Genomic DNA, 144179 nt, shown 5'->3' with positions numbered 1-144179 from the left:
ATCTACCAGAAATCACTTGATGACTGTAGTGTATGGATACAAGGACTGAAATGGACTACACAATGAAAAGGCACAGTATCCCTAAAAATCATGTCTGTAAAATAGCTTAAGACTTTAAGAATAATTATTGTGTCAAATGAAGAGAGAGGTGTGAGTTTTAAGGGAAGCTGCTAATGTGTTTAAAAAGTTATTTATCATTCAACACAGAAAAAATAAACCTGCTTTTTCCTTTTATTATGCCACCCCACATACCCATCAGCTAGCTTCAACAATTACAAATAATTGTAATAAATTAATTGCTTAATAATAACAAGGCCGGTAGTGAGTATTAGCAATTTGAAAGCTTTGCTGGAGAATGTTACAAATAGCAGACAAGGCATTGAAGAAAATTAAAAAATGAGCTAGTTTTTTTTAATTTCAATATATTACAGGGGTACAAGTGTTCTTGGTTACATGGGTTGCTTTTGTAATACTTGAGTCAGGGTTAAAAGTGTGTCTATCACCCAGATGGGGTTCATTGTACTTGTTAGGTAGGTTTTAGCTCATCCCCTCATCCTCTGTCCCCTGCTGGATTTCCATTGAGTTTTACTTCCCTCTATGCACATGTGTGCTCATCAGTTAGTTCCAATTTAATAGTGAGTACATGTGGTGTTTGTTTTTCCATTCTTTAGATACTTCACTTAGGATAGTGGTCTCCAGTTCCATCTAAATTGTTGCAAAAGGCATTAAGTCATCCTTCTTCATGGCTGAGTAGTATTCCATGGTGTACATATACCACATCTTTGCAATTGTGTATTGTGCTGCAATAAACATTTGAGTGCAGGTGTCTTTTTGATAAATATGACTTCTTTTCCTTTGGGAAAATAGCCAGTAGTGGGATTCTGAATCAAAGGGTAAGTTGACTTTTAGTTCTTTCAGGAATCTCTATACTGTTTTCCATAGAGATTGTACTAATTTGCAGTCCCACCAACAGTGTATAAGTGTTGCTTTCTGTCTGCATCCACTCCAGCATCTGTAGTTTTTGGACTTTTTAATAAAAGTCATTCTGACTGGGGTAAGGTGATATCTCATTGTGGTTTTAATTTGCATTTCCCTGATGATTAGTGACACTGAGCATTTTTTCATATGTTTATTGGAGATTTGTCTATCTTTTTTTGAGAAGATTCTGTTCATGTGTTTTGCCCACTTTATAGTGGTGTGGTTTGATTTTTTTCTTGCTGATTTGCTTGAGTTCTTTGTAGATTCTGTTTATTAGTACTTTATCAGTTGTATAGTTTGCAAATATTTTCTCCCATTCTGTAGGCTCTTTGCTCTGTTGATTATTTCCTTGGCTGTGTAGAAGTTTTTTAATTTAATCAAATACCATTTATTTATTTCTGTTGTTGCTATAATTGTCATTGGGGTCTTATTTGTAAGTTATTTGTCTAGGCCAAAAAAACTCTAGGAGAGTTTTTCCAACATTTTCTTCTAGAATTCTTATGCTTTCATACCTTAGGTTTAAGTTTGTTATCCATCGTGAGTTGATTTTTGTGAGAGGTGAGAGGTACAGATCCTATTTCAGTCTTCTACCTATGGCTATCCAGTTTTCCCAGCACCATATAGTTGTGAATGGTACTGAGTCTTTGATTTGACTCTCAGCTTGACTGTTATTGGTGTACAGGAATGCTACTGGTTTGTGTACATTGATTTCATAACCTGAGACTTTGCTGAATTTATTTATCAATTTTAGGAATCTCTTGATTGGATCTTTGGGGTTTTCTAGAAATAAAATCATATTGTCTGCAAAAAATGATAGTTTAACCTCCTCTTTCATAATTTGGATACTCTTATTTTCTTTCTCTTGCTTGAATGCTCTGGCTAGGACTTCTAGCACTATGTTGAATAGAATTAGTGACAGTGGGCATCCTTGCCTGTTCCAGTTCTTAGTGGGAATGCTTTTAACTTTTCCACATTCAATACGATGCTGACTGTGGGTTTGTCATATATGGTTTTTATAATCTTTAGATATGTTCCTTCTATGCCTAGTTTGTAGAGGGTTTTTATCATGGAAGGGTGCTGAATTTTGTCGAATGCCTTTTCTGCATCTATTGAGATGGTCATATGATCTTTGTTTTTGCTTCTGTTTATGTGGTGAATCACATTTATTGATTTACATATGTTGAACCATTCTTGCATCCCTGGGATGAAGCCCATTTGATGATGGTGAATTATTTTTTTGATGTGCTGTTGAATTTCATTTACTAGTTTTATTGAGGATTTTTGCATCTATATTCATAAGGGATTTTGGTCTGTAGTTTTCATTTTTTTTGTTGCTGTTGTGCCCTTTCCTGGCTTTGGTATCAAGGTTATACTGGCTTCATAGAAAGAGTTGGGGAAGATTCCCTACTTCTCAATGTAATGAAGCAATTTCTGCAGAGTGGGTACCAACTCTTGTTTGTCAATCTGATAAAATTCAGCTGTGAATCCATCTGGTCTAAAGCCTTTTTTTTGTTGGAAGATATTTTTATTACTGCTTCAATCTTATTCTTCATTATTGGTCTGTTCAGGAGTTCTATTTCTTCCTAACTGAGTCTTGGGAGGTTGTGTGTTTCCAGAAATTTGTCCATTTCCTCTATGTTTTGGAGTTTATGTGCATAGAGATTTTCATAGTATCGACAGATGATATTTTGTATTTCTGTGGAATCAGTTGTAATATCTCTTTTTTCTGATTGAACTTATTTGGATCCTTTCTCTTTTAGTCCTGTTAATCTAACAAGAGGTCTATTGATTTTGTTTATCTTTTCAAAGAAACAACTTTTTGTTTTATTGATCTTCTGTGTTATTTTCTGTTTTTGATTTCTCTTAGTTCTGCTCTGAACTTAGTTATTTCTTTTCTTCTGCTGGCTCAGGCTTGGTTTGCTTTTCCTTTTCTAGTTCCTTGAGATGTGCCATTAGATTGTTAATTTGTGACCTTTCTGTCTTTTTGAGGTAAGCACTTAAGGCTATGATTTTTCCCCTTAGAACTGTTTTTGCTGAATCCAATAGATTTTGATAGCTTGCGTCCTCTTTGTAATTCAGTTCGAGGAATCTTTTAATTTCCATCTTAATTTCATTATTGATCCAATATTTATTCAGCAGCGGGTTGTTTAATTTCTGTGTCTTTATGTAGAATTGAGTGTTTCTCTTGGAGTTGATTTCTACTTTTATTCTAATGTGGTCTGAGAAGATACGTGATATGATTTCTATATTTTTTTAATTTGTTGAGCCATGTTTTGTGGCCTAAAATATGATCAGTCTTGGAAAATGTTCCATGTGCTCATGAGAAGAATGTCTGTTCAGTAGTTTTTGGGTAAAATGTTTTGTAAATGTCTGTTAGGCTCATTTGTTCTAGAGTGCCGTTTAAGTGTTTCTTTATTTATTTTCTGCTTGGATCATCTGTCCAGTTCTGTCAGTGGGGTGTTGAAGTCCCTGGCAATTACAATTTATATCTTTGCTTAGATCTAGTAGGGTTTGCTTTATGAATTTGGGTACTCCTGTGTTAGGTGCATAAATACTTAGGATTGTTATATCTTCTTGTTGACTTGTTCCCTTTACCATTATATAATGACCATCTTTGTCTTTCTTTACTATTATTCATTTAAAGTTAGTGTTATCTGATATGAGCATGGCTAGTCCTGCTTTCTTTTAGTTTCCATTTTCATATCTAGGGTATTTCTTGAGAAGCTCCAATTCCTAAAACAATAGCATGTTAGAATATGGACCTGGGGATCATTGTGGACTCTCATAACTAATCCAGGCAACCAGCGGAGTCTCCTTGAGGGAGCCCACCCCCATTCTCAGTGCTGACTTGGGCAACATTCCAGAGGCCTGTCTACAAGAGCGAGGCGTTGATATTTGCCTAGCAATTCCTGTGTCTGAAATCGCTGCAAGCACGGAGTCTCTCAAACTTTTCAATCTGTGAACCTCTTTGATGAGGCAGAAACTCTCCCAACCATCTGGCCTACCTGTTTGCTCTGCCCACGAGGGAGAGAGCTGGGCTCCCCTCCCTCTGGCTTTCTATGTCCTGTGTTTTGATAGATGATGGGTTTCCAGCAACCCAACTGCTCAGAACAAAGACCACATCTTCTTTTCTCTTTTCTCTGTGTGCTGGTTGGGGAACATAAATGTGTTTCTCATTATTTGCTCTGTTTTACAATGTGAGTTCCTGCTGGGGTTCATTGCTTTGGGGATTACAAGGTATTTCATCTCATATAGGACTGGCCCTTCCTTAACATTTAACAATGGCAGTCTGTCTGAAGACGGGAAAGCCTGAAGTGTTTTGCTAAATTTAAAGGCTCAAGCAAATATTAAGGTTGGAGAGATTTTTCCTAGTAAAAAAAAAAAAACTTATGATCCCTTTATATGTTTGGTATGTGCATGTATTATGGAGGTTGGGAGATACCTGAAATGGGGTGGTAGGTGGTAGAAAAGACCCAAAGATGATTAATTCCCAGGGTAAAAGCCATCATGGCACATGGAAGGAGAACATGCCTTGGAGTCGGAAGGTCTGGTGTGAATCTAGTTTCTCTTACTGGCTATTGGAATAGCAGTGGCTTGAGAAAGATTATTCACCTCACTCAGCTTTACTTCCATCATCTGCAAGATGAGGATAATAAAACCTACTTTCTTAGGATTGTTGTGAAGATTAAATGAGATGCCCAGTAAAAGCACCTGGCACATTTCAGGTGTTCAATAAGCGATACCTCTTATGAAAATCTAGCCGTAAGGACAAGAGATTCAGCATTGCAAATATAGGAGCTGTGGCCCCAGGATACCCAAATCCATGTAACAGATGTGGATATTAGAGCTTTGCTCTGTGTTTAAGACTCATCTATAGAGGAAGGGAGAGACAATGTGAACCCAGCTTTGTGGGCAGGTCACTTAGCCTTATAGGCCTCATTAAAGAAACATCTAGTGAGCCCTACTGACCAGCTCCAGGGCACTGGGACACCTATAATATGGAAATCATAATAATTCCCACTTGCATCATAGCGCTGACCCAAGGATCAAATGAGATAATGTCTGTGAACGTACTTGATAAACTTGAAGTACTGTCTAAATGTACTGCTGTGGACCTGAGGCCGACAGGACATTTACTCTGTGCCATTCATGAGGTTCAAATACAAACTCTGCATTCTGTGGCATTCTGCACAGAGCAAACACATTCTATTTGGCTTTAGCATTGAATGAAAAGCAAACAGTACCTTTTCAGTTACTCTGCTTCCTCTCTTCTCCCTTCAGAACAAAGCCAGGCCCTTGAAGTGCTTCCTGCTGAGTTTATAAAGAGGTGTTAGATTACAAATCCAGCCCAGGCTCCCAGGACCCTGGAGGCTGGGGAAGCATGAGGCATCAGAACAAGGGTGTCTGAGGACACCCACACTTGGTTCTTCATCAAGGGACGGGCTTTCTCTCAAGTCCCAAACCAGGGCTGTGTACCCTGGAGGCAACTGCTTTCTCTCCCAGGGGGATAATCACAGGAGAAGCACCATGAAAGCACTTGGAGAAGGTCACTGCAGGACCATGGGATGTGTCACTGTGAGGATGATGAGGAGGGAGAGGCGGTGGCCTGGGGCCGACCTAGGAAGCTTGGTCCAGAAACTTGACGTTGATGGTACATTTCAGACTTTCTTTCAGAAGGGTCCTCAGTGAATCCAAAGTCCTGTTCCTTGAAACCTTCTCTTCCCTTCTATTGCCATTTTCCATCTGACTTTCTTAACTAGCATTGTTTTCTCCAATCTCACGAGCCCATCCCATAATCCTAAATACTGCCTTTCTGTTGGGAGCTAAGGCTCTTCACTGTCTAGATGAAGCCCACGTTTCCTACCAAAGTCCCAAACAAACCCACGGCCTCTCATCCTCTCCCAGTTTACTCTAACTCTCTGACTTCCTCTGGGAGCCCTCCCTATCTTTTCTCCCTCCTCTGGCCTCCAGTATAGTACATATTTTCCACACTACTCTTTGGCCCTTTATGATTTGCTATTTCTTATTCATTTATTAACAACTGAGTGCCTTTGTGCTAGGCATTGTATTTGGTACTGGAGATCCAGTGGTGAACCAAGCACGGTCCTTCCCCAGAAGGTTTGCCATTAAGTCATAAAGTGAGATTTTTTTTTTTTTTTTTTTTGAGACAGAGTCTAACTCTGTTGCCCAGGCTAGAGTGCCGTGGCATCAGCCTAGCTCACAGAAACCTCAAACTCCTGGGCTCAAGTGATCCTTCTGCGTCAGCCTCCCAAGTAGCTGGGACTACATTCCCGGCTAATTTTTTCAGTATATTTTCCATTGTCCAGCTAATTTCTTTCTATTTTCAGTAGAGACTGGGTCTCGCTCTTGCTCGGGCTGATCTCGAACTCCTGACCTCAAGTGATCCTCCTGCCTCGGCCTCCCAGAGTGCTAGGATTACAGGTGTGAGCTACTGCTCCTGGCTGTGAGATATTTTTTTAAAAAGGAGGAGGGAAAGAAAGAAAAGAAAGAATGAAGAATAAATAAACATTATATAATCATCATAGAGAATGTGGATTTTATTCTAAAAGCAATGAAAGCCATTGCAGAGGCTTAAAAAATTTTTTTAAATAGCTTTATTGTGGTATAATTGACATACAATAAACTGCACATATTTAAAATATACGATTTGGCAAGTTTTGACATCTGTGTGTACCCATGAAACCATCACCACGATATGGTGAGCATATTCATTGCACCCTAAAGATTTCTTGTGCTCCCTCCTTCCTTCTCCCCAAGCAACAACTGAGCCGCAACAGTACTGATCAGTTTGCATTTTCTAGAATTTTATATAAATAATCATACAGTATATACTGTTTTTTGTGTGACTTCTTTCACTCAATGTATTCGTTTTGAGATTCATCAATGTTGCAGCCTGTGTCAGTAGTTCATGCTCTTTACTGACGAACAGTATCCCATTGTATGATATTCCCGTTTGTATATCCATTCACCATTTATCCATGAACCTCTGTGTTGTTTCTACTTTTTGGCTATTATGAATAATGCTGCAATGAACCTTTGCATACAAGTATTTGTGTGGGCATATGTTTTCATTTCTTCTGGGTAGACAACTGTGCGTGGAATTGCTGAGTCACATGGTAAATTTATGTTTTAATGTTCTATGAAATTACCAGGTCTGCCAGACCTCAGGGCCATCACTCTATTCATGGCAGCTCATTGTGGAACAATGTGGGTGCAGACAAAGATGGCAAAGAGGAACAATAATAGCCAACACTTACGGCATATTTACTGTAAGTCAGGCATTGTGCTGTGAACTTTAAGTGCATTAATCATCAGTTTCTCCAATAATTCCTCTGAAATAGGTACTTTGATTATCATCATATATAGATGAGGAAAATAAGGCTTTTCAAAATTAAATAACTTGTCCAAGGTCTCTTATTAATTAGCAAAGAAGGCAGAACTCAAACCGAGGCCTTCCTGACCCTAAAGCTTGTGTTCCTAACCACAGAGTGAGTAAGTCATTGTACACTATAGTCAAGACTCTTACATTCTGTTTTGCTTTCTTTCAGAGTAGACAGCATCTCATTCTGTTAGTCATAGGTGCCAATGAGGGGATTTATGATTAGCAGAGATGTTGATTTTATTTTGCTTTAACTGTTAGTCTAATAATCTAAGGAAAATATAATGTACAAGATACATTTACAAATCATTGTATAGATTTCTACAGAACTCTATAGGAATCATTTATAAAGTTGTCTAATGCCAAATATATGACTATACTTAGAATGAATTTGTTCACTTGGTTTAGAGTATAGTTCTTTAGAGGGCCTCATACATCAAAACACAATAAATGGGAATTCACTGTGTATGGAATCCTGAAACTCTGTAATATTTGGAGGCAGAATGATAAAGCAGAGAGAGCACGAGTTTGGGAGTGATAGAGATTTGAATTGAATACTCAGCCAACAGTTCACAATGGAAAAGTTATTGAAATCTCATTTTTCCCATTGGTAGAATGGAGACAGTAATGTCTGTTTTAGAGGGTTGTTGTAAGGCTTAAAGAAGATTACAAATCCATTTCCTGGCAAAGCATTAGGTTTTTGGTGAGGGTCAGTTCCTAGTTCCTTTGTCTAGTTCACTTTTTTTTTTTTTTTAAGTGTTCACATTTTTTCATCCTGGTTCAAAATCTAAATCCCTTCCTGCTGGGGGGGTTGGTGATCCCTCTCAAACTGTATGCAAAATTTTGTGTATCTGTGCATGTGCATTTTAGTGGGAAAATGTTCCTGGCTTTCATAAGATTTCAAAGAAATCCATGATTCAAAGACAATTCAGAATCACGGTGAAACAGTTCTTCATTCACTCATTCAACAATATTTATGGAATACCCATTACGAGTCAAGTGTTTGGCACAGATGAACTCTGTGCTTGACTTTAAGGAATGTACAGCCTAGAGTAGTGAAGAAAAATATGCCACGTTTTGTGAATCTGTGTGTTATCACACTATTTACTTACATTCATGCGATTACGTGTTGGAGAGAAAGGCTGGTACATGAAGCAAAAGCACAAAAGTCCCAGGTAGCCGGGGTGGAGATGAAAATGATACCATGCAAGCAGAGAAAAGGCTCAGGAATCAAAGAAATAAACCTTCCTGACTTCGATATTCTACTCAGCCAACTGCTCTATTGCGGAGTGAGATTCTGCCCTGCACAAAAGCGGTAGCTGAGAGGTGGGGGTGGAGAGTGGGTTGGGTTGGGGGTGGGCCAAGCTGGGGGCCCTCAGGACTCTGCCTACCTGGAGGGGGCAAGGTTTTCTAATTTTCTCCAACGTGCTGTATAGGCTGCCAGGCCCCTGTGTTGCTGCTATGCAGAGGGTAAAATTTTCCTTCAGGACTCGAGCTGTTAAACTTTAAAGTAGATCAACTCTATCCCTGGAAAAAAAAAATATATATGTGTTCTTTGCTCCATTGATCTATTAGACTCAGGATATGATCAAGATAACAGTCAGGTCACTATGTCAACAGTGTTTTGAGAACAAAGGAATTGTCTGGATTCAGCCTCATGTCTTTCCAGGCAGTTAGTAAAACCCTAAAGCTGGAGGGGAATTTGGGTGTATGTGGCTCGATCCACTCATTTTATAGATGAAGAAACTGGGGCCCGGGGAGATTAGGTGACTTCTCTAAGCTTTCATGGCCTTTTCTCAAACACGGGCTGGTGTCCATGAGCACCTTGCAATGGGACAGGGCCCCTCTGCAGTGGCGCCATCTCCACGGTGACTAGTTCCACCTGCCCCCACGTACCTTGGGGCCAGTGCCTATGCATGTTTATTCTTTCAAGTCTTGCACTTTGCTCTTTTATTTTTACTGGCCCTGCACTTGTGTTTGTTCTTGGCGCTCTTCATACATACTGCAGGAGGCCTCATGTTTAACTTGAGCTCGGGACTAAATATAACCACAGCTATCACCAGAGGCACCTGTACATGTCAGCCCTCTTTCAGTGTGCTTGTAAACTCCGCCCCAGGGCTACTTTCATGGTAGTTCACTTTTAAATGGAAACTGTCACTGACAAGAGGGATGGCCAGGGCCAGGGCCAGGAAGAAATCAGTTCTATTTTTTTTTGTTTTGAAACAGCAAACATTTATTTCTCACAGTTCTGAAGGCTAGGAAATCCAAGATCAACGGGCTGGCAGATTTGGTGTCTGGTGAGGGCCTTCTTCCTGGTTTTGCAGACAGCCACCTCCTGTCGGATCTTCACATGGCAGAGAAATCGGTTTTTATCATAGGCTACACTCATGCTTTGTCCCTGGTGTGAAAAAGCCTGATCTCCAAATCTTAGATGGGAAAGCCAGGATGGGGCGTAGGTAGGCCTTGCCCACCCCACCCCCAACTTAGCAATGTGCCAGGTGTGCCTCTCCCGGACTCCATCCCCATTCTGTGGGGCCTTTGAAGGGATCTGGAGAGTGTCTGTAGCCTTAAAACATCTTTCCGCATGCCAGGGCCTTCTAAAGCTGTGGTCCCCAATCCCCAGGCTGCTGACTGGCACCAGTCTGTGGCCTGTTAGGAACTGGGCACACAGCAGGAGGTGGGTGGCAGGCAAGTGAGTGAAGCTTCATCTGTATTTACAGCTGCTCCCCGTCACTCGCATCACCGCCTGAGCTCCGCCTCTTGGCAGATCAGCAGCGGCATTAGATTCTCATAGGAGCTCAAACCCTACTGTAAACCACGCAGCAGGGATCTAGGGTTCTCCTTATGAGAACCTAATGCCTGATGATCTGAGGTGGAGCTGAGGCGGTGATGCTAGTGCTGGGGAGCGGCTGCAAATACAGATTATCGTTAGCAGACAGGTTTGACTGCACAAGAAATATAATACACTTGAATCATCCTGAAAGCGCCCCTCTGCCCCCCAGTTGGTGGAATAATTGTCTTCCATGAAGCTGGTCCCTGGTGCCAAAAAGGTTGGGGACTGCTCTAAAGCATCTCTGGAAGAGTCTGGCTAGTGGCTTTACGTCACGCCACAGACCTGAGAACCCTGGTTTTCTGGATGTTGCTACCACACTTCACTTGGCACCAGGACAAGCCTACAACCCCACCTCCTCCATGAAGATCTCCTTAATTCTCCTATCAACAGTGCTCTTGCCTGACTACAGTAATTGTTGTGCTGATTAAAGTTGCCGGTGTGGTTCCTAAATCACTGTGTGGTTTTCATGTTGTCAAAATGAAAGCAAAAGCTCCTCAGCATGTGAGCCTGGGGCTTTTACTTATCTTTCCCCAATTTCTCTCCTTATTGCTGAGAAAATATCATGTGCTTGCCAACGTCTCACTGTCTTGAGAACATGGAAGAAGATTCAAGCTCACATTCCCCCTTCTCTGAACACGGTAGAATTGACTGCGACCCACACCACAGGCTGGAGGTGATGGGCCAGCAGAGGGTCCTGGAAAGACAGCAGGACCTTCCAGACTAACGCATTCAGTGAGAGAGGAAGGAGGAGCCTGCTCTGCCAGCTGAATCAACCTAGGAAGATGCGATGACACAACTCAAAATGGCACCATTCTTGCAGCCTCCAGTGGGTCTGAACTCGGATCCTTCATGATTTCCATAAGGTCAGAGATTCACGCCTTTGAACGGATACTAGAGGCAGTGACATCTTTTCCAAACCAACCCCTCATTCTCTCCTTCCATTCCTTCTAGCAATTATGAGCACCTGCTACACACAAAGCTCCGGGTTAACAAGAAAGACGAAAATGTACTTCTTGTACTTCTAGACTGCATCATCTAGGAAAAAAGACTTATCCACAGTTGTATTCAGAGGACTAAGAAAGGACTATTAGAGAAGACGATTGGGCTGCTGGTGGCTGTCAGGAGAGCAACACAGATGTTCAGGAGCAGAGGTTGTTTGGGGCATGAATTCAGGGAGAGTGAGTGATGGCAGAGAAAGCTAAAGAGAAGAGGAGAAGGTTTTGTGTGTGTGTGCGTGTGCATGTGTGTTGGTGGGCTTGTTTCAACCCCAGGGAAAGAAGCAAGTGGAGAAGGTGAGATTGCAGGTCCCAGACAATCAAGGGAGCACACACATTTCTCCATCAAAAAAGAAAAGAATGTGGTGGGGCAGGGGTGTGGGGCCACACCTCAGACGCGTCTCCAAGAGCATAGGCCGTGACTGTTTTATCATCCCATACATGCTCGTGGGTTTTCTTCATGGTTAGGTCACCTGCCTGACATCTTTACTTCACATTTCATCACCGCCACTAAACCTGTTCTCCAAAAAAATCTTGTCCAGGTTTGTGTTAGCTGTACGTGAGGACTAGAAATAGCTCTTGTTCTTTGTCCTCAGTCCTGTGTGTACAGGGTCACCCTCATGCCATCAGGACTTTGAATGAGAACACAGTGTCCGTGTCATTCATGAAAAGACCCATTCTGGTCAGGTGCATCTGAAACTGGCCGCGGGGTTGTGCGGGGGAGGTGGCGTGGGTGCGGATGGTGAGAATTTGAGTCTCTCTGCCTTTGACTTCTCTTCTGCAGACAGTCAGCCTTAAGGGGCCCGAGGAGGGCGTCTTCATGCTGCAGCTGAGAACACAGGCGAGGAGGGCCCCTCTACGTGGGGGTGGGGCTGGCTGTGAGCTCAAGGTGGGGCCTTTTGATTTTCAGTGATTTGTTGTTAGAACCGGAATGTCAGGGTTCTTGTGGCTTGGGGTCCCTGTACCTAGGAGTTGGAAAACTGGAATGACTAGATCATTAAGTGGTGTTGAGTGTGGCCACATTCAAGCGTGTGAGAGCTTTACCCCAGAACACAGAGCAGGGTCTTATCTCGACTGCCTCAGTTGGACACGCGATATTGCATTGGACATGAGATCAAAGTTCACGTCACATCTCCCTGGGAAATAGGCCATAACGCCTATCAGCAATGAATTGAGATTGAAATAAACATTCTCAGCTAGCGTTTTAAGTCAGATTGAAAGTCCAGTTCATTTTGCTCACTAACATATGGTTTTTGTTATTCCACAGCCCATGTAAAATGAGATAACGGGTCACGTGCCAGGACCTGGCGGATGCCCAGCAATGCTAGTTACCTTCTCTATCCCTGTCCCACCTGTTCCCCATAGAAGAAAAAGTCTGAACCCCATACTGTGAAGCGCTGCACGACCTGGTTCTTTTTCCTGTGTTCAATCACACACAAGCACCAATGACATGCCAGACCCGGGAACGCAATAGACAAAGTCCTTGCCCTCATGGAATTTAGATCCTAGTAGAAGAGAAAGTCAAGAAACAGCTAAAACAAAGTGTAAAATGTCAGGTAGTAAAAGAGTTTTATGAAAAAAGAAAAAAAAAAACCGCAGCAGGTTCAGGGGATAGAGCATCTGCCTAACATCTTTATTTCACACTTAGTCACCAAAGGAGCCTTCGGCTCTAGCCGGGCTGACTTCCCTCTGCCTCCGACAACACAGAGTTTCTTGAAGGGCAAAGTATGTACATTTCAGCTATTTCTTTCCCTAGAAAAGCCCTCCAATGCCTCTCACCCTTATTATGTTGTTATTGATTCAGACCCCAGTGCTTCTTGTACCTTATTATTTCCATTTGGGTTCAATGTCCTTCTTAAAGCCCACCCTTTTCGCTGAGGGTCTGTGGGGAGTCTGTTCTCTTAGTCTTTGTCTGAATATGTTTTTGTTTCATCTCTACTTTTGTTTAGTAGGTTAACCCTGTATAGATGCTAGATTAAAATTATTTTCCCTCAGCATTTGGAAATATCATTCCATTATCTTCTGGTGTCAACTGCAGCCATTGAGAAATCTTTTATAGGCTACTTTTTGTCCTTTTCTCTTTTATTGTTTTGTCCCCTCTGTTTTTTGTTTTTCTTTCTCTCTCTCACTTTTTCCTTTGGCTGCTTGTAAGGTTTTTGTTTGTTTCCTTAAATCGTGTGTGTGCATCTGTATATGTGTGTGTATGTGTGTATATGTGTGTGTATGTGTGTGTGTGTGTGTGTGTGTTTGTGTGTTCTGTAGCTTCACCACAGGGCACGTTGGTGTAGATCTGGTCTTTTCTTGTTCAGCTTGGGAGTAATGTGTCCATATCTTCAAATACAAATTCTCATTCGTTCTCCTGAAACTCAGACTCCTGCTAAATGTTGGCTCTTCTTTTTCTAGCTTTTGTTTCCCTTAATGCTCTTTCATATTTTCTATCTCTTTATCACTCTGGCTGCATAATAGCTAATCTGTGCATATATTTTACAATCAGAGATTACAACAGATTACAATGATCTATTTATGTTTTACAATTCCCATATTCTCTGCTTGGTTTTGCTAATCTGCAATTACACTGTGCACCGCATTTTAATCTCAAGGACAAGATTTATTCATTTTTAGAAAATTTTTTTCAAATCTTTTTTTTCTCTTTTCACAGTGCCTTGTTCTTTCCTTGGGGTTTTGTCATTTTTTGGATATGTGTTTAATCATCTCAAATGTATTTATTTTATAGTCTCTTTCAGACTGTCATTCTATTTCATCAAGTCTAATTCTCCTATTTATTTTGTCTGCTCATTCTTGCAAATGGTGGGTTGTTTCTAAAGGTAGGGATAAGGCAGAAAAGAAAGGTCGAGAGAGTGCAGCCGTTTTGACCAATACCAGACCCTACCTACCCTGAACAAGGAAGTTGCCAGCATGTTGCGGGCCCGGACCACCTGAGGATGGATGAATTACTAAGCCTCACAAACTGTTTGCACTTACCTTTCTTTGACAACAGAAATTAACCTTTATGGCCTGACCACAAGACAATGAAGGTCATATACAGGATTTTTGAACATTTAAAAATGTTGCCATTGTCCCACAAAGTGTCCCCCTCCTGCTCGGGTGAGGACCCCTACTCTGTCCATGGAGTAGAATCTATCCCTATCTCGATTAACTTTCTGTCACTAGTTGGCTCACATTTGAATTCTTTTCCACGTGAAGTCAAGAACCCACTTGGAGAGTTCAGGGGGCTTTCCTCCCATCATTGGGGCACCCTCTGCATCATTTTCTTATGTATTACACAATATTTTATTTGTGCTCTAATAGAGGTTGTGCGTGTGCATGTGTGTGCAAAATTTCTTGTGGCCACGGACTGTAAGAGCATCATTTTAATGTTGTTGCCTCAATTTCTGCCAGGGATTCTGTGGGTATCACTGACCTAAGACCATTTTTTTACATTAATTGCTGAATTTAAGGGTTCGTAGGCCAAAATAGGTAAATTTAAATCCCTCATCCATGCAAGATATAGATGTAGAGTTCAGATTTTTCAGGAGAGACTTTATTTCCCCACCCAGAGACCAGCCAGAAACAAGAAAACTTTCTTGCAATACCTTGGTACTGATGGGCAGGTTTTCCTAGCCTATCTTGTAACTGAGGAAGCAGCTCTAAGAGGGTCCCAGTTTAATGCAGGAATTTCAATTCCCAGCTTCGTATCTTTATCAGGCTCGGAGCCTTGCTGAGGTTCATGTGCACTCTAAATGTCGACTTTGAGATGCAGCACTGTGTAGATCCTAAGTGCGGTCCCTGAACTGGCCACTGCAGCATCATGGTGGCTTTTAGAAATACGGACTCTCCATCCCCCCTACAGAATCAGAATTTTTATCTTAACGAGCTCCCCAGGGGATTCAAGTGCACATTGCAGTTTGAGAAGCACTGCCCCAGACCACATGTTATATAATGCTCATTCCTCCAATCTCTCCCCTAGAGAACTTACAATGTCAGCTCATGTTTTTTCTGAGTTTTTTGTTTTTAAACTTCCCTCTGCATTTTTGGAACCTAAGAATGGAATTTTCTTTCTTGGGAGCTCATCTATGCATTTAAAAACATTTTTGTTAAAACCTTTGTAGAGGTGAGGAAAAACTTGCCCTTCCCTTGGCCCCAAAGTTCGCGGAAAGATCAACTCACAGTTAAGGCAAATTAATAAGAAAAAGGTTTATTTACCACGTGCATGGGGAGAAACACATAGTGATTACCCAGTGTCCCAAAGAAGTTCAGATGTTTTTATACATGCCTTTTAGATGGGAGGGGGAAAATGAGGAGTATAGGTAATTCTGTTTAGGGGCCATTAACAGTTGCTAGGGAGGATGACTAGATGGGGGACACAGATTGACTTGTAAATTAACCTGAGAGACAGGTATTATGTTTCACATGATTTGGGCCAGGTCTGGTTGCATTCTTGATCTTCTTTCCTACAATATGTTGAGATAACTGGGAGAGAAAGGGAAGTTTGTTGTCACCTTTGATCTTTTGATCTGGTCAGTCAGGTTTATGCAGGTAGAGGAAAAGCCTCTTCCAAGGGTCTGTTAGTCTCTAAGAGCCTTTAACTCAAAATATTCTTTATATTAAGGAGTCATATTTTGGGATGAAATTTCCAGAGCTCCTTCACCTTCCTAGTTGGCCATATCTCTGGGCCTGGAAGTCCAATCCTACTCATTCTCCAAAGTTAAGCTTCCAGTTTAACAGTTTTCTATGCCAGTCTTTGCTTTGTGCTTTGCAGATATAGACCCTCAACAACTCTTTGTAGCTTTTGCTTTCAAACGGTGGATTAGAAATGTTCCTTTGAAAGTTGCATAGTTAGGTGGCGTAGTTTTGACTTAATTCTTCCCCTTCCGTGGTGTTTTCTTTTTTTTTATGTAGCATCCTCTGGTCCTACTCTGGACTTTTTACAAAGCTGGGTCTAGCTCAAAGACAGCCCTCCTCCCTTGCACCATGGAATTTCTGTCATGAGACAGGAGGAATGAGTTGTGCTCTCAGAGCAACAGACGCTGAACAACAGAGGAGGGGCCAGTTTATCAGTGGCCACTTCTTTGAGAGCTCTTGTTGAGCAGTTGGTTATCTCAACATGTGCCCAGTCAGCCCACACATGGGGGCCTGGGTAGTCCAAGCTGCAGTGGAGGCAGCTCGCTCCAGTCATTCAGTCGGCGTTGACTATACACCCGTTCATTGCATTGCAGAGCCCTGAACCGTAGGGGCACCTGCAGGGGAAGAGGAAGTAGCCCTTGACTCTGGGGGACTTATAATCATATTGTAGTGAGGTGCTCATATCCAAAAGAACGAATAGAAAAACCTCAAGATGTTAGAGAGGTAGATGCTGAAGGAATGTCAAGTAAAGAGGACTCCTTAGGGTGGGGCAGAGTGACATCCTTCCTTGTTTCCTTAAATTGCCACTAAATCTTTATCCCCTGCCTGCTTCTGCTTGGGGCCAAACCATTCTCCTTTGTTTCAGAGAGAAGGAAGGGGCCCCTCTGCTCTCCCCTGCCTGGGAAATCCATCACACCAACCGCGGAGAGCTTGGCTTTTTACATGATTTCGGGGGCTCTACTTGGCATAAAAAAACATAACTTCCCTGCATGAGGTGAGGAGGGATTTCTGGTTTTTTTTTTTCCCCCCACCTCCTGTAGGGTACATCTGGCTGACAGTCCCTGATCATTGTTTGCAAAGCTTTAATTCAAACGTGTACATTGTTTTTTGAACAGCAAAGACTTAGCCAACAATAACCTTGGGTCTTGATCTGCTCCGTTCATCTGAAGGGCAGGAACATTATATGAAGCTCCCCTCCAGCCCGTCTGCCGTGCGCTTTGTTTCCTGGGAAGCTAAGACCGTTGCCTTCTTTTGCTTACAGCACACCCACTCCTGGAATCCCTTACCCCATTCCTTTCCAAATCCTACCCCTTCTTAACTGCCCTCTTTCCCTGGTGCCTTTGTATCTGCACTGATTATTTGAAACTTCAGTTGTGCCTTCCGTTGTTAGGAATTGCTTTTATGTCTTTCTGGGTTATCTCCCCAAATATAGGTTAAGCTCTTTGAAGGCAGAGGATTTATAGCATGTGGCGCAATGGCAGGCAAGAGTCCAAATTCATATTATTATTAGTTATCATATATACAGTTATTCACTGCTCGGATGGAGCACTTCCATGTGATGCCAAGGTTGTTGTAGAAATCATGCCAAAGAGTGTCTAAGAGCATAGGGCTGTCTCATACATAAAGGTTACAGGAAATGAGCCAGGCTTTCCCCTGTGGGGTAAGGTGAAATGCCACACCGGGTGTTTACCTCCCTCCACCTGCCACCAACGCTTTATTTACTATCACCCTCTCTCCCATGTAGAATAATAAAATGTCCCATGCAACTTCCTCATTTTGTGCATAAGCATACCTTGGTTACGCTGCAAGTTCCAAAATTCCAGACCACTGCAATAAAACAAATGTGGTGATAAAGCTAATCATGTGGATTTTGGGGTTTCCCAAGGCATATAAGAGCTATGTTTACACTGTACTGTAGTTTATTAAGTGTGAAATAGCATCATGTCCAAAAACACCACATGCATATCTTAATTTAAAAAATTCTTTATCATTAAAAAATGCTAATGATCATCTGACATCTGAGCCTTCAATGAGTCCTAATTTTTTTGCTGCAGAGGGTCTTGCCTTAATGTCCATGGGTGCTGACTGATCAGGGTGGTGGCTGATGAAGGTTGCGGTGGCTGCGGCAGTTTCTTAAAATAAGACATCAATGAAGTTTGCTGCATCAGTTGACACTTGCTTTCATGAATGGTTTCTCTGTAGCATGCAAGGCTGTTTGAAAGCATTTTAACCATAGCAGAACTTCTTCCAAACTTGGAGTCAATCCTTTCAAACCTTGCTTCTTTATCCATTAAGCTTATGTAATATTCTAAATCCTTTGTTGTCATTTCAACAATGTCCACAGCATCTTCACCAGGAGTAGATTCCATCTCAAGAAACCACTCTCTGTGCTCATCCATAAGAAACAACTCCTCATTCATTCAAGTTTTATCATGAGATAGTAGCAATTCAGTCACCTCTTCAGGCTCCTCTTCTAATTCTAGTTCTCTTGCTGTTCCCACCACATCTGCAGTGACTTCCTCCACTGAAGTCTTGAATCCCTCAAAGTCCTCCATGAGGGCTGGAATCAGCTTCTTCCAAACTCCTGTTAATATAGATATTTTGACCTTTTCCCATGAATCGTGAGTGCTCTCAGTGGCATCTAGAATGATGAATCCTTTCCAGAAGGTTTTCCGTTGACTTTGCCCAGATCCATCAGATGCCTTACTATCCATGGCAACTACAGCCTTATAAAATGTATTTCTTCAATCATAAGGCGTGAAAGTCACAATTACTCCTTGATCTATGGGCTGTAGAAAGGGTGATTTGTTAGCAGGCATGAAAACAACATTCATCTCCTTGTACTTCTCCATCAGAGCTGTTGGGTGACTGGGTGCATTGTGGATGAGCAGTAATATTTTGAAACAAATCTTTTTTTTCTGAGCAGTAAATCTCAACAGTGGGCCTAAAATATTCAGTAGACCATGCTATAAACAGATGTGCTGTCATCCCATATTTGTTGTAGAGCACAGGCAGAGTAGATTTAGCATAATTCTTAAGGTCTCCTAGGATTTTCAGGAATGGTAAATGAGCATTGGCTTCAACTTAAAGCCACCAGCTACATTAGCCCCTCACAAAAGTCAGCCTGTCCTTTGAAACTTTGAAGCCAGGCATTGACTTCTCTCTAGCTATGAAAATCCTAATGGCATCTTCTTCCAACAGAAGGCTGTTTCGTCTACATTGAAAACCTGTTGTTTAGTGTAGCCACCTTCACCAATTAGCTAGATATTCCAGGTAACTTGCTGCGCCACCTTGCACTTTTATGTTATAGAAAGACAGCTTCTTTCCTTAAGCCTCATGAACCAACCTCTTCCAACCTTTCTTCTGCAGCTTCCTCACCTCTCTCAGCCTTCACAGAATCGAAGAGAGTATGGGCCTTGCTCTGGATTAGGGTTTGGCTTAATAGAATGTTGTGGTTGGTGTGATTTCCTATCCAGACCAGTAACAATTTCTCCATGTCAGCAATAAGGCTGTTTCACTTTCTTATCACTCGTGTGTTCACTGGAGTAGCACTTTTAATTTCCTTCAGGAACTTTTTCTTTGCATTCACAACTTGGCTGTTAGGCAGCAAACAGCCTAGCTGTCAGCCTGTCTCAGCTTTTGACAGGTCTTCCTCACTAAGCTTAATCATTTCTGGCTTTCGATTTAAAGTGAAAGATGTGTGACTCTTCCTTTCACTTGAAAGGCCTAATTTCAATATTGCTGTGTCTCAGGGAACGGAGGGCCTGAGAAGAGGGAGCGGTGTTGGGAGATGGCCAGTAAGTAGAGCAGTCAGAACACAGGCAGCTTGTATTGATTAAGTCATAGTCAAATTACTAAAAACCAAAGCAAACAGAAAATCTTGAAAGCAGCTAAAAAAACACAGGTTACAAAGAGGGCACTGATGTCAGTTATCACTGCCTCCTCCTCAGAAACAACGGGGGACAGAAGACAATGGAATAACATCCTTAAATTGTGAAAACAAACTCCACGAAAACCACAAAACCAAAAAACCTGAACTCTATATCCAGTCAAAATGTCCTTCAAGAATGAAAGCAAAATGAAGACATTTTTCAGACAAACACAAACTAAGATAATTCATCACCGGCAGATCTAAACTATAAGAAATGCTACAGTACAAGTTCTTTAGAATGATGGGAAAGCTATCCCATAATGTATTGGTCTATTCAGGCTGCTACAACAAAATACGATAAACTGGGTAACTTATAAACAGATATTCATTTTTTACAGTTCTGGAAGCTGGAAGCCCAAGCTCAGAAAATCGGCAGATTTGGTGTCTGGCGAGGCCCACTTTCTGGTTTATAGATGCTGCCTTCTCGCTGTGTCCTCACATGGCAAAAGAGGCAACTGAGCCCCCTCAGGCCTTGTTATAAGGGCACTAATCCCATTTCTGAGGGTCCCACCCTCACGACCTAATCACCTCCCAAAGGCCCCCACCTCCTAGTACTATCACCTTAGGGATTAGAAGTTCAACATATGAATTTGGGGGGCCACACACATATTCAGACCGTAAACATAGCAACCTGCACTTTCAAGGAGGACAGGGGAGCATCAGACATGGTAAATATTTTTGTAAACATAAAAGACTTTTCCCTTTAATTTTTTAAAAATACATATGATTCTTTAAGCAAAAATCAAGACAGTATTTATAATGTATATAGATGTATATAGACATATGAGTATAATGTATAATGTCTGTAGATACATGACAGCCATATCATAAAGAATGGATGAACAAAGGGAGCTGTACAGGTACAAGATTTTTGTATTCTATGTGAAATGGTACAAAAGTAGCTCTAAGTTGCCAATACAAGTTAAGGGTGCATATTTTAATCCCTAGAATAACTGCTAAAAACTAATGCAAATAGGCATAACTAAGAAGCCAATGGGCAAATTAAAATAAAATTCTAAAATGTACAATTAACTCAGAAGAATTCAGGACAAGAGGAACAGAGGAACAACAACCAGATGGGACCAACAGAAAGCAAATAGAAAATGTAGGCCTAAATCCAACCATCATAATAATCATATTAAATATTAATAGACTAAGCATTCCAATTAAAGACAGAGATGTTCATAATGCATAAAAAAGCAAGACCTAAGTATACACTGCCTACAAGAGATATACTGTATATATAAAAACAGTGGGTTGAAAGTAAAAGTAAAGAAAAAACATAGGAAAAGATATACCACACAAATAATAAACATAAGAAGACTGAGTGGCAGTAGTATCAGATAAAGTTCACTTCAAGACTAAAAGTATTACCAGAGATAGAGAGGGACATTTCACAATGACAAAAGTGTCAACTCATCAGGAAGACAAAACAATTATATATCTCTACTGAATAATGACACTTCCAAATATAGGTGGTACCTCGTTTTATTGTGCTTTGCTGATACTGCACTTTTTACAAATTGAAGGTTTATAGCAACCATGTATTGCACAAGACTATCAGCACTTCTCTTCCAACAGTTTGTGCTTACTTTGTGTCTCTCTGTCACATTTTGGTACTTCTTGCAATATTTCAAACTTTTTCATTGGTTTCAGTGCAATACCGTAAACCTTGACTAACACCATGGGACCCATACAGAGTGCCACCAGTGGGGCCAGAAGTGCTCCCAAGAAACAGAGAAAAGTAAGGTCAAGAAAAAGTTGACTTGCTGAATATATACCAGAGATTGAAGCCTGTAGCTGCCTTTTCTGACAGACAATTCATCTTATACACAGATGGCATAAACTTACAGTATCGATAAATACAGTACAGTACTGTAAATGTATTTTCTGTTATGATTTTATTAATACCATTTTCTTCTCTCTAGCTTACTATATTGTAAGAATACAGTATATAATACATATACAAAATATGTGTCAATCAACTGTGTGTTATCGGTAAGGCTTCAGGTCATCAAAGGCTATTAGTAGTTGAGTTTTAGAGGAGTCAGAAGTTATACATGGATTTTCAACTGCATGAGAGGTTGGCTTCTCTAACCCCCGTGTTGTTCAAGATTCAACTGTAATAACGATTGTTCATATATTCTTTGCAAGGCACAGTTCTAAATGTTCCATATACATTATTTCATTTTGTCCTCCCCAAAACCTTTAAATTAGGTGCAGTTATTATGATTTTGCAAATCAATGAGTGAGACCTAAAGAGATGAAGTGATTTGTCTCTTTAGTCACACAGCTAAGTGTGTGTGGAAGTGGGACTAGATCTAGAACTGCATGACTTTAAGACCCCTTTTATTATAAGAATGGGGTAGATGCAGGTTTTACATCTCCTGCTCTGTAGACAAAAGGTAGTAGCATAGGTCATGGTCGTGTAAATACATGCCTGAATGTTACCTTTCTGGTTCCCTTGTCTCCTTCCTAGTAAGGAGAATATGCAGGTCCAAGAGGCCCCAGAGGGAGGGAATCCCACGGATGTGGGGTATATGCCTGTGTCTGAGAGTCAAGGGATCTGACTGCATGTCTCCATTGTTCCTAACTTCCTATGTGACCTTGGGCAAGTCACTCCACTTTTCTTCACCTCTGCTTGCTCATAGTAAGTCAGGATGAACTCAGATCTTTTCCCAAAGTTACTTAGCCTACCACTAAGGTTTATTTCAGTGTCCAGGAACTAGAAAGACGTCTCTTGGCAAAATTTTGCTTGTGGATCATGAATTTAACAGTATCCGTGGTGTCATCGATAGCTTTAAGTCCCAGATATTTTCCAATAACTAAACTTAAGTAATAAAACCAGGATCTCTGGTTCTGAATATGGTTTTCTTCAATCTCTGACTCCATCCAATCTCCCTGCTGCCCGAGATCCATTATGTTCCAGTCAGTGGTACTGGCTTATCGTTCATTGACCTTGGCTGGATCACTTTTTTTGCTTGTAGGGCACTAATTCCTATAAAAGGAAAAAACTCAAGGGTATAATAGTCATTGATTCTTGGCAACCTGTGCTCTGGGGTTGGGTGGCTAATTTCTGCCACCTACAGAAAGACCTGCAGTCTGGGGTGGGAGGAAAAGGTTGATTCCGCTTCTGACTCCCTTGCAGAACTCGGTTCCCAGGTCTCTGCTGCAGCCCTAGACTAACGGCATGGGGAATTGATATGGGGCCTCTCCTCTGAGGAATTCATCAATCCACAACTTTTCATTAGGTAAATTAAAGAACTAAATAAAGAACGAAAGCTCTCATTAATGCCTTCCTGGCACCAGAATCTTGTCAGTTTCTGGAATCTCTCTAAGGTTTCCCACCTTGCTCTTTTTGTTTGCTTGTTTTGTTTTTTAAAATAATTGTGCTGGAAAAATCACCCTGCTTGGGGGGGAGAAAAAAAGTGGAGCAGAAGGAGGTGTGGTGCAGATTCAGTATGCTGCTGCAGTGGTTTTGAGAATGACAGCTTGGGCCATAGCCAGTGGAAGAATTCACCTTCCCGATCTTCCCAGAAATGGCTTCTAGGATGAGGTTACGGGCATAAAATATACTTTCCCTTTGACTCCCTGTGTAACTTTGGGAAATGAATTTAACCTTTCAGTGGTCCTATTGTGAATGTCCAAGGTGTTGCCTCCCATAATTTTGTGATAATTAGGAGTGTCTGGGAAAAATAAAGTGACCCTACAAAAGTGATACTTCTGGCGACAGCTAAAACTATCCTGGTTTTTAAAATGGAGGAGCTTTCTGGTTTTTCATAAATTTATGTCCTCAGTTTACGCTGAGACTGAGCTCTCCAGTTGGTTCCAAGGGTGTGTAAATCAGATGTCAGCATCTTGTAGTCTGTGGGCCGGTGACGATAAGGGTCAGATTTGCACACACACGGGGGCCAGATGGCCCCGCCTTTGCTCATGACGCCCATCTGCTCTCTCCGTCTTGCCACAACTCCTGCTGCTTGCAAGAACTGATCCACATTTGCTAACCTGGACCTCGTGGGAGTTAGAGCCAGTCACCAAAGAAGAAGAGAAGGCCCTTAGCTTGGCAAAACTTTTGAAAAGTTTCCACTTTCTTATCTAAAAGGGGGGAAAAAGCACCTGGGAATGGAGACCAAAGTTTCCCTAGGACTGCTGAAGTGACCACCAATGAATAATCAAATGTTGTCAAATTCTCACAGAAAGAATTTCCCAGAAGGGTAACAGGTAACCAGATATCATTTAACTTTCCTGGGCCTTAGTTGTCTCATCTGTAAAATGAGGCAGAAACTCCAGAGTCACTGGAGAATCCACAGTTCTTTCCTGTCTTGACTGTCTAAGAGTCTGTCTTTGGATTATTATTATATTCAAGTATTCTTGCTAAAGGCTGGCATTGCCTAAAATTAGTCATTTTCTACTTTTTTCCTAAACAAAATAATCTCCATTCCTCTCTTCCCCTTTCCCACACTATGAAATACTAAGATTAGTAAAAACCCGTGACCTTTACCTTGCTTTAGCTCAGCAAAGACAGGTGGGTTCCATCCTCCTATGGATATATTTCAGGTCTCACCGTTGACTTTTCTTAGGTATATATAGGGTCTGGGGAGGATTGCTATTCCCGGCTAACACTATCTCCTCTATGCTAAAGACCTACTCAAATATTCTAGCCTTAACTTCTCAGCAAAATTCTATTCTTATATTTCCAGTTACTTGCAGGGAATTTTCACTTGGAAACAACCTCTCATCATAAGTCAGTCAGCAGATATTTTTGAGCAGGTATTATATATCCACCATTATGGGTAATCTAGAAGCAGCATTAGACATCACCTCTGTTCTTAAGGACCTTAACTTACAAGTCTGGAGAAAAAAACTAAGATACATTTACCCAGCAAACGCTTGTTACAGGTCTATTTGTGTGAGATTCTATAAAGCCCGATGGGACATGTGACCATATATCCCAATTTGCCGAGAATGGTCCTACTCATACCTGTTGTATTGGTGTACTTATTAACATCAATGCTTTTGACCTTCGCAAGTATCCTCGTATGGATAATGAATTATAAGATTGCTTTAAAGATGGCAAGTGACAGGGCCTTAGTATCCTCATCGGTGTGAGTCAAGTCAACAGAGAAAATTACCATAGCAACTAAGAGTAATGATGACAGGTGCTTCGTTAGCCGGAAGAAATATAGTTCCCTGGGTATTTTTCAGTTTGGATAAGGCAATTCCTTCCATTATCTGAGATATTTGTATAGGCTATACTGGTGGTATTGGTTAATCTAATGCAAAGGGCTATTTTCTCCAGGTTAAAATTCTGATCAGCGTCTATGTCTCTGGGACAGGCTTAGCCAATTGCTGAGACATGTCAGGTCTCTCCTCTGAGGAGTGGGCCAAGGAGAAGCCTTACAGAGCCGGCACAGAGTAAACCATAGAAGGCTGTGTGGTCAATATAAAAGAGAAGGAACTGAGGTCTCATCAGCTCAGTCCACAACCACGCCTGGGCGTCTGCTCCGTGCCAGGCACTGCCTTTGGTCAACAGGGCTGAAGGAATTTTATGAGCAAAGCCCGGTGGTAGGAAATAGCGGGTATGTGGGGCCCACAACTTGGCACTGGCAGAAGGATAGGGTGTGAGTCAGTGGGTGGTGGGCGTGCTGGGGGAATAGGCAGAGGCCAGGTGATGGAGACCTACAGCAAGAAGCATCCTGTTTCTTAAGTTTGGCAACGAAGAGGCACCTCAGCTGTAGCTCCGTCCCAAGGGCTCTGAATGTCCCAGCGGCCACAACATTTGCAGCAAGATCATGTTTTTCAGGGTTCCTGGTGATCTCCGAAAACCTCTCTGTCCCCACCAGGGCTCTGTGCAGATGCGGGCTGTTCACGCTTTCAGACTTAGCAGTGCTGATGAGACAGGGTCTGGAACAACCAGGACAGACAGTGCCAGCTGGAACAACCGACCCTGGGCAGACGTCCCTGTGTTTGGCAGCACCTCCAGGTGCTACAAGAGAACCGGTGCAGCAAGGACAATGGATTCACGTGGGTCCAGGGAGGGATGTTTGTGTCTTCCTGGGTGTGCAGCAGTAGCTGACAGCGCTGGCTGGCACCGAAGACCTGCTGATTCCTTTGATTGTCCCTCCCACTGGTGGACTGGAGCAGTCCAAAGGCCACGTAACCCAGCCTGGAGTACCACCCGTCTGCCACTGGATCTTGACCTCCCAGCCAGTCTGAACTGCACTGTGCAAAGCTGGTGATCGTATTTACTCTGGCAACACACGTTCTTGGCACCAGGAGCAGAGCAGTGTGGGTTGATGCATAAACACAGGAATTAAAAAAAAAAAGGCTCATATTAGTTTGGAATGAGTAAGTAGAATCTATCAAAAAGGTAAAATGTAAAACGAGCAGGAAAAACTGGCTCCAATCACATGAAAAGAACATGCCAACAAAGACTCTTTTCAAAGAGGAGAATGGGCCAACTAATACCTCTTGTATAACCTGGATGGAACTGGAGACCATTCTTCTAAGTGAAGTATCACGAGAATGGAAAAACAAACACCGCATGTACTCACCATTAAAGTGGAGCTAATCGATCAACACTTATGTGCACATATGGAAATAACATTCATCGGAAATCAAGCACGTGGGAGGAGGGAGAAGGGGATGGGTAAATTCACACCTAATGGGTATAACACACACTATCTGGGGGATGGGCACACTTATATCTTTGACTCAAATGCTACAAAAGCTATTGCTGTAACCAAAATATTTGTACCCCCATAATATTCTGAAATTAAAAAAAGACAATATTAAAAAAAAAAAAGAAAGAAATGACCAAGAACTTTTAAAATCAAGTACAAGCTGGGAACAGTGGCACACACCTGTAATCCCAGCTACTCAGGAGGCTGAGGCAGGAGGATCATTTGAGCCCAGGAGTTGGAAGCTGCAGTGAGCTGTGATCGTGCCTGTGAATAGCCACTGCACTGCACTCCAGCCTGGGCAACACAGCGAGACTTTTTCCCTAAAAAAAAAAAAAGAAAGAAAGAAAAAGAAAATCAAGTGCAGATGTTTGTTTCCCAGTTTGCTAGACACAAGCACTAAACACAACATCTGCAAGAAACATCTCTTTTAGGCCCAAGAGAGGTTTTTCTTCAAGTTGCATGAAACTTTTCCCCTTCACTAACTCATTTCAATATTAATAAGTCTTAAATTATTACCTTTTCTCCTATATTGCAAGAGTCTGACCATATGAAGAATCAGTGATGTACTAAGGGAGTGTGGCAGGCATCCTGTTCCTTTGAGGACTGCAGAGATGCTAGGAGATGGAAACTGTCTTGAAGAAAAAGGCCTGTCAGGTCACTGGCTGACTTGTGGCCCATGCTGGGTCACGTGGTTGCCGAGTCCCTCTCATTCACCCAAAATGCCTCCATGAGTATGTTCCAAGCTGGGCACTTGGGAGGCACATGATTACGACTGTTTTTAACTGTGACTCTCACAGGAGAGAACTCTCCACTTTATCATCCTCCTTTATAAGTTTCAGCTCATGTTTCATTATCATTGACACCAATGCTCCTCAAAGTGTGGTGTCTGATGACTTGAGGAGCTTGGGCCAGAACATAAATCAACATGCTGCTTCCTTCCTGGAGAGAGTCAGGCTCTACAGTCCCTGCCTGCCCAACCACAGTGTGCTCGGTGAGGCAGTTGACACACATTAGGGTGCCAGCTTCTCCTCTTGATGTGGAAGAGTAACCGTTTGCACCAACGTCTGCCTCCAGACTGCACTTTGAGGGGTGCTGACATACACCTGACTTTCACTGACGTCATCTTTATCTGTCTAAACTTTTTCTTTTCTTTTCTTTTTTCTTTTTTTTTTTTTTGAGACTGTTTCTCACTCTATCATCTGGGCTGGAGTGCAGTGGCAAGATCACAGCTCATTGCAGCCTTAAGCTCCTGGGCTCAAGCGATCCTCCTGTCTCAGCCTCCCTAGTAGCTGGGACTACAGGCACATACGGCCATACCTGGTTAATTTTTCTATTTTTTGTAGAGACGGGGTCTCACTCTTGCTCAGGCTGGTCATGAACTCTTGACCTCAAGCGATCCTCCCGCCTCAGCCTCCCAAAGTGCTGGGATTACAGGTGTGAGCCACTGTACCTGGCCTTGTCTGAATGTTTTTAAAAAAACAAATTTATTTTGAAACAATTTCAAATCTACAGAGAAGCTGCAAGAGTAAAACAAAGAACTCCCGTGTGCCTTCCGTCCACACTCCTTTTGATACCACCCATGATGTGCTTGCTACTGAAGGATCCAATTCATGATCACATGGTCTAGTCTCTCTCCATCTGGAACTTTCTCTGAGTTTCATGCCCTTGACCTTTCTGAAGATCACATTTTTAAGAATGACCCTTAATTTGGGCTGTCTTGTGCTTCCTTGTGACTAGAGCCAGGTGATGCCTTTTGGGCCAGAATGTCACAGAAGTGACACTGTGGTCTCCTCCCTGCATCCTATCTAGTGGCCCCTGATGTCAGTGTGTCCCATGGATGGTGGTAACTTTGATCACTGGATTAGGATAGTGTCTGCCCCATTTCTCCACTGTAAAGTTACTGTTCTCTTTTGTAACAAATAAGAATTATGTAAATATCTCATTACTCATTCCACTGTCACCTGCTTGTTTCAGCACCCATTGACATTTCTAATTGTATTATTCCCTCTACGTTTGTTAGTTGGCATCCTATAATAAGGAGGAACTTTCACATCTCCCATTTATAAATAATTTGTTTATAAACAAATGAGGTATAGCCCATTCTATTACTCTACCCTTCAATAGGTTATAAACCTTCACTATCATTAATTATTTTGATGCTCAGATTTTGATGGCTGGTTTCCCATGGAGCTGGCTTCTGTATCATTTTGACACGTGCCTGTCATTCTTCGAGCACTTCTGTCACAATGAGCTCCTCCAAGCTATCTGGTACTTTTCCTGCTGCAGGTCTGAATCAGTCAGCCAGATCTTTAAGGAGCCTTGATCCCTTTTCCTGGAGAGGGATATTTAGAAGCCAAGATTTGGTGCAAAGTGTGCCCTTTGTCACTGGAGTGTTGCTTCTCCCAGGCTCTCTCAGTGGACAGAGCTAGGAAGTACATGTATTTTTATCCATCCATACAGTACATGAACACATACATAGGTATGTACATACATACACCTTTACAGCTATACTCCTGTCTCTATTTCTCTAGGTATGTTTAGTTGCTCACTCCCTTGTAGGCAGCCATTCTCTCAACTACATGAGCTGCCTCTCGCCCTGCTCTGACCAATGCCAGCTTATTACCAGCTGCCTCTGCCACCTTGCTCCGATATCATCGTTGCACAGGCCACTGTCACTGCTCTGCTTGTGCCTGACCAATCACTGTTGGGCTGAATTAGGAAGGAGAGGAAAGAAGCCAAATTGTAGTTTCTTAATTAGAAGAAAAAGTAAGCAAAGGCTCAATTGCCATTACCTGCGATGGGGACTCCTGTGTTGCACCTTAGGATTTAAACCATGACAGACAGCTCATCTACCAGGATGGTATGAACGTTGAAATGAAAGGGGCTTAAGTATCTCCAAGTCTGCTTTCAGGACTGTAATCACAGCCAGGAGGGTGGGAGGAGTGGTGCTTGTACGTTTCGCAGTACATTTCAGCCTTGGCTCTAGCAACAGGAAGGGGGCTAACAGCTCTGGCTTTCACGTTGCTAAATCAGTAGGGTGCTCATCAACTGGTCTAGACATGCTTCATGCCTCAGGAAAGAAGATGAAAAACAGACAATTGATTTTTCAGTGGTACTGAACTTTAAGGGGGCCTTTGGAAACGCAAGGGTGTTCCATGTCACAATGCCTGTGCCCACTGACATTTAGTGATCAAGAGCCAGGGGTGTGAATGTTCTATGGTCAACAGTTTTACATGACAATGGCTTGTCCCATTCAAATGCCAATGGAGCACCCTCTAAGAGATACAAATGGGTGATCACCCACAGGGGTACAGTTTATAATGCTGCAATGTCATTACCGCTGTCATGTTTGAGAGGGACCATGTTCTTCAGTCTCCACCAGATCAGAGTAAAACAACCGTAACTACCAGGAATAGAAGTGGTTGTAGGGGCTGCTTTCACATCTTCTAGGTGCCCAACCATTGTGTGCCGTCCCGAGTGAAAGAGCAGCACCCTTGTGAAACCCACGGCCCCCCTCTCAGTGCTAGTGGGCAGCACGGCATTGGGATAAAACCCAAGAGATCAAGTGATCCTGTGTTTGGACCTCTGTTGAAATTAGCATCAGCAAAATAAATGTGTTTCTATAGTGAGGAATGACCGTTTACCTAATGGTGAGCTCACATTTCCTATCATTGGGTCAACAAGTATTTGCTAGCACTTCCAGACTGTAATCTCCTTGACCTTGACGGCAACGGGCTGGCTGGGAGGCTTATGTAATCATCCCCGATATCTTGTGATTAGTAGGCAGTCAATAGCTGATGACTCAAAATTTGATTTTTCCCAGCCTGACTGTTAACCATCACACTGGGTGAGGGCTCATGTCTATGTTTCTACAGTGCTTCAGTCATCTCACTTATTCCCATGTGAGATAAGACTGAGATCTGTAACCTTTTGGACTGGTTAAGCAAGGGAGAAGGAGTAAAGCCCTTTCCTGTTTCACCTTTTCTCCTTCCCTCCTGTCTCCCCTCCCTCCCTGCCTCTGATTTATGGGCCGGCAGAAGCTGATGCGAGAGAGACCCTGATCTTGGTGATCAAGATCAAATGGCCCTACTGCTGAATTGTGCTACTTTAAGCAAAGAGCTGAGGAGCAGGATATGTAGGCTCGGGAGGACAGTCAGGGCCCTAGATGTAGGCTGGCGTCTGCCATGAACTCTCTGTTCAATGTTCAGCAAGTCTCTTAACCTCTCTGGGCCTCACCATCTGCATCTGTAAAATTGGTAGGTTGGACCGCATGATGTCTTAACATCTGTGGTTCTGCAGGGCCTTATGAAACTCTGAATCACGGTCACATCCTGAATGATAGCACAAGGATGACACAGTGACAAGGAAGACAGAGTGAAAGTGTAGCCTGTGATAACACCAGAAAGACCATTCTCTGGACACGAAAATTCAAACTACTTTTTCTGAATGGTTTTTATCTTTTTTTGTTGTTTGTTTGTTTGTTTTTGTAGTTGCAGGAATAGCAGCAGATGGCCATTAGAGCTGCTGCCTTCCTAGCTGGGAGGATAAACCAGACCAAAGATCCAGGGGTGGAGGAGACGGTCTGTTTCCCTTAGCTTCACGTCTAGACCACAGAAGTGATCTAGCCCACGTTCACCCAAGACGTCTTTCTGTTCCCCCAAGGAAGGAGGGCTGCAATGGCTGGGCACTTCCTCCACTCCCAGCAGCCTCTTTTAATCTTTGAAATCCCCATCCCCTTTTAACATAGCATGGCGGAAAGTTATGTAGACTAAATGACTTGGTATCTGTGTGTCCTGATACTTTACTTTTCTTTCCACCATTGTTTCCATTCCTGAAAAGTAAAAAAGTATTTTCTCCATGATTTCTCAGTTTTCCCTTTCACCTTAAAAAATGCCTCTGCATTGTTTGTAAACTGTCTTAAGTCCACTTTGGAAATGAGTTATAAAATGACAGTGCTATAGGTGTCTAATTGGCTTTGTGTTGGAGTCAAGAAAAAAAGCAGGAGTCGTGAACTGTAGAATTACAGAACGTCAGAAGCAGAGGGGACAGGGGAGAATATTTAAATCAATGTTTTTCAAATTGCAGGTTGTAACCCATTAATGGGTCCTAAAATCAATCTAATGAGTTACAACCAGTATTTTTTTTAAAAAAAAAATAATATGGAATAGAGTAGAAAATACCAGAGTAGATCACACACACTAAAGGTTTATTTAATGAAACTTTGTTCAGGCAAGTTCTGACTTGCCTAAAATATGAAAGCCATTAGAAACCATGAAAATAAGAAGTTAGCACAGTAGAGTAAAGCATTTTATTATATAAGTGATTCTATGTGATTGGTTATTGAGATGTCCGATTTAATTTAGAACGTCTTTGGACAATCCACTGAGAAAACCAATTTATTCAATATTTATTGAGTGCCCAGATGCGTGAGGGAGTGTGCAAAAATAATTAACTAAAATATTAATTATTAGGTCCTATAACCACTAAAGATATTAATTTATAATTTAAAAGCTCCCAAAAAAGGAAATTTCTAGGCCCAGAGGGTTTCAATGGTGAATTCCACCAAACATTTAAAGAATAATTAACAATAATTTTACACAATTTCTTTCTGGAAAAAGAGAGGGAACATTTATCACTTCATTTTATGAGGCTAGTATTACCCTGATGCCAAAACCAGACCAATAAGCCTTCTAAAGGTAGACACAAAAATCCTCAACAAAATATTAGCAAATCAAATATAGCAATGTATGAAAAGAATTATACACCATGACCAAGTAGGATTTATTTCAGGTATGCAATGCTAGGTCAACATTAAAAAAATCAGTCAAGGTAATCCAATGTAAAGAAGAAAAGTCACATGATTATATCAATTGATAAAGAAAAAGCATTTGGCAAAATCCAACACCCACTCATGATAAAAATTCTCAGCAAACTAGGAATAAAGGAAATCTTCCTCAACTTGATAAAGAGCAGCTATAAAAAGCCTACAAGGAATATTATGCTTAATGGTGAAAGACTATTTTCCCCTAAGATCAGGAACAAGACAAGGATGTCCACTCTTACCGCTCTTATTCAACGTGGTACTAGACATTCTAGCTACTGCAAGAATGCAAGAAAAAGAATTACATGCAAACAGATTGGAAAGGAAGAAATTAACTGCCCTTATTTTCACATGACATGATTGTCTACATAGACAATCACATGTAATCTACAAAAAACTCCAGAGCTTATAAGTGAGTTCAACGAGTTTGCAGGGTATAAGATCAATACACAAAAATCAATTGCATTTCTATGTACTAACAATGAACATCTGAAAACCAAAACTTAAGAACACGATACAATTTAAAGTCACTCCAAATAAAATAAAATACTTATGTGCAGAATCTGTATGCTGAAAATAACAAAATGCTGATGAAAGAAATCAAAGAAGATCTAGATAGAGAGACATACTATGTTCATGATTGAAAGACTCAACATAGAAAAATGTCAATTCTTCTAAAATCAATTTAATGCAATTTTGATCAAAATATCAGCAAGAGTTTTGTGGACAGAGACAAGGTTATTCTAGAGTTTATATAAAAAGAGGTAATAGAATAGCTATAACCACATAAAAATGTTCAACATAATTAACCATCAGAGTAATGCAAATTAAAATCACAATGAGATGTCACTACACACATTTCAGAATTGCTAAAATAAAAAATAGTGACAATAGTTGAGTGCAGTGCATGTGCCTATAGTCCCATCTACTCAGGAGGCTGAGGCAGGAAGATTGCTTGAGCCCAGGAGTCCAGCCTGGGCAACATAGTGAGATCCCGTCTCTAAAAAAAAATAAATAAATAATGACAACACCAAAAGCTGATGGGGATGCAGAGAAACTGGATACACTACTTGTGCATTGTAAAATGGTACAGCCACTCTGGAAAATGGTTTGGCAGTTTCTTCTAAAACTACATGTGGAACTGCAACATGACCCAGCAATTTCATTCTTTGGTGTTTATCCCAGAGAAGTGAAAGATTAGATCTGCATAAAAACCTGTACAGGAATGTTCATAATAGCTTTATTCATAATAGCCCCAAACTAGAAATAACTCAAGTGCTCTTCAATATATTAATTGTTAATCAAACTGTGGAAAATCTATACCATGAAATAGTCCTCAGCAATGAAAAGGAACTGATACATGGAACTACTTGGAGGAATCTCCAGGAAAGTGTGCTGCTGGGTGGATAAATCCAGTCCTCAAAGGTTACATACTATGAGTCCATTTATATGACATTCTTGGAATGACAAAATTATAAAAATGGAGACTAGACTTGGTTGCCAGGGGTCAAGGACCATGGTGGGGGTCGGGGGGGAGAGGTGGTGTGGCTATAAAGGACACAAGAGATCCTATGGTGGGAATGTCCTATAACCTGATGTGACTCATGTCAATATCCTGGTTGTGACATTCTAGTTTTGCCAGATGTTACCCTAGGGGAAAACTCAGTCTACAGTATGTGGAATCTTTCTGTATTATTTCTTACAACTGCATGTGAATCTACGATTATCTCAAAATAACAGGATTTTAAAAAAAGAAACACGAGGGCTCTCTGTTTGGACTTAGTTTGACTTAAGCCCAAACAGAGTAAATGGAGTAAAAAATGTATACTTTGGGAAAAGACTAAAATAACTATAGGAGGATTCTAAACAGCTTGGTGACAGTGACATGTCTTTGTCTTTCTATATTCCCAGACAGTACTTGGCCACAATCATAACCTTGCCCATAGAAACACTAAATAATTTTGTTTTGTGTTATTATTAGTGTGGGATAGAAGTCGCCCTGTCAAGCAGTTTAATTTATGAAGGTAAATGTAAGTCACATATGTATGACAGTAGACAACACAAATGTGGTTCTGTGTGAACAAGCCAATATTTTGTGAAGGGAGATGCTCTTTGATAGCATAACAAAAACATAATCAGAGTCCTTTTTCATAATATTGGGTTAAATAGTTGTGTTTCCCTCCCATGAGGTTTTGTGTGGCTTGCTTTTGTCCTATCCTGCAACTACATTCATTAGCACAGGAAGCAGGGGTAGTGTAACTCCTGTGTTCTAAGGAAAACGTTCACACTCATACTTCTGGGGCCTCTGGGCCCTTAGGAAGTGCCTCGGGAGTCCACAGGGGGGAATGGGCAGGGTTCCCTACTTCCTGCAACTTCCACCTTGGGCAGCTTTTTTTCTATCTATTTTGCACGTTGGGTTCATGTAAAATTTGGTTTAAGAACAGATTCCATTGCTTTTCACAAGGTTGACAAACCACGAATGGCTCCTGTGTGAGTCTGCTGCCGAAGGGCTGAGGTTGCAGGGGGAGACCCATGCCTCCCGATGCCCTGTCTGGGAGGATAGCAGAGGGGCTGAGATGAGGCACGAGAGGTGTCTCCTGTCACTCTTTCTCTCCGACTCCTGTCACTACCAGTAGAGTGTTGCTCTTTTCCCAGTAAGGACAGAGTATATCCTGCTTACAGAAGCTTCAGGGCAACATCAAGCCACTAAAATGCAGAAAAATGAACCAGTGTGAGAGGGATTTTTTAGAGAAAATACTTTTTCTTTGATTTTTCTTTTCAAAGCCTCAGTGTATATGTGTGTGTCTACGTGTGTGCGTGCGCACGCCCATAATATAGTGTATGAGTAAATATAAGGCATGAGGGCCCAAGGTGGTGAGGTCATTGATCAATAGGTGAGAAATGCCCCTGAAGAATTCAGATGGACAAATGCGTATCACATGAGCAAATGTGCAAAGCAGTGTTTGAAAAGAATTTATGAAAATATTTGGGGGTGCTATTTTCAGTATTTGGTTCAATAAATAATTGACTCATGGTGAATAATTAATAATAAAATAATTTCTAATAAAATGGCATGAGAATCATAAAATCAGTAAAATTTCACCCGGCTAATTCCACGTTCCAATAGGACCGAGATGTTCACTGAAAGGCAATCCACTAGGTGGCTCTGGAAGTGAGCCCGATAGAAGTGACCAATTTCTCTTTCCTGTCAACTCCAGCAGTGCGGGTTGTGCTGTGTGGTGTTTCCATGTTTTCTCTCAAAGACTCTTAAAGAGGGGTGAGCGCTGGAAAACTTGCTGTTCTTTGGTGGTGAAGAGCTCCCCTTTTATATATCGAAGCTTCATAAAACCTTTCCAAGTCCCCTCAGTGCTGTCATCAGGCACTAGGACCTGCCTTCAGCTCTGCAGAATGGTAAATAGAGAACTTAGCAGGAAGAGCATGGGTGCCCACGCCACATGGTGCCACCAGGAAGGGAGGGAGCTGTCCAGGGCCCGGGCACAGAGACTGCGCTTTGGGGATGGATTTCCACCTCCTCCGTCTCCCGTGGTGCTTAAGGCCTCTAGAACTTGCTGGGCTGGAGAAAGATGAGCTGAGATCCTGTAGTTGGCAAAATTCCCAGGGGCACTTGGATGGTACTTTCTGGGGACTTGGGCTTCGCGTCTTGCTGGGTTTGGCCTCAGCGCCTCTGCTCACAATAAGCAGTTCCCTTGGGAGCTCTGCTATGCCCTGTTTTTTGGGCAAGGGGGTGAGGTGGGGGGACAAACTGTAGTAGGAAATAAGCCCTGGCCGTTGATAACCCCTTTCTTCCTAAACAAGCTGCTGTTAAGAGTGGAATGAAATGTCCAAATGGCTTTGGCCATCCACACTGCAATTAGGAAAGAAAACCCAACCAACAAAAACACATCTAAACCGCAGACTAAATCACCACACTGTTAGAACCACCCCCCCCCCACCGCAAAAAAAAGCACTGTCCAGCCAGAACTGATGGCCACATAAGACCAGTCTGGGCTTTCTGAGCTCTCCAAAGGTCTAAGAAAATCCCAAAGGATCAGGATGGGTGAGCACAGGCAGGGTTCACACAGTCGGGTTTGCCCAAGGTGTTGCTGGTATACACCGAATGCTCCAGGATAATTGATAGCATCCCTATGTGTTCTCAGAGGTGTCCCAGTTTGGACCATAGATTTTATGGTCATCTGTTTTTTTTTAAAAAAAGAAAGAAAGCAACTGAAAACAACCTGCTGACACTAGACCTCAGCAAATCGGCTCTCCCGTCTCTTCCTCTGGGACCCTTCATTGGGGTTAGCAAACTCAGCCTGCAGGACAGATTCAGCTCCTGTCCTGTTCCTTAGCCCACGAGCTAAGAGTAGTTTTTACATTTCTAAAGAGTTTTAAAATGAAAACAAGGAAGAATACATGACAGAGACCACATATGGCCAGCAAAACCTAAAATGTTTACTATCTGGGGCTATACAGAAAAAGGTTGCCACCTGATCTTGTAGCTTTGGGTACAGGGCTGGGATCTTGGATCATTATTGATGTCTTTGGCCCCAAAGAAAGTTGTCAGTTGTGTATCCTCATCCTACCTTTGCCAAATCCAAGGCCCAACGCCTGGCCCAAGGCTGGGGTGGCACATTGGTGTTTGCGGAATGAACAACAACTCAAGCATGTCACTTACTCAGAGAGCCCCATGGGGACAGCAGAAGGCATATGTTGAGATTCCTCTCTCTCCTTCCCCAAGGGATAGTGACAGGAAGGAAGAGGAATGAGGGTTAGTTAAAGCCTTTTTGTGCTACAATAGCGTTTCTATTCTGGGGACAGGGAATGCTGAGGCCAAGGATCCTGCCTCTCTCCTGGTACACTTCCCCCATCATGGGCGGGTTTGGTGGTTTCCTACCACCAGCCCATCCTGAGGTCCAACCAGGCCCTCAGAGACCTGCATCATTCAACACCGTTCCATTCTAACTTTCACACTTCCGCGTGCTCTGTGGTCCTTATGCGTGCCGAGGACTGGGGAATGACGTTCCTTTTGCTGTATAAAGATAACTGTGTCCCCCCCCTCCCGGGGAATTGCATCCCTCCAGCATGAGGGAACCACTGTCCAGAGTCACCATTCTAGTCTCTCAGTTCTGTGAAATTGACTCTGGTTCAGGGGAATAGTTCTCGCAAAAAAAATCAAACCAAACACACACCTGCTTTGTCCTCCTGAATGGGTCATGGATGGGCTCTGGGACTTGAGGAAGCTCACTCCAGCCTTCCACCTCTTTACCTCTAGAAAGAGAGCTCCCTGGCATCCCTTCCAGCCTGGACTCGGCTGATGTGATGAAGTCCAAGTGAGAGTCTGGCATGCTCTTCACTCCTGTGACTCTTAGGAAGGACACAAATAGCGGACATGGTGCTTCTTGGAAGAGTTTATATTTAGAAGCCGTTTAAAAATGAACATGTTGGCCGACTCTCCGAAGTATTCAGGGCACTGCGAGAGCCCCTGGTTGCCTTATTCCTGCGAAACAGACTCGGGGCCCCTTCGGTAGAGCCGTTGGCAGGGGACGGGAGGCCTACAAGGGTCAGTATCAGATTAGGACCAGAACAGAACCCAGACTTCCTGACTTCTAGCACCTTCCAGCACCTCTCCATGCCTACCAGAGAGATGAATGTCCCTTATAGGAGCTGGGTTGAAACAGCATCTGGCACTGCCTTGCGGAAGATGAGCAGTAAATGTTCAACTGAATTATTATTATTCAGAGGTGGATATTTGCTATTGCACGGACATTGCTCTAGAGAAGTTTTTCTTTTTTTATTTTGTTTTTTACTCCAGACATCCCTGAGATGTCTGTCTCATAACTTACAATTAGGTAATGATTATGAAAACCGCATTGAATCTCAGAGACATTCATAGAAACCAGTGTTAACTGCAAATTGTGGGCTGTGTTTAAAAATCTGGAGAAAGTTATGCCCGGAGCGCACTTTTTGCATCCACCCACTAGCTGCTCAACTTTAATACACTCCGCCTTTCTACTGGAGAGCCACTACCGGTGGCAGAGGGCTTAGTGACACGGAACATCTGGTGGCAGTTTATCACTTGCCTCTCTCCCTGCATCCCTTTTTCTGAACTTTGAAATAAAACAGCTCTGGAAATCTTACTTAGGAAGAATGGCTGCTGTCCCACCAGGAGCTGGTTCATTTTGCTGCCTACAGAGTTTGTTTGATCAAATAGTTAAAAGCTGTGATAGCCACTTACAGTTTTCTTTCTTTTCGTCTGAATACATTTGTCTGCACCACACTGGGAGCAAGCGAGAGGGTAAGAAGAGCCAGACATGACCTTGGATCATTCAAAATGGGCGCAGAACCACCCTGGCCCCAGTATCTCTTCCCTAGCACTTACCTTCGCAGCTACCACCAGCCGTCACCGCCGCAACTTATAAAGCAATTACCCACTTCCTCTGTGCCTGACACCTGTAACTCGGCCATTCATCGTGATCCATCTCTTTGACAACCTAAGATCTAGATGTGGAAACAAATCGATTTTAAATATTTCTCCCCTTCCTCTGGCTCTAAGAATAGGACAGTTTCAGTTTTGTTTTTAACTGCCTTTATTACATTTTTGCTTTTGAGATACAAACCACTCTCTTCTACCACACACAAAAAAAACATCCATTCTTGTGATTTTAAAGTGCATTTCCCCTTGAACTTTGTGTACAAAAATATTTTTTTTTTTTAAAACATGCAGAAATTTCTTGACAAGGCACTTTTAGGCATAAAATGCAGACGAGTCCCCTGTTCTACATTCACATTGAAGTAAAAGTGAAACATCACAGCTGCGTCCTTGAAGTCCTCGCTGGCCCAGCGGCCTCTAGGAACCGATGGATGAGACTGTGAAGACGTTCATAGCTTTACAAAGTGTGCTGCGATGCTTCCAACCATGACACGGAAAAGCTGCCTGGAACAACAGCTGTCCTTCCTGGTTCCAGATGTGTCGTCCCACTGCAGGAAATTAAGATAAGCTGCCAAACTGTCTTTGGGTGACCCTACAAGGTTCCATTATCTGTGTAACTTCTTACCTCCAATGTCAGTGATCATGGTCAGGAGAGACACGATCAGGACCCCCCCACCCCAGAACAAAGAGCCACCAGGCCTCCATCCAGTTGTGGAATTTTATAAGGGGAAACAAATGAAAGACAACCAAGGTTTTCATTCCCTGTCCATTGAGAGGGAAGACCCAGAAAATGGACACTTCTAAAAAAAAAATGAACAAACACTTTTTTTGGTTTATAAGCAGATATAGCCCACTTAACATCCAAGTGACTACAACTAATGCTTGTTTTTAAAAAGCAAATGATATTCAAACATCAAAACCACCAAGCATTCTCCTAAAAGTTCAAACTTCACAATTTAAAAAAAATGTATCCTGTTTTATCACCATTAAAATTAAATCTTAGAGATAAATTCTACCATTGACTCTTAAATTGTTGCCATTTCTGGAGAACTGCAAAGTTCTATTGCTTCTCAACAGCTCCCCTATAACAAGAATTTTTTTTTAAACCCACTCAAATGCTTCCTATCTTTTAAGAAATATTCAAAGCTTATTAATTATATATCTTTATATGCTCCAGCTTATTTATGGTACCCAATTTGCAAATGCTCCCCAGGGCATTTGGAGGAATAAATATGAAACAAAAATGAAGTTGCTTCCCCATTCCTGGACAACTATCTGGGACAGGTGGCTGGTCCTTCTGGGGCAACCTGGGAAGGACACTGGCACTGGGGGCCACTTGTCACCATAACCTGGGGCTGTCTGAAGGCAAACTGCAGGTCAGGCTACAGTGAAGTCTCCACTTAAGAAAGCTGTCACCCTCCTAAGTGTGTAGGCCTATCTACTGATGGTGGCTATGGAAGAACGAGAGAATCCATCAGGTGGTTCCTGAGGCCATCTGAGAATACCATGGGAAGGAACTGGGCCAAAAGAGAAAGGTTGTATTGGGGGTGGGAGGGGGGTAAGTGGTAAACAGAAGGCAGCTAGAAGACAGTCTCCTCCCCCCGACTGAATGACAGCCCCGATGGGGGAGTCAGGCAAGCAGATTCTTGTATGGAGAAGAAGGGTCTTTGCAAGCAGGTGAGGACTTGTCTCTGAACTGTGTGGTGGGGTGAGCGTCCCAGGTGTGCTGGCTGGGGGCTTGCAACCTGTGCCCCTGGCAATAAAGCTGGGGTGAGCTGAGAGAAAGAAGGGTGGGAGGTGGGAAGGTTTAGGGCTGTTTTAGAAGAGATACTTATCACTGAATTACCATATTTCAAATGTTGACGTGGGGAATGTGTTAAGATCATTAGTACACAAAACTAAACAGACTTTATTCTTGGGTCACTTGAGGCCTTTTTCTTATGAACATAGAATGATCCTTAGTCGTAATATGTAAATGACAGTGCACTTTGTACCTTTCCTGCATGGGGGGTGAGGGGCACTTCTCAACACAAAATAAAATTCTTGGCCTACATGAAATCAGTTTTGCTTCCATTTGAGTTAGATTTATCCTAATAGTTCTGATCACCAAATTTATAATATTTAAAGTACTGTCTATATACTTGATATATGGTATGCTTAGATAAAACACAGTTCTGCCCAATTTCAGCATAAGATACAAATGTGATTTCTCCCAAAATTATATTATCATGTAATCTCAGAATGCCACCCACCTGGAAGAGGCACAAAAAACTAAGCACTAGATTGCAGACTAGTAACAGCCAGTTTTAGGAACAAGGATTACATCAAACACCGCCTAAGAGCATTTTTAAAAAGTCAAAACATTTTAAAGTTCAAAACTGAAAAAAAAACCCCAAACCCAACCACAAAACTCTAGGAGCCAAGGCACTCAATGCTTGCCTGACAGTGGTATACAAAGCCACAAACCAGGTCTTTTTCGATTAATCTAGAAAATTTAAGCCCAATAGCTGTGCCTCCAAATCTAGGCAACTGTACACTCCTCTTTCTGCTTGTCTTAGCAAAACTCTCACTTTAGTAAGATCAGGCAAAAAACAAAATAAAAGTCATTTAACCAAACTCCAAAAACAAACAGAAAAAAACCCCAACTTTCTACAAATATGTATGTAAAAAAATTTTTAAAACACCCCTAAGTAAAAACCAATCTTGCTCAAGGAAAATCACAGGTTTTTGGGGACCCCATCCGACAACGAATGTCCCAACAGTCTCTTTTACAATAACATTAACCAACACACTCTAGTCCAATATGGTTAACAACAATTAACCTCTGATATTTCAGAGTTGGCAAACATTTAAAATAACATAAGAACGTGGTGAGGTTTTTCTCCCCTATCCCTTTACACACTCACATACCATAAATAAGAACACCCAAATCAATGTCCCTGGGTCCTTGTAAAATGTCCTGGATATTGTAAATCACAGTCAAAATAAAACCAAACATTTTCCGAAGGCTTTGCAGACACATTGGATCTGCAAATCGAATGTCCTAAACACAGCATCAATGATGACGCTCCAGGAAAGGAGACCTAAAATTCTTTTGTGAAGAATGAGACACTCGCAAACCAGCCAAGCAAGTTCAGTCTTGTAACTGAGCCTTCTGCTGACTCAGGGTAAAAGTGAGCACTTAGAAAGCTCCCCCAAAAGCCAAGAGAAAAAGCTCAAAGTGTCCCACTCATGGCTGTCCTACCTTGTCATAACCCTGCAATCTGTGACACTGCACAGGAGCCAGTGGCTTTGGATAACTGGCGTGTTGCACTCTGCTGGCATACAGACGTGGGTCAGGAAGAGGGGAGAGGAAATGCCTGTCTCAGTCACAAGCTAATTTGCCCTTATTATCTTTTCCCGAACATTGGATGAACCATGGAAGAAAATAAAATGCAAAAAAATGAACTTGCAAAAAACAAAAGGAGCAGATCCCATCTCTCTTCTGTAGCTGCGTTAGAAATGTGTGACATTGGGTCAGCGTGTCACACAGCACAGAGATGAAATGCAAAGTAGGTGCAACGTGGAACAGCAGCAACGTGCCGGAAAGGCCTGGTGGTTGGAAGACACTCAAAGATGGATGGTGAGGGTCTGCTGGGAGGTGGCTGGGGGCTCAGCGACGTCTGGGTGACTGACGTTCCACATCCGACGGGACAGGAGAGATCAGGCCCCTCTAGCCTCACGGGCGCTGGCGCAGGCTTGGTCCCCATCCACACTCTTTCTGGCACCATCCTGCTCACACCCTCCTGGCTGCCACGGTGCCAAAGCGGACCAGCACACACTACCTCTGCTCCGAGCGCGAAACCGGTTCTGCAATCTGAACCCGGCTGGATTTGCTGGTTTAAGAAAAAAGTGAACAGGATCCTTCCTTTTCCAAAACTGTGCCTGATGGCAGTTCCGCTTTACCCTTCTCTTGGCTCCCATCTCCGTCCCTCGGCGAGTGGGGCCAGGCTTGCCTGCAGCAGCTCTGCCACGCTGTCACCTGCAGTCTCTAGTAATAGGGCCCTAGCTTTTCGTATCCTAAGTAACTAGGCCACTCTGGAAACAGACCGTAGGAGCACCGAGGGCTTCCAAACTGGTCGAAGGATATCCCCAAATCTGGTCCGTTGTGTGGCTCGGCCGTGCCCTGAGTGGATTTCAGCTCCGCCCGGATGATCCTGTAGTTCTTGCCTCTGTTGCTGTCCCAGTGCGTCTGGCCGTTGCACTCGTAGCACACGGCGAACTCCATCCTTTCGTAGGACTGAATCTTCTCGGGTAAGCTAATGTCAAAGGAGAACGTGTCCCTGTCCGAACCAGCGTAAGTGTCCTTCACGTACTGACAAGGGAAGTCTGTGAAGCTTTTCCAGGTGTCAAACGTCATCCTTATTTTCACGCTCTTCTCGAAGGCAAGGTTCTGAACCTTCACGGTGCCCGCCAGGGCCCTGTCCTTCAGCACGCAGTTCTCAAGGCACACGTGGTCGGCCTGGAGGCGATTTCTGAAGTCTAAGTAGTCTGCGGCTGGCTGGGAAAAGTCCAGAACAAAGCTCTCGCTCTCTGCTGTCGTCAGGCTCACGATGTTGTCTAGGAGCTCGGTGATGTTAAATGGGATATCTAACGGGTCATCGAATTCGGAGAACACTTTGACCATTGTCAGGGCCAGTCCTTGGTTGTCTGCGAAGGACACCCGCTTCTTCACCTTTTTCTCCTGGACAGCTGGGGCCACCATTCCACTGGCTTCATTCTTGCTGCCCAGCTGAATACAAGGTCTCAGGGGTTTGCTCGGCTTTGGCGAGATCTTGAAGGCAAACCTCTCTCGGCGCAAGGAAGGGGCCATGCAGTTGTATCTGTATTCTATGTCCACAGCCATCATTGGGTTAGATGAATAGGCTAGAACCCTGGCAAAAGAGGAAAAGAAAGAGAAAAAATAGCAAAGAGATCAGATAGATGTGTAAACCCAACATTCTAGCAGGGACTGGCGAACAATGTTTCCTTTCATCCCGCCCACGTGGCTACAGTTCAATATTAACTCCAGCGCCATCCAGCACAACACTGGCTTCAGGGAAGATTAAGTCGCAGGGGTGATGTTCAAGGTTAAAACAAACAAAAGAGCATGAAACCCGCTAGTTTTAACACCAAGTTCACAGGATTGTGGGTCAGGATTTCTTGGAGCTTTCGGTCTGCTAATGGGCCACAGAGGATAATGGAAAGTGCATATTGTTTGCAGAATTTCTCGAACTTACTTGCCTAAAGAACCCTTTTTTTTCTGGAGTATCTTCCACAAACAGCCACCCTGAGGAATACACTTTGGCAAATACTGATATTTATTTATTAATTGGCAAGTAAAAACTATATATATATTTATGGTGTACAACATGATGTTCTGATATATGCATACACTGTGGAAGGGCTAAATTAAGCTATTTAATATGTATTACCTCACATATTTTTTGTGTGTGCACAGAACACTTAAAATCCACTCTTTTAGCAACTTTGAAGAATACATTATTAACTATAGTCATCGTATTGTACAATAGATCTCTTGAACTTATTCCTCTTTTCTAACTGAAATGTTGTGTCCTTTTACCAACATCTCCCCAGTCCTCCCTCGCCCCCACCCCCCAGCCCCTCGCCACCACCTTTCTCCTCTCTGTTTCTATGAGTTTGACTTTTTTAGATTGCACCTGTGAGATCATGCGGTATTTGTCTTTGTGTGCCTGGCTAATAATGCATAACATAATGTACTCTAGGTTCATCCATGTTGTCCCAAATGATAGGATTTTTTTCTTTTATACGGCTGAATAGTATTCCTCTGTGTAGATATGGTACATTTTCCTTATCCATTCATCTGTTGATAGGCACTGAGGTTGATTCCGTATCTTGGCTATTGTGAATGATACTGCACTCAATATGGGAGTGCAGACATCTCTTCAACATACTGGTTTCATTTTCTTTGGATATATACCCAGTAGTGAGATTGCTGGGTCATATGATGGTTCTATTTTTAATTTTGGGGGGAACCTCCGTACTGTTTTCCATAATGGCTGTACTAAGTTACATTCCCACTAACAGTATACAAGGGCTCCCTTTTCTCCACACCCTTGCCAACACTTGTTTTCTTTTGTCTTTTTGATTATAGCCATTCTAACAGGTGTGAGGTGACAGCTCATTGTGGCCTTCATGGTAGATACTGCTTTAATGTGATAAAAAGAAACGAATTCATCCCACAAATATTGATTCAGTGTTTATTATATGCCAGGCATTGTGCTAAACGCTGGGCTTCACTAGTGAAGACAGACAGAAAGCACCTGCTTTCATCAAAGCAGGTTTTTATATTCCACAATATCTTTCTTTTAAAAAGAACCAGCAATTTAGTATTTTTTAAATCTTTCACAGAGGTGAATATTTGTCTTTTCTACAGGTGAAAATAGCCTCTGTAAGAATAAAAAACAAATAGAATCAAGCTAAAAGAGGTTAAATTTGTGTACATGAAACTACATTTTGCTATAAATGAAAAAAGTAAGTAAAACCAAAAAGATTCAAGACAAACCGGGAAAATATTTTACAAAAAACATAGCAGCAATGAGTTAATACCTTAATATATAAAGTGTTCTTACAAAGCAATACCAAAGTCAAATATTCCACATAGAAAAATGAGCAAAGAACATGAATAGAAAATTCACAAAAGAAATTTACAAGTGATCCATAAATGTCCAACCTTATAATTAATTTAAGAAATTTAGATTAGAAACAACACCTGATTTTACTTATTGAATTAGGAAAAATGTGCTCACTTCAGCAGCACATATACTACAACTGGAATAACACAGAGAAGATTAGCAAGATGTTTTTTAAAACTAAAAAAAGAATTAGGAAAAAAATTTAAAAGAGAATACAAATACTTTTATTGGTCTAAATTAGCACAACCTTTCTAAATGTTCTTATCACTTTTTGTTCTAATGTCACATACAGGCGTTTATCCTAAGTAAATAATTAAAAATGCATGGAGTTGAATGTACTAAAGTTTTCAATGCACTGTAATTTAACATGCATTCAATCATTAAAACCATTATTTGGGAAAAGATTTAAAAGACATGGAAACATTGTATAATAGATTATTAATGTGAAAAAATACAGAAAATTGTACATAGAGACCAGATTTGTGGGGAAGAAATACAGTTGACCCTTGAACAACATAGGTTTGAACTTTGTGGGTCTTCTTACACTTGGATTTTCTTCTGCCTCTGCCACCCCTGACACAGCAAGACCAAACCCTCCTCTTCCTCAGCCTACTCAACTTGATGACAATGAGGGTGACGACCTTTAGGATGATCCACTTCCACTTAATGAATAGTAAATATATTTTCTCTTCCTTATAATTTTCTTAATGACATTTTCTTCCTTCTAGCTTATTGCATTGTAAGAACACAGTATATAATACATAAAACCTATGGAATATGTGTTAAGACACTGTTTATGTTATTGGTAAGGCTTTTGGTCAATTAGTAGTTAAGTTTTTGGAGAGTTGAAAGTAATATGTGGATTTTCAACTTTGTGGGGGTCAGCGCCCCCGACCCTCACATTGTTTAAGGATCCAATGTATTACGTAGATGCACAGAAAAAGGACTAGAGATATAGTTAAAACTGTCAGAATATCTAGGTGATGGGATTTCTGTTTTCTTGGTTTGTATTTTCTTATGTCTTCTAAAATAATATGGCTTCTATAATCAGAAAAAAATGAATTTAAAAAAACCCTCAAATATTTTAAGATTTTCTAAAAACTTACCCCAACACTGCTGCCTCACTAAAGCCAAGCACATTTTATCATTCTAATTACCATAGCAAATTTATATTTTGATTCAACAGTTTCAGTGGGCTAAACTGAAGTCAGTGACAAAAAGAACATAGGATCAGGATTAGTTCCTAAATCTGTCTCCCCTCCTTATGGCAAAGGTATAGGTGTGTCCTGGTGCTCACTCTTAGGAAGCCCCTGAGAAGTGACAAACTCAAAAGCTGGGACCACTGGTTTGGTCCAATAAATAATCTCTCATTTTCAACTTCTGATTTTGATTAACCAAATATAAAAAGAAAAACATGTGAAAGGACAGAGATATTTCAGGTTTGATCCTGTTTTTCTGAAAGTACAGCACCTCCCTAGGATGCAAGAAGCTCTTACAGACGACCAGTCAGAGAAACACACAAATTCAGAGTCAAATAAAACAGAATAACTCATGGCCATAATGCAAGTACTTCAACATTCATTTTAAAGGATATTTGTCTTACTGTTTCCCCTCTGAAAAAGTCAATCTAGCAAAAATTTTAAGGGCAAATTTGCTTTCTATTTTCTGCTCTTACACCCATGCAATTGTTCTGGAAAGGAAAAGTTCTGACTGAATCAGGCACAATGGCTTTACATAGGATTAATGCGTTCACTAATGGGCTCAATGTAAAAAAAAATCCTGTATGTAGAAATTACTTGAATTTTAGTTCTTCTTGCCAATTGCAAAACTTTATGTTGGAATGTATTAGATTTATACCTTCAACTCTAACTTTAACACAGGTAGTTTTTGTTTTGTTTTGTCTTGTTTTAAATATGTATGGGAGGGTGAGTGAGTGAAAAAGAAAGAAAAAAAATATGTATGAAAGCCAAATGACAGCTCAGGTCTTGCACCCAGGGCCCCTGACTCTGTCCATCCTTAAAATCCTGGGTGTCAACTGTGGGGGAGGGTTGTGGGGGGGGCGGTGAGTGTTTCCTCCTCCACCACTTCCCCCTGGCCTGAGTCAGCATAAGGTCAACTCCAAGTTCTCTGTGCACCTTCAACCTCATACATGCTAGAAGAAGTAAACTCTCAAGATACTTTGGAAGCAGAATTCCACAGTAAAGGGATCAATGAAAGAGTCTGCACACTTGCAGTTGGCTAAAGCCACTCTGCCCAGTTCTAATCCTACAGGTTAAGGAGACTTAGATGAAGACCCTGGTAAAGTTTCCCTGTTTGGACCTAGTGGTGTAAATTTGTCCTGAGGTCCCTTTTATCACCAAGCTGTAAGAACATGTGGAACCAGGGTTGGGGAGGTGAGGCTGTAGTCAGAGCCAGAGCTAATCAAACAGTTCCACTGGTGCTTCCGTGAGCCAAACTGTTTTTGCAAGATTCTTCCATGAGAGGCAAAAGTAAGGTTATGATGGCCCAAGAATTACCACCAGGGCTACTGCCCCTGGGGCACTGCGCAAGAGTCCCTTTACTTTTTGTGTGTGAGGACATTAACTGCAGGTGAGGACATTAACCCCTGTCACCTCAATCTGGGATCTGACTTGTCTGTCAGCCGCCTTGCCTATCCTCACAGGTAGATTCCAGCTTTTATTAACATGATTTTTCTCTAAGAATCAGTGCCCCAAAGAGCTGGTTTGCTGCCGGCATTCCTGACCTGCCCAGGAATCCAACAGACTATGACAGGCATGATGACCACCTAGAGGTGCTCCTAGCAACTGACACGTACAAAGTAATACTTTCTTCAGTCCCTGGAAGGAAGGCACCTGGACAGGTGCTTCATTTGCAAACGACATGAAAATGATCAGTTCCAACACAGGATGTGCCAGGCTGCACCTCAGGCCCCCTCTCCTAACAGACTCTGTGGCAGCTACTCCAGGCCAGGAAGAATATGTGTCACCAAGGTTGGTCAGGGGGAAAAAAAGAACCAGAAGATACAGACCCAAGTTTGAACCAGCAAAGCAGGACATAGGATTTGGATACTAGCTGCAAGATGGGAACATGAGCACAGGAGTGCTGGTCCCTGGGCCACCATGAATTCTCAAAGACTTTGCTCCCATACAGATGCTGCAGAGATCAGAGATCAGTTTTCCCTGATGAGGGACAGGGCCATGCCTGAGGGTGGATTTCAGCATTCACGGTCAAGGCTAAAACAGGGCAAACTCTAACACACCAGGAGAACTGGAGAGCATATGGAGGGTTTTGCATAAATGCTTTCTCTGTTCCACTATTGACAAGTAACCCAGCTTCTCAAGCTGGCCGAGATTAGGCACCCATGGTGATTGTTCTTGTGAAAACTACAGACTCGTACAGAAATAACCCCATGACCTTCACAGTTTCAGGCAGCTGAGCTACTGACTTTCTGGCTGTGCCTTTTGCAGAAAGCAAATCTTTTTTGTATTGGGGCCAAGACATTTTCTCCTCCATTCTCTCCTCTCTCCTTTTTGCCTTTTTTTTTTTTTTTTTATGATAAGAAAAAACAGAAAAATCAGACGCAGGCACAGCCCACAAGGAATGCTGAAAACTGCCAAAGTGCATTAGGCAAGCATATACAACCAGGTTAGAATTTTTTTTTAAACTCAGCTATCTCCCTCTTTTTCCTTTGTACTCAGACCCTGGGGCCTTTATTCAACAGTCTTAAAAGTTACTTATACCCCTTGAGCCTGTCCCCTTCATCCAAAGCATCGCTGAGATAAATATTTGTGAATGAGGCTGCATGTGCTAGGAAAGAGATAAGTTAAAATGGCACAGCCCCTGCCATCTAAAAACACACCATTGGCCTAAGAAGGGGTGCACCTAGCTGTGCCACTGGGGCAAGTCACTCGACTGCTCTGGGCCTGGGGTTTCTCCTGACACTCTACCTTGCTAGCAATTCCTGGTGGCGCTTCTCTTCCCACTAACTTTTCCCTGAATACCCCAATTTTACTTCTGCGGTAAGTCCTCCAACTGTCTTCACTTTAGCCTTGGCTCCTGGACAACTCGCCGAATGCACCGTTTTCTCTTCTCCTGTTCCTCCAGCCCAAAGCCCTAACTCTCTCCTCTGCGGGACCTTGGGTCTCCCCGGAGCCTGGGCTCCGACACCTTCCAAGGACACCTTCCAACAACTCCAACAATTCTCGGAGTTCCCAAGTCCAGTCTTTCCTTTGTTGACGCCTCTTCTTAAGAAAACAATAGCACGACGGGCCCCCAGTCTTCTAGTGTGTTGTTCTAGGTCTTCACTTGTCTTCTACAGCTACTGTCCCCTCCACACCACTTTCTCTGGGCTCCAAAGGGGGCAGGCCAGTGCGTCCAGACTGGAGGACCCCACAAGTCACTCCTCGACCCTGTGCCCTCAGTCCCCGCCATCCCGCCCCCACCCTCCCCGCGAGAGCCCGGTCGCCCTCGCGGTGCACCCACCTTCCGGGCCGCGGAGGAGCCCCCGCCCCAGCTCGCTCGCCGCATCAGAGCCACCGCCTACGTGAGCGTCGGGGTGTCCGGGAGGCAAGGTCTGGGCTGGGTTCCCGGAGATGTGACCGGCAGGGGGAGGGAGACGAGGAGGAGGAGCCGCCCAAGATATCGCACCGGGGCGGGGCGCCCGGGCGGGCGGCGGGGCCACCCCGGCCACAGCGCGCGGCAAGAGCACCCCCGCGCGGCCGCCTCGCCCCCCGGCCCGGGACGGCTCTGCCCGGGGCCCGGGGTCCGGGGTCCGGGGGTCGCTTATGTCCCGTCGCCCTCGGCGACCGGAGAGACTATCAAGCGTGTTTCCTCGCGTTTTACGGGGAAACTGATGCCCGTGCTCCAGACCCTACCGCCCAACTCCAGAGACATTCTCCAGAGGTGCCAGCTCCCGGGCTGGACACTTGTGCCACCTCTGAGCCCAGGACAAACGGGGGCAAGGGTAGAGTGTCAACAGCCCCAGCCCTAGCCGCGGGCCACCCCTCGCGGCCGGGCCCGGGAGCCCTGTGGCACACGTGGGTCGGGCCCGGCTCATCCCAGCCGTGGTCCCGGGTCGTCTTCTCCACGTGGAAGCAACAGCGCACTGGAGCCGGCCTAGAGGACTCCACCCCCGGCGTGTCACTGCGAGTCGTACGGTGAAAGTGTAGGTGTCCCTGGCGCTGCACCTCGCACTCGAGGCTCGAGGGGGTACGTACCGGGGGCGGCTCCTAAGTGCCGCGGCAGCATCCGCGCAGGGGACAGGGCAGCGGCCGCGACGGCGGCAGTGGGGCTGGGCTCAGGTCGCGACCCCCGCGGGCGGCCGCCTCCGTGCGTGGGCGACAGCGGCCCGCTCTCCTCCTCCCTGCGGCCGGTCACCGGGACTCCAGCTGCCCGCGTCCGCGCTGCCCCCTTTAACTTTCCGTCCACCTCTCCTGCTGCGGGGTCCCATCCCAGACCCCCCTTCACGTGAACGCGCCCCGCAGCCAATGGGCGCGCCCGGACCCGAGCCGCTGGCCAATGGGCGCGCAGCCCGGCCCTGAGCGCACCGGGCCGCCACGTGATCGGCAGCGCGCCCGGAGTGACAGGCAGGAGGCCAGGGTCTGGGAAGGGGGCGGTGGGTCACCGTTTCATCAGGAGCCCGAGGCCAGGCGCCAGGGGGCAGAGGCAGTTCCCTGCAGAAGAGCGTCCCCTTACAGGGAGAGGGCTTTTTATAAAGTCGGTATTGGGGCCGAGGACCAACACCCATGGCACTGAGTACCCCAGATAATTTGAGAGTTGCTCGGGTAGGTATATTTGAGATATTAACTGACTTGAATCTGTTATAATAACTGCTGAAATCTACAGGGCCTCTGTGACAACTCTGGTGCACCTTGAGGTCTATAGGGAATGATGACCTTAAAAAAACCCAAACCAAAAAAAAAAAAAAAAGAAGAAAATGACCTTAGTAAAGTTTGGATCAGAGGTTCCTCCGCCCATAGGAAATCAATTTATATGTAAATTGATCAGAGCTAGCCACGTTAGGGATAAGGCTCCCAACTTTGTAGTTTTAATGACCAGTAAACTTATAGAAAGAATATTGAAAATAGATATAGGATTGCCAACTTTTTAAAGTGCCAAGTAAAGACCTTGAATTTAAACAAAGCCTACCATCTTCCATTACCATCCTTTTATTTATTTATTTATTTATTTATTTATTTTTAAAAGTACTCTTTAGGGGCAATAACAACAAAATGCAGGAAGGGCATAATCTCAGAGAAAGGCCAGTTCTTCACACTGGATACGTTTGCCTTTATGAGAATTCACCATGTTGAATGTGGCATTTGCGAATTTCTGCTCTAAGGGGTGTAAGATCAGCTTCGAGTTTTACTAGGAATGCAAGACTTAATACTAATTAGTTGCAGTAATCCCATGTAAGCCTTCAGCCCTATAGAGCTTCCCAAGCGCAGTTTTCCCCTCTGAAGGATGAAGACTTCCTTCTCCTAGATGGGCAGATCTGATAAAGGACCACCTGGGAAATCATACGGTGGTAGGCGGTTGGCAAACAGCATTTCTATGCAGTATTCCCTGTGCCAACTTTATACCCCCTTTTGTTAGCTAAATGAGTAGGTTGGAAATTTTTAAGCCAGGTGCTGGCTAAGTTTTTCTCAAGTGTAGTGAGCATGCTCAAAGAGTGCACAAAGACCAAGAGCCAATAGGTATTGCAAAATGTATGCAGGCAAAGGGTGATCTGAACCAAACTGGGAAGGAGTTAGGACAGTAAATACAACTTTAGGGCATTAGGGTTTGGAAGCATTTTTCCTACATAGATCTAGGAAACCATGGGCAATAATTTCCCCTGTGGTTTAGGTGACTATTTCAGACCACGAGAGTGGGGCTAAACTTAGTTGTGGCACACCACAGCCTTGGTGGGTAGGAGTGTGGCATCTGTGAGTTTGAAAAGAGCACAGTCTTCTTTGCAATCAGAATAGAGCTGGGGTGCTAGCTTGAGGTGGGGGTGGGGGGGTGGATTGTCACAGCAGAAGACACAGCAGTCCCGAGCCCCAAAAGCTGAGAGCTGGACCCATCCTCAGCATCTTGCTTCACCTCATTTTATGGCAAAAAAGGGTGAAAGTGAAAATGAAAAATTTGAACCCCTTAGTCAATGCACACCACGTTCCTTATATAATACCTGGCATTGGATTTCAGCCTTAATTTTGTTTAATACCCTCTCCCATAAACCAGAAAACACTAGTAACTAAGCAGAACTAATTATTATTCTTCCATAAACTGTCCTTTTTTCATGGCTATCAGTGATAACGCTGTCTTCTTCCTTGCACTTAGGCTCATCTGTGGCTCCTTCAGTCCTCTCTTATTCATTCATTCATTCATTCAACACATTATTGAGTAACGACCATTAGCCTGAATGCTGGAAATGGAAAAATGAGTGAAATATAATCCTACCCCAGGAAGCTCATAGGCTAATAAATAATGATTTGGGATAAATATATGGAAGGTGAGTCTCTGTGTTTGGGGAGTTAAGAGGAAGATTCTGTGTGTTTAGCAACAGGAGTGGCTGTGGAATGGGGGAGGTCAGAGGACGCTTCCAGAGTGACCACTGAGCAGGGTACTGGAAGGAGGAGTCACAGTCGAGGGGGGATGGGAGGGAACATGGCAGAAATTGGCAAAGACTGCAGAGGTCTATAAATTCCCCAAAGAATTGCCACTCTGCTGATTAAAACTTAGGTCCCCTTTCTGGCTTAAATATTAGACAATGTTCCTTTATATTTGTGTTAACATTAGCCTTCTGCTCATCCAGAAAGTCCTTTCAAATACTGCAAATATTTTATCTCTTTCTCAACTCAGTGCAAAACAGCTCAAACCTAGGTGGTCCTGTTCTCATGCAAGTTTTGGGAAGAGAAATTGTTATTTTTTTGAGTCTTAATGTTGCTTCTCTTAGAATGAAAATTATTGCAGAATTAATCTAAATAAAAATAACCAGCATCAGAAGTCAGACTAAAGAAGAGAACATTCTTCTGCTTGATCAGAATAGAAAGTGGGAAAGACTGTTTCCAAACTGCCTAAGTCAATTTATATTTAGACGAGTGAAGTTGTTTGCACCTGTCAGAGCCGCAGACATGTTCTGGCGCATTATGTTACCTGGGGCCCGGCTGCCCCTCTTTCAGATTCAACTGACATTGACTTGCAAGGTCATGTTTTATGGGGACAAGCAGATGGATATGCACAAAAGAACTCTATAAGCCTCTGTGTATGGAGAATGTGTCCTTAGCATATGAGATCTTGAGTAGTTTACCCGCCAAATCTTCTAGAGCCCATGAGAGCTTTTTTTTTCTCTCTGTTGAGGCTTTTGAGTTCCTGGGTGAGGTTGGTAGAGAGATTTACTCTTTTAAAAAGCTGAGCAACTGTAGAGCTGTTTTTATTCCACACTTTCATACTCCGTGCAGGGCTTTGTATGAGTTTTATATAATTTCTTTAATTTGTATTGTTTATTATTTTTTATGATTACAGTTGACCTTGAACAACTAGGGGGCTGGGGTGACAATCCTCTGCACAGTCAAAAAAAAATCCCTGTATACCTTTTGACTCCCCCCAGACTTAACTACTAATAGCTTACTGTTGACTGCAAGCCTTACTGAAAACACGGAACAGTTGATGAACACAAATTTTACATGTTATATGTATTAGACACTGTATTCTCCCAATATAGAAAGCTAGCAAAAAGAAAATGTGATTAAGAACATTATAAGGAATGAAAATAGACTTACTATTCATTAAGAGGAAGTGGATCACTCTAAAGGTCTTCGTGGTCATCGTCTTCACTTTGAGTAGGCTGAGGAGGAGGAAGGAGAGAAGGGGTCGGTCATGTGTCAAGGCTGGCAGAGGTGGAAGAAAATCCGAGTATAAGTGGAGCCATGTAGTCCAGGCCAGTGTTGTTCACGGGTCAGCTGTATAAAACTAACTCAAGGTCATTGTAGACACTGTGGAAAATATAGGAAAATATAAAGATGAAAATAGAATCCCCAATACCCAGTAATAACTACCAATGTAATTCATTGTATTTTCTTTCAGTATTTATTTTGTGTATAAACCTTATATTATCAGGATCATAGTGTATATATATACACATATATAGGTTAATATCTTAAGTTTTATTCATGACTGTTGCTCATTTTAAGTGTATTAGTGTTATAGTTTTTCTGACATATGCTTTTTTTTTTTTTTTTGATGAGACAGAGTCTTGGTCTGTCACCTGAGCTACAGTGTAGTGGCATCACCATAGCTCACAGCAACCTCAAACTCCTGGGCTCAAGTGATCCTCCTGCTTCAGCCTCCTGGGTAGCTGGGACTACAGGTGCAGGCCACCACACCTGGCTAATTTTCCTATATTTTGTAGAGATGGGGTCTTGTTCTTGCTCACACTGGTCTTGAACTCCTGGCCTCAAATGATCCTCTTGCCTTGGCCTCCCAGAATGCTAGAATTATAGGCATAAGCCACTGCTCCTGGCCTGACACATGCTTTTTAATGGCTGCATAATTTTCTTTTATATAAAGAGACCATACTTTATTTAACTATTTTCTTACTGTGGGACACTTAGATTTTTTTCCCAAATTTTCTCTAATGTAAATATACTTTAATAAGCATCTTCATATTTATATCTTCATCCACATACCTGGTTATTTCCTATAGCCCTATTTTCCACAGAGTATAGATATTCTTCAGACCTGATTCATATTGCCAAATTGTTTTTTTGTTTGTTTGTTGTTTTTTTTTTGTTTTTTTTTTTTGAGACAAGATCTCTCTCTGTTACCTGGACTGGAGTGCAGTGGTGTCATCATAGCTCACAGCAACCTCAAACTCCTGGGCTGGAGTGATCCTCCTGCCTCAGCTTCCCGAGTAGCTTGTGACTATAGGCACTCACCACCATGCCTAGCTAATTTTTTCTATTTTTAGTAGAGATGGGGTCTCGCCCTTGCTCAGGCTGGTCTTGAACTCCTGAGCTCAAGAAATCCTCCCACTTTGGCCTCCCAAAGTGCTAGGATTACAGGCATGAGCCACTGCACCCAGCCCCAAATTGTTTTTAGAAAGGTTAGTATTGATTTTTCATTCCTGATACTGGGGAAAATTAAGTTAAATAATCCTAATAAGGTCTTGGTGTGTGGACTTTGGGCAAATTATTCCTCGTCTTGCAAAGTATGAGAATTTTTACTAATGGATCATATACTCTGTTCCTCGGGTGAAAATCGCTGCATGCCTTATCTTTTGCTTTAGCTTTGAATCTCGAAGTACACAGCCAATTTGTGTTATGAATGGGGACTTCATAGCACATATTATTGACTTAAATGGTATTAAGTGGTGGCTGACCATCAAGAAGGTGGAGAAGCTGGAGACTGGTGAATACCACCTTGCCACAGGCTTCAAAAGCATTAGACAGAACCCAGTATATATTTATATTCTTTGCTCATTCACCCTCTGTTCTTGACTAATGTGGTCATAAATTATATTTAAACATGTAACTCTATAGACATATGATGCAACATAGAGCAAAATTGCATCCAGAATTTCAGGACAAGTGGCATGCACTTCTGGGAGGAGAAAGATATGTTGAGCTGCCTTTAGGATTGTGACCGACCACTTGGCCATTGCATGCCTGGTAACTTAGGTCTGGGATGTTTCTGTTGCATGCCTCTGAAGTCAAATGACTTGGAGACTGCAAGCAACTCAGGGTTTGTATAAGCAATTGTATTTCAGCTGGTTCTATCCTGATATTTACAAAACTGCCTGGCGTGTACTTAGGAACACGCAATGATGTCTATTTATATTAAGAAAACAATGACTCACTTGAGGGATGAAGGAAAGCAAACTAAGTTTTTAGGTACAGTGATTCCTAAATGAACACCACTATGTTTTCCAGCAGTCTTTAATTTTCTGTCACTCCTCTTTTTCTTTGAAATCTTAAGTCAGAAGCTGACTGACTTCATGGTTTTCCTCGCCATCATTTGATACCCTCTAGAGAATTACAAACTTAAAGACGGCATTCTTCCTTCTCGAAATCCATGTTAAAAATTTCTCCACGCAGAGCCATGGGCTGTTTTGGTGTTAGAAGTGAGCAGTTAAAAGTGGAAGTCACATGTGTTGAGAATATTCCTCTGTTGCACCTTGCCCTGCTTGTGTGCCCAAGGGAACACACATATTGGAGGGCAGCGGGGGGGGGGCAGCCATCGTCTAATGAGGTTATTATTTCTCTACGTATAATAAAAACGTAGAGGACAATAGTGCATTTGTTATGAAGGCTACTCAAGTTTATTATAAAATTATGGTTCACCAGAAACAACAACCCGATAACTAACTGTGAGTATGAGTCTTACTTGGTACATAGCCAGGGCTGTAAAATACACAAAGCAAACTTGGCCATTGTTTCCATCTAAACCTTAGAGATTGCTGTAACGATTATTCAGCCTTAACAAAGATGGTTGGCTCCAGTCCTGTTTTCCTCCTGTTAATTCCTTGGTCATCTTCAAATGCAAAGTCCCCCCAGTGCAGGGTCCTTTGTCTTCTCTTAATTTTTCTTGTGTCTGAAAAGTATAGTGATTTATCCTTTCTTCCTCAATTTTGATGCTCGTACTTTTTTTTTTCCTTCCTCTTTTTTTTTTTTTTTTTTGGTATTGCTCCTTAGTTTATAAAGTCTAGAAATTTCTCTCTCATAAGATTAGCAAATGAGTAATTCTCTTTCTCACTTTCCTTTCTTAGAAATTGTCATTATTCATCAATGTTTAGGAACAGTCCCAAAGATGGTTTATAAGAAAAAGAAACATTACAAATATATGAGGAAGTTTCTGACTTAACTTCCTGCTGAAATTCCTGGGAAGACGGAGACGAAGATGAAGGCTCACGTACCCCTCGTATCCTGGAAGCAATGAATTGTAGTGGTTCAGAGCTTGGACATCTTGTGGTCCTGGATAAGAATGTTGACTCAGCCACAGTAGGAAGCTGTGGACCTCGGGAAAATTACCTACCGACTTTGTGCCTCTGTTTCCCGATCTGTAAAATGGGGATTCCAATGCCTGCCTGGGGGGGTTAACCTGAGGATTTCCTACAATGGTATTTATGTATAACCGGGATGACTTGCTTCACAAAACCCACGTGCAAAAAAGAGCACATTTCTTGATTACTCTGAATGTTATATATAATATAACAAAGTCTGGATCTGAGCCCTCCACTTTCCGAGGACTGCAAGAAGCTTAGTATCAGTTGGCGTGTGCAGCTCACAAAAACTGGGGACAGGCCCTTTGTTCTTCGACTCTGTGGTCACTGCACTCAGCACTGCCCCTGCTGCAGAGCAGCCTCTGTGGAGATCGAGTGGTCACCACCCTCTGGAGCTGCTGCTCACGGTGGGCTTTGGTGACACCAGCTTAGCAGCCCTGATGTGAGGTTCACGCACCCCCATAGTGAAGCCCCTTCTAGAATGTCACACTTGGGCAGGGTGTCGGTGTCTGTCACCTGCAGAAACTTCAGTCCCACAGCTCACAGATCCTGGGGATTCACCCCCTTTCTGGGCTGGATCTTTCTGCCAACCCACAGAAACACCAGGCTCCGTCCCCTCCTTGGACAGTCATGGCCGCTTCCTGAGAGGACCCAGAACCCCCAAACCAAGGCTCGTATGGAGGCAATTTCTTTAGAGGTTCCTGGAACACAAAGGAGCTGTCAGCACTTCTTTGGGGCTAAAGAGCCAAGACCTTAGAAAACAAAGACCTGTCTTTTCCTCCAGTGGAAAGTGTTGGAGTGTATGAGAATGCAACACAATTCACATGCTGACATATTTGGAAACTATTAAGCACACGGCAAATATTCCAAAGGCATCACTAGTTTGCCAAGTACCCCCTCAATGGAGAGTAGGTGAGCCGACCTCTGAGACAGGTTTACTACAGGAAAAAAGAAAAAAAGAAAATTTAGGTCGGTGCGGTGGCTCACACCTGTAATCCTAGTGTTGGGGTGGAAAGCCTAGTAGGTGCTCACGGCCAGCTGGAGAGAGATTTCTCATGCAGAGATGAAGATATAAAAGTAAAAAAAAAAATTATTTTATCTTCTCAGGAGAGACAGAGAGGGAAAGAGAGCAAGCAGAAGGCGTGGCATCTCAAAGAAAGAGAAGGGATGCCAGCAGTGAGGCCAAGTGGCTTGCGGATTTTTGGGGGACAAAGAGAAAGGGAAAAAAATAGCAATTGTTATCAGTTGAAACAGAAATGCCTGTGGAGTAATTAGCAGGCAGTTTCAAGACATCAAGTTGTCCACCTTTCTTGTTTAATCTGTTCTCGGAAAGGAGACTTGGTTATCTCTGAGATGTGGTCAGGCTTATCACAGGAGATGTAATTTTGTCCCTGAGATATGGTTTTGGGCAGGAAAGGAAGGCCTGGAGTTTGTCCCCCTGCTGTTCCTTGGGAATGTCTCAGGAACACCTTGAGGCTGTAAAACAAATTCTAAAAGCAGTTTCTGGAAAATGTAAAGAGAAAGATTTGCATTTTGGGCTCTTTTCAGTTGTTTGTGAAAAACAGAGTCCCTGCAGGGAGCCTGCTTGCTACGGAGAGCAGAGAGTAGCGAGAGCTCAGGGTTGATCTTTAGATGTTACTGGGGAAATTGTAGGATTTGGTGTTTTCCTGTTATTTTTGCAAGGCCACTCCTTTCACTAGAGCCCCGGGAAGCGGAGGTGGGAAGATTGCTTGAGCTCAGGAGTTCAAGATCAGCCTGAGTAACAGCAAGACCTTGTCTCTACAGAAAATAGAAAAAACTAGCCAGGCATAGGAACGTGTAGTCCCAGCTACTTGGAGGCTGAGGCAGGAGGATCGCTTGAACCCAGGAGTTTGAGGTTGCTGTGAGCTATGATGACACCACTGCCCTCTAGCCCAGGCGACAGAGTGAGAGTCTGTCTCAAAAAGAAAAAGAAAAAAAGAAAAGAAAATTTTAAAAATATCTTTGACTACAAGAAGACATGGTCTAAAAATTATGGAAAACCACACACAGAGAAAAAACTCAGATGAAAAGTTAGGAAAAGATATATTGTCTACTGCCATACCACCCTGAAAGCACCCGATCTCGTCTGATCTCAGAAGCTAAGCAGGGTTGGGCCTGGTTAGTACCTGGATGGGAGAAAAGATATAAAGACAGATGAGACGAGAATGGATGGCAAAAAAAAAAAAAAAAAAAGCAAGAATTAAAATCCCTCGTAGTTAACCTTGAGAGGTTTTCTAGGATGGACAGGAAGAGAACATAGAGTTAGAAATGATGAGGGAAAACAAGTAGATACTGATAGATAAAGAAGATCCAAAGGAATCCAATGTAAGACTGATAGTATTACTAACAAAGAAACCAGACCAATAGAAATAAGCGATAATAATGTTATTGAAGAAAACTTTTCTAAGCTGGAAAGAGACCCAAGTATATTGACTGACTGGGCTCACAAATTCCAGGTAAAATCAGTTTTTAAAAACCCACACCTTACATGCATGTGGACAACATTTTTAAGTTACAAAGACCAAAAAAAAAACAAAATGCTGCAAGTATCCAGGCAGGAAATAACTACCCCCACCCCAAACAAGTTATGCAGGAAGAAGAAACAGGAGACTGACTTCTCACCTCTTTGCAGTACTAATGATCAGAAAACAATGGAGAAGCATCTAAAAGAATTTTATATTCTCCCAAGTTGACTTTTGTGTGTACATGACCTTACTTCCTAACGTTTCTCAGTTTTCTTACCATATTTCTCCCCACATTACAAAATATAGCAATGAGACTGATTAGTATTCACAAAGAGTAGTTATTATATCTTATCCACCATGATAATTTTCATTTCTTGATGAGATTCTAAAATCACACATAAACATCTATTTTATGCCTCAGCATCTCTGTGCGTTTTAACCTTGATTTTAACGATCCTCTGATCTGGCAGTGATCGTGTTATTTGCTGCTGAGAAAAGAGATCTCCCTCCCAGTGGCTTCTCTAACCCGCCTCTCCCACGCCAGGGGTGGCCCTATTCCTTGCCACTGGGAATTTATATTTTGTGGGCGTAGTGTTTGCTCAGGTGGAAGAGCTTGACACACCAAGTCTTTACTCCTTAAATTTCCTCCAAATGTCAAGACTTTAGTTTGTAAATCATATCAACAAGCCACAGAGTATTAGAGTTCAAAGAACATTGTGTCTTCTCGTCTAGCAACCTCCATTTCCGGATGAGGACACTGACACCCAGAAAGGAGTCATCATCACTCATGTAGAGTCACAGATTCAGATGCTGTTTGACTTGGGCCTCATTAGGCCCCTGGTTTCCCTGCACGCACCGCCAGGCTGACACCGAAGGGCTGGATTTCTTGACAGGCTCAAGTGAGTCAGTCTTCACCGTGAGGATGAGGTCCATGAGCGCTTGTGCCCAAAGCCCGTGGAATGGCCAAAGGCAAGCCAAGCCCACCTAATCAAAAGATCAGTGAATTTCCAACAATAAGTGGAGACACCCCTTTAACACAACACCTTGGAGCAACTGAAGAATTCGTTATTCTTCTATAATGGATTACTCAAGGTATTCATTGTAGAAGAGTTCCGGGACACAGGAGACATGCCCCCAGCCAGTTCTTCAGAATTCTTCAAAGTTTTGACTTTTATGGGATCTAGTAACAGAAACTTTTCCTTTCTAAGCGAGAAGAGTTGGCTCACGATACCTGACATCCCTTTGTCCAACACTGGTCCAAGTTCGGGCGACAAGGTCACCTCCTGCATCTGCAGATTCCGTAACATTTGTATGTGGTACTTCGGTGAGTCAGGAACTCTTTAGGTTGCAGAAGGGAGGAGCCCCACTCCAACCAGCGTAATCAAACAAACAAGAAGAAAAAATGAATTGGTTTGTAACCAAATACCAGGAAGGCAGGGGTGGAGTTGGTTTTAGGATTAACGCCTCCACTCGCAGGGAACGTGGCTGCTGGCTTGGGGCTTTCCCCATGGGAGGCCACAGCTCCTGCTTTGCTTGAGTGGCACCAGCCAGCTCTCCGATGACAAAGCTGATGTCTCACCTGGGCTGCTGACAGTGCACAGAGATCCATCTCTTTCTTTTTTTTTTTTTGAAACAGGGTCTCACTGGTCTCCCCAGGCTAGAGTACCCTGAGTCATCCTAGCTCACAGCAACCTCAAACTCCTGGGCTCAAGTGATCCTACTGCCTCAGCCTCCCCAGTAGCTGGGACTACAAGCATGCACCAGAATGCCCAAGTAATTTTTTCCATTTTTAGTCGCCTGGCTAACTTTTTTCTATTTTTAGTAGAGATGGGGTCTTGTTCTTGCTCAGGCTGGTCTTGAACTCCTGACCTCAAGTGATCCTCCCGCCTCAGCCTCCCTGAGTGCTCGGATTACAGGTGTGAGCCACTGCGCCCGGCCACAGAGATGTACATTCCCTCTGCCTGTCCAATAGAGCATGAGGACATCATCTTGGAGACTTGAACTTGAGTGTCTCCTCCTCACCTGTAATGACCCCACAATGAATTTGTTCCTCACCTGGTACCAGGTGAACCTGTTCTCTAAGCCCTGGACACACCATCCTGCCCTCGTGCTGGTGACTGTCTTATCTGGGGGAGGGGAGAGAGACTAGCAAGTCTCTTTCCAGCATCAATGCTACTTAGAGAACAGAGTGGAAAGGGGACATCTTCCAACTGCTGTTGGGAACACAAAATTCCCAGGAGGAACACTGAGGGCCAGAGGGACACTCAGACTGTTTCCGTGCTCGCCACGCTGTTGAGGCACATCTCCTGTCACACAGCTAAGGAAAATAGGCAGGAAATGGCACAGGGCAGATACAAACAGTAGCCATGATATTATCTGTAGCGGGTTGCAGTTAGCGTGCAGTTTGCTAGCTTTCTGTTGTTACTGCTGCCTTGGATTTCCAAGCAAGGAGGAAAGAAATTAATAATTCCCCTACTCTGTCTGCCCCTTGGTCGTGACCAAGTCGACTTCTGGAAGGTGCCGGACGCTCTGCGGCCTGCCTCCTTGTTCGGGAAAGACCACCCGAGAGCACAAGTACTTAGGAACCTGCATGGTAACCAGGCGTCCGTGGTGGAGGCTTTCTCCTCTCTCAGAGCCCCTTCCAGGGGACATGTGGTTTCTCTCCCCTCCCCCACCCCAGATAAGGCAGTCACCAGCAGGGGAGGGGCAAGATGGTGTGTCCAGGGCTTGCTTAGGGAACGGGTTCACTTGTCACTGCAGGTGAGGAGACACCCAAGCCCAAGTCTCCAAGATGATGTCCTCGTGCTCTATCAGATGGGCATTGGGAACGGACATCAGCCTTAGAAGGTGCATCTCTGTGCAGTGTCAGCAGCCCAGGTGAGGCCTTGGCTCTGTCATTGGTGAGCTGGCTGGTGCGACTCGAACAAAGTGGGAAACAAGGGAACCCAAACTCAGAGAAGTTAAGTAACTCACCTAAGATCACACAGCAGTGAATGGCAGAGTCTTGATTCAAAGTCACATCTGTCTGACCCCAAAGTCCAGGCTGTTGCCCCCACACCAGCCTGCAGTTCAATGCAGCCAGATGGAACAGGGTGACAGCCCCGCCTCGGGGGTTCCTTGTCTTGCCTCCCCAGTCTGCTACACTGAATTTTAGGGCCTTCCTTGGGGCCCCAGCAGAATAAGTTTGGGGGATTTTGCAAACACAGCCCTGGATTCAATTTGACTGCCAGGACAACCACCTCATTCACAGGAGGGTGGTAATGAAAGGGTGATTAAGTTACCCGGGGGCAGGAAGGAAGTCCAGGGAGGTGCAGGAGGAAACCACCGGGCTGGAGACCAGGAGGAAGAAGGGACGCTTGGGGGAGGCAGGTTTCGGAGGTTTGCGCTGGGAAAGAAGGGAAAGGCTGCACAATGGATGAACACGTGCCAAATATCTGTTTCCAGGAGGAAGCCAGACATGGAAAAACGTCCTCCTACCCCAAACACTTTTCCAGTACACCCGCGTCCTGAGACAGCATAAAAAATAAATGAACAAACAGCCTGCTATAATGCAGCGGCAGTGGGAAATTTTATAGGAAACCCCGGAAGGAATTCACTTTATTCAAAACCGCTTTGGGCAACTTGTCTGGGGTGGGAGAGTACCTGGAGGCCAGGGCAGCTAGACGTTGCTGGCGTCTCTGGCTTTGTCACACCTGGGGGCACAGATGCTACGATGAGCAGAAAGTGTGTAACACGTGGCTCCGTGGTTTGTGGTGGGGAAGAGGAGGCTCCTGGGTGACTGGGTCCCACCCTCTCATCCCCAGCCAGGGCTGGCGCGTGTCATATGGCGTGTTAAGTAAGTGACTCTTACAGGGTGTCAGGAGAGGATGTGATCAGGAGCGAGGAAACACTTTGCCATCTCGGACTTCTGTGTCCCAGTGACCTTTCATACCTTGAGTACTTCTGGGATCTCAAAACAGACTATTTTCTCCAGGGGGTCATACCAGCCTCAAAGACATCTTGCCAAAACAAAAATTAACTTTAATTCTAATTTAAAACATGAATGTGTGCCATCTGGCATTTTGATGAGTAAGAGGATACGTTACAGAAGCAAGTAATTTCAAGGCTCCAAAAATCACTGGAAAGATATGAGTTTAGGGTTATAGGGATTCTGGAGAAACCATCACTGGGATAAGCGTCCCTAGTGCTTTTGTGGTCTTTGGAGGATCTATATTCATTCGTTCATTCAATACGATCTATTGATTGCGTAGATACACCAGATGCTTTGTGAGGGCAGAGGCTGCAGAGTGGGTAAATTCTGCAATGTTGGTGCTCACCATTGGACCGGGAAGTGATTGTAAACAAATCACTACAGGTGGACGTGTTAGATTCTTTAATATCACGATGACTGGAACCGCTGGACTGAACCCAGAATGTAACCACCCAAACGCGCCATGTCCGTTTTAATCCCTACAGCAATTAAGCCGTGTTTTCACAGTCACTGAAGCAAACCAACAGATGGTTGTTTAATTGTTTATAAAACCAAACATTAACTACCGCGATTGGCAGCGTATCTCTTCTCCTGAAGCCTCTTGAAGCAGACAGCAGACAACACTCTGGCAGATGCTGAAAAACATCCAGAGGTAAAAGGTTGAATCTTGGAATTCGGCTCTGTCACTGACCTGCTTGGTAACGGGCGTCAAAGCACAATATGGAGAGATGGCGCACGAGTTTCACAGCAGTGTTGGGTGGAATGACTAATGGCTTTCCCTTGCTTCTTATATAAATGTTAAAATGGAAAGCTACTCACAAAATCCCTTTCTAGCAATGAAGGGCCTCTACCAAGTCACATGCATTGGCCAGAGATGTGCTCAGGGAACCTGGCCCCATTCAGAAAGGGAATGGACAGTCTTCTTGGTCTTGGCCACATTTTAACATCACCCTGTGTTTTAGCTTAGGAAACTTCAGACTACACAAACACTGTTTGTTTTGATATAGTGGTCATTGCAGTGATGGGCAGGGCACTTATGTCTGTAATAACCACATCAACACCACTCAGCTTAATCCTTGGAAATGGACGACAAGCTATTACTAAACCATAAAAATCACAAATTGGGCATGCTGCCCTAGAGACACCTCCAAACAATGGGAAGCAGCCTGAGAGTCACAGAAGTCTCTTTACTGCCCGGCTGTCACCACCATTCCCCAACAGATTCAAAGGTTTTGAAGGCTACCATTTCCAGGCATCTTGGTCTTGGCACTGTGGCCATTCACACATCGAGGGAGCCAGACACTCACCCTGTTTCTGAAGGACCCAGGCTGAAGATTCTGCCCTCAGTTTGGTAAATATCTACTGACCAAGAGAGTGCCACAGCCTTGGCAGTCTCCCCCCACCCCACCCTGGGAAACAGAGAGCTCCCACTGCAATCTTCCTTCCCCAGCAGCTTTTTCCTTACCTTCCTGGGTTCAATGTCAATACCAAACGCCTAGACTTTCGGACTCCAGGAGTTCAATACAAGAGAGAATCAAAACAGAGCAAAGAATGTAAAAGCCTGCTGGGATAAGAAAACAGGAGGTCTTGCGACCAGGTGAAGTTTGAGGGCATCCACTTGGTGGCAGTTGGAGTGTGGGGTGCGAGCAGATGCTGACATCCGGCTTTCTGTTGAAGGGAGCGTTGCACTGGGAGCCGGGAAATTGAGGCTGTAATTGCTGAGTTCTTAGTAGCACTCTGTGATGCTATAATCCATATCCTGAGAAATAAAAACAATTAGATTTGGAGAAGCAGTTTGCAATTACATTCTTTCTGTGGATAAAATTTTACTTAATTTCCCAACCCGGCTTGAAGGATACAATAAGCACTGAATTTCTAAGATCCATTAGATTGGCCCAGATGCAGTATGAATTTTGTTTGCGTATTCCACAGCTGTTTTTGGTAGGCATTGGGAAAGCTTTGCAAAAAAAAAAAAGAAAAAATTCCCTAAATGCAAGTGGCTGCTGATGTTGGAAAAGCATTTGTCAACACAGAACAAGATCTGCCTTCCTTCCATATTCATGACATTTGACATAGACACATCAGATAAAACCAGAGGTGGCCTGCAGGTGGTTGGGCAGAAGGAAATGTGCCCTGCAATGGGTCAGGCCCAGAAATCATCCCAGCTCTGGCTCTGTCCTGGGTTTGACCTTGGCGAGTGGCTTAACTTCTGCAGTTCCTTCATCTGGAAAATGAGAGTCCTGCCCCCGGGCACTCGAGTGGAGGGAAAGTCTGTGATTCATCTGCAGCCAACCCACCTTTACCCCCAGATTCATCAGGCTGAGTTCTCATCAATAATTTATATCCACCTGCAGGTCAGCTCTGCATAGGATCAAGTTTCCTCTTCTTGTTCTGCGTCTAGTTAAATTAAAATTCCCTGGTCCCTGCCTTCGAATGACACCACCCAAAGTCCGTAAGTTTTAGAGGTCGGAGTTGATGACATCTAAGGTGCTTTCAAAGTCTAAAATTTCTAGGAAGAGGACCATAAATATTAATTAAGTGCTGGCAGCTCTCAGGATTTCTTAGTATTCTAAGAAAGATGCCAGTTCCCTCTTACTGTGTACCAGCGAGGAATTTGGATATACCTGCAGATCTGGTTACTGTATCAGTTGGGCCACATCCAAAGGCCACAACAGTCTGCTTCCTGCATTTTAAGTGTGTCTTTACTGAAAATTCTGATGAATACCTGAAGAGTTCGGTAAACTCCTGGTCAAAACCAGTAAAGTCAATGGGTAAACTTGAAAACTGTGACAGTTATGATCTTCCCTGAGTGATCAAGCAGACATCAGCGTTGGGTGCCGAGCCATGCATTTTTCCAAATGCAATGAGTAGCCGCAGAAGGACAGAGCAGGCCAAGGGGGAAATGTCTAGACCCCTCCCAGAGTTGAGCTTCATTTGGAGCTGCTTCCTTTGCCCAGGAATGGGTAGGTGCTTGGCTCTTGGGCTCCTAGATTTTTCTTCCATTCTTGTGTCCTTTCCTCTCTTGTCCCCAGGCTCTGCTTTCTCTGTCTGTTTCTCAGAGGGTGGTATTCCCCTAGATTCACCCTCTTCCTTCATCATTGTATTTACTTTTCCAAGGCTCATCTGTTTCCTGGACTTACCAATGCCTTGGTTGCTGATGAGAGCTCTACATCTCCCCAGAAGCTCATGCCCAGGTGAAGAAGGCAAGAGTCTACCTGGCCCCCACCCAGGACAGGCTGCTTGCAGTCTAGGGCTTGGTGAATGGTACCATCGTCCGCCATGTTGCATGAGCTACAAACCTGGAACCACCTCGGGTTTCTTCTCTCTCACCCCCTGCAGGTGACTGAGTCTTTTCCCAGACACTTGCCTTCTCCTCTCTGCCACCTTCTCTCCATCTCAACTGCTGCTGTTTCAGTTTGGACTTTCATCGTCTCTCACCTGGACCATCTTCATGGCATTATGGGTCTTATTGCCGGCCCACCGCACCCTTCCCACAGCAGTCATGGTCTCCTTTGTCTGTCTTTTCTTGACTCTACAGATGAGTCCTTCATTTCCAACCCCAGGGCCTCCTGACATCTCGTGGCTGTTTGCACACCTTATATGTGGCCTCATATGCTGCTTCCTCTGCCTGGAGAGCCTCTTCCTTTGTCTGTCTGGTGGGCTCTTATTCATCCCTCAATACCCAATTCAAGTTGTACCTTCTCTGCAAGGATGACTTTCACCCCAGTCCGCCCCCTTCTCCACAAGCCACGCTCACCTCTAACACTTACTGGGGTTTCTCACGCCATTGCAGTCAGACAGCAGCTGGGGCCGCAGGGACCTGAAGATTCACTCACTCTGATGTTTGGCACCTGGGCTGGGAACAGGTATCTCTTTCTCCGTCTCTCTGCATGCCTTGCATGCTGACATGGGCCTTGCGTGTGGCAGCTTAGAGCTCCAAAGGCACAGAGAGAGAGAGAGAATATGAGACAGAATGATCCTGCCTTTCTGACCCGCTCTCAGAAGTCATGGTGCTTCGCTTCTGTAATGCTCTGTTGGTCCAGGCGACCAACAAAGGCTGCCCAGGTAAAGGGCAGACGACATCGACTCTGCCTCTTGATGGAGGAATGGCAAGATTCTGCAGCAGCATGAGAGTCTGGAAATATCATGAGCGTTTTGGAAGATACAACCTTCCACATCTTCATTAACAAGGCTTTGTCCTACTGTGAGTTCTTGCTCTCAAGGAGAGCAGCAGCCGTCTGTCACCAAGCCGGCCTTGCACCTGCAGTGTACTCCACTAAGTGCGGCCGAGGAGTCCAACATCCTAGCTCTACCTACGGATTGTTCATTGGTAACAGTATATATTGCATGCTTTTTAGAATGCCAAGTCCTAGGGACAGAAAGCACTAATAAAATGCTCCCCCTTGCCAACTTTCTGGTGTCCTTTATATATTATAAAGTCATACATGGATATTGAAGAACATTTAAGAAGAAAAGAAAAACCATCTTCTAGTACAACTGCTGTTGGTCTTTGCATATATTTTCTTCTTGGTTACATAAAACATGTCATCTTAACGATGCCGAATATAACCGCTTTTATCCTGCTTTTTCTGAATAAGACCCTCTTCTCAATGCTAGCAGCTAGGCTGCTAAAAGGCAGAGCTAGGATTTTTGCGGAGTATTCCAAAGCCAGGACCATGTTAACAAATCCATGCAAATGAAGGCTTTGTGTTTTGAGAAATCTTCAGGGCTTTGTTTGTTTGTTATTCTAAGATGTCACCAGCCCCCTCCCTCTTTTCCCACCACACAAACCTACAGAAATATTGTCCGCCCTGGAAAGGGCTAATGATATGCTAATAATTGAGAGTCCTCCACCACCCACATAGGCCCAATTTCTAAGGAGTCGCTGTCCAGCTGAGCTGCCCACTCCTCCTAAGGACACAGGTGGCCTCAGTGGGTCACAGGCAGAGAGCTGTTGCTGGCCCTGCCTTCCCTTTCCTTGTTTTGCTTTTTTAGTTTTCTTCAGTGCTGCTTAGGGAGAAGTTGTTTATTTGAGCCTCGGGCCCTGCTTCATTTTATCTTTTAGGATCGTTTGAAGGAGTATTGCACCTGCCGCCAAAGGAGCCTTTTTTTTTTTTTTTTGCTTTGTTTGGATATCAATCATCAATAAATAAAATCATAAAAATCTAAGAATAACTTCTTTTTTTTTTTTTTTTGAGACAGAGTCTTACTCTGTTGCCCGGGCTAGAGTGAGTGCTGTGGCGTCAGCCTAGCTCACAGCAACCTCAGACTCCTGGGCTCAAGTGATCCTCCTGCCTCAGCCTCCCAAGTAGCTGGGACTACAGGCATGTGCCACCATGCCCGGCTAATTTTTCTATATATATTTTTAGCTGTCCGTATAATTTCTTTCTATTTTTAGTAGAGACGGGGTCTCGCTCTTGCTCAGGCTGGTCTCGAACCTCCTGAGCTCAAAGGATCCACCCGCCTCAGCCTCCCAGAGGGCTAGGATTACAGGCGTGAGCCACCGCACCCGGCCGATATTTTCAAAATGAGCATAAGCAAAAGCAACAGGAAAGGAGTCAGAGAAAACAAAGATTTAAAAATTGGCATTAATCCTTGGGGCCGGGCGCAGTGGCTCACGCCTGTAATCCTAGCACTCTGGGAGGCCGAGGCAGGTGGATCGTTTGAGCTCAGGAGTTCGAGACCAGCCTGAGCAAGAGCGAGACCCCGTCTCTACCAAAAATAGAAAGAAATTATATGGACAACTAAAAATATATACAGAAAAAATTAGCCGGGCATGGTGGCGCATGCCTGTGGTCCCAGCTACTCGGGAGGCTGAGGCAGGAGGATCGCTTGAGCCCAGGAGTTTGAGGTTGCTGTGAGCTAGGCTGACGCCACAGCACTCACTCTAGCCCAGGCAACAGAGTGAGACTCTCTCTCTCAAAAAAAAAAAAAAAATTGTTTACATTTTCTTACAACAAAGATGTAAAAATTGTTTGGAGTCTAAGGTAAAATGTCTGAGCCTACCTATCCAGGTAGAAGCACAGAAGGAATTTAAACACCAGCCCTGGGGGAAACTTTAAACTACAAAAGCTACCTTATGGCCCTGAAGACTTTAGCTAACTTTTTGTAAGTCTTGTCCTTCGGGACTTCCTAAGCCCACATAATAGGGATCCCCTAATTTCACAATCCGAAGGACAAGTGGGCTGCTATTCTATCCCCTCCTGGCATCGCTACAAAAATCCTTTGCCTATGAAAATCTCACAGAGCTTCTGCCTGTTTTGTTGAGGTTCCAGTGGAGGTCTTCACATATTAAATGGGTTGGTACAAGTGTTGATACCCGTGTCCAGCACCTAGTAAGTGCTGTGTGAGTGTTTGTCATTGTTATTTCTGTTCGTCCAAGGGTGGCTGGCCTTGGTGATGGGTAAAAGGTTTTCAAGTCCGAGTTCATCCATCAGCCCCGAGTTCCTTTTCTTACATAAAGAGAACTGTGCTTTTAAATGTCCACCCGTGAAAAGCGAAGAGCCCCAGGAGTGTGAAACCATATATCCGCACACATAACAAGCCGTCCAAACACACGGTTGGCAGTGGAGACATCTTTCAGAGAGGCTCTGTGCTCGCTAACACAACCTAGGGTCTGTTCTAATAAGGCCATTCCTGTAGGGCTTCCCCAGCCGTATAACATTTTAGATTTCCTGAGACTGCCAGCCTTCCTCTAAGTCTAATGCAACCCATTGATTGTTTCATTTATTCAGCCCCTAATGTGTGCAAGGCAGGAGGCCAGGGGATGTGTGAGGTATATAAGATCATTGCAATAAGACTGAAATTATTATGCACCTATTAAGTGCCAGGCCCTATACTATGTGCTTTGATTCCATGAGGTTCATTTTATGCTCAGAGTAGTTTTTAAGGTAGGAATGATTAACCTTATTTTATAAAAGGAGTAACAGATTAAAAAAAGGCTGAATACATTTTCCAAGGTTATGTACTAATGGCTACTGGAAGTACAAGTCAAACCTTCATCTTCATCTTCTACTTTAAACTGCTTTTTTTTTTTTTTTTGGAACCACTATAGATTCCTCCCCTGTCTTTAAGGAGACCACAGCCTTGGAGAAATAATTGTTTTCTTATTGCTTCAACATCCTGATATGTCCTTAAATGGGAAGATTTTGGTTGAAAATAAGTAACTAGATGGTATTTCTTCCTTGATTGAATAGCAGATGAGATTATAGATTTTTAAAATTATTTATAACTTATTTTTATTATAATAGTAATTCATGCTCACTGAAGAAAATTTCTCACATGCACAAATTTATGAATATGAAATAATTAGCCATACTCGTATTATCCAGAGACAATGTTTGTGAATGTTTTGGTGTACACTTTCTCATCTTACTTACAACTGATTATTAGTTACAAGGTTGGGATCATATGGTATTTTTATCTTTACAATCTACTTTTCTAACTTAACATTATATCATAAATATTTCCCTGATATATTTAAAGAGTAGTTTAAATACTTAAATATTCTTTAAAACAGAATTTTGACCATTTGCTAGTGTTTTATCTCATGGATATACCATCTTTTTTTTTTTTTTTTTGAAACTGAATCTCACTCTGTTGCGTGGGCTAGAATGCCATGGCGTCAGCCTAGCTCACAGCAACCTGAAACTCCTGGGCTCAAGTGATCCTCCTGCCTCAGCCTCCCAAGTAGCTGGGACTACAGGAGCACACCACCGCGCCCGGCTAATTTTTTGTTTCTATTTTTAGTTGCCTGGCTAATTTTTTTTATTTTTAGTAGAGACGGGGGTCTCGCTCGCTCTTGCTCAGATTGGTTCGAACTCCTGAGTTCAAGCGATCCTCCTGCCTCGGCCTCCCAGAGTGCTAGGATTACAGGCATGAGCCACCTCGCCTGGCCTACCATCATTTTTTTTTATCTATTTCTTAATTTCTCTGCTTCTACAGAGAGGAGTGTGCGTTTTGTGCACTGCACAAAGGCTGACACTTGGCTGGTGCTGTCCTGCAAGGCATGCATGTGCACAGGCTGCAGCAGGGCATTAGCCTGTGTTCTAACTGGCACAAAGGCTCCGACAGAGGTCAATCACAGCCTCCATGATAGATAATAGTAGTTTGCTGAATCAAACACAGAAAGTTTTTGAGTATCACCTGCTGTTGGTAATTTCTACCAGCAGAACCCACTCTCTCCTGCATTAACTTCTGTGCCTCTTTCTTCAAATTAAAAAAAAAAAAAAGAATTCTTACATTATTGTAATTCATTTTTTTTAAGAGTCGAGGTCTGGCTATGTTGTCCAGGCTGGAGTGCAGTGGCTGTTTACAGGTGCATTCATGGCACACTGCACCCTTGAACTCTTGAGCTCCAGTGATCCTCCCACCTCAGCCTCTTGAGTAGCTGGGACTACAGGCACAAGCTGGCGTGCCCAACTTTTTTATTTTTGTAATTAATTATCTTTGTGATTAATTCCATTGCACCATTTCTTAATAGCACTGCAGTTACTTGGAATCATGGTTCTGCAAGTGATGAGAGATTTTTCTATTTCTTCTTTATTTCCACAATGCAATGCCATGGGTACTTTAAACATGGCTAAAAATATACAACCATTGAAGATCATTTCTAACAATGGCAATTATTATTGATCTGTTGTATACCGAGAGAGTCTACACAATAATGCCAGGTCCTCAGGTGTATATAATTCCAGGGAATTCATGTGACTTTTGTACATTTGAGAGACGTGATTGCAATGCTGAACAGATGCTGAACTGTCCCCAAAACTGGTGTCAGGGGGGACAGAAGGTCTTCACAGTTGTCTGGTGTCCTGCTCCATTGTAGATGATAATGCAGAATTGTAAGGGGGAAAACTAGAGGTGGTTATGATGATTGTGTTTAGATTAAGAATTAAAATGACATTCATTTTGGGAATGTTTCTCTACTGCCTTCACCATGGGGAACTTCTTGGACAACAAACTGCCTAATACATATTGCATGTCCTTGAGTTTTGGCTAATGTACCAATTTCTTTATTAGAACAACCATTTACATGATATAAATCTGCTCGGAGCACTGCTTGGAGGCCAGGCGCCCTGGTCTGGGATTACTGCTGCTGTTCTGGCCAGCATCCGGGAGCAGGCCTGGAAGGGTTTGCATCTGACAGTTTTAATCCTCCGCTTTGGAGCAGAGAGAGCTTGCAAATGTGCACATCCGTGCTTGTCGCTTGCCTAGGGTCAGACTTTCATTTCCAACAGGAAATGCTGGGGAAGTTGAGATGAACCATAAATTAAAAGAAAGTTTAAAGCATGAACACTTGTGAGTAGACTGCAGTAGTGATAGCAGCTTAATGTTATTCTTCTACCCAGGAGGATGCGTTTTAGATGTTCCTAAAAGAAACCCACGGCAGTAACCATAGTCTGTGAATCAGGGTGGAATCGTGTCGTTCCTTGAAGAAGCTCACCTTGATTTCAACTCGATCTATACTGCAATAATAAGGATTGACCTTCATTTAGAAAACTGGCGTAAGACAAGCATTCTAAGTCTTGCTAAATTGTTTTAACAGTGAAGTGAATGAGAGAGAGAGAGAGAGAGAGAGAGAGAGAGAGAGAGAGAGAGAGAGAGAGAGAGAGAGAGAGCAGCCTCACTATAGCTTTTCAAGAATAGGTATAAGGAACTTTCTGTTTGTTTTCTTTTTGGCTTTTTAGTCTTGTAAGGATTGCATGTCTAAGTGGGAAGAGGACCTGGGCTTTGGGTTTAATTTTGAGATAATGGACACAGCAGAAAAGAAAAGCCACAGAATAAAATTTAGAGTCATTTATGGGCTAAGTGACTTCGGTAAGTCATTGCAGCTCTTAGAGCCCCCGTTTCTGTATCTGTAAATAGGGAAAGAAAGTTTTCAGGAGGATTAAAATGTGAATGTGCTATAGCAGTGTCGGTCACTATGAATACAAGAACAGGTGCGCCTCCTAGTAACCACCACAAGACAGGGTTGGAAATCTTTCCTTATTTATTTATTTATTTTTATGTTTTGTTTTTAGAGGTGGGGTCTCACTCTGTCATCCAGGCTGGAGTGCAGTGGTGCAATTATAGCTCACAGCAGCCTCAAACTTCTGAGCTCAAGCGATCCTCCTGCCTCAGTCTCCTGAGTAGCTGGAACTACAGGTGTGGGCCACCACGCCTGGCTAATTTATTTTTATTTCTTTTAGAGATGGGGTCTTGCTATGTTGTCCATGCTGGTCCTGAACTACTGGCCTTAAGCAATCCTTCCAAGTCACTGGATTATAGGGATTAGCCACCACAATGGCTGTACGGAATCATTTCTTGCCCCCCACACCCCAGCTCGCTCTGTCACTATGCACTGCACATGCCGAAAGCCAGGGAGCCTGGGCTCTGCCACTTAGTTACCGCCTGTTAAGACCAAGAGAAAATCATAGAAACCCCCAAATCTACTTGGGGCTCAGCTTTCTCAATAATAAAATGAGAGGGAGGGTCTAGAGACTGTTCAGGGTCCTTTGGGGGACAAAGTTCTGTGAGTCCAGGGATAAGTGCCAGGAACTAACGAGTGAGATTCTCCTTCCTCACCATGGGAATCCGAAGGGATGATGACTTAGCACCTAGCCCTTTGGCCAATTCCACTGGGCTGTTCCCTTGCCAGTTTCCTTCCCTCTTTGGTTCCAACCTTTTGATTCTGAGCTGTCGGGAGGTTGATCAATGACACAGTTTGCTTGGCTCATTTCATCGATATAAGGCACTAAAGAGCCACTTTTGCTTTTCCTGTAAACAAGCACTTGTTTATGAGCCCACAGGGAATCGGTAGACAGTGTTGTGTTCTCTCTCAACACACACAAATACACACACACACACACACACACACACGCACGCACACAGTGATGATATACTGTTAGATCCAAGAAAGAAGATGAGAATGAGTTTTACTTATTTTAAACCTGCCATTCAGACCTTTCCCTTGGGCAGGGTTACTAGAGCTGTCACCCTAGGCCCAGAGTGACTTTATTGGGCAATGCCTCTTCCTTCTCTTTGCTGAGTAATGTGATTATAAAATCCAATTTTAAACTTTCTGCCTTTAATGATATCCAGGGGGCCCATGAAAGGCTTCAGCAATGTAACCTCCTTCCAAGTGCTTTGTCCTGGGCACCTACCATGGCTGAGTCGCCCTGCCTGGCTGTTCTCGGGATGGAAGGCAGCATGCTGCGTTTACTGTGCGATTGTTTGCAGAGTTAAGGGGATGCGTACATATGTGTGTGTACGTGTTTCCAATCACAGAAAGTAGGGAATAAATAACTTACCCAGATTTTACCCTAAAGTAAAGATCATTGACTCAGATTTCAGAAGGGGCAGAAAATTCTTTGTCTATTTTTTCTTCCCCATGTCCATGGACAATGTTGTCATCTCATGGGACATTTCAGTAGCGTTTCTATGTAAATGGCTTTGGCTCTAACTCTGCCCCCTCTACTTGGGGACACAGGACAGCAGAGTCATATCGCTGGAAAGCCATTTGGCGAAGGCCCTGCTGTCAGCCTGCCTTCTGCCCACGTCCATCCGAAGACAGTCTCTCATCTGCAACGCTTCTACCAGCCAAGACAGCACCAACGCGTTTTCCTCATTGCCTGCTGTGATGTTGAACAACAACTTGTGTTTTGTGTCTCTGATATAAAATGAGGGAAGGACAGAGTAATAAAAGATGAGTGGGTCTTCCCACATAATAGCCATTTCTTAAAAGCCTAAAGCTCCTTGCAAAATAATGCAAAAAGGCAAGACTTAACTGCTTAACTTCAAATCCAAGATTTGCGCTGGGACATCAATGGTCAGCTTTCCTGGCAACTGTACGTTATCCTCCTTAATCAAACTCTTTAACCAAAAATACCCCCCTGTTTCTGATGGCAGCATGTGTAATAAGACCTTTTATTGCAATTATGAACATGGGATACTGGAAAATATCTCAGCTACGGCAAGCCAAACTTTAATGCTATACTCAGGAATTCTCTTATTAAAATGTGCACACACACTCCTACTTGAGATTTATTGGTATTTTGTCTTGTTGTGTTAAGTTCTTAAGCTGATTTTTGATATTACTCTTGTGGCATTTTAAAGCTTTTGTGCTTAAACTGCACATTCTTCTGCAAGCATAGATATTTCAAGATGAAGTACTAGCATTTTATAGAATTTCAAAGAGATGGGTGGCTGAATGATGAATGAATGTATTTACTGTGTAACAGAGGAATAAAACTGGGCCAGGGATTTGCTCCAGAAACCAGATTTTAAAAAATATTTTAATAATATATTTTAACATTTCTCCCTCGTTGGAACCATGTATATATCTAGTAGACTGTACTTTGCCCCTTATTTTTCTTGAGTTTGAATCAGAGTGACAGTTTGGTACTACCAAGGTGGCATGCCCTGGCTACATTACTCTCTGCCACCCTTTAGGATCTGTTGGCATCTGAGGACATTTCAATGGCTGTAAGTCTTGGCTGTTTTGAGACTCTCATTGTGTCTCTTCAGGACCTTCAAAGATGTCTTCAGTCCTTTCCTTGTTTCCCGGCCGTCTCGGTCTGCCTGATCCATCACATTCTGACCTTGAACAGTTCTGACTTCAGTGTTGAACCACAATCCAGCAGCAGATCTTACGGAATGTTGCAATAGCAGGAAGGATTTATAATTGTTTGTGCTTCTCATCAGGGACTTGAGCAGCATTTAATTCAGGACGATGTGCTGTGCTCCAGCAATGCCGATCTGAAAGAGGCAGGAATGGAGACAGACTGATTTATCTGGGGCCATATGGTTCGAGTCTAGAATTTAGCCAGACATGGAATTTTTTTAAAACATGATTTTAATACAATCCACACTTTCTCCTTCACCCACACTTCTGTCTTCTGCATAACTTTGGTGAAGCACAATCTATTAGTCATTCAATGAGAAAGAAAAGCCATGGAAAAAATCTAACACGAATCGTATGTGAGTTAATGCTTGAACTATTGAAAGCGGAAGACATGTGCCTAAATAAAAAACTCAACCTTGCAGCAAATTAAAAGTATTGATTGAGCTTTGCAAGGAAGGGCTTCTTTTGTGTTTTTCTGTTTGATGGATGTATTAAAATAAAAAGAATAAATACATAATATTGAGCAAGGAATCATTGCCACCAATGGTGGCACTAAAACCTTCACGTGGAAGGATCAAGTTAGACCCCTGCAAGTGGTGGTTCTTTTAAAACTGGTCCTAGTGGGAGCTGGACAGGGACATGGGGTGGGCCTTCATCTGGAACGAAACAACTGGGCCCCCCAATTCTAACTTCCTTTGGCAACCTGATTTTTCATATCCACCCCCATGCTCAGTCCCCACTGCACCCCCAAGTCCCCAGGGCTCTTCCTTTTTTACCAGCTTGGATGCTTGCAGTGGGTTCTGTACCCTGCACCAGAGGCTACCATAGGCAGGTCTCTGCAGGAGGCGGTACTTAGCTTTTCTCTGTTTTCAGTTTCCATCCTCATGAAAAATGGGTGATGTTTTCGCTGTCCAAGAACAATAAAGCCATGTGTTATAAACTGGCTCCAGGTTCTATCACGTTTTGAAAAAGTCATACTTTTTTCCTTTAGAAGTTGGGAGAGGCACTATGGCATAGGTGTGCATAAGCCCTCCCACCTCCCCTGTGTCATAGTTAGGATTTGTGCTCTTAGTTCATTTCTACCACATCATATAATGCCATGTCCCTGATTCTGTTCCAAGTGCCCCTAGCAGTGTCCCGTAGTAATTTGCCTCATTTGTGACTAAATGTGCCTCTCTGCGTGGCATAGACTTTTCTATTTACCTTTCAGAGTCTGACAGACTGGCACTACCAAACTCAATTACTCTCGCTGTATTGGAATCAGCATTCCCCGGCAGCTCTTTAGAAAGATGGATGTGTACTTGGATACGGATTTCTTACTCTCTAGAAGATTGTTGTTTTAAAACTTTATATCTGAAATCCAATCTGCAGATTCTGATTCAGTGGGTCTGGGATGGGGCCCAGGAATTTGTAGTTTTAACAAGTATCTCAGGTGATTGTTATCAGGAAAGTCTGGAAAACACTGCTTTATTGTATACTCAACTTTCCTCTTCCCTTTCCTGCCTTATTCACATGGACCTGCTAAATATTTGCTGCACATACAACCTTTATAATGACTCTATACATTTCCATTTGACAGAGTTTAAATGCAATATGGCAACTGTGAGCCCTTGTAATTTTAAAAAATGGAGTTTTACCAGATCAGTCATCCTATATTGACATTTTTAAATCATCTCTTGTTCCTTCATGAACTTCTAATTGTGAAACAACTATGATGTCTACTTTTAAAGAAAAAAAAATCTGGAATTTAGTTCGTTAGAAAAACCTGATTCTTAGCAGCTATGTAGAGTAGCGATTGAAGTTCTTTATTTTTTATTTGTTCTTTTCAATTAAAAATTTTAGGCAAGGGAGAAATGAGTGGTTTCAATGGATAAGAGTTTCAGTTTTGCAAGATGAGAAGAGTTCTAGAGATTGGTCCTATAACAGTGTGAATATATTTAACGCTGCTGAATTGTACACGTAAAAACGCTTACCCCCAACGTGATGGTATTTGAAAATGGGGCCTTTGGGAAGTAATTAGGTTTAGATGAGGTCATGAGGGTGAGGCCCCCATGATGAGATTAGTGCCCTTATAAGAAGAGACATCAGAGAGCTGGTTTCCTCTTTCTCTTTCTGCCTGCATGCACTAAGGGAAGGCCAGGTGAGCACACACCAAGAACGCAGCCATCTGCAACCCAAGGAGAGAGCCCTCAACAGACACCCACCCTGTTGGCACCTTGACCTTGGACTTCCAGCCTCCAGAACTGTCAGAAATTCCTGCTCCTTAAGCCAGTGAGTCTGTGGTATTTTGTTACAGTAGCCCAAGGTGACTAAGACACCAACTTAACTTAACTGGCCAGGTTCCCTCCGTAGTAGGGCACAGGATCCTCACTCAGCTCTGCCTAACTCCACATTCTTGCTTTCTCTGGATGTAAACTTCTGCCCTGCCTGGTTTCCTTGATTCTCTCTTTCTAGAGCCTTGGAGAAGCATGAGGCATGTACTGCACACCCAGGCTGGACCTCCTGGTCTCTAGACAGGTCTCTATGTAGTGTGCAAGTCCATGGGGACATTTTCTCTAGGTCCCCCAATCTTGTGAGTTGACAAAATTTACATTGGTGAGCTTGGCAAATTTAATGCTCACCTTGAGAAATTCTTCAGGTATGAGGACTCTCTACAGGGATTAGTCCACAGTGACCAAAGCCTCACTGTGGAATGATACATATACACTTGGCCAAAACCCTTAGCCAATGCTGTGCCCACTCCGCTTGCTGGGATTTGCTGTTTTGCAGGCGATATAGCTCCAGGTGCTGGGCGTCATGGGCAGAACCTTGGCCAGCAGTGTCTGAGGACAATGTGTGTGCCACATCAGGTCAAGACCTCGGTTGCCACGGCTGTCTCTCGCTGTGGAACCTCTTCATCAATGCATTGGAGCTTTTCTACTACCAGCAGATATCTGAACACAGTTACATCGAGTTTAGAATTTAATGTCCTGGTTTCATTTACTCTATTTTGATTACTCTAGGGGCTGCCTTTCCTAATTGACTTTTACCCAGATTTATGCAATTGCTAGAACCTTTCTTCTATTCTTGCTACAATATGTCTGCTACACTTCCTTTTACTCAGGCATCTCTTTTTGTCTCCTTTCTCTGGGTGCTGCAGTAGCAAAAGGGTTAATCTGTGGTCTTTCCCCACAACCCTCTTCTGCAGAGAGAACAACATTCAGGCTAAGGGCTTCCTGAAGAATCTATTCCTCTGCACAGAAGGATTAGACGTGTTTGTGTTCCATCATCAAACATGGCCTTCTGTTTCTATCTACTTAGGATCTAAATCCCGCCTGCCATCATGTTTCTACTGTGATTTTATCTTGTAGAAATCACTTTACTTCTCTGGATCCCAATTACTCATTTATTAAAGGATGGTCCCTTCTAGACTAAGCGTTCGAAGGTTGCACTAATTTTCCTTTCTATTTCCAAGTCTGCCAGCGGTGGGAATGCCTGCCCTGACCTCAGGTGACAGAGAACAGTTTCTCCCTGCAGTGTTGACATGGGCCCTCTCTTGGCCTCTCCTGCCATGCCTGGAATGTTCTGGCACCTTCCAGCTTCTCCAGGCCAAAAGTGGCTTCAGCCTTCCTGATGGAGTTCGAGGCTGGAGCTTCCTTTTAGGAAGTGGCTCAGAGTGACAGAATCAAAGCTCAGCATAGCCTAGAACTTTCCTCACATTGACCAGTTTTACAGGAGCTGTAATTATACCAGCTGCCCAATGCCCTGGTTAAGTCCCTTACCAAGTCCTGACTTGTAAAATGAGGTTCAAATTATACCATGAGAACCTACACTTGGCCTAAGAGCTTCCATCTTCTGCCCACAATCAGTACTTTCTTACCCAACTCTTTCTTCAGTTTCAGCTAGCATTGGAGGAGTCATTTTTTTCTCCATAGAGTTTTAAGAAATGCTTTCTCAGCAAATTGAGAATAAGAAAATAAAGGAAATGTTCCCTCTCACTATCTGACTTTTTCCAAAACGTTAGTTTAGCAGCCTCTGTAAATCCGACAGTAGCCTTAGGAAAATGAAGTCAGATAAAAGCTTACAAGACGACTCCAGAGTAGTCAAAACTGTAAACAGCTGGAGTCAACAGTCTTAAACACATGTGTTGATGACTGGTGCACCTATGTCATAGGGACCATGGGTCCACAGGGTGGAGTCATTTCTCAGTTCTGGAATGTTAGTGACCACTTGGCCTTTATATTATGAGACAGCCTGGAATGAAAGAGCAGGAAATTTTAAAAATCTAACCTTATTTTCCATTAATGTGTATGAATTGATTCCTTATTGACTCTGTATTGATTGTGAATTTCATTCATTAATTCATATGCTTGTTTATTTATTTTAAAAAATCATCTCTGGGTGCCTGTCTGCCAAATGTCATTCAAAGCTGTGGCATTAGAACATTGAATGAGGTAGGCAGAATCTGACCACATAGAGCTTACATTTGAAGAGCGGAGAACAAATTGATAAATGAACTGAATAGTTTCAGACTGTGATAAAAGAATAATATGATATGACATTTATAGTCAAGCTAGGAATCACTGAAATAATAATTTGCCTAAACCTTTGGTTTTCTAATTTCTATTTTCTTTCTTATTGTACCTCTAGACCGATTCTTCCCAAACTCGAGTTCAAATACCTAATTAGCAGAAAACAACCACACAAATGTCTGAGAGAGCTGCTTTAGTTATTGCAAATACATAGACCTCCTTATTAACTTTAGTATCTTCCTTTGCATTTCAGAATTCTCCAAAGTAGGTCATAATATTTTTTGAAAATCATAGGACCCTCATTTTTATTTAAATTTTTGAGATCTGTATAAATGATGGTTCAAGACAATTAAAAAGGAGTTTGCATTAGATACAACTTCATTCAAATTCATGATGTTAATTCACAGAAATAATATTTATTGCCAGAAGAGATGAAAACTAAAATTAACCAACGTTGAGCTGTGGACTATCTGAGAACTTCATGATCTCAGCCTGGCGAAAGAACATCTTGTTCCCCCATCCCCAGTTCTGTTCTTTGTTCTGACCTGGTTTTCCAGAACTGCTAGTTCTGATTAGGGTTTTTCTACTGATTGGTAGACACCGAACAAGGCATTTACCTTCTGGTGTTCTTATCTCTAATTTGCCTTATCTGTAGGAAGGCTGCCTGGTTTAGATGAGTCAAACCTTTAAAAATGCTATTTGTAACATGTTTCGGTTGTTTTTCTGTATCTTGCAATGTAAGTTCAAATTGCTTGTGTCCATTAGTGGCTGTCTTCCATTTTTGTTTTTACTGCAAAATAATTAACAAATAAGGAGATTTGTATGAATTAAATTCAACAATAAACTCCCCACCAAAATCCCATGCCAAGACCATAAATTGTAACTGGTTTCAAACAACCAGTCTGGTGCCGAGGAAGCCGAGTGGCTCCTTTCAAGTAGAAGAAAGGCAGGAGATGTTTTCTATATTAATGAGCAGTGCCGCTTTAATTCTGTCGGGACGGAGGCTGATGGCCTGGGAAGCTGTGTTATATTGGGTTGCAACATCTGTCACCGGCTTACATAGCTGTTAATATTTCATTTCATATTCAGACTTATCAGTATTCATTAAAAACCCTCCATTCGTGCAAGGCCTTCTGGGAAAACGTACCCTATCTTGGCATCTTAGATTTAACAACAACAAGAAAAAACGTTCAATTTTAAACACATTTTTCACCCGGCAGCGAGCAGCATCTGGCTGCAGGAGGTGGAAACCAGTCTTACACGCAGACGACCAAACAGCTTTTCTCTGGGGGAAGTTTAGCATTGGTAAAAGAGGCTTTCAGAATTAAAATTTAAACCCACCAATTTCCATTTTGATTCCCCACCTACAAGAAAATTTAGAAGTTGGTGCAAATGACATCCCTTTAGTACTTCTCATGAATCCTAGCATATCTTACCTGGAACTGAAAACAAAGGCTGAGCCTGGGAGCCTGGATCCTTCAGGCTTCAATCCTACTTGGGAGTCCAGGCATGGGCACAGTGTCTAAAGGTCTAAACAGAAAGATGGGATGCCCTGCCCCAGCAAAAATCTAATGATTTTCTCTGTCTGTAGCAGAAAACGAATACAGCAGGGATTTCTTCCACCAGCTCCACTTTGCAGCTCTGGTGTATATTCTATTAAAAATGTAGGAAATGTACAATGTTACCCGTTGCTGCTTACTTCACATTTAAAAAACATGAACATTCCTAATGTGACCTGTTATTAAAGTGTCGGATTTTATCACACCCATAGTCTCTCAAGGATTTAGAGAGGAATTAGTGGACGCTGAAGTTTTTCGTGGAGGCAAGGATATCAGAATAAATGGATCAGATGGGGTACAAATGGAGCCCACAGCCAAAACAACCTACGTGAAGAGAAAATCAAATATTGGGTCTCAATGAAAGCTATTTTCATTTATATGGAATGGTCTGACCAGGTCCTCTGCCTGCGAGGAAACGGAGTAGGAAGAACAAATTTGTGAAACCTCTAAATCCCAGCAGAAATGCAGTCTTGCAGGCCAACGCCCACAGTGTAGCAAGGTGCCCGTGGAGGGAACCTGTTTGCACTTGACTCAGGGGTGCCCTTCCTCAGCGCATACTCCTCCCTGACTTTGAAGGCTATGTGAAGGTGAACAGCTGCCCAGGAGACTGAATAAGTTTTATGCTTTACTGGAGGCCAGATCTTTGGTCTCCTCTCAAAACAACTAAGAGCTTGAGGAACAAAAATACAATCCTAAGCCCTCCAATGTTCTGAACCAACCCCCTCTCGGCTAAGGGGACCCCAGAGTAACCTTCAAACTGAGTTCCTGGCCATGACAGGATGGGAGGTCAGACCCCCTCCCTCATTAACCGCCATTAGGCTTTCTTCCCTAAGAGTTAAACGGAACCACGGCTGATTTCAACCAACACCTAACGCTACTCTTCCCTTTTTGCGGTTTCTGCACTACAACTGACCAGTGTTCTTTCCTGATAAGAGGCCACCAGCCATGGCGTGGTCCTGGCCAGGCTACAGAGGATGTGCACTGAGAATTTTCACGTCCTCTGCTTCATCTTTTGACATCAGAAGGTGGAAAACTCCACCCTTGGGTCGTGCTGATGCCACCATTCTTTGTCCATGGGAACTATGAATGGTATGAAGCTCAACTGCTCATGTGTGTATTTCTCCTTGCATAAATATTCATGACTCCTCCTATAGCTCGTGAAATATGTATATTCAGCCACCCTGGCTAGCCTAAATTCTTGTTGCTGTTGCCCCTCCCTCAAAGTACATGCTTTCAGCTTCTGCCCCAGGCTGTAGCTTCACTGCCTTCAAGATGGCCAGCCCTTTATGAGAGACAAAGCTCTCCTTTCCAGATTTTTGAACCTCATTGTTCTTCAGTTGACAGGTGTGTTTGTTAGACTACAGACTTTAGGTCAGCAGAATTTTTCCAAGTGGGGGATGCCAGTCCAGGGGCCATATCCTGTTCCCACATCCCCTACCATGCTCACTCAGAAGTGTCCACTAGCGGCCTGAATCTAATATTACAAGCGTGTCTTTGGTCAGCCTGTATTTTGAAGAGACTGGATCTCATCTAGGTTTAGTTGCAGCCTAAAGCTTGTATGTGGCCAGAAAGCAAGAATAAAATACAGTATGGGAAAAAGATAAGAATGTTGCATGTCCCCTTTGCATATGCTTCTGACTTTCCTTTCCAAGGCTCCACCAACACCAAAGCTTCTGAGTTCATTTAATTGTCCTATGACTATGACTGTGTCCACGGTGTCTATCTTGTGGAGTTTAATCACCTAGTCTGGACTCTCAGCTCTGGGAACCTAAATACACCGGTAGAAGTGTGCTGTAAGGTGCGGGAATATGACATCCAAAGTAATTAACAAGTTCAAAACCATGTGGACATATTGCTTATGGAATTGCTTATATTCCATGTGGAAAAGCATTGCTTAAAATATTGTTTTTAACTTTTCATTTTGAAATAATTTCAGGCTTTAAAAAAACAAAAAAAGATGATTGTATATCCTTCCTTCACCCATTCACCCAGGCTTCCCGATTTTTTTTTTTTTTTTTTTTTTTTTTGAGACAGAGTCTCGCTCTGTTGGCCGGGCTAGAGTACTCACTGCAACCTCAAACTCCTGGGCTCAAGCGATCCTCCTGCCTCAGCCTCCCAAGGAATAGCTAGGACTACAGACTCGAGCCACCACTCTCAGTTAATTTTTTCTGTTTTTCTATTTTTTTTTTAGTTGCCCAGCTATTTTTTTTTTTTTCTATTTTTTAGTAGAGACAGGGTCTCGCTCTTGCTGAGGCTGTTCTTGAACTCCTCAAGCGATTCTCCTGCCTTGGCCTCCCAGAGTGCTAGGATTACAGGTGTGAGCCACTGCCCGGGCCCAGGCTCCCCCAATTTTAACATCGAACATAATCACAATTGCATGCCTAAGTGAGTACAAAGATCCAAGTCAGAAAATTAACATTGATATAAGGCTATTACCCAATCCTCAGACATTCGAATTTTGTCAATCGTCCTATTAATGTTCTTTTTCTGGTCCGGGATCCAACCAAGGATCTCCGTTGAATTTAATTGTGCTGTTTCTTTAATCTGCAGTGACTCCTAAGTCTTTCTTTGTCTTTCAAGACCTTGACACTCTTGAACAGTGCAGGCCTGTTATTATATAGAATACTCTTTACTTTGGGGCTTGTCCGATAGTTCCTTGTGATTAGACACAGGTTGTGCATTTGTGATGTGTATGTCAGGATATTGACATGTGCTGTTACTGGTGAGATTCTCTTTGATTACTTGGTCAAGGTGGTGTCTATCAGAGTCCTCCACTGTAATTTTGTTTTTCCCTTTGCAAACAGTATCCTACGAGGACATACCTGGAGACTAAATATCCTGCTCCTCCTCAGACATTCACCTGCTTCTTTTAGCATCCTTTGATGATTCTTACCTGAAGCAATTATGACTGGGGTGCTTTCCAAATGGTGATTTCTTAATTCCATCATCCACGATGTGTTTATTCATTGGAATTGCACAGTAAGGAGGAACTTCCCTTTCTCCCCTGTTTATTTATTTTAAAATTATTTATTTATATCCATATGGGCTCATCGATTCTTATTGCATTCTTGAGGTATAACCCATTACTATCATTGTTTAGTTTCTTGTTCAAATTATTCTAGATTTGGCCTTTGGGAGCCCTTTCAATCAAAGGTGTTTCTGTGACCTCTGACATGGCTCTGTCATTCCTTGGGCACTTTCTTAGTTTATGACGTATCAAGATGTTCCAGGCTCATCTTGCTCTTTCTCTGTTCCAGCTCTGGAATCAGCCATTCCTTCAAGGACCCCTGTTCCTTTTCTTGGAGAATGGTATTTAGAATCCAAGATCTGGAAGCTGGTTGTTCTCATTGCTGTTAGGTTGCCGTTACTTCTAGCTCTTATCAGTAGGCAGAGCTAAGAAATATATGTGTTATACACACATCTGTTTCTATTTCTCCATGTATAAATATTAAAAACCATAAGGACATGCTCTCTCCAATTCCAATCTAAACCCCTAAGGCTCATTCTGACCTTCCCCTTTTCTTATTTGTAATTCTTTTCTCTGACAGTGAGAACACTAAGGCTCAGATATTAACTTACCTGCTCCATCTGAGGATATACATAAAATAGTTTAACACAGTACCTTCTTAAGTTCCTGGACTTAGTTACAAATGTGAGAAATTACACATGAACTTTAAAATGTCATTTAAAAAAATCCTCACCTTTCCTTCTTATATTATCACCCTTAGTAACTCTCTACAATAATGCAAATTTTTACTCATTCATTCTTACAAAGACATTTCAGGGCTGTCTTATTTCTTACCTAGGATTCCTAGAGTCTCTTTTCAAGTAATTTTTATAGGGGGAGAGTTTGGAGTGGGATCAAAATACGTCTTTTCTTTCTCTGATTTTACTTAGGATACCCAAAACAGACCCAAAGAGTCTGTTACCTAATGCATCTATTTTCTTTCAATATAGTCATCTTGTCTTTTTGTCTGGCTTAACTTTGATAGTATAGAATAGAGAACCAGCAGAGCTCCCAACGGCAACGTCATGCACTTCTGTCCAATTTCTGAAGAAGTTAGGACAATGAAAACTGCAAACGTTTTCAGGAGATCTGTTGAGATTGCCCCGGGCAAGGATGCTATCTTCATGTTAAAGAAAAGACAGATTTGAACAAATGCAGCTTTTTTTTCATTTTCTTCATACCTTAATACCCTAAAATCATTGCTTTGGGCCTTCTAAGACAGGCTGTTGAACGACATTGCTGCCACCATCAATCACCGCTGCAGAGGAGCCGAGATGCACTGAAATATTGTTGATGTAGTTTTTGCTATGCAGAAAACAGCCTGAAAACCATTACTCTGCGCCTTCATTTCATTTAAGTACAGGATGCCAATAACAGACCTAAGTCAAGGCAATTAACATCCAGTTTGGTTGCCCTAAGACCAAGGTCCTATGTTTATTCAGTGCAGAGTTGATTATTTTCTGCAGGACTAGCTCTAGATAAAATAGATATGAGTGAGGAAAATTATTTAAAGAATATATAAGGCCACTACCTCATATACCTAAGATATTTGTACTATATTTCTAACAGTAAGCACAAGTGCTCAAAAACAGTCAAGAAGAATGGGTTAAAATTGCTGCCAAAACACAGGCTCTTATACTGTTTCAAAAAACAATTTAGCTGTGTATCTGTTATAAGATTGCATTTAAAAAAAAAAAAAGTCACAGTTAAGGCTTAAAATAAAAGAATGGGAGAAGGTATACCAAGAAAGTATAATAAAAAATACAGCAGGATGGCAAGATTCTCACACAAAGTATTAATACAATTAAAAACAGTATCTAAATGGGTCAAGATGATATTAAAAATAATAAAAGGTACAATCACACAAAATTTATAATAGTCATAAAACTTTATGTACTGACTAACATAGCAAATATGTACATAAGGCAATAAAACTGTTAGGAAGATTATGAGGATTTAAAAGATATTAATATTAGTAATCAATTTTAATAGTAACCTTTCAGTGTTCAGCAGATTAAGTATAATAGTTTAAAAATAAATAAAACCATAAAGGTTTTGGATACATAAGAATATTTGATATTGAATATTTGAATATTTTGATGTAATAGATAAAATATATTTGAATAAACAAACAATATATTCAAATATATTGAACATGTAAATATGTAAACTTAATTGTGGACAAATACAATTTTGTTCTTTACAGAGTTTTTTTAGATTCCCCAATGAAAATTTGCCAAGGTTTATTATGTACTAACCTACAAAGAAAATCTTAATAAGATGCAAAAATTAGTACTATTTTTGGACATATTATCTGATTGCAATACAATTAACTGAAAATTAACTATTAAAAGATGACAAAAATGGTCTAACTTCTTAAAAATTGTGACAAAAACTACTTTTTATCATACCTCTTGAATAAATGGCAAAAACAAATCTAAAATCCAGACTACTTAGAGATAATAAAAGTGGAGGTAGTGCCAGAAGAATCTATAGGATACAACCAAAACCACACCCACAGAAAAATCCATAGCCTTAAATCATTTTGTGATCAAACAAGAAAGATAAAAAATTAGTTAAAATTTAATTCAAAAAGTTATTAAAAACGACATTAAAAGACCAAAATAAAGTTGGAGAAAGAAATTAATAAAGAATTGGAAAACAAAGAATTTTTAAATTTAATAAAACATACAACTGATTTTAGAACATAATAAGAGAGATGAACCGATGGTAAACTTAGCCAAGAAAACACTTGAGAAGACAACATGCATATAATATTGTGAGTGAGAAAGGCAAATATAACCACAGATTGAGAGGAGTTTAAAATTATGGAACAGTAAATTTTATGGGCAAGCATAATTATGCCAAAATTGTTGACAAACTAGATAGAGTGAATTATTTTAAGGAAAATTTAAAATTGACACAGTAGTGCACAAAACTTAAATATACTAATAATCCTAGGATAGGTTGATAATTTTGTTAAAGATTTACTTCTAAATGTTGTTACAGGAGGATACTCTCAAACCTTAAAGAATCTGTTAATTCCTGTGTTGTCAAACTATTTCAGAGTGTAAGAAAACAAGGGCATTTACCAATTCAATTTTTAGGTTGTCAGAATCCAGATTTCAAACCCCCCCCAAAATGGCAAAATTTGTACATAGGAACTGCGACCCTCAGTCCAACAGCCCAAAAGAACTGAATCCTTCTAACAACCACAAGAGTGAGCTTTGAAGCAGATCCTTCACCAGTTGAGCCTTCACATGAGACCTCAGCCCTGGCGAACACCTTGATTAGAGTCTCATAAGGGACCCTGAAACAGGGGACCCAGCTAAGCCACGCCCAGACTCCTGAGCCACAGAAACTGTGACACAACTGTGTGTTGTGGTAAGTGGCTATGTTGGTGGCAACTTGTTATGTAGTAATAGACAACTAATACTGATACCTAACAATCTCCATTCCGTGGGCCTCATCTTTCCATAAAGCGATTTCTGACAGTAGTATTTCTGACCTCTCTCTCTCTCTCTCTCTCTCTCTCTCTCTGAATCTTCCTCCCATGGGAGTGTCTGATGAGTACTGGAAAAAACATTGAGATTTCTTGGTTCTGTCCCTTGTGAGTTCTCCGTCTTAGACGTGCTTACCTGCAAAAGAGGATCCTTTCTGGAGTGCTTTCCTGCGTGTGGTATTATTTTTGCCAGGGCACAAGGAGGCTGAGCATTACTCACTTTCATCTGGGTGAGTTTATTTCTAGGGTGAAGAATTAGAAAGACGCCCAAGTCCATACATCTATGCCACATTCCTCGATGGGTCTCGCCATTTACACTGGTGTTTTGATCTGCATCTGCCTGATTCTTGTGTTCAGAATTGGTTCTAAGCTCACTGTGGGACAAAGTTATTCATTAGTGCCCTAAAATCCAAACTGATGCTAATAAAAATTCTTAGGGCTCAAAGGAAGTTTCCTTAATATGGCAAAGAGTATATAAAAGAAACCAATAGCAACCATCACAGTCAATAATGAATTAATAAAGGAACTTCTATAAAAGTCAGAAGCAAGGCAAGAACACCTCCATTACTACTAGCATCTAAACTTGCTAATAAGGGAGAAAATGGAATAAGATATACGTAGGATGGAAAGGAAGATACAAGTGTTATTATTTTCTAATGATAAATTATCATTCATGGAAAATCCATGAAAATCAGCAGAAAAAATATTGAAACCAATATGTGTGGTCAGGAAAATATAGAGAAAAAACATATACAACAGCCAGTTGCTTTTGTTCATACAGCAATTATCTGTTAAAATATGTAAGGGGAAAAGATCCATTCACAATTGCAATAAAACTACAAAATACTCAGAATATACTTAAAAGGAAATGTGAACAATCTTTTTGAAGAAATCTATAGAACTTCTCTGAAGGAAATAAAAGGAAGAAAGACCTAAATAAATGGATAGGCAACTAGCAGAGGTCAATGACTTAGGCTACTCTGGTAGCACAATGTTTACTGTATTTCTCATGAATTAAATGGAAAAGCAAATAATAGTTTTATAGGGTTCTTTGGGAGATGGTTAGAAAATATCATTAACATAGCATCAAATTCCATATTCAACAAGTTTCTGAGTTATTCCATACTTTTCAACAGCTTTTGTAGTTCTGGGATTTGGACAAGGCATATGTCACACCTAGCTGCTTGACAGTGTTATCCATCTTCAGTGATCCTGCCTCAACCCTAAATGGCAGGACATTCATCATGGGGACCCCGGCACGCAGCAAAAATCATCTACTTTGTGTATTTTCTTTTGCTGGAAAATGGCTGTTAGAATTATGTGTGCAGCAAACAGAGGGTTAGCTAAGTTCAGCGAGCAGCACTTCCCCAAGAGCTAAAGAGCCTCCCCCTCACGGAGCCAGAGCGCCGATGAAGCACCTGTCCCTTAAGCTGCACACCTGTGTGAATCCACGACAGCTTGGAATGTCACTAAACAACTCAGTTATCACGTGAGACCCCAGAATGGTACTAATAATGTATTTACTAAATTATCTGTTTTTGATGATGAATGTTTTGTTCACATCAACAGTGAACGTGCCAAGACCTGAACTTCAAGCAAGCTGGGTCCATGACGTGTGAGGTTTCTATGGAAACCAAACATATAAGAAGTCAGGGCTTCTAAACACATTCCTTTGGGGTCATCCTTGACTTGCTCCTTCTCTCACCCTCCAGGGCAATCCAGCACTACATCCTGTAGGCTCCAGCTTCCAAATATTACATATTCGGAGTCCCACACTTCTCTCCACACTTCTCTTCGGTCCAAGCCAGCATCATTCCTTGCCTAGATTAGATCAGTTGATCTGGATTAGATCCAATCGATCTCTCTGCTTTCACATCATCCCCTTTGTTTTTTTATTTTATTTTTTCTAACCCCATATCCACTGGAGTTTCCCCTCCTTTTAAATGAAAGTCATATCATACTGCTTCTTTGCTTTAAATCCTCCAAAACTCCTCCTTTTGCTTGGAGAAAAAGCCAAAATCCATACAGTGGTTCATAAGAAGAGTGACAGCATAATTTATCCTTCATATATGGACAGTTTTGAGAGTGAAAGGGGAGTTATTACACATTGTCCCCGAACAATAGTGCTCAATGGGACTACACCAGGCAAATGGGATGTGTGGCCACCCTACCTGTAAAGCCTTCCATCATTTGTCCACACCCCAGCTTCCCATAGGCCCTCGACACCCTCCAGTGTCACCCTCAGCTTTCTCTGTCCCACCCAAATAGACCTCCTTGCTGTTCTTTGAATATGCTAAGCATGCTTCTACCTCAGGGCCTTTGCACTTGCTCTTTCTGCTACTTGGAATGCTCTTATCTCAGCTGTGTACAAGGTTCACACTCTCCTTTCCTCTGGTCTCTGCTCAAATGTCCCCTTACTGGTGAGGCCCTCCTGGGCCATCCTGTAAGTTCAGCAACCTCATTTCCACTTCCCACCCTCAGTGTTTTTATCCCTCTCCTCCTGCTGAACTTCAGCTTTATTTATTTATAACCATCGGTCATGTTACATATTTACGTTTTATTGTTTATAGTCCATTTTCTCCCACCAGAATATAAACTCCCAAGAGCAGAACTTGGTTTTGTTCGTGATTGTATTCCCAGCCTCAAAAACAATGCTTATCACGTAGGAAGCACTAAATAAACACCGAAAGAATGAATGCGTGGTTAAGGCAAAGAGACATATGGAAATCATAGCATTCCTTGTGGAAAAGCATGGAATATTTATGTTTAATTCCTTCATGTGAAATAGGAATAGTTTATCAATGGAAAGCGTGGCCATGTTATCTTTGTAGCATAAAATCACGTATGCCCATAAGTAACAGCATCAACAAAAACAAAACCCAGCAAACTGTTGAACTTATAAGTAAGGATTGTTTTCAGCTTTTTAAGGTTCATATTTGCTTGCATCTTGTTAGTTTATTTTGTCCTCCTTTCACTCTCGCCAATGCTAAAGGAATGCAATGTGGGAGAAAAGCATATAATTTTGAACATTTGCTCCCATTAATTTGACTGTTTCCATGAAAGAAAGCTATTGTTAGATTTCAGTCACAGAACACCCGAGAGTGTTCTGCTGACTTGGAACTTAAGAACTAGTGTATTAAACCATAGCCAATTCAATGTAAACAGCCCTTAGAGATCTTTTCCCTTATTATCCATACAAGGACATTGGGATCCAGGATAGTTGTCACTTGCCTGAGAAGGCCAGGCTCCAGTAGGAATGTACCAAATGCCCTTTTGTAGCAGTATTAAGAATGCCCATATCTCTGCGTCCTCACCAACACTGAGACTTGCACAAACTATTAGTCAATTTATTAAAAGGAAAACTGGCATCTCATTTGTTAGAGTTGTGTTATAAATTATAGTTATAATTTTTATTTATCACTTTAAGCAATTAGTTTCTAAGGAGATTGGCTTTTTTTCTATCCATCTTTACTATTTGTGTTTCTTCTTTTGGAAATTTCTATTAATCTCTGTCAATTCAGCCATTGTGTTAGTCTTTTTTATTCTTGAACTATCAGAGTTCTTTCTATCGGTAAGAGTTCTTATTATATTGTAGGTGGTCATTTGCCTTGGACTTTTGTTTCTGATTACTTTTTGATACATAGGAGATGGGCACATAAATAATTTCCTTTGTAATTTTTTGACTTTGTTTTTATATTTGTAAAGTTTTCTATATCTGTGTGCATATGGGGGAGGGGCATTGGTCGTACATGTGTTTGTGGGTGTCTGTGGATCTTTGTCACTCTGGTTGTCATTAAGTGAGGATGAAGGTCATATGGGTGATACTTTACTACACATACAGTACCCTGTGTCCTTCAGCCGGTCAGTCAGGGGGTAAATCATATTGGCTTTCTCCTGTGGGTCAGATTGGTTTGGAGAGGCCTCCATGGGCCAGGGGGCATCCCACTGTGACAGTCCTGGTCCTCTGTGCTGTGAGAAAGCCAATTCCAGAAGCAAGCAAGGTGGAGGCTGATCATCACATGCCTTTTTACCTTTCTTGTCCTTTCTTTTCATGTTTCCATTATCCCATTCCAACTTCTTCTCCTTTCTAAACTTCTGTTGCTGAACAAGTTTGTAGACATTGGGTACATTTGTCTTGAGAAAAGGCAGCTGCAAATTATACTGTAAGTTTCCCAGAGGTGAGACTGTATTTTATTCATTTTTGAATTCTCCAAGCCTAGAATGCAACACATACATTCTACATTGTCAAGCAAGCTAACGTAATTTTGAACCTGAGCAAATAAGAAACATTTTTGAGAGTACTGGTAAGTATACACAAGTCATGAATTCGTGTGTATACTTGACACGATTTTAATCAAAGTCGAGAACTTTGAGTCAGACACAAATAAGAGTAGAAAATAAGCAGTAGAATTAGCTACCGAAGGAAGTTTTGGAATCTCTTTCCCTGAAACAAATCAAAGGCAATGGCTCTGTTGGAGCATTTCTGCTTTTGTTATTGGTCTTGAGGTGGGACATAGACCAGCTCATCCTGTAGGAGTCTTCTAGATTTCTGGTGCTATCAAATTTGGAAAGAAAGACTGAGTGAGGTGAGACGGATTATTAGTGGTCACTCAGTCTTTGCAGCGACCTTTTTGTGTCTGAGCAAGTGACCTCCATTCATGGGCCTCACCCTGTACTACCCTTCTCCTGGGAAAGGTCTTGACCCCAGCCAGCAGAGATGGAAGGTTCTATCACTTATATCAAATCCATTTTTTGCTGGAGACCTGCCTTCCTTTGTGGCGGTGTATGACGACGAGCATTTGTCATTTTCTCGAAATCATTATCTTGCAAAACCCAGGGTTGTGCAGTCTCTTGGGAAGCAGGGTCCTGTATTATTCTCATCTGCCCATAGGAGTCATGAATACCACCCTCTCCTTGATTCAAGGCTTGGGTCTGTGATACCTGCTGTGTTGTTTATCTAAATGTCAGCTGGCTGTGTGCTTAGAGCCAGAGAATCACTGCTTGTCTGGGGAAGGGGCACCCCTGCCTTCATGTCAATCACAGACAGTCCCGACACTAGGCACGCTGCTTGCCTGGGTGGGGACTTGGCCTGGTTGATCAGGTTCTCTCTACCACGCTCATCTGTCCCCCACACCTGCAGCTATTTCCCCTCCATCCCTCAGGGGCCAGGTCGGGGCTGGTTATGGCCCATTCCAAACTGCTCTTGTGGCCATGGTTCATGGGACTATACTAACCATGTCCCGTGAAGCTACTGAGGCAAAGTATGGGAGAAACATAACATCAGCCAATGCAAAACAACCCTTTCAATTGAGGAGAAGCACAGTCTACAGACAGCAAGGTGGTTTGGCCTCCTCTGTGAGCTCTCACCACTTGCCACCATCTTTAACACCATTTATATCTTCTCCATTCCTTGATCCAAATCTATGCCCCTTTCATTGCAGGTCTTCTAAAGAACAGCTCAGCAGATGAAAAGATAAGCGATTTAAAATGTGGAGAAGATGCCAAGTTTTGGCAAGGCACGGGGAGATGGATGACAAAGGCTGGCCTCTGGAGCTGAGAAATCTCCAAGTAAGATTTATTGTTCCTAAGCTGGATGAAGCCGGCTCTATCTTGCCCGTGTGTCTGTAATTGATCATGCCCCTTCAGCATTCGTAAACAACAGACTCTGGTTGTTATAAGCAGAAAAAGAACTTATTTGTAGGATATGGAGTAGCTCACAGAATTAACAGGGAAGACAGAGAATTGGGCAAGTACCAAGGGAAGCTGGGTGGCTGGCACAGCATGGGACCCCACACGGCAGGTACAGGTTGGTTAGGATGTTGCTGCCACCACTATTGCTGCATGGGTGCCACTGGACCCTGAATGTTGCCGGTGGTGCCCCCAAGATGGGTTTCAAATTTTCGCTGCTCTAGGCTGGGAGGTCCTAGGCAAGAGCGTTTCATGGCCATATTTTGGTTCCAACCCCATAGCCTAGCTGATGCCCATGAAGCCTTACACAAAGGTAGAACTTGAGCAGGAGGTTCAGATGTTGGGCCAAAAATATGACAAGTGCTTGTTTCTTTTCTAACGACTTGCCTGAGAATACACTGTACTGAGGCCATTCCATGAGGGGACACTGGGCCAGACGTACTTTCCCAAGGCAGAGAGCTGAGCTGCTGCACTTGATCCTTGAGACACAAGTGAGGCAGATTCTTAGACTCCTTCTTGGAGGGGAGCAAAGGGAGTAGAAATTCACTATGAGAACAAGGTCAAGGCCTTGTAGGTTCTAAACCCATCTCTGCCATTTAATTGCATAAGACAAGTCCCTTGACATCTCTGGGCCTCAATGTTCTCACCTGTGAAATGGGGAGAATTAAATGAGGCCACACACTTCAAATTCCTACAATGGAGCCTGGCACATACCAAGTGTTCAAGCAATGGCCACAGTTATTATTGTTATTGTTTCGATTTTTATTGCTTTAGTCCCTTCCTCTGGACCATGCGGTCACATCCACCACTCTCCGCTGTCTCCCCACAAGGGGCTGTCTGTCTGGAACTTCCAGGTGCGGCATCATGCCTAGGTCCCGCATCATCCTGCCCCGGGTAGCTGAAGAATGTTGGCTCTTCTGTGGAGAAGAGGAATAGTGTGAAGGGACAGTGTCACTGACTGAATAAGTTTAAATCTAATCTTTCCACTAAACTTTGGGATAATTTGGCGATTGTGATCAGAAAACGGTCTGTTATTGGAGGGAGGAGTGAGGGCATTTTTCTTTCCCTCTCCTCTGAAACTCACCGAGAACAGTGAAAGAAAGACGCAAAAACTCCCCCTTCCATTTAAGACACACAGGAAGAAAGAGAAAACCGACACAATCTCAAACCTACCTAGACCAAGTTGAAGTCGCATGCTGGTGCCATTAGTAACATTACTAATTATTAATTAATACGAAAATATTAATATTATAAATTATTAATATGAGTTTTAAAAAAACACAGATCAATTAAGCCATTTGACTTAATGCAGGGAGCAAGCAATAGAACCAGAATTAAAACAATTTTATTTCATGTGAAGTTGGCCAATCAGGCCATGTGATATCCTAGGTTCCATCCAGTTGGAATCTTCTAGAATTCTAAACAATGTGCTCAGCTTCCTTCCTTATCCTGGGTCCACAGTCTTCACCTGTGAAGGCATCTAGGAACCTCCTGCCCTCTCCTCCCCTGTGCAACCTTCACTCTAAGTATCTATGACAAGAGAGGGGGCCAACAGAACAATGGCTTAGGGCACTTGCAGACTCAGTTCTAACCCTGGCAGCCAATTACTATCTGTTTGTCCGGTTGGTAGATTTACCTATTCTCTCTGAGCTTGTTTTCTCATCTGCAAAATAGAAATAATGATAGGATTGTGAGGATGAACTAAGATAATACAAGTGAAGTTTCTAATACAGGACTTGTCACATACTATGCATTGAATAAATGTGAATTGCCTTCTTCGTACTAAATGCCTTGAAGGGTTTCTTCACCTGAGAGGAGAGGATTTGCAAGTTAATAGAAACGCATGTCCTAAGATCAAAGAAAGAAGTCCTGAAACTTCCTTTCTGGTATCAGCAGTAGATTGGGAAGATAATGTCAGGAATTTCTGCGCCCTGGAAATTAACCCCAGGGAGAGTTGCCTCCTCTGTCCTGGGTGGAGGGCTGCTTGGTGTTGGGTAGAGGGGCTTGGGGGACGTGATTAGGCTCTTTCCAGAAAACTGCACCGTATTGACTGTTCAAGTTATCCCTCAGATCGGACTTTCGTTTCTAACAAAGGGCTGCCATCCTGGCTGCCAGGTTGCTTTGCCACACCCACCTCACCCCTCACTGTGCTCCAAACAGATGGCAGCAAGCCCTGAATGACACGAAGGATCAGCTGTGTGAATATACCGGGGGACAACGTGATCCAGACAGAAGTTCAGAGCAAAGCATCTGAGATGGGCACAATCTTGGTGTCTGAGGGACAGAAAGCAAAGCAGAGAGGCTCTGGCATGGAGGATAAGGGTCCTTGCCAAGAGATCTGGGTGGAGAGAGAGAGGGAGGGAGAGAGAGAGCCGCGTGCGCCAGCGAGCAGTGGTGGGGTCACGTGGAAGCCCTGACGCCATGCGTGGGAGAACCGAAAGCCACGTGATCACGCAAATCACGTGATCTGGTTCACACTTTGAGACGATGACTCTGCTGCTATAAACGAGAATGAACGAAGAGCAGAGGGTGCAAGGACCCAATTAAGAGAATGCTGTGGTTCCAGACAGGAGATGAGGTGGCCTGGACTGGGATTTCAATAGCGGAAACGGTGAGACGTGAACTGTTTCCAAATATATTTTGAAGGAAAACTAAAGAACAAGCTGATAGGTTGGGTGTGGGGCGTGAAGGAAAAGAGAAAACGGATAGCTCACTTCTGGATTTTTAAATTTTAGCAGGTGCAGCTAGAAATGCCATTTGCTGAAGTGGGGAGAAAAGGGTGGGGTAGGAAAAAATTTTGGCAGGGGGACATGAAAAGTTTTGTTGGGGACACATTGTGTTTGAGATAAGTCTAGGCTAGGGCTAGTCCAGCTTTTTCTGTCAGGGCTCATAGAGTCCCTGTTACACAGTCTTCTCTGATTTTTTTCCTATCCTTTAAAAGTATAAAAACTGTTCTTAGCTTTCTTTGGGCCACACAAAACAGGCCACAGGTCACCTTTGGGCTGTAGTTTGCCAAACACTGTTCTGGAGCTCAGTGGAGAAGGCAGAGAGAGATGTGGGTTTGGGGACCATCAGCACATAGACAGACTTTAAGGCCCACAGATAATTTCTCCCTGTGGATGAAATCACACAGGGAGAGAGATTAGACAGAGAAGAGAGGAAGGTATGACCACCTCTAATGCTCAGAGGGGGCGTGGCCAGTAAAGGACACTAAAGTTGGAGGGAAATGGGTGGGCCAAAGTGGTCCATTATTTAGATTTTGCTCTGTTCTGCTGTGGACTGAGGGTCCCCCTATCTCAGTGCCGTAGAAGAAAAAAGGTGCACGTCTCACTCAAGTTACGTGTTGGCTGTAATTCCTCTGTGTCCCTGTTCCACGTCTTCCTTCCAGACCCAGATGGAAAGAGAAGTGCCCATCAGGACAGGACAGTGGGAGCAGAAGGACAATGGTTGAACCAAGCAAGGGCCCTTCAGTGTTCTCCTGGGATATGGCATCTGTCCCTTGCACTCACTTGCCATAGTCAAGCTTGTTGTGACTACAGGGTGTGGAGGTGTAATTTTCTCACAGCGACAAGCAGTGAATCGTTGTGTTCATGACGCCTGGAGAACAGAACGTGGTCAGCTAGATCAAATGCTGTTGAGAGGTTGAATAAGATGAAGTCAGAGAGTGACCACTGGGTTTGGAAATACAGAAGCCTTTTGTTTCATCAATAAGTCATTCTTCTAAGCGTGCAATATTAACATGAGCTTTCTGCACTAGAGAAACACAGTAGCAACAGTGTTGTCAGCCCACTTTTTAAAAAAAATTTTCAATCCTTCTGTGGCCTTAAATGGAGCTGATTCAAAATTGGTGATGCCCTGGAGTAGCTTGTGGGCCCAATAATCAGAGGTATTTAGCTACAAAAGTAGAAGGTAACTGGAGTTTTGCTTTGCACAGTCATAATTATATGCATTCTTGGAGAGGAGTCCTTGACTAAACAAACAGCAATGATTATATCTTCTGACCAAGTTAGTTTAAGGGGTTTTTCTAAAGACAAAAGGAAGCATTGAATAGTAAGTTTGCACTTTGAGGAAGATTCTCTACTATTAGTAAGATTTTCCTGGACCAACCTTCACACTTCCCCAGATCTAATTCTTTGTTTGTTCGAGAGGAATTTGTGCATGAGCTTGCAAAGTCGGGGGTGGGGATCGAACTGGTGAAGCAATAGCAATGGTGCTGAACCGAAATGCTGACTCCACGTAGTTTCCACCCCCTCCACTTGCTTGGGGTTAGGGACAACTAGAGGAGTTATTTTGATATTTGTCAAGGTACGTGAAAAACCTGAAATCTCTCTATGGGATTTATATCTACTTTAGCATTTTGAAATAATTGTTCTTTTAAAATGTAAATCCCAACCCTTTGTTTTTTTTAAGTTAAGAATATTGGGGTTGATAAGGAGGTCTTAAAGATATTTGAGTTCAACTATTAAAAAAAAGGGAGAATCTCTACAACCCTGACAAATTTAGCCTCTTTCCACACATATCTGGAGAGGAATGATCTCATTATCTGACTACCCAAGGGACAAAACCAACCTTCAGTTGATGGACTCCTTTAATTTTGAGAATGTCCTTTCTGATGTTTAATTAAAACTTACCTCCCCGTAACTTCCACTAGAAGTCTATGCTGGGGATAATATAGATGTGGCATGAACTCCTTAAATTTCCTCAGCGATGGGAGTGTCCTCTGTTGTTTGTAATGACAGCCCTTTTCTGTCACACCTGAGTTTAAGCTAATGAAGCGACTCAGAGTGGGGCCCCTAGATAGTTTCAGAATGGGGGCTGGCCAAGCATTGTGACATCATCCGAGAGTTGGAAATTTCAGCCCCTGCCCCCAACAGGCAGTAGAGATTGAGTTCAGTCACCAATGGCCAATGATTTAATCAATCAAGCCTACATAAAGAATCCTCCATAAAATGCCCTAAATAACAGGGTACAGGGAGCTTCCGAGTTGGTGAACACTTCCACGTGCAGGAGGGTGGCCCACCTCGATTCCACAGTGGCAAAGGCTCTTGAGCTCAGGGCCCCTTTCAGCCTCACCCTATGTACCTCATGGTCTGGCTGTTTGTTTGTATCCTTTATAATAAATTGTGGTACTAAGTATAGTATTTTGCTGAGTTCTGAGTTGTCCTAGAAATTATAGAAACCAGTGGGGTGGAGGGAGAGGGTGAATACTCCCAAATTTTCAGCCAAGTCAGACTGAAATGCAGGTAACCTAGGAACCCAGTACTTAGAACTGATGTCTTAAATGAGGGCTGTGTGTGGGACCGAGGCTAACTCCAGGTGGTTGGTGGCAGAATGGCACTGAATTGTTGGATATCCCGTTGATGTCCAGAGAGTCAGAGAATAGGGTAAACCTTCTCCATCTTTAACATGAGAATCCTTTGAATATTCTATTTCGTCTCTCTTAGGTCGAAAATCTTTAGTTCTTCAAATTCTCACATGAGAAATTGACCAACAGTGCTTTATCCATTGTAACCTTCTCCATCACTCGTCAGAAACTTTAGTTTGTCAAAATCCATCTTAAAATGTTATATTTAAAATTCAGCGCACTTCTCTAGATAGGACCCCATGAGGCCACTAGGGGTACCCTAGGCAGTTAATAATTAATAGTTATTAGTTAATAATTTTATGCTCCTTCCAATGGATAGGCACTGAATATTTGTCCAGTTGTGGTTGGGCAGGGAAGGGTGGCTGGCGGCAGCTCTGGTTTCTTTGCTGATGCTGTGATCAGTTCAGCTCTGACCCAGTCCTGCACACCCTACCTGGCAAATACTAGCCCTCCTATAGACAACTGCATCTACCTCCTTGCAAAACAGTTAGTGACCCTCAATTATGACTCAGATATGTCCTCAGAGAGCTCAGCTCTCACTGCGATGATCTTATCAGGAAGTATCACATTCAACCAAGAATTCTGGTAAATGACGTTTTCTCCCTCTCCTTACACAGCCAGTGACATGGAGCATCTTATGTTTTGGATCCCTGGACGCCTGCATGGCGAATGCACCCCTAAATCCAGCCCTGGATCTAACCGGCTGTTTCTTGTATTCTGAGTTACTGCATTGATGGCGTCAGTGTCAATTTTTAAGAAACCTATCATGGTGCCTGTCTTATGAGACCGTGCTTAACTTATAAACAGATTTTTTTTCCACATGAATTGCCAAGCCAGACTCCCTCATTCTACATTTCCATGATTGACTTTTGTGAGCCTAAATATAGAATTTTACATTTAGCCTAGTTGACTTTCTCTTGGAGTCAATGAACCATTTTAATTTGCCAAAAACATTTTGAATCTTTATTCCAATATGTCAGTATAGGATATTTTAGGCAATATTGCATTATCTGATTGACAAAGATTTGGAGGTGGAAATTTGATCACTATGTTAGGGAAATTTCTCTCTTTAAACTCTAGAGCTGTGCTGTCCAAACAGTAGTCACTAGCCGTGTCTGGCTGTTGAGCCCTTAAAATGTGACTAGTTTGAATTGAGATGTGCTGTGTCCAATATACACCAGATTTCAAAGACAGAGTGAAAAAAAATGTAAAATATCACATTAATAACTTAAAAATATTGAAGATGTTAAAATCATAATATTTGGAGCATATTGGGTTAAAGAAAATCTGTTGTTAAAAATAATCGTGCTGTTTCTTTTTACTTGTTAAAATGTGTCTAGTAGGAAATTTAAAATTATACCTGTGGCTCACATGGTATTTTTGTTAGACAGCATTGCTCTGGAAGCTGGAGTGACCTCTAGCTTCCTTCCATTGTAATTGGATAATTAGAGCAAGCTTGCATGGGGGCCAGGGCAGTAGAAATTTGGATGGGAGACCCAGGGTGTTGGTTTGTAGATGAAAGTGGGAGGGAGAGGTCATATCTGGCAGCCAGAGAGCAGCATGATGCTAAGAGGCAGAAGACAAGAGAAAGTGTCTAGCCAGGCAGGGAGAGGACACTCAAGTTGAACAGCAATTTTCTGCGATTCCCATGTCGTATGTTCCTCCTGCTGATGTCTTGGTTGGATGAAAGTTTATCTACACGGCTCACACAGCAGATTTCCCGAAAGTCTGCCCCATTGGGTACCAACCTCCTTCACTAAGCCACCCACTCTTTCCCAGCAGAAGGAGAAGAGAGAAGGTGGACATGCGTACCCTCTCCTGTGCCCCTACTCTCAGCTCTTTTCTACCGAGACCCTTCCCCTCTTTTAGCATCCATGAAATATTCACCAGACAGTCCTTTGCTGGGGTTCTTCCAATTCTACAATTTCTGGTCCTCAAACATCATTTAGCATGCAAATGCAGAAGTAACATTTTTTTCAGGGTTTTTTTTTTCTGCTGTCACAGTATTCTTGGCTTTGGTTTGTGAGAGAGACCTTTTCACATGGGGACAGCTATAGTGAGCCCCCGGGCAGAGTAGACATTCACCCTTTGTGTGATGAATGTGTGTCTGAGTGGGCTGTTGCTCCCACAAAGAATGCAAAATCAAGCAAGAGTTAAGCTAACCACTGGTATCTACACCTCGGTATTGCATTTTCTGGTATGTTAATTCCTATGCAAACAGGAGGTATTAGTCCCCTTCAATATAGGAACCCTGTTTATGACCAAGGTTTCACACTGGCAGTCTGAGGCCAAAGGTGGCCCTCAGACATAGTTTGTTTGGCTCTTGCAAATGTTTTAAAAAATTAAGCCAACCTGGGAAAATCAGAACATCTCACATAAAACTACAGCTTCCTTTGAAATCTTCCAAGATATCTCGGGTCTGTCTTCATTCCCCAGGGGAATAACAGGCTGGAATGGAGTCACCAGAGCCCCATTACCTTGGGCCTGTGATCTTCGCTGCCAGGTCCCTGGACACATGCACAGATGTCACCAAATCTACACATTGGAATTGCCTAGCTGGTTCATGAGTCATCTGTTGCCACTACTAGATCTTCCTGATTGGAAAGTCAGAGTGGAGTGCATGCTCAAGAAAGTGGTATGATGCAGACTTTCTTGGTGATGGTTTTATTGCCAGGGAGATAGGAGAGTTAGGTGAAGGTGGAGGTTCCGGAAGGGAGAGATTAGGGTCCTGGAAGCTGCGTCTAACTGGATATGTTTCCAAGAGGTGGAGCAGAAAGAGGAGGAGGGCAAAGCTGAGAGTTCGGGAGAAAAAGTCTCACTCATATTCCAAGTTCACCTGTCATTCACCTCTGCTGCCCACCTAGTGGAGCTATCAACAAGGAAATCTAGGCCAGTTACAGTGGCTCACGCCTGCAGTCTCTTTCGGAGGCCAAGGTGGGAGGATCACTTGAGGCCAGGAGTTTGAAACCAGCCTGGGCAACATAGTGAGTCCCCATCTCTACAAAAAAATTTTTTTAAAAATTTAGCTGGGCATGGTGGTGCACTTATAGTCCCAGCTACTCGGGAAGCTGAGGTGGGGGAATCGCTTCAGCCCAGGAGTTTGAGGCTACAGTGAGCTATGATCGCACCACTGCAATCCAGCCTGAGTGACAGAGTGAGACCCTATCTCTAAAAATTAAAATTAAAAAAAAACAAAAAAACCAAGGAAATCTAGTTAGTCACTAGCCCAAAACCACGGGATTAATCAGCTTACTTACAATAGTAGACTTAACCATTTGCAAGGATGTATTTCCCCTACTAATAAAAGGAAAAGACTGGGTAGCAAGAGCATGGGGTCTTTGTGAGTGAGGACAGATTGACAATGGCCTGCTGGCCTATAAGCTGGATGAAGGGACACCCAGATCTCCAAGTGGCAAAGGGAAATCAACTCCTGCCCTCGTATTTTGAGGCCCAAAGAGCAGGTCAGTCCTGAGTCCTGCGTAGGGCAGCCCGGGGCAAGAGAGTGAGGGAAAAAACGGCTTCCTTATTCCAAAACAGCCGTCTCTTATGGTATCTCATATTCTTGACTTTTATTTTAAAGTAACTGAATTTTTAAAAAAAACAGTGGAAAAGGGACAATAACCCAGAGACAACGGCAGATTCTTTTTTTTTTCTTTTAAGCACACTGGATAAGAAGAGATTGCTTAAGAAAGACCCGAGTTTCCTTGGCATTCCTGCGGTAGAATCTAGATAGCTTTTATAAACTGGAGTCTACTCTGGTTGCTGTTTTTGGCCTCGTTTCCTTTTAGAGCAAGAAAAGAGTTTTGAAAGTCCCTCAGCCTGCGGTGTTTTCTCTCCTTAGCAATTTCTAATTCGGGAGGCCAATTTTAGCCACACTGGGCAGGTTCGTGAAGCAGGGTCAAGTCTCACGTGTTCTGTAATGACCAGTTTTTATTGAGGACCAAATTGAACCCTTTTAAATTACTGTGTCCCTAGCCAAGATCTAATTTCCCAATGACAGTAATCATAGTGTGGGCTGCTCATGAAGTCATATGTTTGTTTGCCTTTTCGTTTGGAGTGGGAATGAGACTGAAAGAAAGATCTTTTAGAAACTGAGAAATTGACTGAAATTCCACTTGCATTTTGTTATAAATGTGTTCTGCGATTTTCTCTTGAATCCCAAACCTGATAAATGTAAATCAGTGAAAAGCAAACAAAAATGGCTGTGCCTCATTCATGGTAAGAACTATCCCAGTCTTTTTGTTCTGGAAGTTTCTCTTCTCCATTTTCTTTGTCCTGAGTTCAGTCCACAGGGATGCTTCCAAATTCACATCTCTTACTGTAGCCTTTAGCTCTGAAAGGATGGAATTTTTTCCTTTAGGGAACTACAGAGGCATTTATATGCCATTATCCTATGATAGCCTCTGCATTTCTCTGTAAGTTTCATGGCATTGTTTATCTTTGAACTTGTATCTTTGACAAAGACTCTTCCCTTGACCAAACCCTAACCAGGCTCCTCCAGGCCCTCTTCTCCATTAGCCCTCAACCCTGGCCTGTGAAGACTTGAATAAACAAAACATAGTTTTTAACAGTTCAAAGCCTCAACCCTAGGATGACCCTAGCACCCCTCAATGTGACCACCTGAGAAAACTCAAGACTGTCAAAAGAATTTACTGTTGGTTCCAGCCAAGACGTGAAGATAGGACACCTGTCTCCCAGTCTCTGTGGGGTGTTGGGAGCTGACTTCAGTCAACACCAGTTAGCTAGCCCAACCCAGTTGGGTTTCACATGGACCAACTCTGCCCTCTTTTTGTAACTTTTCTCTTCCCTAACTCTTCTGAATCTCCCTCCTGCCACCCCCTCCCCAATTCCTTATTTTCCCTTTAAAATGCCAGGTCCCCTCTGTACAAATTGAAGTTGAGGTCAGCTCATTTGGGACTTTTCCCTATTATGATAGTGCATTATGGACTCAAATCTGTCCTTACCACTTTAGCTAGTGTCCAGCCTTCTTTATCTCTGACAATATGCATAGTCTGCCCAAGTAAACCCCACACTCATTGAGAGAAGTGGGTAGATCTTATACCTTTTTGTGTTGGCCACAGCTCTCTGCACAGTGCTATGTGCATGTTAGGGTCTCAGAAACAATCCCCTGAAGGGATAGCACAGTGATTGATTTGGGGCATAGAGTCTGCACAAATGGCAATTGTCTTTGCCTTGTAGTATAAAGTCAAGGGACTGGGAGATTTATTCAAACTAACTCAGACTCGAATATCCCCTCTCTCCTGACAGGTCTAAATCCACAACCTGGAGAGATCGCATGCCCCATGACAATGCCACAACTTGCACTTTGCTTTTCCTGGTCCCGTGTCCCCTTCTCTGTGCACCCCTATACATATACATAAACACACCCACCTCACATAAACATGACACACACACACACACACAGACACACACACCACACGCACATACACATATGGACTTTGCGATTTCCCTTTCTGCTTCTATGTTTTGCCTCATTTCTCTTCTCTGAATATATTCAGTTTTATAAAAGCTAAACTCAGTGCTTAAGTTCAAACCAACTGAGGTGATATTTTCCAGGAATTAAAAATTTAGAGAGTGGATTATTATGATGAAAAAAAAAACCATTATTTTTTAGTATTTTAACTAAACAGATATCTAGAATTCAAAAGCACCAAGACTTCATGCAGCATACAGATTGCTTTACCTTTTAAACTAATATAAATTTAATGAGCATCTGAGCAGCCAAGAACGGAGAGACCTCTTGGGAAGGAAGGTCTATTACACCACGCTCTTCGAGCACCCTGGGCTGTCTGGGGCACTCTGAACAATGGGGGCAATTGAAGAATTCAGATGAGTAGGTGATCGTTTATATTTTTACAAGGCATCTCCTGGAATACCCCAACTCTGGAACCTCAGTGGGTCCTGAGACTTCCTTCCTCTGGCACCATCTTCCCATCATGATGGGCCATGATTCAAGATCTTTATATCACACATGCCCAGGCAACTTTTGAGTTTATTCTCAGTGTCTTTTTTTTTTTTTAATAAAACTTCCCACCACCACACACACACACACACACACACACACACACACACACACACACACACACACACAAAATCCACTATTACCTCAAAATGCCTCTTGTGGGCTAAATTAACTCCCAGTACCCTAGGATGTGACTGTATTTGGGGATAGAGCCTTTAAAACAGGTGATTAATGTAAAATGAGGTCGTAAGTGTGGGCCCAGATCCAAATATGACTGGTGTCATTATGAGAGGAGATTAGGACACAGACACACACAGAGGGAAAACCACGTGAAGACACAAGAAGAGACAGTGACCTACAAGCCAAGGGGAAAGGATGAAACGCCCTGCAAACACCTTGACCTTGAACTTCCATCCTCTAGAACTGTGAGAAAGTAAGTTTCTGTTGTTCAAGCCACCTAGTCTATGGCACTTTCTTATGGCTCCATCAGCAAACTGATACAGAGTCTCTACTCATTTTCTCAACATCTCCGGAAAAAAATATTCATTTTGTAGGTAACAACTACTCCTGAGTGAGTATATCCAAAGCCATGAGGCTAAATAGGGATTGTAACAATTGGGTTTTTCCAAGTCCTATACAGTATTTTTTTTTTCCATTCTACATTTGTAAAATATTTTTAAAACAGCAAAGTTTATTCCTATGGAATAGCAGTTCTCAACTCCAGCTTTATATTAGGATGAACTAGGGAGATTGGGGGAGGGGACTACTGCTGTCTGGGTCCCCTCTCCAGAGTTTCAGAATGACTGGCCTGTGTTGGGCAGCAGTACCCCACCCCAGGTGATTCTCACGTGCAGCGAGGATGAGAAAAAAATGCTCTAAAAATCAGTTGATTAAAAAAATCCTGAGTATTGAGAGTTGACAAAGGGAATCATTCTATTTCATCCTTTAGAAGACTCGGATTTCATAAATCATGGTCCATCGCTCCACCAATATGAAACATATTTCTTACTCCAAATAGCTCTTCACTTTTTCAGCCCCCTAGTTGTTAAGGAGCTGATATTGCACCATGTAGTGAGAACAGAAACTGTTTGGCAATTTCATCACCACTGATCAATGCAAGTTACAAAATGGCAGTGAGAGTTTTAGGGGACATTTAAACCTCCTGGAGTTTCAGGGAAGCATCTATGTTGAGAAGAAACTCCGTTTGGACAGGGGTGCCCTGCGGCCCACATCACCCTAATTAGCAACTTAGCAACACAAGCCCTGTTAGAGAACTAGCCTCATTTGGTGGAGCTGGATCAAGATCCGGTTTTTCAAAGTTTGGCAGCCAGTGAAAGCGCGATGGGTGCCAATTAGCTGGAGTTGCCTTCCACCCCTAGCTACTTAGTGGCGGCTTTTTAATGTGTGTTGGTTTTTCATTAAAGATTGATCTGACTCTGTGGATTTCTAACGTCCTTTTATTTGGTAAGTCAATCCCAGCCTGGCAGTGTCACATAACACAAAATGTTTTTTTAAAAAAAAGGCCTTGGCTGAAAGTGACTTTCAAAACTCAGCCCTCTAGTTCCAGAAGAGAAAGAGAGAAAGAAAGAAAAGGAAAAAAAGGGGATGGTGGAGTGAGATGCAAGGCCCTCCCTCCAGGCTGTGAAATATACCAGGGGCTGAGAGGCATGGCCAGAGGAGGAAGAGAATGGTGAGAAGTTACCGAAAGGACAAAAATCTTAATGCTATCTTTTTTCAACAACAGCTTTGGGGTGGTGATCTGGGGTCTTTTAGGAAAGTAAATAAGAGGGAAGTCTGGCTGGTGGAGAAGGAAAGAGATGTTATAACAGTACGTTCAACCTTCACCTTGACTTTCATTGCCAGAAGACACAGCAGCCTGCGGCCAGGTTAGACAAAATTGCTTAACTGGCCTCTTGAATATTCTGATTGGCTAGCAATGCAGCCTCCCTAACCAATCAGGTGGAGCCCCTTTGGGGCAACTCCAGATTGGCTGGAAACCAATCCTCCCGATTGGCAAGATTTCTTCCACAAATTTATCTTGTACCTAACGAGGTATCCTGACCATAATTTCTGGCAGAAGCTAATAATGAAAGTACTTGCTAACAACCTCATTGATAAGTTGCCCCCAGTGGGACTATTCTTCCATCTGTTAGGGCCAAGGTTGCTTCAGCTGTGGTGAGCTGGAATCCACTGTACTACCTGCCAACATGGCCAAAGGCATAAAAAAGTTTAAGATCCACAGTCTAATCCTCTAAGGCCTGGGTGATGTTTTGTTTAATATGACTCATGTTCATATACCTTGAAAAGTCGTTCTCCCAGTGGTTCCACAATAGTGTCTGTTAATGCAAGCCTTACTATATATATTTTATACCTATTATATATAGTATGTGTGTGACACTATATATGTGTATTAAATCACAATAACTTGGCATATATGTGTGCGTATGTGTTTGAAAAATCAACAACAGTGTCTGTTAATGCCAGCCTTATTATTTGTGTGTGGGTATACATATAGATAGACAGATATACCAACTGGAAAAGCCCTGCTCCCAGGGGTTCAACAATAGTATCTAGTAGATACCAGGTTAACTGGAATTCTTAGGGGTGGGAAGGTGAAGTGTGTCATGGTTCGATTTCCTAACTCTGGATTCACTACAAAATGGCTGTTAATGCCAGCCTTATTTATATATTTGCGATATAAATATATATCTACATTCCTATGTGTCTATCCATCTATCTATCATCTATCTATTTCTGCCTCCTAAAGCATAGCTCCAAGAATGAAATTTGATCTTTGTTTGCTTAGGCACGACCTCATAGCCTGTGGAGTTAATTCTACTCATCAGTTCTTAGGACAGAAATAAAGAGTGTCAAAAGTTGAAGGAATAGAGCCTGGAAGTTACATTTTGTACTAAAATCCTGATAAAGGTTTGTTTTCCAGTTATTTTTTCTCTTTCTTCCAAAATGAGAATGCCACAAAACACACAAAATATGAACCCTAACCACAGCCACAGGCAATTAAGCGCAGTGGCCGGCTCACCTGCAGTAATCTGCGGATTTGCTGCATTTGTTTCTTTCTGCGACTTTTCTCATTTAGCTGCGGGATTGTCCGTCTCGGGTCTCATGTCTACACGTTCCGAGGTGCAGATCTGTACATGCTCATCTTAAAGCAGCATCAGATTCTTGAAGAGTCAGCTTTGCCACCAGTCTCACTATGCCTTTTGTTTGTTTGTTGCTGTAAAAATTGTTAGCAAGAACTGACCGGTCCCAACAGGAAACCAGGTACCTTGAGGCTGTTCTTTGCTTGGAGAGAGACGGGACTGGGGTCAGGCAATGCAGGTGGACAGATGGCTGGGTGCTCACCTATTCTGCAGCAGCAATCAGGGACGTTCTAACAGGGGCGCTGGAAAGCTCCCCATCAAAGGCAGAAGGGAGCTTCATGATAACAGGACATTAGTATAGAGACTGGTTTGGTGAAAAAAGTTGCCACTGGTGAGGTGACAATAAAAAGAGGCTGCTGCCTCTTGGAGAAAGGGAGACCAAGGGTGTACTTGAGCTGAGTGTTGGTTGTCTAGGGCAACCCAGCACAGAGAGCAACTGAGCTTAATGCCAGGTGTCCTGCCTGCTGAATCCAGCCAGTTTTGCAAATGAACAGGGCAGGCAAAGAAATGTAGACTTGCTTCATAGGGAGTCAAGATAGTTGTCACCACCACTATCACCATGGAACCTTACCTGGCGTTGACTTTTGGCCCGGCACATGCTTACTGCTTCTGTGCAAAGGGTAAGTAAAGGCGAGGCATGATTCCTGTCTGCCCAGGGTTCACATACGGGGACAGTCACACTGCCGTGGATCCCCCACCAATAGAACAGTGATAAGGTTGTTGGCAAAAAGTCCATCATTTATGTGCTTTGTGATTTAACTGCTAAAGATTGACATCTAAATGATCAGTTAGTATCAGAATAAACTATTTTAATAAAGAGACCCAAAATGCAGTGGCTCAGATAAGATAGACGCTGATCGCTTTCTCACCTAAAATTCCAGGGAGTGAAGTGCTCCGGGTCAGCGGGAGGCTTTATCCGTGCCGTGACTCAGGGACTCAGGGTGCTTTCATCTTATTTATTCTCCATCCTCTACACCATTTTTCTTGTCTGTGTAGGTACCATATCCAGATTCCAGCCAGCAGGAAAGGGGAGGAGTGTGAGGGGCATGCTTGCAAGGTGTCACAGCACACTTCTCTTCCGTTGGCCAGAATATGGTCACACAAGCGCCTTTCATTCCCGGGGCCATGGAGACGTGGTGGCTGCCTGAGCACTGCACCAGCTACAAGTGTCTCACCGTGGAAGAACAGGGCAGTGGGTTTCAGGGAACAACCATCACATGGGGGCCTCACCTTACATTCTGATCTGGTGGTTTTTGTAATTCTCCGATTTATTTTTTTTTAATCTAACAAGAAGTATGTAGAATTCCATAATTTCCAAACCCTTTATAGTGGTTGTATGGTAACTTTGTTTAGTTTTCTGAAATTTCTTTCCACTTGCTTTCTAAAGCCCCTCCCTCTTCCCTCAGTCTTTAAAAGAGCAAATGACTAAAGATTCCTGGGAAGATTTTCCAACATTCCTTAAGACAGTTAGTGTTGCAAATCCAGGTTGGAAGACTTGGATGAGAGAAGAGTGACCTATAGAAAGGGCAGCAATCTAGAGACAGGGGAGGAGGGAGATTGAGATGATCGATCCTGGGAGACTCTTTCCATACAAATTCAATCTCCCCCAGATTTGGAATCTCAATTAGCAAAAAAAGGATGGACTTAAAAAAAAAAAAAAAACAGTTTACCCAAAATGTTTAAATTCTGAGGTGGCAGAGACTTTCTTATTCTTTTCTTTTCTTTTTTTTTCCTGGGCTCTGACCCCATGGGATAAAAGACATCATACTTGAAAACAGTAAGCCCTGCATCCCAAAAGATACTCTCCTTTCTCTGGTGGGTTCTTAGAAAACTCTGGGCTACTTGAATATTACAATTAACCTGTGTTATGCAAAGTGTAAACACCCAGGGAGATTTTTCAGTGGAAATACACAATTTTGTTAGAATCAATTTCCACTCATTTTTAAAATACAGCACAATTGCATAGTGCCATTTACACGTCTTATAACATACACTCTCTTGAACAGATAGTTCCAAATCAGCCATTTGCCATTTAGCAAGTGTTTTCTCTGATCCTGTGCTTGGCTTCTGCCACATTTAAAGTAGATTTTACACTTTCTCAGAAAGATGTGCCTAATATTCAAACTCAGCCCTCTTGGCCTGTTCACAGGGGAAGTTGTGCCATAAAAGATGAGTTGCAAAGTCATAGCTGAGTGGAGCTAACACACTCAATGTAATTACCCTTTGGTACATTTTGGGGCTAATGATATTTACATCAGTTTGCCTGAAAAAAGAAAAATAAATGTCAAACCAAATACCAAAGCATGAATAACCTACTGCAAGATTGCTAGAATCAGAAACAGTTCCCTGTGCTCTAAGATTGCTCTGAGAACCATGTCAATATGCTAGTTTCACGGTAATTAAAAAAACCTAAAAAGCCAATACTTATTTTGTCAAAGGCACAAATATGTAAATCCAACTTGGCTTATGACCAAATTAACACAGAGTTCTGATTGTGCTTAAGCTCGGGCAGTTAGCAATTATTCTTTGTATTTCTATAAAGAGCTTTCTTCCGAAAAACTCAAAATACTAGAGAATCATAAAAGTTGGAAAGAACTTGAGAAACTGTCTAATTCCTTCATTTTGCAAATTTGGAGGCCGTAGCCCACAAAAGTTAAGTAATTGGTCACACTGCTAGCCTGTGCCTCTCGACTAAGCCCAATTATCTTTAGTAGCTTATCCTGAGGTCCTTGTCTTTGGACATCCTAATTCTCCCTTTCCCATTCTATTGTAAGACAGTTTCTTTCTTAAAAGCTACTGTGAAGTTTGGAGAAGGAGGAAGTCTTAAATATTCTACATTATAATGTCAGTAAAAGTTGACTGCAAGTCACCTGGGCTTTATCACATGGCCAGATTGGCAGGAGAACCTCAGTAGGCAGTCAGCCTTAGTGGCCTCAAAGCAGGGACACCCACAGCCTAGACAAGAATAAAACAAACCAAGGAAAAAACAGTGTCTGCAATCCTTTCAATAAGAAAGCAAGCCCCAACAGAAGCCAGGCATTAGAGATGGAAAATACTGGACTCCAAAGGCAGAAAGATGGAGAAGGACACAAGCCAAATGGGTGAGGAGGTGACCCCAAAGATGACTGGCTGGGATGGCCAGTGAACACATCACCCCAAGCAGGCTGGGTTAAGTGGGCTGGGCCAGCTGGCAAACCTGGTAGAGAATTTGTGGTCCCAACTATAGCCATGATTTGCCTCCTTCATTCTTTCCCCCATTCACCTCATATTTATGACACCCACTCTGTGCCAAGCACTGGACTAGGGAGATAAACCAACCAATAGGGCAGATATAGTTCTCGTCTTCGCAAGCTTCACAGTCTATCTGGGAGACGACATCAAACAAATCCTTATGCAATTATTTCTTTATCTTTGTTATGAAAGTTACGAAGGGAAAGCACAGCACACAATGAGAACTCATAAAAGGGACATCTAGCTTAGGTTGGGGACAAGGGAAGAATTGTGATGTTGGCTTTTAAAATGGAAACAAGTATCAAATGGAAGTTGATTAATTTGCATTAGACACCCGTGAATATACCAACTGTGATTTTTAGCAGCGTCAGATAGAAGTGTGCGTCCGAACTGGCCATGTATACTAGAAGGCCACTGACAGAGACGAGAGAAAGGATTCCACTGGGGAAGGCAGAGAACACTGGAGAACTAGAGTCCCCATGCTGGTGATGACAAGCAAAGACAAGGCTCTGACTCACTCTCGCTTTCTCTGGAGCTGAGACCCAGGCTGAACACGAGACGGGCCGCAGAGCAGCACGAAGTCAGTGTCTGTCTGACCTCAGTGCCCCTGTTCTGATTCCTGACCTGCGTTTGGTTTCCACATTACTGGGGCTGCTGTGCACCCTGCTTTCTTAGTTCCCAGCCCCAGGAACCTGGTCTCTCTGCGTTGTTCCCAGAGTTCTGGATGTTACTCACCTGTGTGCTGTGCTCTTTGCTAGTAAATATCTGGACTGGACAAAATCCAGGGTCTTACAAAGTAATAAGCGTGTCCTGTTTGTCACAAACACGGAGACTGATGCTTTGGGTTTTGACTCATCTTTGGACTGGTGCTCCCATCATTAAAGCTCATAGCTCTTCCTGCATCTGGCTGGGTGTCAAACCAACAAAACAGAAAAAGAAAAAGCCTCATAGCTCTGCAGAATTCCCACCTCTCAGGCCAGATGCTAGAACACCAGGCTCTGCCACCAGAAATCCACCTGGATACCTTAGAAATTCACGACTCTCTGTGACTTGGCCCACAGTGACTGAGCCCTGCTCCTAGAACAAAGTCCTGATGCTACTGGCTAATGCTGCACAGAACTGGATGTACATGGAACCAACTCTGTGGTGTTGAGACCTCCCAACACGTTCCCTGACTCTGAGATCCCCATGTGTGAAAGGGAGGGTGTTGAAAAGAGAAAATAGAGGCATTTCATTTGACAGTAAACACTGCCGATGGCATCTGTGTCACATGGTTACCCAAATGCCTTGAGCTGCCCTAAGAGAAATATAGAAGGTTATAACCCTACACTGTTTGAGACAGTGCATACAACCTATCAGCTCAGATCTGGAATGCCGCGTACCATTCTGAGTACAGCATTTACAAAAGGATTTAGACAGACTAGAAAGTGTAATCAGACCGGTGAAAGGGCCGGAGATCATTCCTGGGAGAGAGCTGCCGAAGGAAGTCTGGGTTTAGCCAGAAGGAAAGAAAACTGAAAGCTGCTTTCAAACATTAAAAGGGCTGCAGCTGGAGTATTAGACTCGCTCTGAATTGTCACAAGGGCCAAGAAAAAGCAAAAAGGGAGACAGATATTCAAATCGATATAACTGGGGTTTTCTAATAGTCTTATTCCAGTGGACTTGTGCAGGGGCAGCAGACGGCTGCAGGTGTTTGGGACAGGGGAGACAGTGGTGAAGCCAAGCCAGAGTCAGCAGCTGTGTGTGCACTGGGGCTTGGGAGGTGATTCTGTCCTTCACGTCCACCAAAAGCAACATACACGCTTAGCTCCTGCCCGGTTGAAGCCCTGGCTGAGGAGAAGTGACTGGTCATTCTGGGAGACCCTCTGAGCCACCACTGGCAGAGTCAGGACTTCCTGTGGTCTTGGGGAAAACTGGGAATGTGCAAATTTTGTCCAGATGATATTGATGACAAGGATGCTACTATTTATTAAGGGATTACTGTGTCCCAGGCATCTTGCTAAATACATTAAGTGTAATAGCTCATGAAATCCTTATTCCCATTCTATAAAATAGCTATTTTAGTCCTCATTTTGCCAAGGAGGAACCGGAAATTCCGAGAACTTCCATTTCCTGCAAGGCCACTCTTGCTGCTGTGTGGCGGTGGCCCGAGCCCGAGCTCCCACCTCGGTGGCTGTCAGCTCATCTCCTCTGCAGAGACCATCCATGCCTCCTCGTTGAGGTGCTTCCCAAGCCAGCTCCACTCTGTTCTCGGCTCTCAACTCCCAGGAAGGCTCCATGGCATGGTAGAAAGAGCTTATGAATTAGAATCAGACAGGCCTGGGTTTAAACCCAACTCACCACCTATAGCTATTATGATCTTGGGCAAATTACATAGTCCCTTTAGCCCCTAATTTCTTCGTCTATAAAATGCCTACTTCTTTTGTATAGTGGACGCATGTATTTTTTTCTGGGGGTCAGGTTCTGAAATAACAGAGTAAGCAAAAAACAAAGATAGTTCAGTGTGTCCTTGATAAATCCCTTAGGGAGGGGCACTTGGGTCCCCCATGTGGGCAACTTCCTCCACTGGGGTGGCTGCTGTGACGGAGGCAGGCGAGGTCCCTGCTCTTACAGGGCTTAGCATTTGGTGGAGGGTGACAGCAGACATCAGGGAGTGTTAAGCACTATTCAGAGACCTATGCAATGATAAGGAATGACAAGGACAGGCTTCTCCCAGGAGATGGCATTTCAGCCAAGAGCTGAGTAGCAAGCAGGAGCTTCATGCAAAGATGCGAGGAAAGAACATCTGGGCAGAGGGAACAGCCAGGCTAAGCTCCCACGGAGAGAATGAGCCAGAACAAAGTGGCTTAAGGGAGACTGCCCCAAGATGGGGCCGGGCAGTTAGGCAGGGAATTAGATTGTTTAGGGCTTGTTTTCCAAGTGTGCCAGGAGAGTTCCCAAGGCCACTTCGTGATCTGAATTCCTTTTTTAAGCTCTCTCTAACAGCTGTGGGGAGAATGGATTGCAGGCCGATAGGGAGACCAGCTAGGAAGTTTTGCAGCAGTGCAGGCGTGAGATGCTAGAAGCTCAGACTCGGGGAGGTGGTGAGCAGCAGATTCAGTTCAGGCTTTGTGGGGACAGTGACAGGGACAGCTGGAGGACGCAGGGTGTGGGGAAAAGAGAGGAATGAAGAATAACTCAAGGATAACCCTCATTTGCAACTAGGTCCAACGCAGCTTTTTCACCAGTGTCCTGTCCTTCAGTTTGGGCCACATTGGGTACTGATTCCAAGTTACAACCTAGCAGTTTTCTTTAAAATAAATCACCGTTACCTACTTTTTCCCCAACAAGCAAATTGGAGGGGAATTATGAAATATCTTGTGTTCTTCCAGTCGTCTGAGTTCATCTTTTTCTCTTGGTGGTCTAGACCCATCTCCTGGAACACCCCTTGGGTTCATTTTCTCTCTTGGTTATCAAATCCATGGTCAAAAAGTCATTGGTGCTCGGGTTAAACAAAGTGACTGATAATCATTTACAGCTATTTCCTGTTGCTGCAGCCACCACCACGAATGGTGCCTTAAAGCAACACAGATTCATTCTCTTACAATTCTGGAGGTCAGAAGTCTGATGTGGGTCTTATTAGGCTAAAATTAAGGTATGGACAGGGCTGCATTCCTATGGGCAGTCTAGGGAACACTTCATTTCCTTGCCTTTTCTGGCTTCTAGAGAGGCTGCTGGTCTTCCTAGATTTGTGACCTCTTCCTGTCTTCACAGCCGGCAGTACAGCATCTTTAAATCTCTGACTGCAAACCCTACTTTCAAAGTCACTCTGACCCCCCTGACTGCCTCCTTTTTAAAAAAATTTTTATCGATGCATAATTGATGTACTTATTTTCGAGGTACATATGATAATTTGGTACATTCATAGAGCCAAATAAGGGTAAGTAGGATATTCATCGCCCTAAATATTTATCTTTTCTTTAAGCCGTGAGCATTTGAATTATTCTCTCTTAGCTATTTTGAAATGTACAAATGTACAATAGATTAATGTTAACTGTAGTCACCCTACCGATCTATCAAACACCAGGTGTTATTTCTTCTAACGAAGTGTGCATTTGTACCCACTAATCAACCTCTCCTCATCCCCACCCTTCTTGGCCTCTGGTCGCCACCAGTCTACTCTCTGTCCTCGTGAGATCCACCTTTTGACTCCAGTTCCATCCATGTTGCCACAAATGACAGGATTTCATTCTTTTTTGTCTGGCCGCCTTGTAATGACATCGGGCTACCCCCCCATTTCAAGATCCTTAATTGAATCACATTTGCCAAGTCCCTTTTGCTCTTTTGCCATGTGAGGCGGCCTACTCACAGGTTCCAGGGATTAAGACGTGGGCATCTTTAGTGGTGGGATGGAGCCAGGGTGGGCACTATTCTGTCTACTCCAGCTGTTTATCTTCTCTAGGGAGATTTGTGAACAGAGCATCTAATCATGATTCACAGACACACCCATGCATGCTAAGCCAGTATTCAAAACCAGGACGCTAGAGTTTCCATAAATGATCAAAGTGATAAATACGGTGATTAGTACTCCAGGACTGACCCATTGTCACATCACGTTCCAGACCATGCGGAGGTCCTGACTTGGGGTTGGAAACCTCAGTCTCTGAATCCAAGTTGCATTTGCATATCGGACTCGTTCGTAAGTGGGCCCATGTGTAACTTGCAATCTCATTAGACTCAGGGGGCTTCAGGAAGTTAAACCTGGGACTGGCCAAGGTGAAGGTGTTTCTGGGTGGCCAGCAGGCTCTTTGCTTTGTTTTACTCAGGAAACCAGAAGTCAAACTTAAAAGCCAGAACTGTGATCGAATTACAACCCTGGGAGCTGGAGTCGTGTGTGTGTGTGTGTGTGTGTGTGTGTGTGTGTGTGTGTGTGTGTGTATGTGGCAGCTGAACTGCTCGAGATGGTCAGTGAAGATAGAGCAGCCCTTCAGTTTCTGGGAAATCTGGATTTTCTCTGTGTGCAGGTGGATGAATGCAACCTATTAGCTGTGCATCCTCAAGCAAAGAACCCAGAAAAAGGGCCACATGCCACGTGGCATGTTTTACGTGTATGTGTGTGACTGGATCTTATTTTAGGGATTGAAAAAAAAATACCTCTCTGTACACTTTAGATAAGAATGAGCCTGTGGTTTGTTATTCAGGCCAAAGTCTCTCCTCTCTTTTTCTTATATAAACAAATCAAATATAGATTAATCCAGAAACTAGGGTAGAAGTGATTAGCTGCAAAACTCTTTGGCCAGCTCTCAAATTCGGGATGCACTTTTTTTTTAAAAAAACCCAATATTCCATTCTTTTCTTTCATGCAGAAATCTCAAGTTCCCTACCCGAGTTGCAGCTTTTCCATGATTATAATGAATCAGTTCTTTGAGAAAATCTACTTCTTGTACCCAATCCCCAATGTATAAATAAATCACTCAGGTTTATTTATTTTTTTTAAATGACTCTTGTATGTTTATAATTTAGGTTGTAGAGGACAGTTCCTGGCCTTATTGGGTTTATGCATTAGAAGTAGAGACCAAAACCATTTTGAGTTACAGAGGCATGGGATACTGAAGTTGTATTCTTTGATGTTTCTGCCACAAAGGGAAACCCTGTGAGAGAGGACAGTATCAAGGAGAGCAGACACTCAAGCATTTGTTGGCAGGAAGAATAAGAGCATTGTTTGGGCCCCAGCAGGGAAGACAGGATACCAGGTGGCTTCCTCAGTGATGAAGTTTGCGCAGTGTGGTGTAGAAGAAAGGGCAGCTCCTGGGAGTTAGAATCCTGGATTCTAGATCTGCCACCGTCTGGTGTGTGACAGGGCACAGTCGCCCAGCAGCCTCTGGAGCTCAGCTTCCCACCTATGGACTGAGAGACTCCGATGATTCACTGGGTCTCTGAGCTCATTGGTGGAGTCAGAAGCCCAACTCAGAACTCACTTTAATGAACACACCACCACCCATCACTGATGACAAATGAGTCATTCTAATCTCAAATAGGCTGTGACTGATGAAGTGGTACTACCTGTGCTTTACACAGAGAACAACTTATAAAGAATTAGAATACAATATGTGTGACCTGTACAACTATAAGATGGAAGCTTATTTTCCCTCGATTCGTGAAGCATTTCTGGGTGTGATAGTTGCATTGATCTGTTCATGAGTGAAGGCCCAGCATCAAGTTATTCTACTCTTTAAGCCTTTTCCTTCCACTAGTTACAGAACTTAGACCTTGAAGGAGTCTCCATTATCATCTGAGCCTAGAGAAAGGAAAAAATCAAAGCAGTGTTTCCAGGTGGACACAGCTAGTTCTTGGAGGGCCAGGAAGGAAATCTGATGCCCCCCCTTTCTCAGGCCCCTCCTAAACTTCAATCCCTGTCACAATCTTCACCCAGCAAGTATGTGTTCAGCGTGGCTGTGTCCTGGCACTGTTCTGGGTGCTGAAGACAGAGCCACGGGCCATCAGCTCAACGGCCTTTCTTTCTCCCATCTTTGTGGGGAAGATAGAAAATAAATGGACAAAATCATTCCAAGTGTCCAGAGGAGCTACAAAGAAAGAAAATTGTAGCAACATGATTAAAAAATGAGGGAGCACGGGTGGATTGTCTGGACTGGAGGGCAGAGAAGTCCCCTCTGGGTAGATGCTCTTCAGCTGTGGTCATCAGTGGAGTCACAGCCTAACTCAGAACTCACTTGAGGAAACACACCCAACGCTGGTAGGAAATGTCTTGTTCTAATACATGGAATGTTGTGATTTTTCTAGTTATCATCTGAGTTGACGTCTGGGCGATGAGAAGGAGGCAATCATGTAGATATCTGGGCGAGAGTCTTCCAGGCAGAGGAACAGCAAGTCCAAGGAGCCCAGACGAGAGAACAAGGAAGAGACAAAACCTGGCGTGAGCTGAATTTGGGACCAAGAAAGAGAGTGGCGCATAGTAAGGTCAGAAAGGTTAGCAGAGCCCTGCAAGCCGTGGTAAGGGATTTGGTTTTTATTTCATATGCAGTTGGAAGGTGTCAGAGGGCATTGAACAGGGGAGTCACAGGGTCCAGGATGTTTTTAAAAGATTGCTCTGGCTGTTGGGTGGAGAATGTGTGTAGACGGGCAAAGTGGAATAGGTCTCCTTGTCAGGAAGCCTCTGCAGGACAGAGTAGGTGAAGGTGACAGTGGCAGGGACTGGGGAGCAGAAATGGAGATGGAGGACAATGGGAGGATTTAGAGTATATTTTAGTAGCAGTGGCCACAGGACCTGCTTGTGGGAGGTGAAGGAAAAGGAGACATGAAGGAGGCCAGCAGCTACTACGACAGGGGACAAACAGGTGTATTAGCGGGGATAATGAGTTCAGCTCTAGATGTTAAGCTTAGGTTGCTTGTTAGACATATACTTCTTGAAACATTATCTAATTTAGTCTAACATTTGCTCTTATTTGTCTGAATTAAATGAGGTTTCCTATGTCATGCTCTAGAAACTCAAGTTCCTGCCTGGGATTCCTGAACAAATAACCAGTTGTTCTTTAATGACAACAGTGATGTAATATACTTGAGAAGATGCCCTAATTTCTCATTTTGAGATGCCCTGCCTGGTCTTGGCGGTGCCTAGCTTTTTTCTTTCCTTTATAGACAACCTCAGGGCACCCACATGGCAGATGGGAGAGGCAGTGGGACCAAGGAGACCCAGAGGCAGTGAGACAACTGGGTCACACCCCCAACATGTGACCTTTGGGAGCCTCTAAGTGGATTGGAGTGGTCAGCATTGGGGCTTCTTTCTATCGATGTTGGATAATCAAAGGAAAAGACTGCAGGGGATGAGATGTTAGTTTGCAGAAACTGAAAGTGAAGGGAAAAAAGTCAGCAGTCATCTGTCCATCAGGAGAGAGGAGGGGATTAGGAGCCCCTGTGAATCTAATGAAAAGAACCGAGAGGATGGGCTTAGAGAACACGGTGGATGGGCCATTTCCCCAGGGACTGGGAGTCTGGAGAAAAGAGGCGTTCTACCTTGAGTTGATGCAAGATGCAGCTGAGAGCTGCGAAGAGACGTGGGCTTCCCAGACAAGCAGGTAGAAGGCGGCTGGGGCTGGGAGTAGGGAGTGGGTGTGAACAGCTGGGTACTCAAGACAGCAGGCCCCATAGGCCAGGGCTCTGGAGGCTCAAGACTATACACATATGGTTGTGTCCAGGGCCTTTCTACCTGCTGACATGCCTGGTTTCATCACAGGGCTGGATTTAGTTTCTACTCACTAGTGGGCAATTTGTGAAATGGTAAAACCTGAGCCCTGGAGTCAGACAGCCTGGGTTTGAATCTTGATTCTGCCATCTACTAGCTATGAATTTGAACATGGTACTTCAATGCTCTGTGTCTCAACACCTCATCTTTAAAATGAGGGCAACGATACCCTATGTGGTGGTTGTGAGGAGAAAAGGAGTTAATCCGTGTTAAGCCTTTGAGGTAGTTCCTGGAATATACTAAGCCCATTAAAATACCATTTCCTGTAGGGAGAGGAACAGAGGGGCAAATGGAGCAAATATTGTAGCTTCATATTCCCCCGACTCCTTGGGAGGTAGAAGAAGAAGCCAAAGTCAACATGGTGACTCTCTTCATGTCGTCTTGGCGTTTTAATATAAGTGATCTCCTCAGCAAAGATGGGGACCTGGTGGGTCATCTCTCACCCACATGGGAGGAAGAGGAGGGTGACCAGTTTAGTCATTACACAGAATATGGAAAATATAAAAACAGCAGCACAATGTCTGATTCTGCCTCGTAAAACCATCGGTAAGTAATTTGCCGTACCTGAGACATAGGCAGACGGTAATATCCCTTGAAATACCACTGTGAAATATCTGGAAGCTTTGTAGATTAATAGCATTAGAAAAATGCTATTAGAAAATTCCTGCACTTGAAAAAAATCCAATGCCTGACCTTTGCACCTATTCCCTTCAGTGTATGCCATTTCTGCCCTGAGGAAACAAACTTTAAAAAAAATATTTTAAAAATGTAATATAGGGTGAATTACCAATCCATTAGAGAAAACAAACCCATTCTAATTAACAACTAGTCACAGGAAAATTGCTCACTGCTGCAGGGCTAGATAAATGCCAACCCAAAGCTGGAGAAATTGCACCAGCTCCACGTTCCAGTTCAATTATTTTGTCCTCACTCAGCCAAGTAATTGATGTCTGATCATTTTGCCTGGTGGGTGTTGATGGAAAGGGAGTGATTTCTCCCCGGGCTAGACCAGCATCATGAACAGCTTCTAGACTGTGGCTCAAGGAACAAAAGAGCTGACAAGACAGGCTCCTGGAGCAAAGGTGTCCCCAGACCAGGCCCCCCCACCCCGAGAAAATGGGGACAGGGCAGCCATCCCCACGTGACCAGAGCAGAGACTGTCCAGTCACTGCCAGCCTTCTCGCCTGGAGTCTGTACCCTAAAGCAACTTCTTTGACTTCATAAAACTCTCAGTTCTAGATCCAGAACCCACAGAAGCAAGTTTGTGCTTGGTCAAAAGAAACTAGGTGGCGATTTTTTCCCCCTTCTGTTAGCAGAGGTGGTTAGGACAGTGACAATGATCATTGCTGAAAAGGCCTGTCTTTAGATGATTGATTGAGTGCTTTATTTCATGCTATTTCCTGACCTTGACAGCTAAATGGTTATTGAATGAAAAATTTTAAGTGCTGTTACTTCATATTCAAGAAGCACAGGGAAAAGTATCCTTCAGATGCCCATCGCCATGGGGAGGTGGAGAGAATTTCTGAGCAGCCGTGTGAATGATGAGGGAGTCTAAGCACAGCCCAGGAACGTAGGATTTCAGCACTAACCCGAACAAAGAGGTGGATTATGCAGCTCATTATCATCTATCATCACAGATACAAATAAATCCTAGCCATTGAAATCTGCTTTTATTCAAAATTGCTGTTTGTGTCACTTGAATAATACCATAGGACTTACGGATATAAACATCCTAATTTGGTACCAATGCATTCATAGAAACAAAAACCCAATGCTGAGACTGAGAAAGATCAAAGAAACACCTTACCATATCGGATGCTTTCATGGACTCTTGTTGCACAGCCGGCAACTGCTGGGCCCTGTCTTGCCTTGATGACAATTCAGCAGGCAGAACTCCTGTAACTGAGGGAACGGCCTGAAAAAGGGCAAAATGTTTTAGGAGCTGTCTCTTTAAAACTCCCCCACACTCTTTTGGAAATTAAAACCTGCATCCCTGCCAGAGGCCAGTAATCAGAGGAGCAGGAGAGTGCCCTTTGCTCTTTGTACCACAGGAGATGGCTGGATGCTCGTAGGAATTGTTCAGACAGAAGTCACAAGATTGTCTGAGATTGTCTTTGCTGGAGATAGGGTCGATCGGGACCATCAACTGTCATTAAACAGCAATAGCCCCAAGCTGAAAAATCCTTTTAAAAGCTCTGTATTTCTGCTTATAGAGAGGGCTAAGTTACTTTAAGACGTGAGTCTGCCATACTCCTCATTTACTGGTAAATTAATAAACTCCCCTTTCCTTCTCAAACCACTTGTCCTCATTCTTCTGATGCAGCCTCCAGGACAAGTGCCGAAACTTTGGTTATACTCCTAGACACCTGCCATATCAGCAAATGGTTTTCTCCCCAAGAATAAATAATACAATATAATGGTCAATAAGACACATACTGTTAGGATAAAAAAGACTCTTGCAGGTGTTTTAGAGAGTTGAAAGGGATCTTTGATGACCCTCTGGTCCAACCCGGAGAGGTTAAGACTCTTGCCTTTGGTCACACCATTAGGGGCAGACCCAGACCATGAAACTAGGTTTCTTGGGCTCTTGATTCAGAGCTCTCTCTGCTTTACTGAGCTGCCATTTAGGGAACACATTTTAATCCCTTGAGTTAAAAAAAAAATCAACAGATGTATTCAGCTTGCCTTACGCTTGAGATAGGCATTTCTCAAGTACAAGGGAGAAAAGTCTCTGTCTCTCAGAGCCCACCTCACCCCAGGTTCTAGGATGGAATTGCTGTTCCAGGATGGAAGGTGAGGGGTAAAGGAGCCCGGGAAATTTCATCCCAAAATATGACTCCTTGGTATAAAGACTATTTTGAATTAAAGGCCCTTAGAGATCAACAGGCCCTTGGAAGGGACTTTCTCTCTGTCTGCATAAACCAGACACACCCATCAAAACGTAAAATTGACTTCCCTTCCCCTCCCTGTTATCTCAATATATTGCAGGAAAGAAGATCTAGAATGCAACCAGACCTGGCCCAAATGATTTAAACATAATAATAGCGGTCTCTCAGGTTAATTTATAAGTCAATCTGTTTCCCCCATCCATTTCTCCCAAGTGTCTATTCATCCTCCCTAGCAACCATTTATTGCCCCTAAACAGAATTACCTATACTCCTCATCTCCCACTGCCCTATAAAAGGCAAGTATAAAAATATCTGGATCTCATTGGGATATTGGGCCATGCACACGGTTTCATGTCCTGTGCGTAACTGGACCCATGCTGTTTCCAACCTGTGTTGTTCAAGGGTCAACTGTAATTATCCAGGAATCCTGGCTCCTTCTATCCTGTGTGGGTCTCTATCACAGGAGAGAGAACTAGAGGGCTCATTCAAGACATTTTTAAAGGCCAGTCCTGGAAGATGCTTACATCGCATCTACCCCATTCTATCAGTCGGAACCCAGACACATAGCCTCCAACCAACTTCAAGGAAAACTAGGAAATGAGCTCTTTCTGTGTGTCTAGGAAGAGGAAGTGGGATTGGCAAAGGTATAGCTGGTTTCCACCCTAAGAAGCTCCAGTGGCCCAGAAAGATCAGCAGATACAAAAGTACCTTTATTAGGTGGCCAACTGTCAAAAGCATTAGACAGAGGCAGAAACAAAGATGAAATTGGTTAATTCTGATTCATCAGTAAAGGATAGCTGATACAGGAAGGCTGCTAGAGGAACTGGGTTTGGTCAATGTCTTCAAGGGTGAATAGGTATTTAAATGGTGGAAATAGGAGGGCGAAGGTAGACAAAGGCCCAGACATGTGGGCGTACACACCAGCCAGAAAGTGGGAAGGACCTGGTAAGACTGGGAGAACAAGAGTGGAAGAAAAAGAGAGGCCAGATTCCAACCAAGGGTTTTGGGTGTTTTGTTAAATGGTTTGGATTTTGTTCTATAGGCAGCGGGACACTATGGGAGCTTTTTGAATAGGTAGTGACATCATCAGATTTATGTTTTAAAAAGAGATGTTTTCTTTTCCATGCATTTAGTTGTTGGCTGAGGTTGGTGGGAAGCTTCATGGCTGATAATTAGGGAGGTTGCTGTTTCGTAACAGGCAGTTCTTGTCTTCCAAGAAGGTAAAACACTTTGCATGTATTGATGAAGCTCATTAATCCTCACTTTCTTCAAGGGTAGCACAGATGAATGAAATATTCCTACATGACCTACTTTACTGAACTGAGAAAACCACCTGCTGACGGTGCAAATGATCTATGAGAAGAGTTGCAGGTTGTATCATTTGTCAGCCTTGCAGAGAACGCTGTCCAAATGCCACTGGGAGAACCAAAGCAATATGACAACTCCATGGTACAGCTCAAAACGCTGAAATTAGATTGCAGGGATTTACAGCAACCGCTTGTGATGTTGTCATTAGTGCATTTGGATTCCAGCTTCCAGCTTGTTTCTGATCAGCTAATAACAGCCCACGTCTTACGCTTTAACCAACAGGTAAATATCCATTTCTTCATGGGTTCTCAATCCTATCGCTGCTTTGCAGTATTGATACTTAAAGGTGTTTCTTTATTATAGTGCATGTCTAAACACATGGAAATGTAGTTTAAGTCCTAACATAGATGAAGTTATTTTAGTTTCTCTGTACCTTCCTCCGCTAAGTTTCCAAACCATCACTTCTCATTCCCACATCTGCAATGTGGAAGAGAGTAGAAACTACAGTAACATGAAAACCCTAATTTTATATGGTCTTTCTTCAGAGAAGTTCAGCACACTTCACTTGGGTAAAGTCACCATTGGTTCTCCACCCAGTGGCCAGTTTGTTCCTTGTTAGGAGTAAAGACTTTGCTGTCAAAGTCCTGATTTTGTCCAGATGCCCACTTTCTTCTAACTTGATGCAGGAGGAAACTCAAATTAGCCTAATCTAATCATGGCCACCTTGTGTTCCTTGTCAGCGATGGGTTTGGGGGTGATCCAGTTCTGGCCAATGGCAGGTGGGCAGGGCCTTCTGGGGGCAGGTCTTGGAAATTTTACCTTGGTCTTGAAGGTAATGCCGCCATCAGTTCCTCTTCTTCCCCTGCATGTTGTTGTGTCAGGACGTGCTGCCTGGAACCATAGTGCCACTTTGCAGCCCCCGGGGAACCTAGCTGATGCAAAGCCAGTGCCTTAAAGATGACAAGGAAGATGGGAAGAACCCAGGGCCCTGATGACATTGTGAACTCACTGCCAACCAAACCCGGAGTTGTCCTACATCAGGGCCTCTGTCATGGAAGATAATTTACTTGCTTTCTTCTTTTCTTTTCTTTTTCTTTCTTTCCCTTTCCCCTCCCCCTCCCTCCCTCCCTCTCTCTCTCTTTCTTTCTTTCTTTCTTTCCTTCCTCCCTCCCTCCCTTCCTTCCTTCCTTCCTTCCTTTCTTCTTTCTTCTATTTTAAGCTGGTCAATTTGGAGTTTTCTGTTACTTGCAGCAGAAACACCAGAACCAATAACAATGGTAGTTTTCACCATTTCTTACCATCCCAGTGAGGAAGGCAGTCAAAGCAGAGCCCTCAAATTCCGTAACCACTGCCTCCTAAAGCTGTCCAAAGTGGTTCCAGAAAGCAAACAGGGAGCCAAGGGCTTGCTCCAGGTCGCAGTGGATGGGTGAGAAAGGCAGGAAGAGTTGAGCCAAGACAGTGACCTTCTTCCTAGAAGGCTACCTGGCATTTGGAGCCAGGCACACCCGGCTCTGGTTCTTCCTGGCTATGAGTTGGATCACTTTACTTAGCATCTCTGAGCTTCAGCTTTTCTCAGCTGTAAAATACGTACCTCACAGGTTGTTGTGAGAGTACAAAATAATCATGGTAAATTATCCAGCACAATACTTACTGCCCCATGCAAGATGGCCATTCAGAAAAGTACAATGATTCACAGACTTTTTCCCTCAGACCCTTGATGGCAGCAAAGAACCTCTGGTCCATTTACCCTCCTGTTGTCACTTGACACCACACATTCATAGGACAGAAGGGAAGGACAGTGCTCCACCGAGGAGGCTCAATTCAAAGCTATCATTAGCAAGTCATTAATTCAGGCTGGCACCCGAGTCCATACAGCTCTATTTTTTACCTGGAAAAGCTCATAGGAGGCAGGAAAGGCCTGGAGACCACACCTGAGGACCCATTTGCTCGAGCTATTTTGCCACTTACAAACTTAGAGGAAAATTGCTTTCTTAAGAGTCATTTTAATTGAGTGCTGTGCTACTTACGCATGCCCCTCATTAATTTTTTTCATAACTGCTTGTTAGCCTCCAGTTTCAGAGAAGGGGAATAAAAAAAATCCTGGAATGTTCTTGCTTCGAATGATAATTGCTCATTAGAACCCCATTTTATTATAATTGTACAATTCATTATGCTGAGCACTTCATTAGAGGCATTGTAAAAATTCTGACAACTTGAATATGTTACATTGAATATTGAAATGAATCTGATTTAGAGCTTTGCTGTTTCTTGAGGGCATTTTCTAATTAATATACATCTGAGAAGTCAGAAAAACGAGAGGCTCCATATTTTATTCTGGGTGGCGGTCGTTATTGGGGATGCATTTTTTTTTCAAAATGCAACATTATTTTGAAATAGTAAGCTTTCTTTGGAACAGAAAGAAAAAAATGGCCCATAAACCTGAAATAGTCACAACGAGGCCACATCTGTCTTTACAAATACAAGTGGCTCTGAATTATCTGCAACTAATACGAAACCAAATCATTTTATAGGGCTGTTAGAAACTTTTGGGTGAAGATAGAAGATTGAACATTTTCATTTATCTCGCTTTCCTCTTGAAAGCTCCTGCAAAAGTAACAACCATGGGGCTTAAACGGGGTATAAGCCCACAAGGACGATCAAAGTGACAGAAGAAGCAAGAACAACTCAATTCTGGAAGCTGGTGGCAGAAGGACAAGGTCAGCTGACTTTACAGACCCAAGAAAGCAGAATGAATCCTCAGCTGGCAGAGTGGGATGTGAGAGGCAAACTTACTATACTTCAGAAGGCCCCAAATGCTCAGAAATTGATGGTTCTAGTAATTGGGGCAAAGGTGAGGCTACAAAAGGATCAGCTAAGCTTGGGTTTAGGAAGCATTTGTATCTCCAGGTTTCTCTGTCACAGTGCCCTGCTGAGGCACTGCACCTTGGCCATACCAGCACAAATTGAGAGGTTTTTAATCTCTGAAGAGAGTGAAGCAAATTTTCCTGGGCTGGGGCACTCTAGAAATAGCTGATGGCAAAGATACCATAATAAAACAAGGGATCCAATGGACATTTATATATTCAATGATGAGGTCTTTCTTCCAAGCCCTCTTAGGCTACCAAAATACTGGCAGCCAGTTCTAGATCTCACACTTGAGCCTGGGAGAGGCTTCTTTGAGGAATCTGACCAGCCCGTGGGGAGATACCGCTAAAGATCTTCATTCAGGAAGTCCTTGAGAATACAGCTAGTGGGAGCAATGGTTCTCAAAGCGTGCTCTCCCAACCTGCAGTATCCATATTACCTGGGAATGTGCTAAAAACGCAAATCCTTGCACCCTGCTCCAGAAACACTGGGTGTAGGGTCCTGAGCTCTAGGTTTAACTAAGCCCCTAAGTACACACTAAAGTTTGAGAACCACTGCTCTTCAGCAAAGCTCACCATGGACACAGTTTCCTTTGCTTATACATGTGAGCAGCCAAGGGTGAGAAGATACCAGAAGAAAGATGGAGAATGAAATACTCTGAACAATAAAAATCTTGCAGGAAAAAAAATTAAACTTGAGAAAGAGCTAGCATGAATACCCTCAGAGAGGCAAGAAAAGATATTTTATCCATGAAACAAGAAGAGGATGCTATGTTTTAGGAATTCTTTGGAAAATGACAAATACGAGCCTTTGAAAATTAAAAAATATGGTAGTGAAAATGATAAATTTAACAAAAAACTAGAAAGTAAAACCAAAAGACAAAAAGATAGAAAATAGGAAGGAAATAAGAGAAAAATCTGAGGATTAGTCTAGGAGAATGGTTGAAAACAGCTGGTCTAGGAGAGTGAACCCCTAAATCACAAGAGATCCAGACAAAGGAAGCAGAGAGGAGGAAATACTCCATGAAATGGTTGAGAAATGTTTCCCAGAATTAAAGAACACATATTGCCAGATTGAAAGGGCCCACTTGGTGCCCAGCCAATGGAAAATAGGTTCATATCAAGACACATCACTGTCAGAATTCAGAATGTGGGAATAAAGAGATCATGCAGGTTTCCAGAAAGGAAGACCAGGTGTAGACTAAAGATGCAGGAGCAGCAGTAGATGGTGGAGGAAGACAGAGCAGGTCTTCCAGAGCCTCACGGAAGATGATCTGCAGAGTAGAATTCTATATCCTGCTAAACAGTTAATCAAATGTGGGGATGAAATAAACATAATCAAATGTGAGGGTAGAATAAAGACATTTAGAAACAGGGCACCAGTGAGTTAAATTCTGACAATGATGTGGGAATTGTTCCTAATCTCTGTATTAGTCATTCATTCAACAGACTTACACTAGAGACCTGCTATTTCCCACGCACCTCGGTAGATGCTAAGGATGCTGTGCCATAAGACAACATTTAACATCTAAGAGCTTTGAAACCTTGGTGTGTTTCTAAATGGCTTTATTCTACCCTTGGGGGCAAGTGCTGAACTTTCTGAGTAACATAAGGGCAAATAGGTCAATGACCCAGGGTATGTGAGGAGTCACCTATGAATGGTACTTAATGCCACATACTGTGTGTGGCAGCAGGATGCCGTGGAGATCCACTGAGGCAGGTAGAGGCAGGGATGTGATGTTCTTTCAGTGCCAACAGCACAATGTGGGATGTACAGCAGACGGCATTAAATATTGGCCCGGGCAAGTGGGTCCCCAGCCTGCAAAAGAAGGTTGTAGATCCAGTAGACCCAATACATTAATTATGAGTATTCTTCAGTTGAATAAACAGTTTTCAAAAATGGTTTCGCACCTTTCTTTGGTTTGCCATATTTGGTTTGCCATTCTTGATTGCCAGGGCTATTCTTTTTCCAGAGTATTATCACCCTCTGATTTCCGTTGATGCACTATGGTATCAAGGAAAAAAAGAGCAGGTGAGGGGGATCCCCACACCCTCACATCCTCTTCCCCCACTAAATAAAGACATTCCCATAAGAGCCAAGGTCATGGTCATTGTGAATCAGAGCCATAGATATCAGCACACCATACTTTACTCTGTTTAGAGAAACATTTGTACATTGTGTATTGCTGCGCTTTCGTTCAACCCTTAAAGTTAAATGCCTGTCTTTCCTTTATTGTCTATTATCTTGTTTACGAGGATCTTCTGAATGTCTCTAGTAGCCTCATTTAGATTTCTAGGATTTAAAGAGATCTACTCACAGATAACCTATTGCCCTCTAGTACTTACACTTGTTCCATGGAAAGAGACGAGTCACCATCCTGTAGGAAGACCTGAAGGCAGGCTCTGATCACCACGGTCTCCTTCCCTGAAACTAGGCCTGTAGGCGTGTTCACCAGTCTCCTGCTTCTCACCGTCCTGTCTGGGGCTGTGCCCCCGGTGGCTGACTCTCCCCTGGGGCTGAACAAGAGCCAGCCCTGGGTATGGTCACTCCGGAGATCACCCCCTCCTTCCACATGGGGAGGGAAAGGGGAGAGAACACAGCAGAGCCAGCCATCCACATAAGAGACTAAAAATGTAACCTAGGAAATACATTAGCATCAGCACATAGTGCTGATTAACACTTAGTTATTGCTGGAACCTTCTTTCTCCAGGTTGCCTAGCAGGCCCTATCTCTGCTAGGATATCTGTGATTAACTTGTGCCTCTGTCCAGAGTTTATGGACCCATAACCCAATCAAGTTTCCAAGTAGGAAACTGCTGATCTCTCTCCTGAAGACTTGTTGCTTCAGCATGCCTGGTACTCTGAAGATACTAAGCAAATCTTTTTGTTCTCAGTGGGCTTTGTCTTGGCTTGGGGGCCAGCTCAGGGGTCTTGTCTTCAAGCTGCATCTGCAAAGTCAGCACTCTCTTAGCAATTTCTATTTTATATCACTTTCAGTAATATTTTTCTAGATTATTTTATTTAATCTAAATATAAGATTAAGAAAATATTACTTGCCCCTATCGAATATTATTTTTATAACTTCTATTTGGAATGGTTTGAAGAGAGATCAGGACTGTGGGCACAGTTGGCCCCGCATTCTGGGATGACAGCAGGAATGGAGACATTCTTGGCAAGAGGTAACCTTGGAGGCTGCTTAGACCTGTCTTCTTGTTCGCAGGAGTGAGTCACCTCAGGTCTAACCCATTCCAAGTCTCTCTCAGGGAGCCTCTCTGCTAGATGCTTCTCCCAGAAACTACCCAAGTGGGCTCCTTAGCTCCATTTTGCTGCAACACTGCTTTGTCAAAGACCTGCTCTTAAAGATATTTATTCAGAGATCCCTAGATTTGCCAGGGCAGGTACCCTGGAAAATAGCACAGTGACACACTCCTACTTTCTCAGTTTTACTGGGCTGAGCCTTCAGATAGGACATAGCTCCACTAGCTATTTGGTGAGCTTGTAGTGCAGCATGGTGGTGAAGAGGCTGGGTCTTGGGGGTGAGATAAGAATGGGTTCAAAGCTTGACTCTGCTACTTCCCAGGTAGGTGATCTTGGGCAAGCCATCCAGAGAATGTGACAAATTAACTTATCTGAAAGAGTGGTTGTCAGGATTAAATAAGGTAACATAATGCAGGAATAAAACACTTTAAATCTTCAATCAATAATAGATCATTAGTAAAACCAACCAGAGACTCTCTATGAGTTTCCTCTTGGGATAAAATACCGTAGAATTATTCCCTCTGAGTTTAGCTATCTGGGACACAAGACAAAAATCCCAACATTTCTTTTTTTGTATTTTCTCCTTGTCTGTTCCCTGCCCCCTATGTTAATCTGGGGACATATCTACAAATTAAGTTTAATCTCAGCAAAAACCCTAAATACCCCATAGTCCAAATTAGAAGAAAATAGGCATTAATAGATGGTTAAAGAAAATTTAAAAGATAAATCAAAATGCAATATAAGGCTTCTCCTTCCCCCATTTTGTTCTAGAAGTGTGTCCCTAATTTGTCTCTAACTTTCATTAGTGGGTAGATTGATGATAAGGGCAATAAGCATTATCAGTTGAGTGCTTACTATGTGCTAGCAATGTTTCTAAGCAAGTTGCTAATATTATCTCATTTGATCCTCATGGGAGTCCTAGGAGGTAAGCACATTTGTTATTCTCCTTTTGCAGATAAGAAAATGGGGGCTTAGAGATGAACTCACGTATGGGGAGCAGATAGTAGCTGAACGTATAGGGGATATCTCGAAAATGTAGTGGCCAGCCTCACCCAGTAGAGACTTTCATTGACTCCACTTTGTCTGTCCTTCATGGCTTCTAGAAAATGTTTGGGAAGTGGTTAGTTGTCTTCTTAGTCCTGTGTAGCTAAAAGGGAACTTTCTATATGCCCAGGGATATTTCTCTATCCTCTCCTCAACATATAGAGCTACATGCCAGTAGTTGGACCATGAGAACATTGAGCCAGAGAATATCAGGGCCCAGCAGAACTCTCTGATTTGGCTCCAGTATTTGTCTTCCCTCACTTCAAATACTTGGCCCCAAATTCTCTTATCTTTCCCAAAGGGGCTCATAGCAAAGCAACTATACCAGACCTGCCACCCACATTTATTCACAGTTTTTTTTTTTAAACAAACCTGCAGTTTCCTCTTTGGAAGATTATTCCCAACAGATACATCAGGAGGAAGCCTAGTCTAGATGATCTGCCAAGTCCCAACCAACTCTGAAATTCTGCGCCTCTGCTGTTATGTAACTTACTGTTATATAAAAGATCAAGGTACACATCACAGGTGTTAAGGAAATCCAGAAATGCCATTGACTTTCCTGAAATCCCTTTTAGGCATTGACAGTTGGGGTCACATTTCCACTAGATGGAGGAGAAATTGGAAGGGAAATGACCTTGAACTGGCCTCATTCAGACGGCTCCATTGTTGGCTGAAGGCTCCCCTTTGACCACCACCATCCAGCCCAGCTCCGCAGGGTCCACAGGGAGTGGCTAGAGAGAGCGTCACCCTGAGGGCAGACATCATGAGGAAGCGCCAGCTTGGAGATCAAACCTACCAGGCGTCAACTCCCAGCGCTGCTACTGACCACACCATCACCCTAACCTCTCAGTTTTCCCATCTGCAAAATGGAGGCAAGGCCATCCTCTTCCTAGGGCTGCCGTGGGAACGAGTGACCCACTCTAGGTGCCAGCACATGGCAAGTGCTGTGTCGCTGGCTGCTGCGAACACCAGCACTGCTAACAAAGTCCAATCGCCCCGCCTGTTGGAAAAGCTCACAGTGTATATTGCTCCTTTGGGGGCCACTCTCATGGACATGGGACTTCTTTTTTTTATCAGCAGTGACTATCACTGATTTGCAAGAACCAAATTAGGAGTAATGAGGGCTATTTGTGCTGTCATAAAAAATTTAATTTTGTAAATTGAATGCATTATCAATTTCAGTTGCTGGTTATTGTCAGTTATGAAGAATTTTCTGATGGGCTAAGTTAACCAAGGCTGGAATGGCCACCTCAGTGATGGTGACGGCTCATTATCATGGCAGGGTGGCTGAAAGATAGGGTAGGGGAACTCTTGACTGGACATTGCAGAGGAGATTGAAGGACCAGGTAATGGTTTGCATCAATCACTTTAAGTTTCTTAGGTTCCAAATGGGCAGAGACCCTAGGATGGCAAATACGCATGGCAGGTCTCTAAGCAGCCCTGGAAATTTATCATTTTTGCTTCAAGTTTCTTTGGTCTTACAGACTACCCATTAAGTGATCAAGAATCTATAAATAAGCATTAGAGACAATCCCCCCTAATTTACTAACTTTCAGGTTTCCCTTGGTGGGTTTTCTTGAAACTCGGTTCCTGTGCATAATTGTATACAAGCCCCTCCCTGGAAAAGACCTCTTCCCTGATCTTTGAGAAGGACGGCAGATGCTTCCTGAACTCATCCCTGTGGCTGCAAAGCCTAGGCAAGGAGGCAGCAGGGCTACTTGCAGATAAGAGCCAGCATTTGCTGAGATAACACGCCAAACCTCCAAAATCAGCAAACTTTCCATGCAAGGAGGAAGGAGGAGGACAAATGACTGCCAGGCCTGTGCGTTCACTGAATCGACGCCAATTCCAGACCTCAGAGAACCGGACACCTCGCCTCAATGCTTCGTTTGAATCGCTCGGGTATTGACATAGCCCCGTAAACTGAGATCCTTCAAAGGAGTGAAAAGAAAAAAGAAGTTCAGAGGAGCTTTTACAGAGAGAGTTCCCCTGGGTCCCAGCTGCCCGGCTAAATTAGCATCAAGCCGTTGCCCTGGAATGGGGTTGTGAGAGTTGAGTTTCCAGGCCTCACACAATAACTGCAGTCAATGTGGGCACTGCCCGGTTTTCATCTGGAAGAAATTTACATTTGATCTCACCCTCACCCCAAACTTCCACCCTCCTATCGACTTGACTCTATCATTTGGGGCCCGTGTAGTTGCAAAAATGCCTCCGCTATTCTTTGTCCTTGTGGCTTGACTATACAATTTCTCTCCCTCGATCCTTCCTCTGAAAGTTAACCTCTTGAATGACAACATCTCATTCACTAGGACCAAGGGCAAAAAAGGAGTTTTTCCATTGTGAGAGTTACCTCCACATTCCCCTGTGCCTGGAAGGGAATGGTTTGAGGTGTGCAGAGGATTGAGCACAGCTGGGACAGGAAGTCTGGCTTCAAGGGACACGCTTTCATCACGACGCTGTATGCTTCCAACCTGAGCCCTCTTAAACTTGCCAATGACAGTGGAAAGGGAAGAAAAGCCACTGGCATCTTAGGACAACAATCACCAGGTAAAGGGGACAGTGGAAAGAGAAATAATGTGACCACCCCCATCCATCCTTGGTTTTGGAGAGGGATGCTGGCTGAGATAGCTGCAGAGGCTGCAGAGGAAAGACACTCTTGGCTTTTCCCATGGCATTTCGTGATTCCAGACCTTAATTCAGAATCTTTATAACATGCTAAATGTTCTCTCGGGAAGGTGTGGTATTAAATTGTCATCGATAATGATGATGATCACGAATGAGGTCTGGTGCTTATACAGAAGTGTCTTGCTGTAAGCTCGGCACTCACAAAATTTACCCATGGCCTTGTTGCAGTCTTGCGTTTTAGGTTTTGTTTGTTTGTGTGTTTACCAGGTGAACTTTGTTGGAAGTTGTGCTTCCGTGTCTGTGAACAGAATTCTAAACTGTGACCTGGTTTGGTGCAGGATTGGGGGAGGGCAGGTCACTGCAGGTGAGCTGGGCTGAAGGTTGGTGCACCAGAGCGACCTTGCGGTCATTCCTTGGGTGGGCAGAGGCAGAGGAAAATCTTCTCTCTGCCTGTCACTCCAACTTCAAGGTTTCTTCCCATTGGCCCTTACAGGGTGCCCGCTGGCAGTTACTCTGTAAACCTCACCAGCTAAATCTGAGTTGCCATTTACTTGGGGTTGGTGTGTGGAGGTGGGAATCTGGATTCTTGTCCACGTGTTAGGAAGACAATTAGGCAGTTGATAGGGAAACCCAGAGACGTGTGTCCCTGGTTCACAATTTCTCCCAAAGCTGGTCTTTCCAGCCAGACAGAGGGCAGGGCTGGGCTCCTGGCTGAGGTCTACAGTGGCCTCCATGAGCCTCCTTCCCAGAGAGGCAGGAAGCTCCTTCGGCAGGGTTTTCCATCTAGGCTCCTTGGGAGCCAGGGTAAGGCAGGGCCACCGCATGCGGGTGGTCACATGCCTTCCAGGCTTGGAAGAGAGAAATCATCAGCAGGATGGAGGCCCCGGGCCCTCAGCTCTAGTGAGCTGACATCCTGGGTTCCGTGACTTCTCTTTGCTGTTGAACTTTCAGTCTGGACATGTTGAGCAATTTAAAAAAGATCTCATAACGATGGATACATGTTGTTCTACATCTGTCCAAACCCGTAGAGTCTACAGCACCTAGAGTGAACCCTAACATGGACTGTGGACTTTGGGTGCCGCTGATGCCAATGTATTAATAGGTTCATCGATTGTAACAAATGTGCCGCTCTGGTGGGTGATGTGGATAATGCGGGAGATTGGGGGACGAAGGGTACATAGAAAATCTCTGCACCTTCTGCTCGATTTTGCTATGAATCTAAAACTACTCTAAAATTAAATTCTATTTTAAAAAAAGGATCTTCCAGTGGTAATATATAGGATGTTCTCTCTATAACTATTTGCACAACTTTAATAATTTTTCTCTATGTGTATTACACACACACACACACACACACACACACACACGTGTGTAAAGTATTTTTCTTTCCTCCTCCCCCTGTCTCCTTCAAGAGGAAACTTCTCTGAAAGGGGCCACAGTTTTCAAAGTCAGTGATTCAAAGCTGAGTAAACAGACCATTCTCGCAGAGGTCAGAGTCAGTATAAAACCAGAACTTCACCTGAGCCAGTAGGACACGTCTAGCAAGCTTTTTGCTCCCTGTCCTTATCTACAAACCCCAAAGCATCATCACGTCCCAAGAAGGGTCTCAACCCCTCCTATCGGAGCATCCCAAACCAGAGTGCTGGAATAGCTTAGTATACAGAAAGAGGCTATTATTGTGCGATTAATCCTCTGGTGGTGACACTTAGGCAGCAAGTCCTGCCCCTCTGTTGACAGAGAAGGAAGCCAAGGCTCGGAGAAGTGGCGTGACTGGCTCCCTATCACACAGATGTTTTCAGGGAAAACCAGTTCTCCTCCTTCTGAGAAATTTCCTCTTGCTGCTGGGCCCCCGAGTAAGTGCCTGACTGTTCCTTATGTGGAAGGAATGAAAAAGTTCAAGCCACCAACATCAAAGGGATGAGTATTAACACATTAAATCCAGGTCATTTTATAGGGCTGAAGTCATTGGAAGATCTAGTTTCTGGGGGTTACGAGAACTAAAGAGCCTTGTTTAGACTATTTAAAAAATGTGAATCTAATCACATCTGAAACGCGCAGAATTAGGAGCTGGTTAGCAGAGGGTCGCGGGAGAGACTGTGCTGCTCTTTCAAGACGACTCTTCCCTGACAAAATGATGCTTTGAGAAATCTGCCAACGGCATGGAAACATGTTCTAGCTATTTAGAACTTTTTGATTATTTCTTCCAAAACATATTGGTTCCATGGTAGATTATAAATAATTTGGACCTCATCACTTAAATATTTATTGCTTTATGATATATCCAGTGTATCATAGCTACTCAAGTTTTTGTTGAATGAATGAAGATCATTCATGCTAAACGAATACACTGATGATACATTTAAGGTAAGAAAAAAATCTGGTAGGTGGTGTGTTAAGCTAAAATTAATAAGTTAAAATGTAAGAGGAATTCATGTCTAGCCACTTCTTTCATTTCTAAGAAATCAGCTGGGATGAAATGGAGAACACTTGTTTCCGTAGCAGCTCAAATGGCAAAGACTTGAGAGCCTTGGTTTGCAAACTCAGAGCCGAATGTATGAAGTACGTATGTAAGAGCTGCCGTAATTTTAGACTACTTTAGTAGAAGAATAGTTTCTAGATCAAGGCTGGGCATCATTACACTGTGTTCTGAAGTGATAAATCTTACCTGGAGTATCGGAGTTGATAATTCGATGTCATATCTTAAGAGGAACATTGATAAACGAGACCATGCTCAGAGAGTAGAGAGTAGGTTAGTTAGAAGTCTAATGCCATTAACATATTATGGCCTGAAGGAACTCAGAGTGTTTAGCTAGAAGGAATAACTGAAAGTGACACAGAGAGTGATTAGGTGATACGTTGAATATCATCAAAATTTTATGGGTATGAAGCAGTATCCATAATGTACGTCCAGAAAAGCTGGTATCGTCAAACGTGGCACCTCTAGCATGGACGTCCCTGTTTCCATAACCCAACAGGACTCAGGGTATAAATGAGAATGCTCTACAAACCATTGTTCTCCATAAACAAGGGATAAAATTATCCTTTTACCCATAAAGACAATATATATATGTTATTAACTCCAATAATCATAGGCCCATCAGAAATGTTAGATAATTCCAACATGAAATTTTTTTTTCTGTTGCTTCAAATCATTAATAGGAATTTTGATGGCAATAAAAGCAATAAAAAATAAATATGCAAATAAATGTTCCTTTGGACAATGATTTATTAATATCTATTCACAATGTGGCTTATTCTCTTTGGATATGGGTTTTTAATCACTTACAAATTTATCAAACCATATTTCATCAAACTTGTGTATTTCCTTTTCTTTTTTTTCACCCAGGAGTTGCTGGCATCAACTTATATATTTCTACCTGTTTTTAAGAAACTTTATCACATGCTTTGCTGTATCTATGAACTCCCCTTAGGATACTAACACTATAAAAAAATGAAATTAGTATTGTACAACACAAAAAAATGAGGTTAGTATTTGCTTTTGTGGATTCATATTTTCTAATAAGCCTCAATTCTTCTGTTTCATACCCTGTTCTGGAATTTTGCCAGGAAATAACTATCCCCCTGTTTCTCTCTCGAAATTCACGTTTTTGAAATTTGGGAGATCCTGTTCCCCAGGGACATCTCAAAGATTATAGTAAGGATTCTGGGGTCCACCTCTAAGTTCTTTTGGGACCCTGGATGTCACCTCTGAGCTGGGGAGGGGGAAACTCTTCTAGAAGAGGCAGCTTCATGGGGGCAGAGTGGTGCTATTTTGCAAACCAACCCTGGTTGTGATTGTCTGGGGTGCCACATTGCGCAGGATTCTTAAACCTTGCCCGGGTCCAGCAAGAAGAGGCTCCACCATGCAATGGCGACCTCTACCCTTGGCTGGGCAAGAAGAGTGACCGCTGGTGTGAACTGAGAATTTCCCATCCAGAGCTAGATGTTTTCTTACTGTATCATACCATCCTGAGCTTCATTTTCCTTCTAAGTGTTTTTGTTTCACTCCTTTCGTTTTGGAGACTTTTTTTTTTCATTAAGAGAGAAAATTGAAGAAAAGTTGGAGGAGATTGATTCTGTTGTTACCTTGCTGCGTTACTTTGGATGAGTCGTTTAACCCTATTTTATAGGATTCAATTTCCTGAGACATTGATATAAAATTCTTTCTTAGGATTAATTTATGTAGTTGTGACTATCTATATCATCTTTGTCCCCTAACAGTCTCGTTCTGTTTATGGATTCAACTAAAGGCACTTTCTCTTTCTTTCCTCCTCCCTCCCTTCTTTTCCTTCCCTCCTTCCTCCCTTTCTTTCCCTTCCTTTCTTCCTTCCTTCCTTCCTTCCTTCCTTCCTTCCTTCCTTCCTTCCTTCCTTCCTTCCTTCCTTCCTTCCTTCCTTCCATCTCTTTCTTTAAAAAATCTCTCCAGACTCACTCACTTTTACCATCCTGTATTTACTCCACATTGTATTCTTGGCCACACCTCAACCTTTGAACTCAAAGCCTTGAGTTGTCCTGTGGTTCCTGGACATCTTTTGCTAAGAACTTAGGTGTGAGTCCCTGTGCTTTCTGCCCCACAATCTCAGGCCGACCCTGTTCACCCCCGTCCTGGCCTTTTCCCGGCACCTGCACCCAGGTTGGATGACATAACTTCCTAGAGAGGTCAAAGGGTGACATTCAACTTGCAATAAAGCAACTGAGAGCACTTCGAAAACCATAAAGCCTCTCAACACCTCTATCATCACAGACTAGTCTCCATCCTAAAATGCAATATATTTTAAGACAGCATAAATTTTAAAAACATGTTCAGGGGAAAAAAATCATAAATGTGCACTTGGATTTATAAGGCAGCAGATTGCAGAAACATTAAAATGTTTTCTTAAAAAAAATTGTGTCTTAGAATTGGCGAAATGCAGAGTTACCTGTTAACATTCTGCTACCTGCCTGCCCGCCACGGCCTTGTGTACCCAGGGACTGAGCAGGCTGGATTTGGTCGCTGAAATCAGGCAACGGCTTTGTGTTTCCCCACCTCGGCCCTCAGACCCATTCAGTCATCTCCTGTCACCACACCTTGGTGACATCTTGGGCAGATCTTACAGAGGTCTGGTCAACTTTCAAATATTAGAAAGTCCAGTACAATTCAAACCAAAACTTCACTCTCTCACCCAATGGAAATTCTCCCCTTTCTCACACCTGCTGCCCTTCCTACCCCTCCCCGACTCTCTTTGCTGCTGCTAGTTCTGGCCAGGGACCTGTGGTCCTGCTAATTGTGTTTTTCTCTGAGCCATGCAAAGCTTTTTCTCATTGCCGACATATTGGAAATTTCCCGTGGGACCCTTTCATAGGTTCTTTAGGGACACCACCCCACCACGATCACTCTCCCCCACCCCCAACACACAGCTCCCCCCGCCCCACGTGACTCCTGCATGAAGCCCCCATCCCCAACTGGGGCGATGTGCCTTTAGGTGACTTTTTAGGACGTTCCTGGGCTCCCTCCACTCTGGCAGGTGGCCCTCTCGGCTGTGGTCCTTTCTAAACCGGGCAATTGTGGGACATTCCGACAGCTGCTTGCTCTTCTCTCCCTGCCTAGTGGGAGCCTCAGACAGCTCCCTGCCTTCGGGCTGCTTCAGGCCCCAGTTTTGGGACCCTTAAACCCAAGGACCAGGTTTTGAGCTCTCCCAGCCAGAGACCCCCCTGTGCCCTGTGCAGCCACAGGAGAGAGAGGATCCCAAGTGAGCTGCCAGCCTCCGCTTCCGGAAAACAACTCCCACCTAGTGGCTGTCCAGAGGCCCTTTTGTCATTTATCCTGGGGGGATGTCTTCAAAGACATCTTTCTTCTCTCCCCAGAGCCACTGGCCCCGTCATCGGTAGGCAGAGGTGGCCTCCTCTGTCCAGATTCAAGGTGGCTGTGGCCAACCCCTCTCTTCGGAACATAGAGGACTCTTTCTTCCTCCACTATCCTCAGCCTGGAGGCTTTGGCGAAAATAAGACACAGGTGCAGCCTCGTTCCACCTGTTCCCCTTGCTGAATTCCACTCACGCGGAGCGTGTGCCACGTGCCGGGCACGGGCTAAATGCCGGGATTACCAAGAACAGCAAACACAGTCGCACCCTCAAAGGCTCGGAGCCCCGGCAGGGCTCAGAATGGAGGAATGAACAGAGAGGCCGTGGGCTGGTGGCTAAGGCTCTGACTTCAGGTAAGTTACTAATTCTTTACCTCTAGGTACCTCCAGTTTTTACCTGTAAAGTAGGGATAATAATATCACAAGGCTTTGTGATGATCGAACACGTTTAAACATAAGCGCACAGGACAGAGACCAGCACATAGATGAGTTATTGTTATTAAACACCGAACACTGCGCCGTCTTTCCTGTTTCGCGGGCTTTGCCTTCCCGCGTCCTCCCAGGTTCGGGCTGCTCCTTTGCGTGTGTCTGTGGTCACAGTCTTCTTCTTGCGTGTCCCCATAGCTCCCGTCTCAGCAGAAGGTACAACCGCGTGGCTTCCTGGAGATACCAGCTCCTCTTCTTTTTTCACCAGAATATTTGATGTAATACGTGCTATGCCTCACCTCCCGCCTTCCCTTCTAGTCCCTCCCTGTGGGGACATCGGAAATGCACCTTCCCCCTTTGGAATCTTCTTTCTTAAAATATAAGGAGCATGTCTGATTACGCTCCGTGTTCCCATCAGAATACCCATGCGAGCAATAGCCCTCGTGTTGCTTCCTCTCTCTTTTGAGTAAATTGAATAAATTGAATAAATCTACTTTTCAATAAAATGAAAAGTAAAACAAGTCAAAACTTAGCACAATCAGACTTCTAGAAGCTCCCCAACTAAAAATGACTTTTCAAGACTGTCCTACCTCTATGGTAGTTTCCTGAACGGTGACTGTAGTAAGATATTAAAGTGATACTCTTGCTGGGTTGAAATTCGGGTGAGGCTCCCAAAGCTCCCCTAGAGGGGGCGCTAGATCATCTTTGTAGGGCTGGCATAGGGGTGGCCCCCAAATTTGTTCTGCCACCCAACTCAAGAGTTTAAAAGAGGGGGCTGAGAATTTATTAGGAGGATAAAACAGCCAGCGGCAAGGGTAAGTCTGAAGAGAGTTGGCAGGAGCTGGACGTTCCCACCACCTCCGCCCCCTCCCCTGGCTGGGGAAGGGGAGTGGGTTTTTCCCTCTCATGTTAAACAAAATGGGGAAGGCCTCGGAGACCACTCAGAGAGCTTGACCTACGTGGCTGAGAATTAGGTGAGTGCAGCGACTTGCACATCCCTTCCATTTGTAAAGGCCAAAGAAGAGGTTGTGATTGCAGCTGCCCTTGCCGGAGAACAGAGTAAAGAGACCGGGCTTGAGAGGCGAAGGTCCCCTGACATAGTTGGATACCAGGGGCTACAAGGATAGGCAGGTGAGTAGGCAGGTGGATGAGACTTTGCCAACTTTAAAAGAACTGCAGGTTGGAGGCTACCATGATGTTAAGCAAAGGGCCAAGGGAAGACTCCCAAGAACCCACAAAAGTACTGCATAGGAGAAGGAATCAGCCTGGCCCAAAGTGTAATGGTGACCACCAGGTGGCCCCTTTCTTACACCTTCCCTTTTTTCCTTCCACCCTTTCCCAGGATGAGGGAGGAGGAGGGGAAACAGTGGGGAAGCCAACCACAACCTCTACCCCACTGTCGGCTCCTCATCTTGTATCAGGCCCAACCTGGTAGGAGGGAAGGAGTTTAAACTGTATGACAAATTTGAGTTTGGGATTGAACTGGACATTTTTATTACCTGATAAATGAGGCTATTTGTTAATTTCATAGAACCTGCCTGGGATTTCATCCAGGAGCAAAAAGAAGCATTCAACTTAGCACAGAAAAAAAAAAAATAATTGCTTTCTGCTTGTACTCTATCGAGTCCAACTCATTTAATGAAATAGTGACTTGGTAATAAGAAAGCAGAGCCCGTGGCCTCCGCCGAGATGGTCTGTAGATGATTTGGTTGTGGTATTGGAAACATGATTTTCACATTTACAAGTTCCTAGACATAGGAAACCCACCCCCAGAGCGATGGCTTTTTAATTCTCTCTCCTTTTAGTTTCATTCCTGTGCTTTGGTCATCCATCATCCATGAATAAAAGATGCTATTGGGCCAGGGTGAATTCCTCTTGCCACACTCAGCAAAGATCTGAACACACAGACGTGACAGACATAGGAAAAATGCAGCTAAAGATGGAACATAAAGGAGAGGGAAGCTTAGCCATCCAAGGCTAGAGACGGGTCCCTGCAGCAGGAAGTACCTGTCCATAAATTCAGCACTTCAAGATGGGAGAATGGGGTTGGGGGCACAGAGGTAAGCAGGTAAGCGATGCTCAGGGAGCGCTAGCCAGGGGCTTCCTGTGGCATCTGAGAGGCTGGAGTGAGTAGAGGCATGAAGACAGGAGGAGAGAGAGGGGCAGAAGTGAAGATCTGTACAGGCAGGAGGTCTGAGAAAGTTAGAAGGACTCTGCTGTAGGGTCGCCAGACCTAGCAAATAAAAATACAAAAAATAAATAAAATTCTTTTGTCTGGCCATCCTACTCCGGAAGATCTGTTGGACCAGGGGAATGAGAAGCAGTATCTGTGGCATTTGCTATTGTGGCCAATATAGAGACACCAAAAATTAAATAAAGAGAGTGAAAATGTGGAAATAGATCCTTCTCCATATGACTCTGCGAGTGCCAAAACTTTAGCAATACCGAGGTAGACCAACTCAGCACCAGGAAAGAAAGTTATAGTGAGTAAATATTGTGTGCTTTGGTGATCTAAAGGACACTGGAGATAGAAAATTATATTACTTGTTTTAAAGAAATATGACTTCGATATAAGTGACTAAGGGACGCCACATGACGTTAGGCATATTAAAAAGGGAGCACGTCCAGTCTTTAGTTTTGAGTCAAATAATTGGGGTAAATTTATTCCTTGTGCAACCCATAATTTTAACCTTTTATTATGCAAAGCTGAAAATTCAATTTAAATTGTGAGAATGTATTGGTTTGGCCCCGTTAATTTTGCTATTTGCTGTTTGCTGGCTCTCCTAAAAGCCGGAGCATCTTGAATAATCTGCTCAAGTTATTTCAAATCCTTGCTTGCAAAGTGAGAGTCAGGTTGCCATCATCAGGGGCTTTGGAAAAACTGTCAGACACGGGTGCTGATGTGGTAGCAGTATCAGGAGTGTGATTTTCATATCAGCAAATTGATGTGCAAGAGGAAGTTCTTGTCGGGACCTCAAGGGCCCCCCGTCACGGGCACCTCCCAGCTTTGGTCACATGATACCTGCACCAGACGTGCTTTTAGAGGGAAATAAAACTGCCCTCACCTCCCAGTATGTGAAGGTCTAAAGCACTGGGTGATGTAGCATGAAGCGCCGTGTTCCTCTGTCCTCCCCCTTCCTCCACCTGCCCCAGATGAGCTGTCAGCATCCTGAGAAACGATGCGGAGTGTATTCGAGCATAACAGGTAGCAAAGCACTGGTGAATATATCGGGAAGCATTTCAGAATGCAGA

General features: G+C 43.2%; 1 protein-coding gene and 3 long non-coding RNA genes across 5 annotated transcripts in view; 3 read left to right on the top strand and 1 right to left on the bottom strand.

Moving 5' to 3' along the window:
- Positions 1 to 40583: 40583 nt before the first annotated feature.
- On the bottom strand, positions 40584 to 49983 carry PPP1R3B (protein phosphatase 1 regulatory subunit 3B). The gene is made up of 2 exons (XM_045535413.1): positions 49872 to 49983; positions 40584 to 43607 (listed from the first exon to the last, which is right to left on the bottom strand). The coding sequence occupies exon 2, from the start codon at positions 43580 to 43582 to the stop codon at positions 42725 to 42727; it is 858 nt and encodes a 285-aa protein (XP_045391369.1). The 5' UTR covers positions 43583 to 43607; positions 49872 to 49983; the 3' UTR covers positions 40584 to 42724.
- A 95-nt stretch (positions 49984 to 50078) lies between these two features.
- On the top strand, positions 50079 to 119828 carry LOC123626464. Of its 2 annotated transcripts, none has more exons than XR_006730859.1 (3): positions 50079 to 50597; positions 94450 to 94576; positions 119217 to 119828. It is a non-coding gene; the product is annotated as an uncharacterized LOC123626464 (long non-coding RNA). The 2 variants fall into 2 exon arrangements; XR_006730858.1 differs by lacking the exons at positions 94450 to 94576; positions 119217 to 119828 and adding exons at positions 52710 to 52881; positions 57136 to 58225.
- A 1231-nt stretch (positions 119829 to 121059) lies between these two features.
- On the top strand, positions 121060 to 125833 carry LOC123626463. The gene is made up of 3 exons (XR_006730857.1): positions 121060 to 121221; positions 124837 to 125153; positions 125753 to 125833. It is a non-coding gene; the product is annotated as an uncharacterized LOC123626463 (long non-coding RNA).
- Positions 125834 to 138078: 12245 nt separating this feature from the next.
- The window catches only part of LOC123626465, a 22423-nt gene continuing 16322 nt past the window's right edge, over positions 138079 to 144179 (top strand). The window contains exons 1-2 of the long non-coding RNA XR_006730860.1: positions 138079 to 138147; positions 140507 to 140855. This is a non-coding gene — a long non-coding RNA (uncharacterized LOC123626465). The remainder of the gene's footprint in view (positions 138148 to 140506; positions 140856 to 144179) is intronic.

This window comes from Lemur catta, chromosome 22, assembly GCF_020740605.2.
Source record: "Lemur catta isolate mLemCat1 chromosome 22, mLemCat1.pri, whole genome shotgun sequence".
Classification (NCBI taxonomy): domain Eukaryota; kingdom Metazoa; phylum Chordata; class Mammalia; order Primates; family Lemuridae; genus Lemur; species Lemur catta.
Note: the sequence above shows the minus strand (reverse complement) of the source record. Positions and strands in the feature narration are given on the sequence as shown.

What these genes read in the sequence shown, in the direction of transcription:
- PPP1R3B (XM_045535413.1), bottom strand. Translation starts at nt 43,582, where the DNA reads ATGATGGCTGTGGACATAGAATACAGATACAACTGCATGGCCCCTTCC.